Genomic DNA, 127,861 nt, shown 5'->3' on the forward strand with positions numbered 1-127,861 from the left:
AAAATTTAACCGGGACTAAAAACAATATTTAGCCCCGGTTCTTTTTAGAACCGGAAATATTGTGGAAATCAGCCGACCCAGCAAAGATCATTTCTCCAGTAGTGAGTGTATATTAATTTGGGGGGTGCCCAGGAACCCGGTCAAGAAATTTTTTAGCTATACCCTTAACTATTTTCATCATGTATGCACCCCTCAATACAAATTTAGGCACCCGCATCATCTTAAACTCGATCTAAAGTAGAGTAAATTAAGCAAGTGGCACCACCCTCTATTTCGCTCTATCTCCACCTCACAGCAGCCCCAAATGCTGTATATACAAAGGCGGAAGGGGTTACTATACTGTTGTATTGGCTACAATTAATTATCTTAATTCACTACACCGAATCGTTAAGTTATCTCTATTCTATTAATTTCAAATCAAGTACGTATTCATCCCGTCCCGTGCATGTATTGACAAATGATAAATCGTGTGCTGAAAAGCGGCGGAGGCGCGGGAGGTAGGCACCGGCGCCGCCTCCTCTCGCCAATCGATCGACGTACGGCGGTCATTCACCATAAAATGATTACACATGCCGTACTCTAGCTACTTGACACTTCACCTACCCAGGGCAACGATGCCGAATGGGTTGTCCACTTAATGCGCCTAGGCTCATTTTCGTGATGGGCCTAGGTTCGTGGAAATTAGGGCTGCCAGATGAATGTATTTCAATTTATGCATCCATATTTCGTACTCCCTGGGCTCCGTTAAAAAAAACAACTTTTGTATATATCTGGATTCATATATATAGAAGTTGGCATTTTTTTTGACGAAATAAAAGTACTAGTAACATATACTAACTAATAGATATAAAAAGATATCGTAAATATATGCATTTTATGCCACCTATATATTAGTTTTCAAATTCAATTTCATTGTGTTTCAGCAGAAATCAACAGGGAAAAAATAATATGATAGTTTTAAAAGTACAATTTTGCTAGATTTTTCTCTTTTTAGGCCAGCCATATCTAATACTCCCTCCGGTTCTATATTAATTGACGTTTTAGACAAGGTTAAAATCAAAGTTTTATAACTTTGACCATCAATAACTTTAAAAATATTTAGTTTAAAGAAACTAAAACAATATATATAGATTTGTCTTTTAAAGCACTATAATAAAAGTAAATATGCATTTATTTATTATATATATTATAGTAGAAAAATAAGGTCAAAGAGATATCTTGTAGACCATGTCATTGTTCAAAACGTCAATTAAAATAGAACCGGAGGGAGTAATGTGTCAGTATAACTTATTAGGTATACCTATTGTACTTGGATTCGTATCTACCATAATATACTGCAAATCCAATATTATATGGAAAATCATATTAAAATAGCCTATCAACATAATGAATCTAAGAGGAATTTTTATAGAAGCTTACACTTACAAGTAAAATTATTTTTATTTTATTACTATTATTGTGACATTTATTAGTTAGCACGTGTGATAAATGTATCTTAAACTTGTGTACAAATAATATTTTTGCCGGTAATTATCGATAAGTTCTATCTCACCATGATATAGATACAGCCATACATATAAGTCGTGCTTTCCTATGCGGGCATGGAAAACAAAGAAATTATATCAACGTGTGAGCCATGATAATATGAATAGACTAAATTTCACGGAACTACATATATTTTAATCAAATTATCGTAAAACTAGATATTTAAGACGTGGTATGATAAACTACAGGTTTAGTGATTAATTTAGTTTTTTTTTTAAAAATAAATATTCAAGACTAAATATTATGAAATTACATACTTAATATTGAAGTGATCACAAACTATATATTCTAAATTTTAAATTCGTACCACTATCTTCACGCGTTAAAGCTATCAACATTCTAGTTTTGTGATAAATTGGTACAAAAATTATAATTTTGTGATAAATTTTCTATTTAATCTTTATTTATGTGACACTTCATTCTAAATCTGTAGTTTTGTGAGAAATTTCAAGCTAATTAAGTCTGTAGTAGTTTTGCGATCCTTTAATTAAATATATGTAATTTTGTGAGATTTACTGATAAAAACGATCTAATATATATAAGATGGGTATTACAAGTTAGAATAACCAGGTGGTCAAGGACGGTAGAACTGGACATACATCGATCGAGTACTGCCTGCAAACAGACGCGAGACGCTTATTCAACTCAACAGCGTCAACAGACAGACATTGCACGAAACTAAACTCGTCTTATTGAGACACATAAACTCTAGTGAATATTGTTGCAGCTCAAATAATTAGCAGGTGAAACCGGACGGGTAGTTCTTGCCGCACTTGTTGAGGATGATGCTGAGGTCGACGGGCAGGTTGAGGTTGATGAGGCCGAGCACGTTAGCCTTCAGAGCGGTGCAGAGGCAGACGGCGGCGTCGAGGTCGGCGATACCGGCCAGCAGCGGGCAGCAATCGTCTGGGCCGCGCCCAATCTTCACACCGATCAGCCCGTTGAGCAGGTTGGCGCACACCCTCAGCTTCAGGGCGTCGATCGGGCAGCGGCCGTGATCGTCGTGCGACGGCGGCGTCGGGGCAACTGGCTTGCCGGTGCAGTTAGTTACTGCACACCCGAAGAACAGGATCAGGAGGGTCAGGGCAAGAAGGGGAGCGATCTTGTTGGAAGCCATTGCTCAAGTGGTGAAGTGATCTAGCTAAGCTAGTAATGGTGCTAGCTAGTGGAGTAGACAGTGCTTCAGCTTGTGTTGGCGTGTGATGGTTATTTATAGATGATTGCTACTCCCTCTGTGTTCCATTTTTATACACTACTTAAAAAAACCCTGATAGGTACCTGCTCATATATGCCGATTTATTTAAAACTGACACCTATTGACCATTTCTCACCTTCACATGAGGAAAAAATATGTAACCGGCACTTTTGACAATTATAGGTGTCAATTCTAAATAAAAACTGGCACCCGGATTTTTTCAAATACCTATAATATATTATAGATACCAGTTCTTCGAAAACCGGCAGTTGAAAAAAATTGAGCCGAACCGAGCCACCAATTAACTCCCACCAAAGTCATCATGCATCCACTCCATTCATATCCGATCCGCTTGTGCTCTCTCTCTCTCTCTCTCTCTTTCTGTCTCGCACTTGTCCTCTCCTCCCTCTGCAACGTCCTCTCTTCCCTCCGCGCCACTGCTCTGTCGCCTCTAGCACCACATCCATTGCCACTGCCAATCGCTACATCCGGCGCCGCCGCCCATTGTGCCACCAGGTCTGGCGGCGATGGCATTGGCATGCAGAGGGCAATCGCCGGCGACCTCGGCAAGGAGAGAGACCTTGGCAGCCGGCAACAGCTACCTCCACACCGCTCCTCCGATGGCGACACATATTGCCAACGATGGCGGGACCGGGGAGAGTAAGTTCATCTTGCTTGTGTAGTTCTTGATCTTGTGTTGTTGTTGATCTGTAATCTGTGATAATTGTTGTTGTTGATATGTGATATGTGAAGGATGGGATGAGGATTTTTGTAGTTGATATGTAATGGATGGGATTAGGGGCAGCTTGAAAGAATCGACTCATCGAGCCGAGCCGATGCTTGGAGCTAGCTTCTCTTTTCATTTTTTTTTCTTTTTTGAATCGGAAAGAGCACAAAAGAACCGGTACCAATGACCTAGTGTCATTGGTGCCGGATAATTGGTCTTGGCTATGAAACCAACACGTATGCCAGGTTTGCAACCAGCACCTTTAAGGTGTTATGCTGTAGTAATATGATGAACTCACCAACGTCATAAATTTAGGGATAGAGGTAATATAAATTATATGTCGTTTTGACTTTTTTAAAGTTATTAATTTTTTGTTGAAAGCTTGATCAACTTTATATAAAAATAAAGCAACACTTATAGCACCAAATTAGTCTCATTATATTTAACATTGAATATATTTTGGTTTCTTTTTTATTTTGGGTTGAACTTGATATTCTTTATGAACTTGATCAAACCTAACAAAATTTAACTCAGGAAAAAAAATCAAAACTACTTATACTATAATATACTAGTAATATGGTTGTGCTAAACCCTATGGTACAATTCTATTTGTCTTTAATAATTTTTAAAACTTCATGCTAGCAAAAAAAATTTTACATGACAGGGTGTCATAGACATAATGACGGAATCCTTATATGACAAGTGTGTTGATGAGCACGGTTTTGTGGACTTTGCTCGAAGTGGCGGGATGAGCAATCAAAAGCAATCAAAGAAATTTCTCCGCGCCTTAAACGAGCAGTGTGACTTGTAGAAAAAGGATTGCTTTTCAATGAATGTATGTGTCATGGCAATTATGCTTCAAATGTCTTTTTTGTTGAAGAGTTCTTGTCTCAGTTGTCACATTATGCAAAATCACACCAGGCAAATAAATTACAATGGAAAAATGGACACAATTCTTATTCTGCTCTATTGAAGAAAATGTTCCTTTGCTACTTCTTGAGCATTTTTGTTCTTTTGGTATGTGGTTGTCAAGTGATAGAAGATATGCAGTTTTCCTGATTTGTTTACGGTATATTTAGTCACAAACAAAGCATTGTAATTAGTAGGTTCTTTTTTCCTTTTACTTTTTTCTTTTTGTGTTCTTTGATCGTTCCATCATGTTCTATCCCTTACCTACTGGATTAAGATGGATGAAACATTTGATTTTTTTTCTCGAATGTATGTGTTGACAAAAATCCAGGAAGAACTCCACAATCTAACATGTCTCTAAGTGTAAACTGGCATCAAAGATAGTTAACTAATGTAAATTGGACATGAGCAAAAATAACTTTATCACAATGATAATCGAGCATAAAAAAGGGATAATTGCTCATTTGACGCTCTTTTTAAGCATAATAACTACCAAACTAACCATATATTTTCAAGTTTGCTTAGTTGACCCTGTTTTCTCAAATCGTATTTTCCGTTTGACCCTGTTTTAACTCTACCGTTAGGGTTTCATATAGAAAACAGAGAAAAAAATATTTTTACCACCCCAAATAACCAAAATACCCTTATTACACTCAACCATATCCCCAAGCCCCCATCCTTATCCAGTCCCAACCCAAATCTTGGCAACTATGGCGTGCAGCACCGGAGCTCGCCGGCATGCAGAGGCTGGAGGTCGGGTGGCGGCGGCGTACGCATGAAGGGAGATGGAGCCCAGCATGTGGAGGGCAGGCGGTGATAGCGCGCGCGCGGAGGGAGGGAGCGGCACAAGCACGGAGGGAGGCGGACGCCGGCACGTGGACGGCTAGTGGTGACGGCGTGCGTGCGGAGGAAGGGAGAGACGCCCTGTGTGGCGAGAACGACTGGCGGCAGAGGGGCGCGGGCGGAGGGAGGCGGAGGCCAGCGCGTGGATGGCGGGCAGTGACAGCATGCGCGCGGAGGAAGGGAGCGGTGCCCTGTGCGGCATGGGAGCTCGCCGGCGTGTGAAGTCTGGGTAGATAGAAACTAGGTCAAATGAGAAGGGTATAAACGTCTCTTTTTCCTTTTATTAACACCGTTTGCTTGGCTTCACGAAATAGGGTCACATCTGATGTTCCCTTTTAGAAAATAGGGTCAAATGAGTAAACTTAAAAAGTAGGGTTAAATTGGTAGTTACGCTTTAAAATAGAGTCAAATGTGCAATTGCCTAAAAAACCACAATCAATGATATAATCAACATATAAAGACGGAGAAAACTAGCAAACACAAGGGAGGAGCGAGCGCAATATTAATATATATCCAGATTAAGGGAACAAAACTCTTAATAGTACTGTTAACCAAAGCAACAGCTGAGAAGGAACAATTCTCGATTATAAAGCTTGAGTTACCACGGGGATTCCCAACATAGCTAGGATCTTTCCTACTCAAAACATTCAGAGCCTTGACAGTCTAGTCCAACCTTTTGCCTATCAAAAGTAATCTAAGACCTCTGCTTCTTCTTCTCCTTGAAGAGTGCGAGCAGTGACACTGCAGACACCTTCACAACCTTCAACCTGACACCTGGAATATCTCCCAAGGCATGCCCTTTCCAACCGAATCCAACAATCAGCACCTCATCCTAGAGTATCCAAGATATTAGAAAATCCTTGAAATACCATCAGCGAGTACACTAATCCCAGAAATACCATCGACAAGAGCAACTTTCTGAAAATACCATCGTACAAGCCTTTTTCTCCCAAAAATGCCATCACCGTCAACTTACCGTTGATTCCACACCGCTACAACCATTTTTTTTCAAAAAATGACCAGATTGCCCTCAGTCCAAAATATACCCCTCCCATTCTCCCAATTCACGGTAAAAGAAAGAAAAAGAAATGAAAAAAATGTCACCACCCTTCTTGTCGAAACAAGATTTTGGCAATACTAAAAAGGGGTGGCTATCAAGCTGGAAAAGTGGATGGGTTTAGAGACAAGAAATTTTATACAGGTTCAGGCCTTCTTAATAAGAAGTAATACCCTACTTCTGTTCGAGGATTGATCCGCCGAGTGTTTTATTGATTGTATGATCTGAGAGAAAAATCGTGCCCCAAAAGACACCCGGACACCTCCTTATATAGGGAAAGGGGTCCGTATTACAAAGTACAACCCATATCCCTAACGGAATAGGTAGTTACAGATAAGATACAATCGTAACCGACTAGGATCCCGGGTATTTCCTTGACATAGAAGTTTGGAATTTAACCCGATTCCCTTTGAAGATATTCTATCTATACATGGCACCCCATACCTAATCGGATATACATGTCGTATGGGTATGGGGTATCCATAATCTCCACAGTAGCCCCTGACACCTTTACAGTCGACGAAATAGTCTTCTCTCGTAATTCAAATGATAATCCGAGTGCTTCAACTTCCTCTGTCTTAGTCTTCTGAGTAGATGCATCTAATTAGGTGTAGCCCCCGACTATGTGATTAGTTAAATAAAAACTAAACATATAGTCAAAGTGCATCAAAACATCCATCCGAGTGGTTTTACAACCGAATCACCCAAGGGATTATATGGCTAAGCATGTGTGGCATCTGATAAAACATCCAGCCGACTGCTTTAGCTTTAATGCGCCAAAAATGAGGTATAGAAAAGGCCCGAGTGAGAAACACTCTAAAGGTCTATAAACCAACATACATGATAAAAATCCGAGTAAAAACTCTCAAAAAGACTCATCAAATGTGGTATAAAGCATGATAAATGATGAGTCTAAATAGCCTAAGCTATGACCCACGCCATTATTAAGGTAAGCATATAACATGCTGACAGAATGACCATTTAAAATTAGTCATCTCAATAAGGCCCGAACAGCTTTGTAGCCTAAAAAGGCCAACAAAATTAGTATAACACTTTTCTGTTGGGCACCCTTTTATTTGCATTGTAGTAATTCCAAAGAATTATCTAACTACGTCAAAAAGGATTTTAGCAGCATTGGGCTATTCTGTCGTGAGCAACTTTTGCCAAAGCAAAAATATATACCTAAGTCCCTAAGGATCACAACCAGCCACGCTGATAATAAAATTGGGCTGAAAGTATTGTTTAGGCCCAGGCCCATTAGCATCTCCCGATACCTTAGTGAAATAAACGCTAAAATAGAGCGCCGTTTCGTCTTCCCCGCCGCGATCCTCTCCATTTTCCCCACTTCCCGCTACAATGCAAATACTGCGCCGGCGGAAACTAGGGTTCGCAAATCCGCACCATTCCACCCCTCTCGAAGCTCCGTTCTCTTGCATAGATCTTCCGTACATCCATCGCACCAATATCCTCTTCATTCGCTGCCGCCCTCGCTCCAAATCTAATCATCCATCTCGCTCCCATGGCCGAGGAGAGAGAAAGCTTCGAAAGTCAATGGGCTCCCTCCGATGTAACGGATGAGAACTTGAAGGAGATGGTAGCACATGGCGTTCTTCCGGCAAAGGAGATCATCGGGTGGCGTCCGGCATGCGGCGAAGCATTTCTGACCCCTGACACACACGAGGTCGTGGTATTTTCTCACTTCTTATATGGTGGTTTTCCTCTCCCAACCTCAAAGTTCTTTAGGGGGATTGTGGAGTTTTACGGAATTAGCTTGCATCACCTAAACCCCAATTCCATAGTTCACATTGCCAATTTCATCCATGTCTGCGAAGCTTTTCTAGGGATTAGGCCACATTTTGCCTTATTCCGCCGCATCTTCTTCCTGAAGCCCCAGCCAAACAAGAACAAGCCGTGCGTCGTTGGTGGGGGGACCGGTTTTCAGTTAAGGGGAACCTTAAGCCAGAAATACTTCTCCATGCCCTTCAAAACCTCAAACAAGGGCTGGCATGCAAACTGGTTTTATGTGCAAAATCCTGAGCTAGCACTCCCCGAGTACTCCTGCCTTCCTCCAACATATCAAGACACCCGGAACTCGCTTCCAATGGGAGATGAGGCTGCCCAAGCACTTTCTTTGATGGAATGCATGTTGAAACTTAAAGAGCAGGGTCTGCAAGGGGAACAAATCACCCGGCATTTCATCAAGAGCCGGCTGGCACCTATCAAAGAGAGATCTCGCACTGCCTTTGAGTTTGATGGCAAGAATGACCCCAACCGTGAAGATCCAGAATCTCTTGAGTTTAAAATCATGAAGGAGAGAATGTACAAAATCTTCTCAAACGCTATCGCGGTTAGCTGTTCACACCTGCTGCCAGTGGTGCCATATAATGCTTTCAACCCTCCTCCACCGGTATGTATCAGACATCTCGGCCTTTCTTATGACATCCTTTTGTCTTTTGTAAGGTTGGCTGAAAACTTGAAATATCATGCATAGGAATTTTCTTTAATGAAATCTGATCCTCCAATCGCTCAACGCCGCTCACCCCGCCGGCAGGCTGGTCAGGCCAGTGGAGGGCCGAAAATCCGGTCTGATGCTCAGCCAAGCATCTCAAAGCCAACTAACCAGTCGGACTCTCGCAAAAGGAAATTAATTCTGAGTGACGACGAGGGTGACAATGTTGAAAAAGCTGGCAACAAAGAGGTGACTGGAAAACAGCCAAGGCAAGCTAACCCGAAGAAGAAAACATCCAGTCGTCCAATACCAAAAATCAGGAAGTCATCCAGGTACAAGTCATTAAGCAATTTCCCCTGTATCGCCAAACATACACCATCGAAGTAGTGTTAATAGCATATCTCAAATCTGCAGGAAGCCATCTGACATCGATCCTTCTAGGAAAGACTAAACCGACTAGCATGGAGACTGGTCCTACGACCTCCACAGAAACCGGGCCGACCGCCGAAAATCGCCTGACTAGTAGTCAACCAGCGACCGATAATATAGAGGCCAGCAATGAGCCCCCGACTGGAAACCAGTCGGCCGAAGCTGAAGCCAGTGCTGATCAAGTGCCCCCGACTGGAAACCAGTCGGGTACAGAACAAAATGAGGACATCCCGGAAACAGAGGCTCGAGCAAGCAGCCTTCCCTAAAAAGATACCAACACCGACCCGAAGTCCAGTTCATCCGATAAGGTGCAAGGGCCTTCTCGTCCTCAACCAAAGATCATAACAGGTAATCAGCTCTTCCAAATTCATTTTGATTTGACAAATTCTCTTCGATTGTTTTATCATCATCATCTGTGAATACGTAAAGGCCCAATGATCGGTGACGAAGAAGTTCTTCGGATTTAGTCAGCTGAAGATTCTCGCCAACCCATCTTAGTTAAATGGTGGGATGATGAAATGCAGCCACAAGGGATTATAATAAATAAGTAGAAAGAAGACGAGGAAGTGTCTTTGCTTGCAAAGACGCTCAATTAGGCCACTCGTCTCGTAAATGTATGTTTTTTGCACATAGCTTTACTCATCCTGTTGGCCACTTCACTGAATAGAGATGAATTTGCAATGCACAGAATTCATCTTAGGAATGAAGCAAAAACTGCAACCCTCGAGAAACTGGTTCCTCACCATGGAACCCTGGAAGAGACAAGAGCCCAACTCCATGAAACCAGGGAGCTTGCCAGGAAAACTGAACATGATCTTAGGGACCGAATCGCCAAGCTCCAAGATTCCAATTTCGAGCTGAGTGGTTCATCCAAAGGTAACATTTTTTCCTGTTTGACTTATTCCAAGCTGCTATCCGTATGTAATTAACCAATGGAAAATATTATAGTGCAAGTTGCCAAGATCACCGAGCTAGAAAAGCGAATCAAAGCTCTGGAAAAAGACAAGGGTGAATTGACCAAACAGAGGGACTCGGCTCTGAAAGACATCGAAGGTATTTGTAGTTAAAACTCCAGAACCATTCTTGTCTTCGTGCCCAGTCATTGATGTGAACCATTTATGCATATTGCAAAATTAAATCTCAGGCTCAATTCGACATCTTGGTCAACAAAATTAAGAAGCTTGAAGGAGCCAGGGATGAAGTTGCCAACGCCGCTACACCACTCATCCAAGCCATGTTTTTTTAATAATAATGGTCTGAGTTCGTTCGACGCTATTGAAACTTCGACAAGCTGAGAGCTGCTTCGGATACATACTTTAAGAACATCAAAGAAGCTGGATGCATGGGGGCGAGCATGGCATTGGCAATGACCAAGTCCTTGTACCCGAAGATCGATATTGACGCTGTCGACGGCTTTGCAGACGGGAAGCAAATTGAATTGATAAGAATCACACTCCATTATTATTATAGTAGCCCCTGACTGATAACTCAAGGAGCAACTTGATGTTAGCAATCAAAGAGGGAAAGAAGATACAAAAGTAATGCCTAAGCATAAAAACGATGAAGATGCTCAATATTCCAAGAGTTGTCGACATGAGTACCGTCTTCACGCTTGAGTCGATAAGAACCTGGCCGAGTAACTTTAGAAATTATGAACGGTCCCTCCCATAATGGAGATAACTTGTGCCGATCTCGTGTAGTTTGAATTTTCCTCAAAACCTGGTCTCCGACTAAGAAAACCCGCGATCAAACATTGCGGTTGTGACAACGTCGCAACCCTTGTAAATACCGAGCCGACTGAATTAAGGCTGCCTCACGGGCTTCTTCCAGTCGGTTGAGATCGTCAACTCGGTCTTCTCCGTAGCGCTCCTCCTTGAAGTTGCAAAATCGCAAAGATTCGAACTCTACCTCGCTTGGCAACATTGCTTCCGCACCATAGACCAGAAAAAACGGTGACTGACCCGTGGCCCGACTGGGCGTAGTATGCAGAGACCAAAGTACGGATGGCAGCTGATCTACCCATTTGCCAGCATAGGGATGCAGTCGGTCGAAAACTCACGCTTTGATTCCTTGAAGTACCATACCATTGGCACGTTCGACTTATCCATTGCTTATAGGATGCGCTACGGAGGCATAGCAAATTTTGATGCCGAAGTCTTCACAAAAATCTTTAAACACATCGCCAGTGAATTGAGTACCATTATCGGTAATGATTCGATTGGGTACCCCGAACCGGTGCACGATGTTGATGAAAAAATCTCTAGCCTTGTCCGCTGTAATCGTGACGACTAGTTTGGCTTCAATCCACTTTGAGAACTTGTCAATAGCTACAAAAAGATAAGTGAAACCACCAGTAGCCCTTTTGAATGGGCCGACCATGTCGAGCCCCCAAACCGCGAACGGCCAGGATAACGGGATGGTTTGCAACTCCTGAGATGGTAAATGAGTCTGTCGGGCAAAAAATTGACAACCTTCACATGTTCGCACAATTTAATCGGCGTCGGATACAGTAGTAGGCCAGAAAAAACCCTGCCGATAAGCCTTGCCAACAATGGTTCGTGCGACAGCGTGATTGCCACAGATGCCCGAGTGTATATCTTTTAGCAATTGCCTTCCCTCCTCCAAAGACATAGCATTGCAGAATCCCTGATGGACTTTTCTTGTACAGCTCGGTCTCATGTATGACATAAAGCATGCTGCGCCTGGAGATCCGCTCCGCCTCGTCTTTATCCTGAGGGAGTTCTTGGTCAAAAACTTGATGAGGGGCTCTCTCCAGTCGGCTTCGATCATGCTTACTTCTTGAGTGTCCACAGCCTCGGTTATTTCCTTTCTTGGTATGGTCGGTTCATAAAGATGTTCAACAAACACATCAGAAGAAGCTGTTTCTCGTTTCGAACCGAAATTGGCCAGTCTGTCGGCTGCCTCATTGTTATTTCGAAGAACATGGGTTAGATCGAGGCCATCAAACTTATCTTCTAACTTGCGTACCTCCTGCCGATAAGCAGCCATATTATCATCGAGGCAGGACCACTCTTTCATGACTTGATTAACAACCAACTGAGAATCTCCACAAACTATCAGACGCCGGATCTCCAAAGATATTGCGATCCTTAATACATGAAGAAGCGCCTCATATTCTGCCACATTATGGGACGTAGAAAAATGTATCCACAATACGTAGCTCAGCCTTTCTCAAGTCGGGGAAATCAGGACAACTCCTGCTCCGGTGCCTGAAAGCCTCTTTGACCCGTCAAAATGCATAGTCCAATACTCCATCTTTTCTATAGGCATGTCTTCTTGGCACTCAGTCCACTCAGCGATAAAATCTGCTAAGGCTTGGGACTTGATCGAAATTCGCGGCTTGAAGGATAGATCCAAAGACATCAACTCTAAAGCCCACTTTGCAATCCGTCCATTTGCCTCGCGATTATGAAGTATGTCCCCGAGTAGAAACGATGTGACCACCGTGACCGAGTGACCTTGAAAATAGTGAGATAATTTCCTAACGGTAATTAAAACACCATATACCAACTTTTGCACCTGAGGATATCTTGTCTTGGAGTCGGCTAAAACCTTGCTGACGAAATAAATTGGTCGTTGGACTTTTTCAACATGGCCATCTTCTTCACGCTCGACAACCAGGACCGTGCTTACAACCTGAGATGTTGCCGACACATATAACAACAATGGCTCTTGCGGATGTGGTGAAGTTAAGACCGGTGGAGTGGTGAGAAGTTTCTTGAGGTCTTCAAAGGCTTTTTGCACTTCGGGTCCCCACTGGAAATTGTCGGTTTTCTTTAGCAACTTGAAAAATGGCATCCTCCGCTCGCCGAGTCGTGAGACAAACCGGCTGAGCACCGCCATGCATCCAGTTAGCTTTTGAACGTCTTTCTGGGAACTCGGCGGTTTCATGTTGAGAATGGCGTTGATCTTCTACGGGTTGGCCTGTATGCCCCTATGGGATATCATAAAGCCAAGCAACTTCCCTGACGGTACTCCGAAGATGCACTTTTCAGGATTAAACTTCATCCTGAAGGCGCGGATGCTTGCAAAGGTCTCTTCTAGATCCGCGATCAAATCAGCCTTCTACTTGGTCTTGACAACTACGTCATCAACATAAGCTTCAACGTTGCGACCAATCTGAGTTGAAAAATATCTCTGGATCATGCGTTGGTAAGTTGCTCCCGCGTTCTTCAATCCAAAAGGCATGGTGATGTAGCACTAAGCCCCGAACGGTGTGATGAATGAAGTCTTCAAGCAGTCGGACTCTTTTAATCGGATCTGATGATACCCTGAGTAGCAATCCAGGAAACTGAGTAGCTCGCAGCCGGCCGTTGAGTCAACTACCTGGTCAATGCGAGGTAACCCGAAGGGATCTTTGGGACAAGATTTGTTGAGGTCGGTGTAATCAACACACATACGCCATTGCACTGTCCTCTTCCGAACCAGGACCGGGTTTGCCAGCCAGTCGGGATGTAGGACTTCCTTGATGAAGCCTGCTGCTAACAGCTTGGTCAATTCCTCCGTGATCGCATCCTTCCTATCCTGTGCAAAACGGCGGAGTCGTTGCTTAATGGGTTTAGCGTCTTCCTTAATATGTAAAGAGTGCTCAATAACCTCTTTAGGAATACCAGGCATATCAGATGGTTTCCACGCAAAGATATCTTTATTATTTTGAAGAAAGGTGATGAGCGCGCTTTCCTATTTACAATCTAACTCAGCGCTTATTACAGCAGTCTTAGTGGGATCAGAGGGATCTAGAGGAATTTTCTTAGTCTTGGCATCGCCTTCTCCGCTCTTTGATATCTTGGTTGCATGTCACACCCTAAAAATCTTAAATATATAAATTGTTGTTTAATTGGAATTATTAGAATTGATTTTAAAAGCCTAGAAGAGAAGATCTAATTTTAAATAATAAATTCCAATATAAAATTGGGCCAGATAAAATTTTATTAAAAATTTTGCTTGATTCTATATTCCTTGATTTTCTGGGATTTATTTGAGCCAAGGAAGTATTTTTAATAAATGGAATTGAATTTCATGAATAATTTAAATTGGAAAAGTTTTAAAAAGTCTTCTTTTGGCTTTGGGCCGAAAGTCGGCCCAAATCTCAATCTCCCTCCCTCGGCCCAAGCCGGGCCCGCAAGCGAGCCGCCGCTCACGCGTGCGCGCGCATCCGCCCGCTGACAGGTGGGGCCCACCAGTCAGGGCCGTCGTCAACCTCCAGCCGTCGCCCGGCTGAACCCTAGCCGAGCCGCGCCACCGTCTCCTTCCAAATTCGTTCATCCCTTTCCCGATCCGGTGAAATTGATAGAGGGAAAATGATCCCCGAGATCCACTCTACCTTTTCTCTTTTGGAATCGTCGGCTAACATCGTTTGGAAATTGGTAGATTCGATCTCGAATCGGATTCGTCTCTCTCCCCGAACCCTAGACTTTCCTTCGGGCCGCCGGCCGCCGTGGGCCTTCGCCGCCGCCCCCTAGCCGCTATAAAAGGACCCTCGGTGTCTCCTCTCTCCGCCGCCACCCTCGCTTTCGTCTCTCACCGCCGGTAGAGCTCTAGCGCCATGTAGCCTAGCGCCGCCGTCACCGCCGTTCGTCCAGCCGTGCGCCACCGTCGCTCCGGTCGTCGTCGTCGCTCGGGAAAGCCGCCGTCGTGATCATCAAGTCGTCGCTGACCTCGTCCGCCCCTCCGTTGTCGCTGTAGATCGCCGGAGCCCCGCCGTCGTCGTCAAGCCGAAGGTCGCCGCCGCTTCTTCCTCATCGCTGTCGCCGTCCGTTGACCATCTGCTGCCGTTTTGGTCACCGGTGAGTTCGCCGCGTCGCCCGCAACCCGTAGGTGCCGTCCGTTCGCGCCGCCGTGCCGTCATTTGCCGGTGAGCACGCGAGGCCGAGCCACCACCGGTGATGGCGTCACCGTTGACGTCATCGATGCCGTCCGCCATAGACCCGCGGTAGATCAAGATGATCTCGGTCGTTCATTTTGGATAGGATCAATCCCGGCCGTTCGTTTCCGTGAGTCACCGCCGTGCACCCGGTCCACCGTGAACCCTAGCCGCTGACGCAATAATCCCCTTTTCCTGTTCAAAAATAATTCAATATTGCGTCATAATTCAATTAAAATCTATATAAATGATTTAATCCGATTAAATCTTTGAAAATTCATAACTAATTCATCTTAGCTCGGATTTAGTTGGTTCAAGTCTCTAAATTTTTCTAAAATTGAGATCTACATGTTAAAAATATCCACATGTACTGCTCATGCTTGTTTATGTGCTATTTGGGTGATTTTGTTCTTTTCTCTTTAGATTCCGACGTTCCCGGAGAGTCCGAATTTGCAGGAGAAGACTTTGAAGAGTTCCAAGGCCAGCAAGGCAAGTCACACAGATCCCAAACGATCCTTTGAGCATGTTGATCCCGTTTAAAGCTATTGTTTCTATTCAACTATTGCATTTATTTTTGAATGTCATTGGGTGGAAATAACCTATTGTTTTGTTATGGCCCTTTTGTCCTTGATTACTCTATTCCTTGATACCTTGGGTTATTATAATTTTACTAGTTGAGCTTTATATGTTGGTTCAGCTAGATATTAGACAGAATTGCTTAGCCATGCTTAGAGACACTAGCTCATATAAATGGGATAACTTATGATTCACTATTATTTAATGATGGCTTAATGATAGCTCACGATGGTTGATCGTGATTGGTTAATTAATCAATTTGCCAACCAAAACCTGATAATGGTGGGTTGTGAGCATATGGTTTTGATGGTTGTGCTCATGACAATTAAGGACCGGTTCACGATTTTCGGTTGTGAAACATTTACCGTGCCAACCACAAGCCAGCGTTGGCAACGGCTTTACTTTCTGTATAGTATGGTTCATAGTAGAGCACCAGACTGTGAAGTGGCGGAGATAAGCCCACGGGGGTCGCTGGGGAGTCCATGCCTTGTTTAAGGGGGTGATTATGATCCGGGAACGGTGCACTGCTTTGAATTGTATTATATAGAGGGTATTGTCACAATCTCTATTCGGGTACTTGTCAAGTATCGCGACGCATGGTTGACATGATGTTGAGGTTGTGTCTTGTGGGTACAGTGGTACACCTTTGGCCAGAGTTTAAACTATTCGAATAGTCGTGCCCGCGGTTATGGGCGGGTCTAACAATGTCTTTCGTGATTAGTCTCACATTTCTCACCATATTAATGTTAATAACTTGGTTAACTCCTGGTTTGGAATGGTTAATTCCTGGTTTGGAGTTAGAACTGTGCAGCCGGGGTTGGTTGTTCAGAATGGTTGGGCCTACGCAACAGGGTATGTTGCATAGCGTTGGATTAATATTGTTTAATTATTATTTAACTGTTTTATTAAATTCTGAAATATTTGTTAAATGCTATTTATGCAAATGAGACTATATTATGCCATCCTTTGCTATCCCGTGCACTTGCATATTTGCTACGTGGCTTGCTGAATATGTCATATACTCACCTTGCAATCATTCATCAGAGGAGGAGTTCTACAGTGATGCTGTTGGTGTGGATGATTAGGAGTAGCCCTGGTCAAGCTGCCTGTGGAGAGGAGTCGCCTGCGCTGTTTCTTTTATTTTCCGCTTCTTAGAACTTTATTGATTGAGAGGAACTATCTACCTCTGTAATGACATTTTGTTCGCTTATTAATTAGAGTAATAATTGTACTGTATTATCAATTTGTTATTGTGTGCCTCGGCTGATTCCTGGACGAGGGTTTACATACATGTAAGCGTTTGGAATTTTGGATAGAAATTCCGGGCGTGACATTGCAGGCACTTCTCCTTCGGTTGCTGTTGATGCAGCCAGTCGGATCTCCTCTCGAGCGAGCGTGATCTCGCGAGTCTGGGCCATCTCGCAGCTTTCCTTGTCGCAGGTGACGGTTTGCTTGATGTCACTCCGCAGGGATATGACTCCTCGAGGACCTGGCATCTTCATCATCCTGTAGGTATAGTGTGGGACAACCATGAACTTGGCTAACGCCGGGCGTCCGAGTATAGCGTGGTACGCTGTCTCAAAGTCAGCAACTTCAAAGCAAATGTTCTCTGTGCGAAAGTTCTCCCGAGTGCCGAAGGTAACCAGCAAAGTGATCTGGCCGAGTAGAGTAGAAGATAGCCCGGGGATGAATCTGTGAAAGGGCGCACTACTCGGCTTCAGTTCTGTCCGAGGGATCTGCATGTCGTCTAGAGTCTTGGCAAAAAGGATATTGAGTGCGCTGCCACCATCGATGAGAGATCGTCGGAGCTTGACGTTGCGAACCACTGGGTCTAGCACTAGGGGGTACCACCCCGGGTGGACCACTCGGTCAGGATGATCCGGGTGGACCACTCGGTCAGGATGATCCGAGCGGTTAAACTTGATAACTGTCTCTGACCACCGAAGATATTGGGGTGTATCGGGCTGAACAACATTGTTCTCCCGTTTGGTCAGCTTTTGCTTTCGCTTGGATTCATAAGCCAGGGGTCCGCCAAAGATGTCGTTGAGTTCCTTGCGGGAGTCTTGAAAACCAGTCGGGGCATCATCTTCATCATCCTTCTTCTTTGACATGCTTTGATCTCCGTCAGTCAGCTTGCGTGCATTCTTGGCGTATTGCTCTGCGAACTGTTTCTAGACGAAGAAATATTTGGCCGCATGATTTGAATTCGGACGATGCGGGCATTGGGAGTTCATGATCTTGTCGAAAGTGTTGACGTGTGAGCGCTGTCGGGAGGATGGTGTAGTAGTTGCCACAAGTTCCTCGGGCTTACGCTTGCGATCCTTGTGATTGGCACTTCCACTCCCCCCTGTAGTCGGCGCATCTTTCTTTGGCTTCCAGGTGCTGCCCGACTGCTTGGATGCAATGACAACGTCTTCTACTTTGGCATACTCATTGGCTTTTTCAAACATCTGCTTGACAGTCTTGGGAGGCTTGCGGCCAAACTTGCCGACTAGTTCATGGCGAATGCCCTTAGTGAAGGCGGCGATGATAACGTCGTCAGTGATATCAGAGATCTTGTTACGTTGCTCAGAGAAACATCGGATGTAATCTCGAAGGGATTCTCCGGACTTCTGGATAATGTTGTAAAGATCAAACTGGGTACCAGGACGTTCAAAAGTGCCCTGGAAGTTGGCGATGAAGTGGTCACGAAGCTCCGCCCAGGAGCCGATCGTGTCACGGGGCAGCCCGTGAAGCCAGGACCGGACAGAGTCCGCTAGGGCCACGGACAGATAATTAGCCATGGCTTTGCTATCTCCTCCTGCTGCACGAATTGCGAGACCGTAGACTGTGAGCCAAGACTCAGGATTTGTCGTGTCGTCATACTTCTCAATTGCAGTCGGTTTGAAGCCGGCCAGCAAATCCACTCGGCGTAGGTCACTTGTGAAGGCAGCAACTCCATCCACATCGTCGTCATAACGATCTGGTGAATGGTGGGGGATGTGGCCTCTCGCCGCACATCACTGGTTGATAGTATCGCGATGATCGACGGGACGCCTTCGACGTGGGGAGCGAGGTTGTTCGACCCGACGCTCCCTGTGTCAGTCGGTGTGTCAGTCGGGAGGCGAGTGAATAGATCGTTCACCGTGATCCCTGCTCCTAAAAGGAGGTGGCTATCAAGCTGGAGAAGTGGATGGGTTTAGAGACAAGGAAATTTATACAGGTTCAGGCCTTCTTAATAAGAAGTAATACCCTACTCCTATCCGGGGATTGATCTGCCGAGGGTTTTATTGATCGTATGATCTGAGAGAAAAATCATGCCCCAAGAGGCACCCGGACCCCTCCTTATATAGGGAAAGGGGTCCGTATTACAAAGTACAGCCCATATCCCTAACGGAATAGGTAGTTACAGATAAGATACAATCGTAACCGACTAGGATCCCGGGTATTTCGTTGACATACAAGTTTGGAATTTAACCCGAGTCCCTTTGAAGATATTCTATCTATACATGGCACCCCATACCTAGTCGGATATACATGCCGTATGGGTATGGGGTATCCATAATCTCCACACTTCTACAACCCTAAACCAGATTCAGGCGTCTCTTCCGCCCAGCGACGACGGCGAGGCAGCACTCCACGGTGGTGGTGCCGCTATGCCTGACGCAGTAGTTCCAGGAGGAGGCGCGGGCGGTACATGGCGGTATCGGCGCGGCAGTCGCAAGGAGCAGTCAGGAGTCCGAGGCAATGGCGCAGGGTCCTTAGGCGGCGGCGATGGCGCTGGCTCCACAGGCGGCGGCGCGGTGGTCACATGCATCGGCGCGGGCTCCACAGGCAGCAGCGCTGGCTTCGTAGGCAGCGGTGCGGCGGTCACAGGTGACGACGAGGAGGCCGCAGGCGCCGGCGCGGAGGTCGCGGGCTATATATGGGTGATTTTCTTCTTCCTCGCCTTCTTCTTTAGCTAACTCGTAGCATTGCTGCTGTTTGTTTGTGGCTTGCTCTTGCCACGCAGAGATTCTGAGATTCCAGCAACAGCGGCGGCGTGGTGGGATGTGTTGTTCATATGCTTTGCTTGACTTTATATCATAGACCCGCAATATTGTTGCCTGTATTTTTCCTCTTGTTTTCAAGATCGACTTTTTTAGAGTTCTGCTAGCCTGTACTGTTCTGAGCATATAGTGGTGTTCATATGAGTTCTTGCCTAGCTATTTTGTCATTCAGTTTAATTTTGGTGGTTCCTGACATTCAATAAATTTGGACAAATTTTGGTCTACAACTCGAAAATGAGTTCGTATATCATAGTGCAGATTTCAGTTTTAGGAATAGTAATCCTAAAATTTGGACAGTTTCAGTTGTGTGAAAATTGAAAATTTCAGTTTAAGTTTTAGGAAGAATATTACCTGGTGCAAATATTCCAAGAAAAAATCCACTCTTTACCAAAGTACTACCTCCGTTCCAGTAAAAAAGAAAAGTACTACCTCCATTTCAGGTTATAAGACTTTCTAGCATTGTCCACATTCATATAGATATTAATGAATCTAGGCACACATATATGTCTAGATTCATTAACATATATATGAATGTGGGCAATGCTAGAAAGTCTTATAATATGAAACGAAGGAAGTATCAGGCAGTAGTTTTGCCGATACATTATCCAGCCTTCGCAAGGGCAGAATGGTCTTTACACCATGTCCAATGGAGTAGAGCTGACAGAGCAGTGATGGTGATGGCATTTCTGAGAGAAGTTGATTCGCACGATGGCATTTTGGAAGTTAGATTCGTCAATGGCTTTTCTTGGATTAGAACACTCGTCGATGGCATTTCATAGATTTTCACTTTGACGTAATAATTCAATACTCATGTGGTATTCCTCCGTTAGAGAACATGTAAGCTTTGAAATCAGTCGAGCTTTACTGTGGTCTAAATCAACTATGCAATTCTCTGTAGACTCAAGGGTTAATTAGCTCCTTGCCACTACAAATATACCAAATTAGAAAAATATTACTACTATTCACGATATCAGCAACGTGTCACTGGAATTTGGGGAAATTGGAACTATACCACTCCGTTGCATTTTCCATCCACTTTTCTATCATCCCCGTTAATTCTATCTGCCAACTACGGTGGCTAGCCAACAACGACTATGCAGGGTGCTCAACTGCCGAAAGCTGTCGGACAAGGCGTGCGCGCACGAGGCACAGAATGAGCTCATCCCGCTCCGTGTGGTGGTGCAGGTTCTCTTCTTTGAGCATGCGCGCGCGGTGTTCAAGATTGCCATGCATCCGATGAAGCTGGAGGAGGATTGATGAGGACATCCCTTCCAACGATACAACCATGCCTATTGCACAACAAGGACCAATGACTAGAGCTCGAGCTCGTGAACTTAATTATCAGGTAAAACCATTCCTAGCTAATCATACAAGTTCTTCTCAGAATTGGGTGCTACTAAATAGTTGTTGTGATCTACTTGTTGTTAGGAATATGGGAGAGGAACCAGATCGCAAGCAACACTAGCAATGCTGATTTGATGAAGTCAATGCTCTTCACTCCGGAGGGCAAACGGGGCAAATGAGTACTTGTTGGAAATATCTCATCGTCTACTTTCAGCTATGTATGGCCTCAAATTTGACCCAGGCTGCTCAGAATGACGAAAATAATTCTTCACATCAGAAACTTGGGCTTGGGCCTTGTATCTTTACAGCCCATTAGGGGTCCACAAAACCTAGGGTTTGCTCCCACCTCCTCTCCTGGTCATTCCTCCACTTATATAAACTCCTAGCAGCCACCATTTTGCACTTTGGGTTTTGTTTGGATGTAAGTTTAGCTGCAGCTACTTCCTTGTACTCGCGTGTGTCGGCTAGACCACCCGGATACTTGTATTCAGAACCCCATTCTGGTTTGTTTCAGTTTCATCACTTGACAAGTGACGTGAGTTGTTTCCTTGTCAACTTGTTCTTGCTAGTTCTTCGATTGCTTGCAGGTTCAAGGTTGTTCTTGGCACGGTAAGAACAGCAACAACGTGGAGTCAGTGTACCGGTTGCTAAGGCGCAGCACCTCTGTGGTAGTTGTAGTCGGATCGCCAACGTCGTGTCCTCCCCCAAATCGAAGTTTATCCTCCTCTTATCGAAAGATCGGGAACCCCTGCTGCTGCATCAAGTGGTATCAGAGCTCAAGTTGCTAGGTGAGAGATTTTATCACTTCTTTGTTTTTACCTACAGCCCAAAAAAAACCACAAAAATAGGTCAGATCCGAAATCACCAAAACTAGTTGAGCCTTTGTAGTTCTACTTAGTCTTTGCTTGCTGAGTTTTCGATTGCATCGATTGGTTGAGTTGTTGGTTCTAGTAGTTTAGTCTTTTAGAGTTTCGGGTTCTACTCACGATTTTGTCACCACATACACTTCCACCATCACTTCATTTATCTTCATCCCGCTGCCACCATCACCACCATATTCACCACGAAATCCACCTCCAACCCCACCAAATTTCGTCCACCACAACCAGCAGCACCCTCATCACCACATCAACCACCCCCAAATGCATTTATTGCTGCCTCCACCAACAGCCAACCCTTTTGCAACTTTTTGAAGTGAATCAGCCCTTCCCAAGAAAGCATTTAAGTACTCTCACTTTTGACTTGTTGGCTGAATCATGTAACTAGCCAACCAACCCATCATTACTTCTTGTTTTGATTTGTTGGCTGAAGCTTGTGAAATTTCGAAAATGTTTGGGAAAAGGTTATTTTGCTAAGGCTTGTTTTGACTTGTTGGCTGAAGCTTTGAGCTTGCTGTAAAAAAAAAGAAAGAAAAGAAAAAAAAGAAAGAAAAAAATCAGAAGTGAAGAGAAGGAAAAAAAAGGAAGGAAAGAGAGGAAGTTGTTGTTGCTGCTGTTTTGTTTGTGTTATTTTCGTGCTATTTTGCGTGGCTACGCTTGTGACTAGGCTCGCGTCTCTAAAGGGTTTTGCCTAGGACCAGCACAATACCATCGTTGAGCGATTATTCAACTTGCATTGATTAATGTGGTTCTAGCTGTACCTTGATATTACTTGCAGCCACCTATAGCTCCACAATTTTTATCTACTATATCACAGGATCGTGCTTGTTGTCGGCTCCGGTACTACTAACCATTGTTGTTGTTCTTGCTGGTTGCCAATGCCTTTTACATAACAAAGTAAGAACATGTAAGAACTCGTTTGCACAAGTTTGGTAGAAATGGAGATGGACAACACCTAGCTCCAATAGTTGATAGGACATATTTCTTGTGAATTGTTTCTTCCCATTAACCATGACAGGAGGATCGAGGGAGCACACTCAACTTTCACCACGTACGAGGGACATCATACAACATTTTGAGCGCCAAGTGAGGGAGCATGCTGAAGGCCTTGATGAGGATGTTAGGGTCGCCAATGATCGCCTTGGTCAATTGGAGGCTGCTCAAATTGACACCAACTCCAAGCTTTCCTCATTGGAGAGGTCCCTTGTGGCTTTGAACACTTCTCTTGCAGGTATCTTGAATACGTTGGAGAGAATGGGCCAAGATGGTCATGATGGATCGGCTAGGCGCAACCACAATGGCCATGATGCTAATAGCAACATCGCGGCAAGGGAAGAACTGGAGTACGCTACTGACACCGAGCATGATGAGGAGATACTTGGTCGTCCACAAAGACAACAGTGCCGGCAGCGCCATGGCATGGGCGCTCCACCACGACGGGAGGTACGTGATAATGATGATTCTTTAGGCACGATCAAGTTTACCATTCCTTACTTTGATGGAAAATATGACCCTGATGCATATCTTACTTGGGAGTTAGCTATTGATCAGAAATTTGCTTGCCATGATTTTCCTGAGAATAAACGTGTTAGGGCTGCCAATAGTGAGTTCACTGATTTTGCATCCATTTGGTGGAGTGAATTTGTTCGTTCCAATCCAAATAATAACACTCCCCAAACCTGGGATGCAATTAAAAGAGTCATGCGAGCTAGATTTGTTCCTTCATATCATGCACGTGATTTGCTGCACAAATTGCAACAACTTAGACAGGGAAACAAATATGTAGAAGAGTATTATCAAGCTTTGCAAACAGGAATGCTTCGTTGTGGATTGGTAGAAAATGATGATGCTGGTATGGCTAGATTCATGGGTGGGCTGAACCGAGAAATTCAGGACATTCTAGCCTACAAAGAATATAATTCAATTAATCGTTTGTTTCATCTTGCTTGTAAAGTGAAAGGGAAGTGAACGGACGAAGAGCTAGCTTCAGGACTAACATTTCTGCAGGTCGTGCTAGCTCCTGGACACCTTCCAACGCTGCTGCACCGTCAAATCGAGCAGCAGCACCATCGTCCTCAAGCAACAAGCTGCGTCCCTCTACAACAAACTCTATACCATGCCCGAGTGAACCAACAAGAGGGGTTGTTGCTACACCTTCCAAGAGCTCATCATCAGTGGCATCATCAGAAAGGACAAGAGATATTCAGTGCCTACGCTGCATGGGCTATGGTCACGTGTGCAAGGACTGCCCAAGCACTCGTGTAATGATCGTGAGAGCTGATGGTAGGTACTCCTCCGCTAGTGATTTAGATGAAGAAACCTATGCTTTGCTTGCAACTAACAATGCAGGGGAAGGTGACGCGCCCCACAAAGATGAGAAACACATTGGGGCTGAAGCTGCAGAGCACTATGAGAGCCTCGTGGTGCAGCGAGTGCTCAGCGCACAAATAGAAAGGGCTGAACAGAATTAGCACCACACCTTGTTTCAAACCAAGTGTGTGATCAAGGAACGCTCTTGCCACGTGATCATAGATGGAACGTGATCATAGATGGAGGAAGCTGCAATAATTTGGCTAGTGCTGAAATAGTGGAGAAACTTGCATTGAGCACACAGCCACATCCGCAGCCCTACTATATTCAATGGCTTAATAGCAGCGGCAAGATAAAGGTAACACGATTGGTAAGAGTACATTTTGCCATTGGTTCTTATCATGATTCAATCAACTATGATGTTGTGCCTATGCAAGCATGTTCTATGTTATTAGGTAGGCCATTTCAGTTTGATAAAGATTCTTTACACTTTGGCAAATCCAATCAATACTCCTTTATGTATAATGGAAAAAAACTTGTGTTACATCCTATGTCTCCTGAAGTAATTTTAAAGGATGAACTTGCTGAGCTAGCAAACAAAAAAATCAGGAGCATACTAGGAGTGAGCATCTTATTGCAGCTAATGAACTTGAGAAGCATAAGAAGAAACCCACCAACTCTGTTCAAAATAATAAAAAAGAGATTAAGCTGAAGGGATCTTGTTTCATTGCAACAAAATCAGATTTGGATGAAGTTGACACTGACACTGTTGTTTGCTATGCTTTGGTTTGCAAAGAAACCTTATTTCCAATTGAGGATACTCCTATTTCTTTGCCTCCTCCGGTCACTAACCTTTTGCAGGAGTATGCTGATATTTTCCCAAAGGAGGTTCCACTGGGACTGCCACCAATTCGAGGGATTGAGCACCAAATTGACCTCATTCCTGGGGCCTCTCTGCCAAACCGTGCGCCATACAGGACCAACCCGGAGGAAACAAAGGAGATTCAGCGTCAAGTGCAAGAGTTACTCGACAAGGGGTATGTGCGTGAGTCTCTTAGTCCTTGCGCTGTCCCCGTGCTTTTAGTTCCTAAGAAAGATGGCTCATGGCGCATGTGTGTGGATTGTAGAGCAATTGACAACATCATAATCAGATATCGTCATCCTATCCCTAGGCTAGATGATATGCTTGATGAATTGAGTGGTTCACTTGTGTTCTCTAAAATTGATTTGCGTAGTGGTTACCACCAGATTCACATGAAGTTAGGAGATGAATGGAAAGCAGCTTTTAAAACTAAATTCGGCCTATATGAGTGGTTAGTCATGCCCTTTGGTCTCACTAATGCACCCAGTACTTTCATGAGATTAATGAATGAAGTTTTATGTGCTTTCATTGGCAGATTTGTGGTGGTATATTTTGATGACATTCTCACATATAGCAGATCAATAGAGGATCATCATGGTCATTTGCGTGCTGTTTTTGATGCTCTACGAGATGCACGTTTATTTGGTAACCTTGAGAAGTGCACATTTTGCACAGATCGAGTCTCTTTTCTTGGCTATGTTGTGACTCCGCAGGGAATTGAAGTAGATCAAGCCAAGGTTGAAGCCATACATAGCTGGCCGGTTCCAACAACGATCACACAAGTGAGAAGCTTTCTAGGAGTTGCTGGGTTCTACCGCCGCTTTGTGAAGGATTTTAGCACCATTGCAGCCCCACTACATGAGCTTACCAAGAGAAATGTGACATTCACTTGGGCTGTAGCACAAAGGAATACATTCGACACTTTGAAAGATAAGTTAACACACGCTCCTTTATTCCAACTTCCTGATTTCAACAAAACTTTTGAGCTTGAATGTGATGCTAGTGAGATTGGATTAGGTGGTGTATTGTTACAAGAAGGCAAACCTGTAGCATATTTCAGCGAGAAATTGAGTGGGCCTAGTTTGAATTATTCTACTTATGATAAGAAATTGTTTGCTCTAGTGCAAACATTGGAAACATGGCAGCATTATTTATGGCCCAAAGAATTTGTTATACGCTCTGATCATGAATCTTTAAAACACATTCGAAGTCAAGCAAAACTTAACCATAGGCATGCTAAATGGGTTGAATTTATTGAATCTTTTCCATATGTCATCAAACATAAGAAGGGAAAAGAAAATGTCATTGCTGATGCTTTGTCTAGACGTTACACAATGCTATCCCAACTTGACTTCAAAATTTTTGGCTTGGAAACAATAAAAGAGCAATATGCGCACGATGATGATTTTAAAGATGTGTTGTTGAATTGCAAGGAGGGAAGGACTTGGAACAAATTCGTTCTCACCAATGGGTTTGTGTTTAGAGCTAATAAGTTATGCATTCCAGCTAGCTCTGTGCGTATGCTATTATTGCAAGAAGCGCATGGTGGAGGGCTGATGGGACACTTTGGTGTGAAGAAGACGGAGGATATCCTTGCTGATAATTTCTTTTGGCCCAAGATGAGGAGAGACGTGGAGAGGTTCGTTGCTCGCTGCACAACATGCCAAAAAGCTAAGTCACGCCTTAACCCTCATGGTTTGTATATGCCTTTGCCTGTTCCTAGTGTGCCTTGGGAGGATATTTCTATGGACTTTGTTTTAGGGCTGCCTAGAACAAAGAAGGGGAGGGACAATATCTTTGTTGTTGTAGATAGATTTTCTAAGATGGCGCATTTCATACCTTGTCATAAGAGTCATGATGCTACACATGTTGCTGATTTGTTCTTTCGTGAGATTGTTCGCTTGCATGGAGTGCCAAACACCATAGTTTTTGATCGCGATACAAAATACCTTAGTCATTTTTGGAGAACCTTGTGGGCTAAGTTGGGGACTAAACTTTTATTTTCTACTACATGTCACCCCCAAACTGATGGACAAACTAAGGTGGTGAATAGAACATTATCTACAATTCTTAGGGCTGTTTTGAAAAAGAATACTAAAAATGTGGGAAGAATGTTTGCCTCATGTTGAGTTTGCTTATAATCGTTCGCAACATTCTACTACTAAGAAGTGCCCTTTTGAGATTGTTTATGGCCTTCTGCCCCGTGCTCCAATTGATCTTTTGCCCCACCCAACTTCAGAGAGAGTGAACTTTGATGCAAAACAGCGCGCTGATTTGATGTTAAAACGGCATGAGACCACTAAGGAGAACATAGAGCGCATGAATATTAAGTATAAACTTGCTGGGAGCAAAGGAAAGAAACATGTTACTTTTGAACCTGGTGATTTGGTTTGGTTGCATTTGAGAAAGAATAGGTTCCCTAATTTGAGAAAATCTAAGTTGCTACCTAGAGCTGATGGTCCTTTCAAAGTAATACAAAAGATTAATGATAACGCATACAAGCTTGAGCTACCTGCCGATTTTGGGGTTAGCCCCACGTTTAACATTGCAGATTTAAAGCCATATTTAGGAGAAGAAGATGAGTTAGAGTTGAGGACAACTCAAATGCAAGAAGGGGAGGATGATGAGGACATACGTTCCAATGATACAACCATGCCTATTGCACAGCAAGGACCAATGACTAGAGCTCGAGCTCGTGAACTTAATTATCAGGTAAAGTGATTCCTAGCTAATCATACAAGTTCTTCTTAGAATTGGGTGCTACTAAATGGTTGTTGTGATCTACTTGTTGTTAGGAATATGGGAGAGGAACCAGATCGCAAGCAGCACTAGCAGCGCTGATTTGATGAAGTCAATGCTCTTCACTCCGGAGGGCAAACGAGGCAAATGAGTACTTGTTGGAAAGATCTCGTCGTCTACTTTCAGCTATGTGTGGCCTCAAATTTGACCCAGGCTGCTCAGAATGACGAAAATAGTTCTTCACATCAGAAAGGGCTTGGGCCTTGTATCTTTATAGCCCATTAGGGGTCCACAAAACCTAGGGTTTGCTCCCACCTCCTCTCCTGGTCATTCCTCCACCTATATAAACTCCTAGCAGCCACCATTTTGCACTTTGGGTTTTGTTTAGATGTAAGTTTAGCTGCAGCTACTTCCTTGTACTCGCGTGTGTCGGCTAGACCACCCGGATACTTGTATTCAGAACCCCATTTTGGTTTGTTTCAGTTTCATCACTTGACAAGTGTCGTGAGCTGTTTCCTTGTCAACTTGTTCTTGCTTGTTCTTCGATTGCTTGCAGGTTCAAGGTTGTTCATGGCACGGCAAGAACAGCAACAACGTGGAGTCGGTGTACCGGTTGCTAAGGCACAGCACCCCTGTGGTAGTTGTAGTCGGACCGCCAACGTCGTGTCCTCCCCTAAATCGAAGTTTATCCTCCTCTCATCGAAAGATCGGGATCCCCCGTTGCTGCATCAAGGACGACCACAATGGCAGTGGTGACGAGGACGACGAGTTCGTGCGCTGGTAATAGGGTGCGCAAGGATAGAAATTGACAGGAATGATAGAAAAGTGTGGATGGAAAACACGACAAAGTGACACGGTTTTAATTTCCCCATTCTAGTGGCACGTTACCGATATCGTGAATAGTAGTTGTATTTTTTTAATTTGTCATATCTGTAGTAGCATAAATCCAAATAACCCTAAAATAAATTGCACAACCTGATTTCCCAATTAACTTATCCCTCTCGTTTTCCGCACGCGCGCTTTTCAAACTTTTAACGGTGTTTCTTTTGTAAGAATTTTCTATACGAAAGTTGTTTTCAAAATTATATTAATCCATTTTTTAAAAAAAATTAACTAATACTTAATTAATCATGCGTTAATACACACACCGTTTTGCGTATCGGAGAGGAGGGGTTCCCAACTCCTCCTCCCGAACACAGCCTTTAGTGATTAGGATCTCCGTAGGGGAGACGGAGGGATCTGGCAGCCTATAGGTTCTTTGGCAGGAAACAATCTGGAAATAGGTGGTAATCCTATCCCAGATTCAATCGGGTCTCCAGTCTTTGCACTCTAGGGTGTCGAGACGGACGGCAGTAGCGACCTCCGGGTGTCTGTGCAGCACCAGCAAGAGTTGAGGCAGACAGCAGCGCGCAGCAACCTCCCAGGGAAGTGGCTGACAAGCTTGCGTTGGTGCGAAAGCAACATGCTCCCTCCACTATCAGCGTTCACATCTGGACGCGACTCCTAGGAGCATCCATGTTTGGACGCTATTTGTAGTAGCGTCCTTATTACTTTGGTTCATCTTTCCTCTTAATTACTAATAATTTAATTTAAGGGATTTTAATTATTATAAATAAAAAAGCTGGTGCTCCACCACTGCTTCCTCCTGCTCCTGGGATGGAGCCCCATATCCGATGCGAAAACCCGCTCCCCTGCTTCCTCCTCCTCGTCCTTCCTGTCACGGGCTCGTGGCGTGGGATGCAACGTGGTGCTAGTGTGCTACTAATTGAGACGACTGAGTAAGTGTGTTCCTAGCAAGGGAGCGTGGTAAGTCTTCCATCCCGTGCCACCCTGTTAGATGAGGTAATTGGTGCTATCGTCGTTGCGCATTAGACTCCAGTCAAAATTTGGATCTATAGCAGAGGAGAAAAGGGAAATAGTTAGGCAAGCTCGTCATCCCTGCACGCGGAACGTATTTCACACTGGAGATGGGGCTCCACTGCGGCACTGCCCCAGCTGATGAGAAGTAGACAAGGGAGGGGGAGACGAGAGGGGGGGAATTAAGCACTTGAACTAGAGGTAGAAGATAGGTGCTGTAAGATTCATGCGCACACGTGGTGGTAGATAAACGGAGTCTTTCCAAACGTGAGAAGTACCGAGGTCCTGTACAGTTTTCTTCCATTGAGTAAGATGGCTTTTCTGACACAATTGATTGTGGGGTCCAGTTCGTCCAAGATGGACGAGAAGAAGCACAACACGGATCCAAACACTCGAGGATTAAATCGAAAGAAATTCATCCTAAATTTTTACGAATGACTGTTAGCAATTTTGTATATTGTAAATCATGCTTGCACATATAGCCATCAATTTGGGCAGAACCATACTTTCCTCTTACTGTTATATAGCATCTCGCATGAAACATGTTGCATTGCGTTCAAGGTATATATTAGGTTAAACAACAACAATGGTATTATTTCCATACCATTATATGAATATTGTAAAATCACATGATCGTCATGACCAGATGAACGAAATTAATATTGTTTGTACATGACCAACTAGAGAGCTGTTCAGCTAAATTTGCAAAATAATAACACACAGTACAAAATTGGCCGGTAGCTAGCTAGGTTTCGTCTAACTGCCATGCAGGCGAACCCTAGCGCGAGGTTGCCAGCCAGGGGATCCATCGCGTGGTCGTGAGCAAGGCTGCAATAACCGAAGCTCGAGGCAAAAGCGTCCGCAAGAGAGGGCTGCAACTCTGGTGCCGGCCACTACTAGAAAACTCATTTTCGGCGTCGTAGGGTATCAATTTTCGCAGGCGGGCATGTAATTCGGAGCCAAAACCCCACTGGCAAAAAATGTACCCGGGGTGGAGGGCGCGGTCCGCCTGCGAAGATCGATCTTTGTAGGCGGACCATATAAGCGTCGCCTGCGAAGATCGATGTTCGCAGGCGGCAAACGTCGTGCGCCTGCGAAGATCGATCTTCACAGGTGCCACTTATATGGCCTGCCTGCAAAGATGCCCCTATATAGTCTTCTTCCTACCCAAGCCCTATTCATTCTCCCCGAAGTTTCTCTCTCCTAAAGTGACTTAAATATAGGGGGGAGGTTTTGAACTTCAAATCTTCGGGGGATTTTTCTACGGTGCTTAGATCTACTCATTTTCACACTAGGTATGTAATTTTTTAAGCTTTTAGACCTCAATTTGTGATGGATTTATGCATGCAAAATTGTGAAGGAAGAGCTCTATGTTTTTTAATTTAATTTCTTTTGATATGTTGATGTTAGATGTATGTGTAATACTTGATGCCTCTTGTTGTAGTGATTTAATGTGGTAACATAAATTCTCAATTTTTTTTATTTTTGCTATCACATCCACCTCCTAATTCTAGATCTAGATCTAGATCTTGTCATATATAGAGAGAGAATAAAATTTTTAATATCTATTTATTCGGTGCAATCAAAAAATAGTTATAGTAGTTTGTAATATGCCGATGATATGATTTTGTTAGATTTTCCTAATGTACTAATTTGGCAAGTCTGTGTAAAAAAAATTGAAATAAACTTTGTTTTTTTATTAATTTACAATTAACCTTTAGTTAATTAGTTTTGAATAGCGATAAGTTTTTTCAGTAAACCCTACAAATTTGGTATTAATTGTGCAAAATTTTATGTGCATTTTTTTAGAGATATGGAAAGTCGGGAATGGATGTATCATTGGCCGAGGTTTTTGTCTCCATATAGAAACGAAGTGTCTAAATTTATTGATATTGCCAAGGCACACGCTGAAAAGAACAATATGAGGAAGATAATTTGTGAATGTGCTGACTGTAAGAATGAAATAGCCTGGGACTTCAACGATGCTTTTAAAGTAAAGGAGCACTTAGTAACTCGTGGATTTATGGACGAGTACAAAATATGGACACGTCATGGCGAAGAACAAGTGGACGGGCCTGAAAATGTAGTTCCGACACAAGTTGAAGACATGGTGCGTGACGATGGTTCTGTTGAGGACAAAATCGACCTACAGGAAATGTTACGTCATGCAGAACCCGAGGTGCTGATGGGGTCGGCTAGAGGGTTAAATAACTTTGAAGCTTTACGGAAGGCAACAAAGAAAGTTTTGTACAATGAGTCGAAGGGCTGTGACAGTGAGTTCACAACACTACGGTAAGTTCTCGAACTTATGAGGTTGAAGGCGATACATGGATGGTCTGATACTAGTTTCGACAGTCTGTTATAACTTCTGTAGAAAATGCTCCCGAGGCCTAACTCACTACCATCCAGCACATATCAAGCAAAGAAACTCATATGTCCCCTTTCACTTGGTGTGGAAAAGATTCATGTGTGCGTAAATCACTGCATACTGTACAGGAAAGAGTACGCTTCTTTAGATGAATGTCCAACATGTGGTGCTAGCCGGTACAAATCGAATAGCAATAATGGCCTAGAACCGTCTGATACAACTGAGGGACGACAGAGAAAAATCCCGCAGCTTGTGATGTGGTACCTTCCTGTCAAAGACCACATTAAACGGATATACTCAAACCCGCGAGATGCGGAACTAATGCGCTGGCATGAAGAAGGGCGCAAGAAGGATGGGATGATTCGACACCCGACAGATGCTCGTCAGTGGATAAACTTTGATGCTCAGTATAGAGAGTTTCCTAAAGACCCACGGAACATTAGATTTGCCCTGAGTACTGATGGAGTTAATCCTTTTGGAGACATGAGCAGCTCACATAGTACTTGGCCAGTGCTTCTCACCATGTATAATCTTCCTACCTGGCTTTGTCAAAAGCGAAAATACGTACTACTCTGTATCCTCATACAGGGACCCCGTCAGCCTGGTATTGATATTAACGTATTTCTTGAACCATTGTTGGAAGATATGGCTGATTTATGGAAAGAGGGATTGAAAGTGTGAGATGAGTACTTAAGGGAATACTTCACAGTGAAGGCCATCATCTTCGTGACCATTAACGATTATCCAGTAATGTTTTCAGTTTCAGGTCAAATTAAAGGTAAAACAGGATGTGTAATCTACTTGAATGGAACGTACTATAGGTATCTCCCGGGTTCCAACAAGCTTGTGTACATGCGGCACCGGCGGTTCCTACGCACAAATCACAAGTACCACAAGATGAAGGCGGAGTTCGATGGCACTGAAGAGACTAATCCTGCACCAAAACCTACATCGGGAGAAAAGGTGTGTGCAATGACAGAAAATTGTTTGCGAGTTTGGAAAAGTGACTAAGAAACCATCAAAGGGAACAAAGCGCAAGAAACCCGAAAAGAATATGAAACAAGGGGATAGTAAGAAGCAAGATGATAGTTCGAAGCCAGATGATAAACTCCCTCCCCCATTCAAGAAGCATTCCATATTTTTTAAGTACCTCCCATACTGGAAAGATCTGGAAGTTCGGCATGCCATAGACGTCATGCATCTAGAGAAGAATGTGTTTGACAACATAATTAGAACATTGTTGGACATGCCAAAGAAGACTAAAGATGGTCTGCAATCAAGGATGGACCTAGTCGAGATGGGAATCAGGGAAGAGTTACACCCTCAAGAAGGAGAGAAGAATGACAAAGTATATCTTCCACCAGCCTGTTTCACACTGACACCTGAGGAGAAGAAGTCATTTTGCAACTCACTCCGTGATGTCAGAGTCAGTCGACTAGTTTCCATGAAAGATTTGTCGGTATCTGGTTATAATTCACACGACTGTCATGTCTTGCTCACTGTGTTTCTTGAAATTGCAATAAGGGCCATAAAACCGGAGCATTTAAAGGTTACTATCACAAGGTTGTGCTACTTTTTCAACGCAGTGTTGCAGAAGGTCATTAGTCTCGAAGAGTTAGGAAATCTCCGTACATTCGCACATGAGACACAGTGCCAACTTGAGATGTGTTTCCCTCCGTCATTTTTTGATATGATGGAGCACCTCATTGTTCACATAGTGCCGCAGATGGTTGCGCTTGGCCCATTGTACCTCCATCAAATGTGGTCATACGAGCGTTACATGGCGGTTTTGAAGGGTTACGTCCGAAATCGTGCACATCCAGAGGGATCAATGGTTGAGGGTTATAGTACTGAAGAGGTTGTCGAGTGCTGTATTGATTACCTTAAAGATGGATATGCAATTGGAGTACCTGTGCCCCGACACGAGGGCAGATTGAGTGGCAGGGGAACGATAGGAAAGAAGAGATTCGTCACCCATGGTCACAAATCATTCCAAGAAGCTCACTTCAGCGTGCTTCATCAGTTTGCTATCGTTGAGCCGTACATCGATCAACATATCGAACAAATACGAGCTAACAATAAGGGTCGCACCACCGAGTGGATAATGAAAGAACACAAGCGTCTCTTCATAGATTGGTTGCGAGACCTAGATTTACCTGAGGGACAAACTACCGATGAAATAACTATGAAGCGGTTGGCTTGTGGTCCATCAACTACAGTAAATTCTTGGTAGGGATATGACATTAATGGATACTCGTTTAGTACAAGAGCCCAAGATAATAAGACCTATACACAAAACAGCGGTGTCCGTGTGGAGGCAATTGATGAAGCCGGGGAAAAACAATCATACTTCGGGTTTATTGAAGAAATATGGTAAATCGACTATGGGCATACAATGCAATTCCCCATATTTAAGTGCCAGTGGGTAAAATACCCGAACGGGGTCAATGTTGATAAGTTCGGTCTTACTGTTGTTGACCTGGCGAGTGTGGGTCACAAGGATGACCCTTGGGTACTCGCCAATCGCGTGGCACAAGTGTTTTATGTGAAAGACCCATCAAATTTGAAGAAAGATATAGTGCTACCCGGGAAACAAAAGATATTGGGAGTGGATGGGGTTGAAGATGTCGTAGATTACAATCAATAAGATAGTATGCCACTTTATAGTCAGTTTGTACAGAAGATTAAGAATGTCGAGACATCTACTCAGAAGACCGTGAAGCCTTACATGCGCATGGACGGTGTGGGGAAAAATGTTAAAGGGTAATGATTGTTGAGTCGCATGTAAGCATCTAAGAAGTTAGTAGTTATGTAATGGTGGTATGTTAGGTGATGTGTGATCATATCGCAAATTGACGAACAATTGTACTCAACATTTTGCATATTAGTTTGTACTAATTTTTATACAATTGCACTCAACATTTTGCATATTAGTTTGTACTAATTTTTATGTGCAATTACCATTTGTAGGGTAACATTTACAGTTTTTTATTTTTTAAAAGTTTTTTTAAAAGAGGTTTAAAATTTTAGTAGCATTTTGTTATGTTCACTTACCATTGTTTGAAAACTTATTTTAAAAAGATTTCAATCAATGGTAAGTGCACATATAAAATTGCTACTATATGTTTTTTAAAGTAGTAATATTAATGTTTGAAACATTTAAGTAATATTTACATTTGAAAAGTAGTAATACTAAGGTTTATCTACTTGTATGTACAATTACCTTTTTTATTACAACTACTGTAGACATGTTCAAATCACAAAAATAATTTTAAAATAATTCTGAAATAAATAGAGTCATCCTTGTAAAAATCTTCGCAGGCGGACCGTCCGCCTGCGAAGATCCTTTCCCTATATAAGGGCAAGCCCGCGGCGCCAAAATTTCTAAGTCCAGGCGGGAACCCTAGAAATTTTGGCGCCGTCAGGCTGCCAAATTTTTTCGCCTCCGCCGTCCTTCGCCGCCACCCGCCTGCGACCTTCACCATCCGACCGTCGTCCTCCGACGCCGCCGACCGTCGTCCTCTGCGCGCCGCCTGCCTTCGAGCTCGCGCCGGCTGCACGCTACACCGCGCCACCGGCCGTCGATCCAGCTCCACCGCCGCCCGCTCCCGTAGCCGGCCGCATCGCCACCGCCTACCGCTCCACCGCCGAGCTCCACCGACCGCCGCTCCACCGCTCCACCACCGCCACTGCCGTCCACCGCGCGCGCGCGAGCTAGCGCTCCACCGCCGGCACCGTCCATCGCCGCCGGCCACTTCCCCCCCCCCCCCCGGCCCCTCCACCGTGCTGCCGACCACTCCACCACCGCCGGCCGCTCCACAGCCGCCGCCGCCATCTCTCTCTTTCTCTCTCTCGCAGTCGTCCACGAGCGGCTTCATCGGCCTTTCGTCGTCCACGAGCGAAGACGTCCTCGGCCGAACGGCTTCATCGGCCGGTCATCGTCCACGGCCGAACATCGTCGTCGACCCTTCCTTCGTCGTCCACGACCGAAGCTCGTCGTCGGCCGTTCGTCGTCCACGGACGTGTGTGAATGTGGGTGTTTCTTTTTATATGTGTGTGCATGTGGGTGTGAGGGGGTATATATGTGTGTGCATGTGGGTGTGAATGGGAATGAGGGGTGGGTGATATGTGAATGATTGTGAATGTGAATTTGGGAATGTGGGTGATATGTGAATGAAATTGGGAGGGTATGTTAAATTTTGCAAGATATGTGTATTTGTCAAATTTTTTTAATAACATGTGGGAGGGTATATTAACATTTTTTTAAAAAAAATATGGAGGATATGTTTGCCTTTTTATTTTTTTTTAAACAACATGTCAAGGAAATGTAATTGTTAATTAGTGCACTACTTGATAATAACATATCAAATTTTGTACAAATTTGTTTGTACTAATTAATTTAGCATAATAGTAAGTACTAATTAATAATATTTCGCAATTTAAATTTGTTTGTACTAATTAATTTAGCATAATATTAAGTACTGATTAATAGCATAAGTACTAATTAATAACATATCTATTCTAGCATAATAGTAAGTAGTAATTAATTTCGCAATTTAAATTTTTTTGTCCTAATTAATTTAGCATAATAGTAAGTACTAATTAATAACATTTTGCAATTTAAATTTGTTTGTACTAATTAATTTAGCATAACAGTAAGTACTAATTAATAACATATCTATTTTCGCTACGTGTTAATATGGGAATCTCAGAGAATTTAAATTTGTTCATATGACATTTTGTTAATATACAGTTTATTTTTGTACAAATTTGTTTGTACTAATTTGAGTAATTTAAAATGTGGAGGATAACATTTTTTTTATGTTAGAGGTTTGAAACGATGGCCGATAGTACTAAAGGGACTAAAGAGAAAGGTTTAGGGGAGCAAGAGCAGTCCCTTGCTGCTGTGGTTGCTCCGGAACCAACGGTCCCACCGGAAGATAGTTCCGATAGCGACGTAGCTGACGAAGACGATGAGTACTCGTCGCCAAGCGATCCTTGTCCAAGCCCAAGCCCGAAGAGAAGGAAAAAGGGCGACGGTGAAGAAGGCGACAAGGATTACATTCCCCCTAAAGAAGGGGTAAGTAAACTTAATATGTAAACTGTTCACCGTGACTTTCATGTATACCTTCTCGTAGGAAACGGCGCCACGGCGATCAAAACGGCAGCCGAAGAAAAAAGTTCCGTCGAAAGACGACGAGGTACCAGCTAACACAACCGGCTCAAAGAAAGCGAACGGTCAGCAAAGGCGAAGAAAAGGAAGGGTGAGAGAAGCGTGAATAGAAAGGATGAAGGGTTCCATATTGTTACTCATGTTTCGCCAAAAGGAGAGCCGCTCGCCCCTAAGACGGCATGTGCGAAATTCAGTTCACAGTGTGGCATAATAGTAAGGGAAAAGATCCCCATCACGGTCAAGGACTGGGATCATGTATCGAATGGGGATAAGGAAGTCCTATGAAAAGAGTTGAAGAAAATCTTCCAGTTCCCGGATGGATTAGAGGCAGCAGTGAGGAATTGTGCACTGCAAACAATGGCCAAGTCTTGGCGTGGTTGGAAAACCACCTTGAACAAGAAATTTGTGAAGACGGGACGCACACTGTTTTTGACGTATGCCAACATAACCCCGAATCAATGGGACAACTTTCTGATGTTGAAGAACTCCCCAGAAGAAATTCAAAGGAGCCAAAAGTATGCAAAGTTGGCCAAGAAGAACAAATTTCCTCATCGCTTAGGCTCCGCGGGATACGCACCAAAGGTGGAGCAGTGGACAAAAGAGGAGGAAATGAGGAAGAAGGGGCAACCAGTACTAATGGAGGAATGGACACAGAGATCAAAGAACTGGGTAAGAGCTAGAACTCCGAAGATCACGGATGAAGGCAAAGTATCGTTTGAAGATCCGGAGCTGCAGAGCGTTGCCGATAAAATAGAGAATTTATCCAGTTCACAGAAGAAAGGATTTTTCAAGCCTAAGAGGGAGAAAGATGTGCTAAGTACGGCGCTGGGTACTCCTGAGCATGGGGGAAGGGTTCGAGGTGTGTCAAGCTAGATGAGTTGGAAGGAAGGGTTCAAACATGACCCCCACAAGAAGCGTGAAGCGTATAAGGATAAACTTAGAGAGAAGGGGCTGCGGAGTTTGAAAGGCAAATGATGGATTTCTGCGTCAAGCACATGCTTTTGCCTCGCCCCGAAACCAAAGAACCTGAGCCAGATTACCCCTTCGATGACCTCAAAGAGAATACACCCTGCAGATTGCACGTTCCCATTGGACGCTCCGGGAAAACTCTTGAGGCTGCTACGGCCATTGCTATCCCTAGGAGAACATATAATGAAGAGTTCATACCCAATGCGTATGCCAAGGTGCAGCCGCAAGTGGTCCACGAAGGGTTTGAGTCCTACGACATTGACTTCCCGACTGCAGATGGTGTATCCATACTTGGGGATGCGGTCGATCTTGTAATTCTCTAGCACAAGAATGACATATCCTTTTGGATTGGGCACCGACGCCACGCGAAAACCTGTGGTGCCAAAACCGGGGTTGGGAAAACCTCCGAGACCTCCTAAGAGGAAGGTGACTGATAAGGCGGAGGAACCCGAGATGTAAAAGGAAAATCCAGTGCCGGAAGTGCCACCAGAGATTGCAGTGCTGGAGGCAGCCATGGAGATTCCAGTGCCGAATGTGCCCATGGAGATTACAGTGGCAGAACCAGAGGTGCAATTTGTGGCATCAGTCGGGTCAGAAATAGAAGAAGTACCACGATTCGAATGGGACGGTACAGAGCCAGAAATATTTGAAGACCCTTCTCCTACGAAAGACCCCGAGGTGCAAGAGACCACGGTCCCTGAGAAGGCCACTACCAGTTCAGAGGTGCCTAGAGCGGTTAGGAGCCACAACTCCAAGTCCAAAGATAAGAACAAGGAGAAGTTCATGGTAACTGTCTTCAGAGGGGTAAGGAACGTGCCAAGCTCAGAGATGATGACCCCCAGAAGGCCGCTGAACTAGCCGGGCCAACATACTTCGCAACCAATGATTGCCCGGAAAAGTACGAACATGGGAAAGCACTCTTGCCGGAATGGGCACTGAACGAAGGACCATGGGAGATGAAAAGGTTACATACCTTCTACATGGAGGCCAGCAAGAAAGGCTTGGGCAATATAACAGCTCGATCGCTGGCAGATTGTTTCGGTGAAGAAGGTTACGTATGGCTAGATTTCTCATATCTCCACACCATATATCGTCGGGATAAGATGGACGTCAACTACGTCGGTGTTTGGTGCATGTGAGTATGAGTTTTAATTAATTATATGAAAAATATGTACAATACAAATCCATGTGATTGTTACTAACAAACTTCTTCTGCAGGATGCAATACATGGATGCTAAGAAGAAAAAAGAACCTATCGGCTTCTTGAATCCAACTCGGATCTGCCAAACACAACATACCGTGAGGCTAGCACCAGGGTATGACCAACTGAAGGGCATGAATCCAAAAGAGATAGCTGAATATAAGAAGGGCTTGCACAAGGAGAAATTGATTACTGTCACACAGTACATTGGACGAGCCTTCTTGCACTTTCAAAATAAGAGAGTCGTCATGGCCGCTTATAATTTTAAGTAAGTCCGGTACATTTATCTTCTGCACATATGTCTTATTTTAGCTGGTACTAACTAACTATGCTGTTGTTAATATGTAGCGATCATTATATCTGTTTACTCATCCACCCTAAAGACGGAACCGTGGTAGTCTTGGACCCTCTCAATTACAAACACCAATCATACAAAGAATTTCTAACAATCTTACAGTAGTAAGTGATTATGACTCTTGCATTTTTATATGAATGTATTATAAATAAATATCCTCCTTAATATGAAACGGTACAACATCCATATAGTGCGTACCAGTACTACAAGTTCAAGGGTGGAGAACAAACCCGAACAAGGGAGAAGCTGCTAGTACGTACCTATTGACCGGTAATATTCCACTCACTTAATGTAACTGCCATGGAAGCACCACTGAAGACTGGCTTCTCCGACCTTCCACCCGCTACCAATTGTTTCACTAATTGCAAATTTTAACTATTCTTTTATGATATGTCCTGAAGTGTCACAAGCAACCGCGAGGAACGGTCCTTTGCGGGTATTACGCTTGCGAATTCCTTAGAGTTAATGGAAGGTACAGGATTAACGCGGAGGATGTAAGTCTCTATACTATGTGCTAGACAGCTTCACATATTTATGATACTAATATATTGTTTATCTTCAATGCATGCAGTTGCCAAGATTAGAATGTCGAACAAGTTTTGACGATACAGGCATCAAAAATGTCTAACGTGATATGTGCCACTTCATCCACCATGAGTGCTGTCATGTGAAAGGAGATTTCTTCGACCAAGAGAGTGCCCTAGCCACAAGTGATGAATTCAAGGATCTTCGGGAGTGGAACAATGCTATGCCATAATGTATTAAATAGATGGCGTATTTGAAGTGACAATGTAAAAAAATATTGTAATATATATATTTTGGCAACACTTTTGAGTAATGTAATATATGTACATTTATCAGTACCAAATGCTTGATAATCTTCCAATATATGTACATAATAATCTACCTCCAAGAATTTTTATTCAATAATTTAAAAGTAATTTACGGGCAAATTATTATTAAATTTCAATATTTTCTACCTATCTTCGCAGGCGGAAGTTTTTTTTTTGTAGGCGGCCGATTCTTCTTTTCGCAAGCGGACCGGACTAGCCAACGTCCGCCTGCGAAAATTATCTTCGCAGGCGGACGGCCGCCCCGCCTGCGAAGATCGGCGATCTTCACAGTCGTTGGCTTACAGGCGGACGGCTGCCCCGCCTGCAAAGACCCTTTTCGGCCGGTTGCGATAATGCTTTTCCTAGTAGTGGGCAGCGACTGATCTGATTCCTCCACTTCGCTTTCCACCATATCGTCCGCCATGTCGAGCTTCTGCTCCGTCCTTGCAGCAGCAGCGAGGAAGCCGCTGCGCCGGAGCTCCCTCCAGCGGTGATTCATGACTCGCGAGGTCCGGCCGTAGACAGCGTGGCCAATCTTCTTCCAGCAGTCGCCCAGGCGGTAGTGGAGGCGTAGGAGCTCGTCGTCGTCACGGGCAGTGAAGGGGCGGTGGTAGACGTCGCGAGCGAGGTGGTGGCACCACCTGTCACGGCACAACCTTGCAGAGCGGCGTGGCATGATCCTGGCGACCCTACTCCAGCGGCGGAAGCCGTTCTCCTTGACGAGGCGAGGCAACCAAGGATGACGTACCAAAGTACCGGTAAAAACATCTTCAATTTTTATAATAGTAAAGAATTGGTATTTTCTTTTTTTTCAAACTTATTTTTTGAATTTATTTGAAATTCATCAAAGTGAGCAGTACGCATTCGAGAGGGGATGCGCTTTGGGTGCCATTATTGTCGAAAGGTTATACATGAAAATGGAATATAGGAAATGTTGACACTATGGTATACGCAAGATTGGAATAGGGAGATAGTTTAGGTCTTTAGTAGTATAGGTAAGATTGGAATAAGGAGATTTAGGAGTATAGGATATATTGGTACTAGGGTATACATGAGATGAGAATAGGGACATGGGATAGAGAGATTCTTATATAAGTTCTGACCCCTGAGATCAACGGAATAGTCCTATTCCTGTTTATATGTATAGCTCCAGGATGTATCAGAGATAGAATACAAAATGGGAGTAAGCTAGCTAATCTAGCCCATTTGTCATTTAATTCAGAAAAAATTGCTACACAACTCAATTTTGCATTAATCATACTTTCCTCTTGCTGTTATATCGCACCTCGCACGAGACATGCATATTACATTGCGTTTAAGGTAATAGGTTACACAAAAATAGTCATATACTCATATTAATGCCTTATTGCCATACCATTATATGAATATTATTGTAAAACAACATAATCGTCATGACCAGATGATTGGAATTAATATTGTTTGTACATCAGTACATGACCAACTAAAAGGTTGTACAGCTAAAACAAGGAAAATCATTACAGAGTACAAAATAGGCCAGTAGCTAGATTTCATCAAACTGCCATGCACGCGAACCCTAGCGCGAGGCTGCCGGCCAGGGGATCCATCACGTGGTCAGTGGCAAGGCTTCAAGAACCGAAGCTCGAGGCAAGAGTGTCCGCAAGGGTACTGCGCTGCAACTCTAGCGACGGCAGCGACTGATCAGCTGGCTCCTCCACTTCGCTAGTTTCCACCATGTCGTCCGCCATGTCGAGCGCCGCCAGCTCCTTCCTTGCGGCAGCAGCGAGGAAGCCGCCGCGCCGGAGCTCCCTCCAGCGGTGCTTCATGACGCGCGATGTGCGGCCGTAAACGGCCCGGCCAATCTCCTTCCAGCGGTCGCCGAGGCGGTAGTGGAGGCGCAGGAGCTCGTCGTCGTCGCGGGCGGTGAAGGGGCGGTGGTAGACGTCGCGCGGGCGAGGTGGTGGCGCCACCTGTCGCGGCACGACCTAGCGGAGCGGCGTGGCATGCTCCTGGCGACCCGGCTCCAGCGGCGGAAGCCGTTCTCCTTGGCGAGGCGCTGCAGCCGCGCGTCCTCCTCCGGCGTCCATGCCGGCGGCAGCTTGAGGCGGACGATGCACCTCGCGCGAGGCGGCGGCGGCAGCGGTGGCGTCGCCATGATCACCTCCTGATCCATCGCGACCTCTCAATCTGCTCGAGCTGAGAGCTACGGCGACAAGTGAGGATTCAGATGAAGAATCGCGATTCACCGGTCGATGATGAAAGACAGGGCAACGCCGTTGCACTGTATACATACCTATATAGCGCTAATTCCTTCATTCGTGTCGGATTACGAATCGGAGTCGGAGTGATTAATTAATTAGCTTAGCATGCACGCGTGGATTAATCGCTAGCTTCGGACTCCGTATATATTTACTAATAGTCTAATAGTGTTTCCAATCGAAGGAAAGTATTCAAGTGCAACGTAACGGTGTTTACTATCCCGTCTGACATTTGAAACAAAATCATGAGAAAATCTATGAAATACCATCGACAAGCACTCTAATCCCATAAATGCCATCGACATACGCAACTTTCTGAAAATACCGTCATACAAGCCTATTTCTTTTGAAAATGCCATCACACCGTTAGTCCACACTGTTAGAACAAAAAAAATTTACAAAAATAACCAAATTGCCCTCACTCCAAATTATACTAACCCAATCCAACTCCCGATAGGCGACAATTGCGAGGCGGCGCTCACAGGCGGCGGCAACGTGGGCCCCCCAGGCGGCGGCGCGGGGCTCCCAAGCGGCAGTGCGTCGGCAGCAAGCGTTCGTGCGGCGGTCCCAGGCGGTGAGACGGCCGCTCCCAGGCGGCGGCGAGATGGCCGCCAAGCGGACGCGTGGCGGTCCCAGGCGACGGCGTGGGGCTCCCAAACGACGGCGACGAGGCGGCGCTCCCAGATGGCGGCACGGGGCTCCCAGGTGGCGTCGCGGGGTCCCCAGGCAGCGACGCGTCGGCCGCAAGCGCGGCGGTCCTAAGCGGCGGCACAGCGGTCCCAGGCGACGGCAGTGAGGTGGCGCTCCCAGGCGACGGCGCAGGGCCCTCGGGCGGCAGCGCGTCGTTCGCAGGCGCGGCTGTCCCAGGCGGCGGCACGGGCCCCTAGGTGGTGGCGCAGCGGTCCTAGGCAGTGGCGTGGCGGCAGCAAGCGTTCGTGCGGCGGTCCCAGGCGGCTGCTCCCAAGCGGCGGTGCAGGGCTCCCAGGCCACGACGCGTTAGTAGCAGGCGTTTGTACGGCGGTCCCAGGCGTCAATGTGACGGGCGGCAAGGAGGTGGCAGGTGGCGGCACAAGGAGTGACTCAAGGGCCTCATGCATCGGCACAGTGGTCGCAGGGCCGACGAGTTTTGACTTGATTATTAGTCTGCATGTTCAATGCCTAAAATATGTAAGAGAAAATCCATGAAATGCCATTTTAGATAAACTATTTCAGTGAGTGGTGATCATGAAACACATACATTTTTGAAAGGGCATGTAGCCTAGTGGTTGCAGTGACCTGAGTAGCACCCCAAGGTCCTAAGTTTAAATCTCCATAGGATCGACTTTCAGATTGGATTATTTGAGGGCTAAATTCCCTATTTGATAAGCTATGTTTCTAAAATTAAAAAGGCTGCATATATCCAGTTGGATGTAGAGGCCGGTTAAAGAAATACCCTTCTAAAAAAAAGAAACACATACATTTTCCTTGATGAAGTTCAAGCAACCGTCATTCGGCACAAAGGCAGCAATCTTCTTCCCATTCTTCACCAGCTGAACACGAGCACACTTACAGATGGCAGAGTTTGGCTGCTTGGCCTCAATACCACTATAATGAAACAGATGGAAACTAGTTCAAGTTAAGAAAGCATGAGTAATAAAATTGAGCATGAGTGTTGTCCAGGCGTACATCTTCTCCAAAACAATGCCCTTGGCATGAGATGATCCAGCAAAGGGTTTCTTCCACTCATTGCCCAAGTGGCTCTTCTTGTATGCCTTGTCGGCCCATCTTTGGTTCCTGCGGTGGGTCTTGAGCTTGCGCCCAGCTCCCATACCACATGTTTTCTTGCAATGAAATTTCAGGACCAACTTAAGACAAATGCTACGTCTTACGATTTTGCCAAACATCTCCCGCGTGATTTTTTTCCTGGCATTTGACGTTTTTTTGGCCACATGATCTTTGCACAAGGCATAGAAGCCCACGAACAGCCCAGCAGCCCATCATCATGCCTAACCCTGATTGCTAACTCTAACCCCGGTCCACTCACTGCCCCACACGACCACGCCCGCACTCGTTCCCCGTTCACATCACATCGCACACACGCCACGCCGCTTGGATCTGGGTCCGTGGCCAGCACCCGCACCGCCGTAGCGCGCGCCAACGACGGTGCTGACGTGGCCGTCTTCCAGCAGTTGGTGCGCCCGCCCTCATCTATCCCCCTTCTCGTCGATAGATCCCGCCGCCTCTTTGCCTTCCCCACGCGCATGGATCCATCAGTGACGGCGACGGGAGGGGCTGATCCAGCGCCCGCTTGGTGATCAGGAGCTCTCCGTCACTCTCCCACTTCTCTCTTGTTTCCTCTACTCTCTCTCTCTCTCTCCCACTCCGATCTGGCACCCCCTCCTTCCCCGCAGGCCGCACATATCCCACCGCCTATCTACCTCACACGCGCGTGGCCTGATCCGCTCCCTCTCCCACTGACAATGCGGGCCTAGTCTGGCAGTCGCGGAAACGGACACTACGGTTGCTGTCTTTTTAAGATGCTATAGATAACAAGAATATAAGGTCATTCACAATGCATCTACATGGCATTTGGCCTCAACTCTCCAACTAGACTGATTGTATACGTGGAGAAGAAAAGGAGGTGGGGCCCATGTCTTCACTAGCTTCGCGTGTCCGAGAGCCTCGTCAGAAGAAAACAGCTTTTTCAATCGCATCTCAGCATCTGCACGTGAGAAAGCATGACACAAAGAGAGAAGGGGGAGAAGCTCACCGAAAAAAAGGTAATTACAAAGAGAGAAGGGGGAGAAGCTCGCCGAAAAAAGTAATTTTAGTGATGGGGCTCGCATAGGAAAATGTTTGGTGGGGTCCACCTGAATCCATGCCGCATTGTGGAGAGGAGGAGCTTCGCTGTTTTCTGTACGTGGCTGTTTAGGCTCCTCGGAAAAACAGGACGCATTGCTAATGCCCCAACACTCATTCTAAAGCTAAGAGCACATAACGTGGCAAATGGAACATTCCCTGCAAAATGCCCACAAATCAAGAGAAGTGAAATTTAATGGTACAGTGTACTACAAGCAACACAATCTAATCGGTCTCCTGGACCTGATGGCCTTAATGTTGGTTTTTATAGAGTTTCTTGGCCTTGGATTAAATCTGACATCACTCAAACGGTTCAAGACTTTTATGTTTCAGGCCAATTTCCAAAAGGTATGAATGATACTAATATTACTCTTATTCCTAAAAAAAATTATCCTACTTCTCCTGCTGATTTTAGGCCAATCAGTCTTTGCAATGTTTCTTATAAAATCATTTCTAAATCTTTGGCCGATCATATTAAAAGTGTTCTTCCTGATTTAATTTCAGATTCTCAACAAGCTTTTATAAAAGGTCGTCGCATTGCAAATAATCTTATTATTGCCCAAGAAATAGTTCACTCTTTCAATTTAAAATCTTTTAAGTAAAATGCTTTTCTGCTGAAACTTGATCTTGCAAAAGCCTTTGATCGTCTAGAATGGAACTTTATTGAGAAGGCTCTTCGTCGTAAAGGGTTTCATGGTCATTTTATAAATCTTGTCCTTGCTTGCATTAATTCGGCAAACTTCTCTGTCAATCTTAACGGCCAGTCATATGGTCACTTTTCAGCTGAAAGAGGAATACGACAAGGTTGTCCTTTATCTCCTTATTTATTTATTCTTGCATTAAATGAACTATTTGAAATGATATCTAATGCAATTCAAACAGGTCAAGTCAAAGGAGCTTCTTTAACTCCAAATGGTACCATTATTCACTCTTCAATGTATGCTGACGATCTTATGATTGTAGGTCAAGCCACTCCTGAAGAAGCTAGAAGCATCTTCCAAATTATTCAATTTTTTTGCCATCAATCAGGTCAAACTCCAGGTTGGAATAAATCTTCTATTCTGTTCAGCTCTCATACTCCTATCCTATCAGTGTCACTCAAGATATTTTATCCATTTTCCCTGTCTCCTTAATGAACAACAATTCCAAACATCTTGGTCATCCTCTCATTCTAAATACTAAAGCCAGAAACTCTGGCTACAACTTTATCATTGAAAAATTCAAAACCAGGCTGTCAATTATTAAAGCAAAAACTTTATCCCATGCTGGTAGACTTTCTTTAATAAAATCTGTGTTTGCTTCCATCCCTATTTTCTATATGTCTACCATTTTACACTCCAAAAAACTTCTATATAAATTAACTGCCATTATCAGGAAATTCTGGTGGACAGGTACCAATGATGAAGACAGTAAAAAAGGTATTTGTTGGAAATCTTGGTCTGACATTTGTAAACCTTTTGATCAAGGAGGTTTGGGAATCAGATATTTACTAACTGTTAAAAAAAGTCTTCTTATTCAATGTGCTTGGAGAATTATTGAAAATCCAAATAACTTGGTTTCTAAGATCCTAAAAGAAAAGTATTTCCCTCAGGGCTCCTTTTGGAAAGCTTTAACAAAAATTCCTAAATCTACTTTTTGGAGTTCTATTCTGAAAATTAGACATCTTTTGGATAATTCTATCATATGGCAACTTTCTCAAGGTGATATCTCAATCTGGAATCAACCTTGGTGTTCTGTTTGGAAATCCCTTCCTAATCATATTACTGATTCTGCAATGACTCTTTATTTACCTACAAAAGTTTCTCATCTCTGGAATGATAGGAAAGAATAGGATATTTCCAAAGTGTCTCAAATCTTTGATCCCCAAGTTTCAAATGAAATTTTAAAAACTCCAATTGTGCATTCTAATACTGATGACAAACTTTACTGGATTCATAACTCAAAAGGTATTTGTACTTCTCAAAGTGCTTATAAAGTCTTATCAACCAACTCTATGTTACCTGCTGCTAATATTTCAAATTTGCAATTAAACCTTTTAAAGAAAACTTGGAAATGCAAATTTATTCCTCCAAAAGTTAAAACCTTTATTTGGAGACTTCTCAGAAATGCTCTTGCAACTGCAAAAAATTTGAACTTCAGAATTCCTACTATTTCAAACTCCTGCTCTCGTTGTAGTTTGTCTGAATCTTGTGCTCATCTGTTTTTTCAATGTGCTTTTGCAAATCTGGTTTGGAAACTGTCTGAATTTCATTTAGATACAATCATCATTGCATCCATGCAAAACATCAGTGATATCTTAGCCTATGTTCTAGCTACAAACAACTCTGAATTAAGCCTTTAAAAAGCTTCTATTCTTCTTTGGATGATTTGGAAAGCTAGAAATGACTTCTACTTTAAAAAGAAAAACTGGGAACCCATTCAGGTTAATTTTGCAGCTCAAATCATGTCTTCAAACTTTATTTCCTGTCTTGATACTATTGATGAAGATCATGAATCTCAAAATCATGATGTTAACAGCTGGACTTCTCTCAATTCTGCTTCAGTAATTCGCTGTTATACTGATGCCTCCTGGCAGGATGGTAATACTGGTATTGGAATCTTCATCCATAACTCTGATACTCATAAAGCCCTATTTATTCAAGCTGCTTCTAATTTCTTCTCCTCTCCATTACAAGCTGAGCATGCAGCAATCATGACAGCCATTTTGATTTGTCAAAAGTTAAATATTATTGATGTTACTCTTCTTTTAGACAATCAGGAATTAGTTAGCCTTTTGCAGGTTCAAGACTATTATTCTTACGAACATCATTGGAGCTTAAACCCTTTACTTTAAGATCTTATTTCCCTTGCAGGAACACAGGCTCTTAACATCAAATGGATTTCAAGACAAGTTAATAAGATGGCTGACTTTCTAGCAAAAAAAGCAAGGAATAAATCTAGACAAAATCTGAATCAAATAGTTTGTCAAAATATTTCCCACTTATGTTCCCATTCTGACTGTCCGACTAAGACAGCTTTGGAATCTTCTCCTTTTATGGAGAATGTATCTTTGGTTGATGTATTATGCTTCTAAGTTCAATAAAGCTCTAAATTCTCAAAAAAAAAGCTACTGCAAAATGAAATATTTGTAGAAAAATTTTTTTTACCATCATCTGTAGCCATCTGCGGCAGAACAATCCCACATGACCATCATCAGTGTTAACCACACGACCATCTTCAGTGTTAATTAAGACACAATCCCATTTCAAATAATTTGGAACAAGAAAACTGGCAGAAACTAAGATCAAGTTCTTGACAGGCTCCTAACACCAAAAATATTGTATGCTACCATGCATAGGTTCTCAGATTCAAGCATTTAAACCAAGGGACGGGTGATTACACAGCAGCAAAGAATTAATATCGCTTATGAATATGTTTATCACTGACGGTGTCAAATCTGACCAGCACTGGACCATCAATATGCTCACATTACCTACATCTACCGCAATCTCACTCTCTACGAATCCAAGAACACGCAACAAACGAATCAACCAAACATGGCCCATAGCTACACTTCTTATTACAAACTAAGGCAAAGAGATAGAGAAAATGCTTCTAGTGAAGACACATGTTAACACGAGCGCAACGCAACGGATCGTTGCAGAAACCACTACAACGGACGAAAGAGAAGGGATCTTTTGCACACACCCCATGGCGGCGGAGGGAGAGGCCGAGAGATCTCCGAACGGCGACGCGAGAGGAGGGCTTCAATGACGGCGGCGGCTGAAAGTGGAGTGAGGAAGGAAGACGAGGGAGATTTTATAGTAGTAAATCTCAGCGATTTAGGGTTAGCGTGGTGCGCGCTGAGATTCGTGTTGGGGTGATGGGTGTAATCCCACAGTCCTCGTGAGGTTTGGTGAGAGACTACGAGGCGACTAGGCCAGTTCCCGGCCCACCATGTCATTGTGTGAACAGGTCCAAGGCCTCCTATTTTAAAAAAAAGATTTCGGGCCAATTTGCCAGTAGATTTTTAGTTTGTTTTCTCACCTTGGACGTATAAAATCATTCCGATGAGCATTAAATTTTTTTTAGGGGCCCTATGAAAGGATTTGATCCGTAGAAAATTTCAGAGGAAATATGACATGAAGTTCTAAACTATTGTAACTTTGGAAAAAATCCAAATACCCCTCTAAACTTTGATTGGAAGTTCATTAAGCACCGTGTACTTTGAAATCGGATATCTCTTACTATCGAATTTCATGCCCGTTCTCGAGCGATTGGCCCCGCCACGTGGCTTCACTCGATTCCAGGGTTCGAGTCGTGCGCGCATCCGTTGGATTAGAAATCAACGGGAGAGATCCACAAAAGGATCTATTTATAAATTTTAATCTTCCAAGGGTGTTTATCTCAAAATGTGGCATCCATCATCCAGATTCCAGAGAAATCCTTTCCTCCCCTCGTCTCGCCGCTTTCTCCTCCGCCGAATCGCCGATTCACAAGCCGTCACCGGCGTTGGTCACCGCCACTCCACATCAGTGCGCCTCCCTCGCCAATCCCCATCCCCTAAAATCCCTAGCCCACAGCTCCACCATCGTCACTTCACCTCTCCGCGCCTCCGCATCTCGCGAGCTGAGCGTTGTCGCCTCCTCCTCGTCTCCTCGCTCCCTTGCCGCCCGTCCGCTTCCCTGGCGCAGCTCTCAAGTGGGAGGGCTGCGCGCCGGCTGGAAGTCTCTTGACTCTTCCCCTTCTATCGATCCCTGCGGTGGGAGAGCACCGGCAAACAGTGGTCGTACACCTCGCCGATCGACTTGGCTCGCTGCGGCGGACGACCACTATGACGTCGTCCAGCAGCTACTGCATATCGACTAACCTCACTCCGTCGGATCCCCCGCCTGGAGGCTCTCTGGGACGACAATGCCGGATTCGCCGGCGTGACGCGGTACCGGGCGGACGGGGAAGGCTCGAACGGCCGGTTGCGGTGAACGCTCCTTGGTGTTTAGGCTGGAGATGATAATCAGGGCAGTCCACACCGCCGCAAGAGGCGGCAGCACGGAGATGCTGAGGGGGCTCACCCGACACCACTGCATGTTGAAGTTTACCACCTCCGTAGAAAGTTGTCAAGTGCATTCCTAGCTTACGTCAAGATAGAGCTGGTGTTCCCTGCAGGGAGATGCTGTTCAAGATTTATGAGCAATACAATTTCCGCGATGATCGTCCAGGAGTATTGTCCAGCAACGGATAGTAGAAACATGAAAGACCAACCTTTTCCCACTGCTTATGGGGAATCCTTAAATAGCTATAGTTGCAGCTCATTTTTTTGAGAGCCACACAATGGGATGCTCCGTTTGCTGTTGGATTGAAGGAATGATCTAACAAATTGTATTATTGATGGTTTGAAAAGTGAGGATATTATGTTTAGAGATGATCATTACAGAAACTGTACAATGCTCGTATATCTGTTCGCTTGTTTTATATTTTTAGATGATTAAAGTCTCTTTGCGGACTATTTTTCTAATAATAAGAACATTCATATATTCATACATTGGGTCTAATTGGACTGGCTCATCTACACTTTACATGGCGAAAATAATGGCCCATCACCAAATATGCGCGTCGAAGCCGCTCTTGCTTTCTAGTTCAACTCCCTGAATTTTCTAATACCATTTATATAAGCTCATAACATGGTTTTGCATAATTATTTTTATCTAATTTGTACTTTCTCTGTTTCATAATGTAAGTCATTCTAGTATTTTCTACATTCATATTGATGTTAATGAATCTAGACACATTAATATGAATGTAGAAAATGCTAAAATGACTTATATTGTGAAACAGAGGAAGTATATAATTTAGTTGAGTTTTATATCTGTTATATTAGCTATTCGAGGCAGCTCGTTTTAGCTTTTAAATACGCAAGACCAACAACATTCAAATCAAGCTTAGGGGATAAAATGAACGGTATTATAAAGTGTAGGTGGGGCATGATTTTTATTTTTGTTTTCTCACCTCGGACATATATAATCAATTAACCATTCCAAATTTCCAATTAAAATTGTTTTTTTGGCCTATGAAAGGATTTGCTCCGTAGAAAATTTCAGAAGAAATATGACATGATGTTCAAAATCATGCAATTTTTTCTTACGCGCTCTTTCTAAACTATTGTACCTTTTCGTGTCTTACTACCATGTGAAAGCGATCAAGTTACACAAATGCGTTTAGCAAAAAGCACCGAAATTCATATCAGTTAGCAGAGTCCAAGTAGTGCATTGTACATCGACATAATTGAATGAGTAAACATAAGAGCACTGGAATTACTAATAATTCATGTTTTCTGTTGGTACCAAATGTCCTTCCACAAGGGAAAACTCTTACATGGTGTCGTACAGCAATTCTACAGACACAAGACCATAGCCCATAGGCAGCTTTATTATGTTGTAGAACAAAAGAATAAGAAACATTTGAAGTACACAGCCTGCTCGGTTGAATTGATATCACAATTTAGAAACAGTGACATTTTGGGGCTAGGAGCTGATTTATATACCTCCAGCCCACGGCCAACCACTTTGGTGAACCATATAAATTTCTTCTTGCAATTTCACCTTGTGACATGTACTGTTGCGCATACATCGTAATGAAAATATCATGCCCAGGACTAGGCAGCAGGCACCAAGTCATACCTCCAATTCTGTGAATGCTAGATCTCACTGAAGTGTCAGTATACCGACAAAATTTGACTTTTGATTAGAGAAGAAATCAAATAGTCCGGAGCTATTATTTACACAAGGTTTGTTATGGGATGGTATTCTCATACTAGTCATGTCATTCTGAAATGTAAGGCTACACCTTTGGAAGATGAAGATCGGCTAGTGACGAAGTGAGATCTTCTCTCGATTGGGATCTCCGACTTTGGAGTGTTGTTTGACCTGGCTTCCACATTCCACTAGAAAACTGCATCTGACCTAAGCTTCCAACAGAATAGCTGTGATAGACGCCCAATGACTGCCTGGAGGACTCCATAAGCTGAACACTGCTGCCTCCTAATCCATGGCTCATGCTGAATGGATGGGGCTCTGACCCAGCAACAGTAGGACTCAGAGGTGTCTTTGTTCTTGCATCACCTGTGAAGAGAATGGCAATACGAAGCAAATTTAAAAGTTTTGTCTATAGGACGGAACCTCAAGCTACAGAAAACAAAAGGCGAGTGCAACAGCCACACAGAAATTGCAGGATAGTTTGACTTCACATAATGAAAGAAATCTCTTTCCATACTATTGTGCCTTCATTGTTAATAGAGTTAAGTAACAAAAACTACTTTTCTATAATAGTATATTAAATAATTAAAAAGTTCAGTCCAACATAATAATTAATATAAAAAGAAAAAAGAAGCAGCTTTTTTAGAATGGAAAGATGTTTGATTGTTTAAAATTAAAGAGATGATGCATAGTATATAGTAGACATATAGTATAACACTTTATTTGGTTTTCCAAAAAAGCAGAGCAACCAATGGCTATACGTCTACTAAAGAAAAAGAAATGGTACATATAGTATCAACAGAATTGTCAGGGTAAAAATTTTGTGCTTCTAGAATTTAAGTCCCAACCCCACAGACAATAGATGCTTTTTACATGAGGAAACACCTTAAAGTAACAGCAATGTCAAGGAAAAAAAAACTCAATACATACCTGAAGTAATATGACTCCATAGATGAAATCTGAAAGGTGATCCCATGCTAAGCACAGGACTGCCTGCACTGTTCTGCCTAAAAAGTGGCAGATAAGACTTGCGGAATGATCTTGGGATTGAATTGCTGACACACAATATGGCACATATGACTAACACAATTGAAATCAGAAACAACACAATAAGAATATTTGGATTTATCTCTCGGTGGAGTATTCTGTATCCTTGAATATCGATTCGTGTAGACAACACCTGTCCAGCCTCTAACAAAGCAACCCCAAGAGTCCAAGTTATACTACCAGAGTCAATTATCACCTGGTTATCTTTGATCTGCAGCCCCTCTCTCAGAAGTGATGTAATATAAGGAGCCCTGAAACAATACTGTTCTATAAAAGGTTGTGGTGGAACACTACTCTTTGCAACCTTCCATGTTTTTTCACAAAATTCCTGGCCTCTATTTAGAACATCAATGAGAGTGGCATCGGCAGTCAAATTGAAAAATTTAAAAACCACATAGAAACCAGACATAGCATAAAACTGCCCATGTGGTTGCGGAAAGGTACTAGGAAGAGCACAAGGTTTAGTGTTGCAGTCAACTGAGCTTGCATTGGACCACTCAGAAAGATTCACTGTTAATTTTGCAAGGGCACTACATTCGTTCCACTGAGGCATCCCGATCAGTTCAACTGCCATTCCCTGCTTCTCTTTGCCTGTTGTCTTCCCTCCAACACTGGGACTTCCATCTAGTTTGAGCGGGTGGCAGTAAGAACAAATATAATCTTCTTTGTATCCCGTTTGTAGACAAGGATGCTTAACCTGAACTTTTCCATTACCAGCTGCCCCTCCCAACTTCTTCACAAGATGTGCAACAGATTTGTCAAATGCATCATTTAGCCCATAACCAGACAGAGAATAAGCACTAAGTTGATGACTGATAGAACCAATCCTTAGACTCATACTTGTTTCATCCTGAATGGAATTATCAGTCTCAAATGTCACCTGTAATGATGATCCACCTAAATCAAGTGAACCATATGTCATTTTAGAAGATGAGGTGCCAAGCATATTCAAATGATGGTTAAGAGCTATCCATCCATAATAAGCTTCATCCATGCCACTGATAATCTTGACTCTGTCTCTAGAACACAGAAACGATGAATTCTTCAGAATATCCCAAGCCTTGTCCAGAAGCCACTCAGAATCTGCACTCGGTAGCTTGCGCACACCAGCTGTGGCATATAGAAAAGCAGGCGTGTGTTTGTGTGCACGTCTAGGAATCAACTTCTCAGCCATTCGAAGGAGGGGCTCTATTGTCATCTTTAATCCAGTTTCATTGTGAACAAGTTTGTTCAACCCAGGTTCAGTCTCCATTCGCTGATAGGCTCGCCCAGTTAATTTACCAGATTTTTTCTTAGGAGCATTTCCTAAGGGTTTCAAAGCAATAGGAAATGTGTTTCCATCGTCATGGTTAACAGACCATTCGTAAACATACACTCTTGTCCCAGTGCTTCCACAATCAAGAATAACATAGTATTCAGGGCTTCCTTCCGAGAGAAAGACATGGAAATATCTCAAAGAAGCATATATAAAGAACACCAAAAGGAACAGAGCAATAGCACAACCAGCAGCTCTCATGCATTTCTTTCGATTTGTTGGTGATGAGGGGGGTGTTTTCTCTTTTGAAAAGCTTGCAACAGCGCCATCTCTTTGAAGTGTGCGGATAGGTTTTGCACGCCCTGAGACCAAATCACTACCAGTGCTAGAGCCCCTTTCTAATGCATCAATTCTTGAGAACGTAGGCAAATCTTGAAGTGAAGAAGACAGCCGCATAGTTGCTTCTTTGTAGTCAGGGTGGCAATTATTATAAGATCTCACTGGTAAGGGCAAATAAGCAGTTGGAATCTTGGCAAACAGAAGTCATAAGGATGCAGCATAAATAACCAGAGTAAATTAATTCAATAGCGCCTTTGCACCGCCTCTGCCTGCAAGAAAATTCCATAGTTAGAATATACTAACGTGGTAAACCACATATGAATAAAGCTAAAATTTGAAAGATGCTCCGCACTAACTAACAACACTCTCGTTATCAGGCATAAGAAAAACTTTCCTACAACACCAATGCAACACTAGCATTGAAGAAAATAGATGCATCCTAAATTCCTAATCTTAGGAAATATATTAACACTATATAAATATCAGTAATATCTGCAAATCAACTCACATGCTAAACCAGGTTTTCCCTAAATCCTGATACTAACTCAGTGCCCCCACGTTAAACTGCTAGTATTCATATGCATCATCCCACCGACACTACAACAGAAACAGGTCACCACCGACGACGAACTCCCGGCTACACACTACCACCCATAGGCAAAAACTCAAGGATCGCAGCAACGCGCCCGCCCCCAAACACGCCAGCTTCCCCTCGATTCCAGCACCCAGGATCGCGTCCTCCACCACACCAAACCGCCCGATCCCAGCCACCGACCCCCGAACAACCTAAGATCTAATCGCAGATTGCCGACACGCGACCACAGAAACCCGGCATCGAAGCTGCCGGATTGGATCTGGCCGGGAAGGGGGGGGGGACACCGACGACTTACCCGTCGCGGCGGGCCGGTCTATGCCTCCATCGCCGCCCACCCCCCGGCGGCGCGGGGCCAGCGGCGGCGAGGATTGGGAGCACCCGCGCGGCGCGGTGGGGCGGAGCAGTTGGGGCGAGGCGGCGATGTGGGCGGGGGCGGTGCCCGCAACGGCGGCGCGTCGACGAAGGACCGGGCGGTGTGGGGCAGCGTGGGGTCGGCGCGGACGGAGGTTGTGGGGGCGTCGTGGCGGATGGAGGTGGTGGTGACGACGTCTTGGAGGCGGCGGCAGCTGAGTGGAGGCGGGCGACGGATCGGGGATCCGCAGTACCGGCGGCGGCGGCGCGGATGAGATTAGGGTTAGGGGAGGGAGGGAGCAAGGGTGAGAGGGCTGGGTGATGAAGGGGCGATCGACGGAGGGAGGAATCTGCGGCGGAGGGGAGGAGACCGGCGGCGAATCGGGGCAAGGAGGGCGGATTTGGGGGGCGACGGTGCGGGCGCGGGTTGGGGGATGAGGACGCGCGGGTGTTGGGGGAGAGGTGGAGATGATCTCGATCGTTCCATTTTTCACGGCCGTCGACTGCTGAATGTAAGAGCGTAGGAGTGAAGGATTAGCTGGGTCCAAGTTCACAGTTCCGACGAAAATAGGTTGAATTTCAGAAACCGTATGAGATTTCAATGAGTTTCATTAAAATTTAAATTTGAATTGATAAAAAAAATCAAATTAAATCTTATAAATAGTATGATATTCGTAGAACCTATTGGGATATAAATTTTAAAAAAAATTGATGTATTCCATATATTTACTGAAATTTACACTAGAAAAGAAAAGAAAAAATAACGAATTAGAAAAAGGGAAAAAATCAGTTTACCTCTTTTTCTAGTTATCGATTGAAATCTCGATGATTTCGCTCGGAATTTCGCCAAAGCCGACCGGTTTTCGCGAGCTTATCGGTAAACTCAAGGAATTTGTATTCAAATTTTGGTTTATGAAATTTGTTTGGTATCTACCAGATTTCGTGAAAATCGTTATTCCGCCAGAGCTCGAAACGAAAGGCCATCTTGGAATCGTAAACCCTGGCCGGTGAATTATAGGGTAGATAGATAAATGGAAGTAGTATTTTGCTATACTTGTGGCATGCACGACGAGGATAGTTGGTAGGCCTACCCTCGATGGATTTGCATGCGACCGCGCTTGTTGTTCGGTCGAGAGATACGGCAACTGGCATGAGGGAAATATATTGGTTGATGAGGAAACTGTTTTACGCGAGAGTTGTCTACGCCAACTCGCTTTGCTGGCGGAAAAGCTATCGCGTGAACGTTCGTGGAAATTGGTTCACGCGAACGCCCCTTTTCCGGATCGTTTCTGTATACTAACTGATTAGATCGCTGTAATTTCAGATCACCAACTAATTAGATTTGGAGATATACAACATGGACCTTGTGGGCTATAGTAGTTTAAATTGACATCTTTATCTTATTTTTACTTTTTTTTGTTTCTTTTGTGAAATTATTTTTTATTCTAGTTTGTTATTTATTTTGTGATCACAAAATATGTATTCATTTTTAAAACATAACACAACAGCAAAATTTATCTTTGAATATTTTTTTCACTATTATTTAGAGAAGGAATTTTAAATCATATATAAACTTTACATGTGTAAAGTTTACATATAAAATGTTACTGAAAATTACTATGTATAAAGTTAGTATATGTAAACTTTATACGAATAAAGTTACATGTATAAAATAGAATTGTTTATGTTAGATTTTAGTCAAAATGAGAAAAGAAAAGGCCCGGATATGATTTAGCTAACTAGTGGGCCCGTGAAGATTTTGCATATGCATAGGCTAAGTTGTGGGCTGGAGCAACTTGTGAGCAAGAGCAGACACAAGTTCGCTCGACGCGAACAGTCGCGTACTAGACTCACCTCTTTGCTGGCGCACATGCCACACGGCTGGCATGTCCGTGCCCTCACGAGTTTTCTTTTCTTTCATCAATTTTTTTGCCAATTTTTTTGTTATTTTTTTATTTTAGAAATTGAATCTTTCATCTCTAATTCTAGTTGAAAGTTTTTGAATTTGAGTTGAACGTTTCGAATTTTGAGATCAAAGTTTTTAAATTTGAGTTGAACGTTTTGAATTTTGTGACGAAAGTTTCCAAATCTTAGTTTATTGTTTTCAAATATTGACTTGATTTTTTTTCCAAATCTGAGTTTAAAGCTTTCAAATCTTGGTTAACAGTTTTGAAATTTGAGTTGAAAATTTCAAATATATAGTAGAAAAGGTTTGAATTATTTACTTAAAAGTTTTTAAATCTAAGTTGAAAGTATCAAATATTAATTGAAAAGTATTCAAATCTTGACTTGGCAGTTTTTAAATTTGAGTTGAAAGTTTTCAATGAAAGAAAAGAAATGAGTTTGGATTAAGTGTGCGCTACTTAATTTGTTAGCGCATATGCGTAAAGTAGGAAACCACTCAAAGGAATGTTGTTCTCGTTCATCTAAAACCATCCAAATAGTTATATTTTTTATAAAAAAATGACAACATTTATACCATGAAATTTTGTGTCCAAACTTAACTCACTCTAAATAAATTCAGCAAATGAATAGTATAGTGGTACTATATTTATACCCAAATTTATTTCCTGATTTGTAGGTTGAATTTAAACTTGATTTTTGTTGGAGTGCTAGATGTCACTATACTTTACATTGTTAATTTTTTTAAAATCTTTTATAACTATTTATATTGAATTTTCAAGAAAAATGTACGCGAGGGAACATCGTATCGAGGGATTAGAACCCACTTTCCTGGCTGATGAATTCGGCCATGCATTAATACAGAGCAGCAATCATGTCTATTACTCATTTTTATAATATCAATTCTACCGAATGCATATTTCTATCAGTAAAATAATATGGAACACCTCAAATTAATACATACGTACATAGATGAGACTCCCCAAACCAGGGAAATCTCTTGGAACAACTTCGGTAAGATTGTGAGGACCTACTCAGACCTACCATTATTTTCAGAAGAATACTCTCTTTGAGTTGTAAGAAACTATTAGATATTAGGATTAATTGAATTGATGTCATTGTAAATTCATGTTATTGAAAAAAAAAACTATTACTATTCAGGATACCTGTTACGTGCTACTAGAATTTTATAAAATTAAAACCATGCCATCTTCGTCATTTTATATATATATATATATATATATATATATATATATATATATATATATATATATACCAAAATACCCATGCATGTGGGACCCACACGTCAGTTCCATTTTAATTTCTTCCTCCACCCTCCCCTCTTCTTGCTTTCCATCTCTGTCCACCTCTCCCTCGGTAATAAGAGAGGCAGTGGCGGGCAAGCCATGGGTGTGCGGCGGCACAAGCAACGAGAGAGCGAGGCAGCGGTGACCTTGTCGGTGAGGGAGGTGGAGGCTGCAGAAGCAGCATCTTTAAGGCAGGAGCCCTCGAGTGAATGATTGATGTGAGAATTTGTAGCTGCTAATTAATATGGAAATTTTTAACCTTTATACCTTTTAAATTAATGTGGGGACTTCTATAGTGGACTCTAATTTAATATATTTTACGCAAGGACTACAATTAATAATATATATATATATATATATATATATATATATATATAAAGATATAAACATTTACACGTAGCTCCTTGTTTCTCAAATATTTTATCTTGATCACAATGGGATGTCTGATCTTCTGCCAGGTAAAGATTAGGCGGAGAAGGCTAATCTCCTTGTTTCTCAAACACCTCATCGAGATGGCTAATCCCTACATGCGAATCACAAAACACAAACAAGAACAAAGGTAGATTACAATTCAATTTGCATATGAATGGTTAAGATCTCAAAGTTGGGGTTTCACAAACCGAACTAGCAGCGAAAATGCAATGACAGAAATAATCTAAGTAAAACCCTACTCTAAACTATAACTGCTACTAAATTAATATGATTAGGAACATTCTATAGTTAGTCTTAGGGCGTCCACACCTTGGGCTTAGCCCATGACACAATTATAAGGCCCAAAGCACAAATTAGACTCGGGCTGCATATGGTATGTGGCTTTTTTCTGCAGATTCCAGACAACTTAAGAGAATTTTTGATGTGTGACCAAAACCATCTGAAAGTAGACTCCATACGCTTTCCAACAAGTACTGATGGGAGCTGAGATTCCTTCTGGATCAGCAGCTATGTCCATTTGATGTTGATGCTGTTAGGAGGGTCGATTCCGAATAAAAAGCGTGTAGAATTTCATCACTTACTTTCTATGGACCAAAAGTGACATGGTGACATAGGAGTAGATTTGGAGAAGGATATTGGTGTGATAATTCCAGAAGCATTGAACTCTTTATCTCTGGCTGTACCTTTGTTATATATTGGTAGAAACAGCCTCTACCGCATGCCCCGTTATACATCGAATAAGAAAAGGAAACAAACTAGAGAAATATCCAAGCTTATCATCTATTATCACATGTGAATAGTGCTACTTTAATTTCTACAATATAATTGGTTAGTCCACAGCACTACTACATAATACCCTTTTGGTGCTGGTTGGGAAACCCCCCTTAGGTGTCGGTTTTCCGAACCGGCACTAGGGAGGCAGCACTATTGATTCCAAGTGATTGGTAACGGTTTCAAAACCGGCACCTTTGAGGCGCTTGTGAGCCAAAAAAAAAAGGCTCGATGCATCGAGCGCATCCACCCCCCACGTTGCCCCCATAATCTCAAATCCACAACATCAATGAATCAACCAACATCATCACAACGAATAAACCAACATCATCATAGAAATTACAGACTATAAACTCCCGAATCAACCAATATCAATCACAGACATCACACAACAAACATTGAAAGAACAATCAACTCCACCACTGCTCACCGTCGCCGTCTACCAGATCCGCCACCGCTGCCACCGTCACCCCGAGGATCCGCCGCCGCCGGGCCGCCATCAGGCCACAATTGCCTCCCCTCCCACAGTTGGGCCGCCGGGAAGTAGGGGCCGTCGCATCCGGGAAGTAGGCGCTGTCGCCTGAACACCATTCGCCACCACCTCGCGCGCCTCCCCTCCCGCAGGATCTGGTGGAGGGGAGGGCACGCAGGCCCCTCCTAGCCCCTGCGAGGCCGGTGCTGCCTTCACCGCCCTTCCTTCTGCCGGATCTGTCGGAGGGAGGGCGCCTCCAGGCAGCCGCCGCTCCTCCCGCCGCGCGCCGCTGACACCGTCGATGCCGCCGCACGCCGCTCCTCTAGTCGCCGCCTCCGATGAAAGAGAAGAGAGGGTGCTCAAGAGAGAGGGGAAAGAGCGCAGAGAGAACGAGAGAGATCGAGAGGAGACGAGAGAGTTTGAGCGAGCGAGCGGACGCTGCGGACCTTATCTCCTCGACACGTTGTGGTGGGGCCTGTCGGCTCATCGCCGGTTTTTAATATTAAAGGTTCTGATTCTAAATAAAAACCGATACCTATAATTACTTAAGGTGCCTGGTTTTTGCGATTTCAACCCGCGGAGGTGGGAAAAGGCCTATAAGTGCTGGTTTTAGCACTTCCATCACCTATAGCGCTCACATCTGTTTGATGTTTTGTAGTAGTACATGTAACTTCATTGATCATGCAAGCACTTCGTATGCACGCTCCCCTTTCTTTCACCCATACAAATATTTCTGCAAACAATAAGATAAAAAAACTCATGAAATACTTACATAATAAGCATGCACCTTTGATTGATGAATATAAAAGATAGGCATGGTTATATCCGAGTTAGCGATGTTCTCATCACATCTTGTGATGTTAAAAACTGAAAATAATAGCGTAGCCATGACAGAGTTAGCCGCAACATTTTTTTTTGCCACTAAACTGTGAAATCGTATGTGATTTGAAATAAACAGAAAAAGAAAATATTTGTAGACTTATCCGTGAAATCATAAGTGACTGGAAAAACAAAACAACAAAAATTAGGAGATATTTTCAGAAAAAGTGTAAACAGGAGATATTTCCAGGGGAAAAAACTAAACTATAAAATTGATTTTCAGAAAGAATGTAAACAGGAGATATTTCCAGGGAAAAAGAAAAAAATGTAAACAGGAGATATTTCCATCACCTATAGCGCTCACATCTGTTTGATGTTTTGTAGTAGTACATGTAACTTCATTGATCATGCAAGCACTTCGTATGCACGCTCCCCTTTCTTTCACCCATACAAATATTTCTGCAAACAATAAGATAAAAAAACTCATGAAATACTTACATAATAAGCATGCACCTTTGATTGATGAATATAAAAGATAGGCATGGTTATATCCGAGTTAGCGATGTTTTCATCACATCTTGTGATGTTAAAAACTGAAAATAATAGCGTAGCCATGACAGAGTTAGCCGCAACATTTTTTTTTGCCACTAAACTGTGAAATCGTATGTGATTTGAAATAAACAGAAAAAGAAAATATTTGTAGACTTATCCGTGAAATCATAAGTGACTGGAAAAACAAAACAACAAAAATTAGGAGATATTTTCAGAAAAAGTGTAAACAGGAGATATTTCCAGGGAAAAAAACTAAACTATAAAATTGATTTTCAGAAAGAATGTAAACAGGAGATATTTCCAGGGAAAAAGAAAAAAATGTAAACAGGAGATATTTCCAGGGAAAAAAAACTAAACTATAAAAATTAAATTTTAAATGTATCAGAGCCAGGTTTCGATCCTGGGACCTGTGGGTTATGGGCCCACCACGCTTCCGCTGCGCCACTCTGATATTGTTGTCCAGAGTTAATCTCTCATTCTTATTATCGCGTTTTCTTGCACTATCCTTGATCTACCCTGCATGAAAACGGTTCGGAATGTTTCTCCATACCGGACGTTTTTGGAAACGGAAAGTATCAGTTGGAAATATTTCCGAAACTTTTGAAAACGGAAATGAATTCAATTTTTTTCTCAAAAAATGGAAACAAGGTAAGGCTACTATCTGTGAGAAACGAAATCGGAATTTTTTTGGAAAACAAATTCTCAGATTTTTTTTTTCTGGGAATCGGAAACAAAGTACGTATTTCTCATGTACAACTGATTAGCTTCAATCTTCTTTGCTCTACTAGTCGAGTGCCCGTGCGTTGCAACGGATCTTAAATAGAAAATATAATATGGTTTAACTTGAAAATATATAAATGTGTCTGCGTTGTTGTAAAATAGAAAGCTATATTATATTTAAATAAAAAATAGTTATTCGATCCGATGTCTCCCAGATGGTGTCATTCAATAATCGAAAGATACAAAGTCCAAAGGAACAAATATGCCATGGTTGTACAGACTCATAGGTCATCTTTGGGACCAATTATAGTATAGACAACTTATGATTACTCTAATGTGATTATCATTATATAAAAATTGGATGATAATAAACGGATAAAAGATGTTAACAGTTGATGAAAATTTGCAAGCCAAGATTAAACTTGAATATATAGAGCTCCATCCATTTTAAAATATATGTGTTTATTTTGTTTCCCTTTTTAATGTAAGCATTCTTGCCAAAATTGCAGGCTGTACTCAAAATAGTGAGATCTGGTGATCAGATAAAACTTTCTAAATCACCACTCAAAGTCTGAACCTATATTGGTAACAGTTCATATGCAGGATGGAAATACATAAACACATGAGGAGCTTTCTCTTTTGTTTTCCCGTTTGTCACTCCATTTCTTTTACATAACAAAGATGGAGGAAATTTCAAGCATAAGTACTAATCACTCTTTATTTCTGATAATGAATCACTGCATCAGTAAAACTTGATAACTCATGTACATTGAAAAAATGTGTCGATAAGGATATTCTCGCTGTTTTAGCATTGCAGATAAAGCAGAGGAAGATTCAACAGAGTTTCAGCCTACTTGTGCGGGTAATATGCATGTTTTGCAATATTTTTTTCTTTCAAAGGAATATTTCTTTTAGAACAACAATAGTAGTGCAGCATGTGCATATTTTTCTCAAGTTTCTAGTTTGCATAATAATATCAGTTATCAATGTTGATAATTCAAAACCACAAACAAAACTATATATTAATGCCGTACGGCCACGCTCGACACCTCAACCTCTAGGTCCTGAAAAGTACAAAATGTTCAGGTTTTTTTTTTCAAAGAACACAAAAATGTTCGGGTTCTAGATCAATCCCTCACCGGCGAGCTCGAGGTGCTGCGGTACTGGATCGACCGCCTCGCCGTCGTCAGCATGCATTGTACCATTGGAATAACTACCACCCATGCGGCAGAGCATTATATTAGATACTTCAGAGAAAAGTATTTTCTATAGAAGGGAAATCTATAGGTAAGAATGAAGGTTTTATTTACAATCCAATTCAGCCACTTGAATGTTACCAACACACAAGATGCCTAAAAAGCAAGGGCAATATTATGATCAGCAAACACGTCAAAGATTTAGGGGTGTTGGACGAGTTATTTCTTATTTTAGCAAAATATGTCTCTAAATGGAATTATCGTTATGTTGACCATTCCAAAAAAAATTACCTACATTTAACAATGACTAAAGCAAACTTAACATTTCCATTCTAACATTCTGCGTCAATTAAAAAATTATTGCTATCAACCTCAAGCCATGGACACAACACTTGTTTGTTATAGGATTTGTTGCTATTAACCTCAATTCAGTCTGCATAATGATTAGTGTTTTGGCTATCTAAGAGACAGCGTACACTTGTACGTTAGAAATATCATGTTAACCCAGAGATGATTTGGTCCAAGATACCATTAAACCAATTATAGCAGCAAGGACGACTGCTGTGGCCGTGCCCAAAGATGCACAATACTCCATCTCTGCATACCTTTAGCCTGCAAAGCTGAATTCGTTGATGTCATGGTTTCTATACAATTAAGCGCAATTGGGCAATTTGTGTTGTTATTGTTCCAGTATCACGAAATACAAATTAGATGTAATCTGAACTTACCTTTTCTTACATAGCCTTGTGAAGAAATCAATAGCACTGAGCAGAGAGGCAGAGCACGCAGAAAGCACAAAGAGGAGGAAAGAGGGATTAGATATGGGGAAGACTTGAGAATAGAGAAGAAATCGCCATCAGTAATGGCGACTCGTGGAGGTGGCGACGGAGGAGCCAGCGGGATCGCGTGACGACGACCTGTCGGCGGGATGGACTCGCGTGGCACCACCGAGGCGGTCGCGGCGGCGCAGGGAAGGAGCCGGTAGGGTTGCGACAGAGGAGCAGCCAGGATCGCGCGACGACGATGACCTGGCAGCGGGATCGGCAGCCACCGCGGGATGAGCGTCCGACCCTGACCATGCGGCGCCTCCTCTCTGTTCCACTGCGGCGCGGCAGCCTATGCACGGCGGCTATGCCCTACCCCGCCCTCGCCTCATCCACCGCCGCAACTCCGACACACTGTCGGGCTCATGCCTCACCGGCACACTGTCGGGCTCAGGCCTCGACCCCTCCTCGTGGCGGAACCAGACGGGGATGCGGCAGCGCGTCGGAGCGTCGCTGGAGAGAGAAGTGATGCGATGGCGTTGGAGGTGGTTGCGAGGGAGCGGAGATGCGGAGATAGTGACCGAGAGAAGGGGGAGGATGCGTGCGCCGCGTGGATCGGGCCTGCGGCGGCATGCGGAGAAAGAGAAACTCGATCTGAATCGTTGGATATCACAATCGTACGGGTAATATTCCGCATGTCTGTTAAGGGTGGAGTCACCACCATCACTACGAAATTTTTAAGTAGTTGAGAAATGTTCAGATTTAAACTATGTATTGAGGTTCTTAATTAAATGGAGATATTTTTTTTCTAGTCTAGTGATTCAGATTTTTATTTTGCCTAATGACTATTTTTATTTTTATTAGGCCATGCCATACATACTAATTACAATTACAGATGCATATAGTTGTTCTTTTTCTCCAAGTGAAGTGTACAATTAGTTGTAAAAATTAGAAAGGTGATTTATTGTTTTAGAAAAAGTATTGAGGTACAACTCTTCGTGGATTCGAGAATTTCAGTTTGAAAAGGTTTTATATTCTAATAAATATTTACCCTATACGCTTTGTTTTTTAATTCAATAATATTTGATACCTTTTTATATCCAGAATTTCCAATTCCGATTCAAAAAAATTAAATTTATGTGGTTTGCCTAGAAAAAAAAAACTACTTGAGACCCAAACCACCAAACGCGTGAGTGAAATCCTGAACAACTTCACCGAGAAAAAAAAGAGTGATTTGCTTCGAAGTGGACCATTTTATAAATTAGGAATGATTCCATCTACCTCTTCCTCCCAAAATAAATTAAATTTTCGTATATTAATTTAAACATAGATATATCTAAAATCTTATAAAAAGATAATTTATTTTAAAATGAAGAGAGTAGCTACGAGTAATTGCTTCCAAATCTTCTCTACCAAGCTCGAGCCTCCTTCCCCAAACCTTACCAAAAGGGAAACAACTCCATCGATCAATCCACCTCGAAAATGCACATCCATCCCTTCCATTCTATATTAACGTTTCAATGTACTTCCTTCGTTTAAATATATATTAACTTTTAGTGTTTAAAATTTATTGTAAAGTATACTTGATCAATCGTATATTTCCATCATTTAATTTCTTTATCACCTACTTCCTATTCCTTAACCAATCATAATATTTCTTTACCTATTTTTTTTAAATAATCATGTTCAACTCCAAATCTATTTTATGACGGAGGCAGTATAATTTAATGAACGGCTTCATGCCCCTCGCTGCTACTTCTCCCTACATGGTGGCTTATGCCTTCTCCTAACCAATCGTAGCCTCCATTGCCATATTATTCCTCCTACCTAAAGACTCTGTTTGAGAGAGTTTCTGGCTACTGCAGTTTTTCCCAGAATCAGAAGCTCCCTCAAACAACAGTACAGTTTTGGTAGTTATGCTAAGCCAGGGAAAAAGAACTTTTTGGGGGACATCATGTTAATCTCTTGCTGTTTTGGCCCTCCATGGAGTCTAACCATTGGGATTGTTTAGGCCCATTTTTTGACCATCTATTTGCTGATGAAGGAATCAGGCATCGAGCCATTGGTAGATATAGTTGTTTGTTACTACTTGTCATGTTATCTGCCGCTATGAGTAGGCACAAATATAGCATGTTTTGTAGAATCGTGGTGCATCAACGAATTTGTTTTGCACAATCATCTGTGATTTCTAAATTGTGTTTACGCATCATTTTGACTCTCGAAATCAGCATTATTTGTTTTTACCTTTTTCTTTATAATCAATACATGATTCGTTCTCCTTTTTTGTGCTAATTATCTGGTAGTTTGTTACTGCTCCCTGAAAGTTTCCACGTTTGTGCTACCTTAGTGAACAAGGATGGAATTCGCAATTGGTTTGGCTTCAAAGCGAGCTTAACACATTTGTAGGTGTTTATGGTACGCTGCAGCAGTTTGAAGGGACTCGAAACGTTTAATGCAGTGCAGCCATATTTTTTCCTTTCATGATTAGCCATTTTCTCATCAGAGGTAGATCAGTAAATGTATGCATACTGGTGACCATTCAGAAAACGACCACAGGCAGAGAACCCCATTCCAATAGCAATTGCCATTGGTGTGTGACATGTAAATGTGGGGAAACTGTTTTAAACACTCGGGTGGACGTCCACCCGTTTCTTGCATGTCATCTAAATGGTTATGAAAAAATTTCAAAAAAATTGACATGATAGGTTAATTTGTAATATATCACTTCACAAACATGCAAATCCAAATTCGACTTCTACAAGTTGTAACAAAAACAATAAATTTAACTGTGAATATACGTATAATAGTTAGTGTTTGATTTGTTATTTTCGTTACAACTTATAGAAGTCGAATTTGAACTTGCATGTTTGTAAAGTGATATATTACATATTAACCTATCTTGTGAATTTCTTTTGAAAATTTTTCATAATCATTTAGGTGGAATGCAAGAAACGGGTGGACGTCCACCCGAGAGATTAGAATCCATCCTCAATAAATGTACTGAAGTGCACATGCAAAAGCAAAACAGACACCAACTTTACACCCAAAGTATCGTCTGCAGTTTATGCGGTAAAAAAGGATATCACTCTGCCATTGAACGGCAAACTTACTAGGTTATTATCACCACAGTGGATCTTTCTGAAAGTACTAGGACAGGCAATTTCACCAGTTACCATCGTCGATCTGAATATTTGATGAAGCTATTTCAAGAGTGTAATTTGATGTTGCATAACCAAACTGGTTCAAAAAGATGAAACGGCATAGCAGCGCTGGAACTTTGTGATTCGAAATAATGATGCTGCTTTCTTTAAGCATACAAGGAACCTCAGGTATGAATTTCATTTAATCCACCTTTACCTTGATTTTTACAGAAAACGGGTTACTTCACTATGTTCTGTCTTCTGATACTCTTATATATTAAAGTGATTATCAGTTCAGAATTTTCTGGCAATCATCATGATATAAACAAGTATATACTCCTATCAGTAATCATGCCGTTGAGTTGAACACATAGTATAATATCAAAGGCCGCAACTCCTATCTGGAAAAACAAAAGATCACGTCAGTTCCATGTTCCAGTTGTGATATTACATGCTGAAGCCAGATCAATGGAATCCAAAAAGAAGAAAAAAAATATAGTCCGGTTAAAAGAAACATAAGAACTAGCAGGTCTGCAGAATCATTAAAACATAAAAGAACAGGATGACATTACTTTTGGTTCACAAAGCATGAATGATTGGACTATATCCATATTCAACAATGCATGAACTTATTTTAAACATAACTAATATAAACAACATAGATGCGACATGAGGGTAACGGTAGATTTAGGAGATGGATTTCCATACATCTAAACGTCTTATCAAAGGGGGGAATTGAGTAGTTCCTTTTGGGCAAACGTACTTCATGATTTGCTAAGATAAATTCATGAACTTATCATAGCATTGAAGATTCTATAAACCTTCATAAAATGCTTTTGGTAGTGCAAATGCATACGAAAACAAAACATTTTATAAACCAAGGTAAAATAAAGACCAAATAATTTTACCTCATAAGGTATCCTATCCAGATCAGCATGCTACAAGAAGTGCATTTCTCGTTCCAAAAAGAAACTTTCTTTCTAGTCTTGAGATCTGAACCTCTTGCTCCATTTGATAAGAAGCTGTTCAATGTCAGCATCCATTCTTGTGCCCCTACCTCCCCAGACTAACATGTGAGCAAGATCAATCATTGAAGATCCGTCTACCTCATGCACTGTTTTGAAACCCATTCTCGAATAGAACCTAACGAGCTGATTAGAAAGGAAACACTGGTAAGAACACCATCACGCGCTGCTTAAACAAAATGCAGGACAAAAAAAGTCCACCAATAAAATGAAACGAAAATATTGCAATATGTGGAGATCCAGCACTTCAAAACAAGGAACTGTGATTTTGTGAATCAATACTTGCAAATATCCAAATCTAAATGTTGTCTCAGCGGGAATAACGCCATTATCGACAAGGTGAACCCTAGGAAATGATAAACAAATCAAAACTATTTCTTCTCATCAATTGTGCTACCCATTGTTTCCAAGGTGCTTTCCTTTGTGAATTATATCAAAGCGAATCACAGCTTGAGCAATTCGTCGAACACCATGCGCGCAGCAACATATCACCACCACTACGCAGCAGCCCAGGCTGCAATAGTATGTTGTATGTACCTTGGAGTGGTAGAGATCCGTGTCGTTGATGGCAAGTAGCTCGGCGCGCTTGCAGCCGGCGTCGAAGCCGTGGCGCACGGCGACGGCGCCGAGGAAGACGCCGAGCCCGAACAGCGGCCGGTCGGGCACCTGCAGCGTGGCGCGGGACATCCTCATGGAGTCGAGGTGCAGCACGGCGCCGCCTGGCCACGGGCGGACGACGCCCTGGGCGCGGCCCAGCTCCACCTCCTCCGTCTCCCCCTCCCCGCCGCTGCCGCCGCCGCGGCGCGCCGCGGTGACGCGGAAGAAGGGGCCGAGCGTGGTGAGGCGCACGCGCAGGCCCTGCGCGCGCGACGCAGACATGATGTCCGCCATGGTAGGGAAGACGACGGAAGCGCGCGCGGCGGGGCTCGCCGCCGGCGTGGGCGGCGCGGGCGCGGCCATGGAGAGAGATGAGGGGTTGGGGTGGAGCGTGGACACGTGGCGAGCGATGAGCTGAAGATATTTGGGTGAGGGCTGCGGCTGGCTGGCTGCTGCGGTGGTGGGTTCAGCAGCGCCGCGCGAAAGAAATCGAGTATTTCTTTTTCGAAGAAAAAAATTGTTCTACTACCTTCTTAAGATATAAAAAATAAAAAAGAAAATCTTTCTTATGCATTTCCCTGGTATAAAATGTTTTTGGCTATGAATTGGTCGTATCAGCCCTAAAACAAACAAAGGCCTTCACTAAAGCCACGCAAAAAAGGGGAATTTAATTATTTATCACTTTTACATTTCACAATTATTCAAATATTCTTTTTAGATTTGCGCTTACTAATTTGTCATCAAAAAGAGAGAAATTCTTAAGTTTATGCCAATTTTACCTACGTGGCGGGATAAATGAGATTGCTAGTATGTATGTAGGGTGTGAAATGTCTATTTTATCCTCCTGTCCTGTCATCCTCTTCCCTCCTCATTTCTATTTCCTACATGCGGCAGCGACAGCACCCGGCTTTAGTATCCTCGATTGCGACGGCCGGAAGCAAAGCTGAGGAATGGAGTGGCGGCCAGCGGTGGGAGGTGTGGGATGCGATAGAAGCTGCGGACGTCGATAGCCTTGGGGAGCCACGATGCGATCCTTGGTTGCGGCAGCAGCAACGTGGTAGAAGTAGGAGCAAGCCACGACGACGCAGTGGTCCTGCAATATGGTACTCCCTTCGTCCCAAAATGTAATAACTTTTAACTCTCAAGATTTATTTCAAAATATAACAACTTCTCCACCAATATTCTCTTCTCAACCAATCACAACTCTCCACCATTCACTTTTCTTACCTACCTCTACTACTCAACCAATCACAACCCTCTACCGTTTGCTTTTATCTATTTTTTTAATAACCGTGTCTAATTTTAAAAATACTTATATTTTAGGACGGAGGAAGAGTAATTCTTTTTTGCCGGTCATCTTCTCAATGCTAATCGCGTCGTGGACAGGATTGGAGTATGGAATGTGCTGATGCTGGTCGATCCATGGTTTGCTGGCTCTTTGGTGATGTGGCAGTCGGATGGGCTGTTGGAGCATCACACGAAGCATCGGATCGCCGTGGCGATCGGGCAGATCGACGACGTAGATCATTTCTGATCTAACCTTGAGCGATTGCTGGCAGCTGGACTCCTCATCAATTTAAGGGCTCACCACACTACAGGAAAAATTAACTATTGCCACATATATATTGCAAGGACATATAAATTGTTACAATTAGTTACTCAGCTACCACAATTTTATTTTTTTATTTAATATTAATATATCGCCACAATATAAATTTGTTGTGATATTTTGGAATTTGTTGCAATGAAAAATGGGCTATTACAACGATAAAAATTACTGTTGCAATACAAAAGTACTACAGCCACGATTTTAATCTCCGTGGTAGCAATTACAATTTCTTGCCACAATATATTAGTGTCGTAATTATTTAAATTTTTTGTTGTACTATAAAAATACACGTACATTGCAACGGGTAAAAGAGCTGAGCAATAAATTAAATTATTGGGATCATTATACATTATAATTGAAAAGGTTAATGAAATCCTAACACTGGTATTGTTATAGATTTTAATTAGCGCAGGTACAATAGCAAGCTGTAAGCTAGCTGCAAACATATTTTAAGGAGATAAATAAGGAGAGAGAAGAGCAGCGGGCTACAGATTTGTAGCCAGCTGTAGTACGGACTCTAAGACACAGTGTATGTATGACATGTCAGACCAGTTATTGACAATGTAGTATGTAACTATTATATAAATGAGCTATTAAATTGGCTATAAATGAATTGAAGCTAATAGTTGGCTGTACTATTAAACTTGCTCTTAAAAAAGTTAATGAAAATCTTTCCTAGGTTTTGGGCCGAAAGCCTTTCTTTCTTTTCAGCCCATGGCCAATCCACTACCTCCCTCCGTTTAGCCTGCTTTCCTTTGACCCAGCCACAAGTGGACCCCATAAGACCAGCTCGAACAGTCCAATACCATCTTCAACCTCTCGAAGATAGTCCCGTGCCCGTACGGTTGCTGGAGCAATCACCCAAAATTGGTTGAGGGTTTTTATCCACTCGATCTACTCTTTTCGTTTTTTTCCAAAATCATAGCGTAAAACTCAAGATAAAAACGAAAAATGATTGAAAGTTTTTGATCACTCGATCTACTCTTTCCTTTTTTTTCTAGCGTAAAACTCAGGATAAAAACGACCGTGGAAGATCGTTGCATCATCAGCAACTGTTAAACGGAGATTAAAGCCGAATCGAAAGGGAGGAGTGGGGAATCGATTTTTGCGATTAAATTGGAGGAGAAAACGCAATTTTGATATGACGGCGGCGGGAGGTGTGCAGAGAACAGGTCGGATTAAAAAACAAAAGGCGCACGGGAGAAAAAACTGGTGACAAAAAAAATTACGGAAAAAAAGGTAACAGATCGGATTAAAGAAACCGGAAAAAAAACCAAAAGCGTCAGCGCGTGCGCAGAAAAAAATTCCTTCACGTGAAAAAAAATGGGTAAAAATAACGGTGTCAAGAAAACCAAACGGATCTTTTTTTACGGTAGTCGGACGTTTTTTCTTACTGGCCACATAAGCTTTTTTTTAATCACTTTTTGAGTCGGACATTTTTTTTATTTTTTTGTACTTTTTTTTTTTGAGTCGGACTTTTTTTTTCTACAGACGACGGTGATTTCTTGGTCTTTTTTATAGTAGAGATGATTAAAACCGAAACATAAAATTAAAACCGATTCAAATATGGATAACGTATCAAAATACCTGTAAAAATGTTTTCAACTTTCATAATAGTAGAGATTATACATAAGGTATGGCAACAAATAAATAGTTGTTGCAGTAAGCTTACACTATTACCAAAAAAAATACTCCTCGGGCTCACCTCACACGCAGCCACGAAGGCCCACAGACCAAGCCCACCACGCCATGAACCAAATATATTAGTTCATAATATCCAAGGAACCAGTCAACAGCCAATTCCCCATTCCTCACAACCCTAACTTACCACACCCTTCCCTTTGCTTCACTATTTTGCATGCATAGATCCATCACAAAAGGTGGTTTAAATTATAAAAAAAATGTGTAGCAAGAGTGGAAATGTATAGATTTAACCACTCTAGAAAGATCCCTCAAAGATTTGTAGTTCAAAATCTCCCCCCTATATTTTGGTTGGTCTCGGAGAGAGAAAAACCTCGTATGTAAACAGGGGCTCGAAGAGAAAGAAGGCTATATAGCTGGATTTTTGTAGGCGACAGAAATTAGGTGCCTGTGAAGATAGATCTTCGCAGACGGACGACATAAGTCTCCCGCCTAAAATAATCGCAGCGCCTGTGAAGATCTATATTCCCAGGCGATCCACATAATATAAGTGGTCCGTCTGGGAATATAGATCTTCGTAGTCAGACCACAACCTTAGCCTCGGGATACATTTTCTTAGGTGGTGTTGTGGTTCGGATGTGCATACCTGCCTGGAAAAGAAATGGCAAACGTCACTAAAATTCGTTTTTCTAGTAGTGAATCATCACCGTGCTTCACTATAATGGAATGTGAGTCGATAGTACACCCGTCCATAAAATCCTCTCATGCTTCTGTTTTTGCTTCCTCTCATGCTTCTGTTTGCCTTGCATGTTCCATAGCCACGCGCCGTGCGCCATCGAACCCTTTCGGTTGCATTTGCGAACTAACCAGATGCCATTTTCTTCCTCTGCAATAGCTAGATAACTGCAAATCTGCAATTGCCAATAATTAATTGCCGGCGGAGAACATGGCACGCCACTGCATGTCCACCATGGCCGCGAACACGGCGTGGGCCGCGTGCCCGACCTGCACCGGCGCGCCGCCAGACGCCGCCGACATCTCCGACCCGCAGCAGCGGCATGCAGGCCCCGTCGAGCTGCCTCGTCGAGAGCAGGTGCTCGGCGCCGATCCTCCGCAGCGCGCGCCACTTGCGGCGCGGCGGGAGGACGAACACGGAGTTGGCGGCGTGCCCGACCCCGACGCCGTGCCACGCGGCCGGTGAGGCTGCCGTTGTGCGTCTGGAGGATCTGGCGGGCCGTCGACGGAGACGAGGCGACGATCGAGACGACGGTGCCAAGCCGGACCGCCATGAGCAACGTGGCTATGGATTTAATATGGTGTCTCGCTGTGTATCCGCCGCCAACTTGGGACCGAACTCGATTGTAATTTGTAATCGGAGCTGTCTTGACTCTTGAGTAGTATATACTCAGGTAGGGGCGGTGCTCCTCTCCACCCGACCCCATAAGTCTACAACAATCAATCTAGGTTTAAGGTCTCAATCGAGACGAGAAGGGGGAATAAGCCACAATTCCGGCGGCTACGGCTCCGTCTCCTTCATCAGGTGCGCGCTTTGATCTGGATTAGGTGTCGCTCGATCCTTTTCATTGTCAAATCTCTCGATCTGGATTTGGATAATTTTGTGCGAACTTGGGATAGATCGATGATCTTCCGCTGCTGATAGTTGATAAAAGTGGCCTACTTTCTCGTTTCTGATCTGATGCTGTTCTCGGTTTCTCCACAGCAATTCCCGCGCTGCTGATGGATCCATCTGAGGGAAGGAAAATGAGTAGCTTTAAGGAGGAAAGAAGTGAAGGGAAAGTTCCGGCCACGGCGATTGATCCCACCAACGAGAAAAAAAAGAGGACTAAGATGGTGCGCTACACTCAAGACCAAATTCAGTACTGCTTTGCGAACTCGGTGGAGTTATCTGACGACGACGAGGACGATTTTAAGCTGACGGAGGTGCTGAGCAAGGAGTGTCTTGGCCGGATGTCGCAGGAGTATCTAGCCAAGTTGTATGCCATGGAAATCGCTGAAGAGAAGGAGAAGGCTAATCTGAAGAAGATACAGGACGTCCTCCGCAATGAACGAGAGAACATCTTCAACATCCGTGAAAAACCCGAGGACGTCCTTAAGCAGTACCACACCAAAGGCTATGCTGAGTACGAGGTTGTCGTTGACGATGACAAGGGCGATGAAGACAATAAAGTTCATGCGCGAGTTGCTCCCCCTGGCCGAAGAAGATTCCGGAATGGGGTTGCCATGAAGAAGAATCAGTCAGGAGGAGGAAGTATTATTAGGAAGATAAATTGAAATAATCGTCTTTAGTGTTTGACAGTATTTGACATGTATACATCTTAGTTGTAGGGGAAATTATATTTTCCCTTCTATTTATTAGCATATAGTAATAATAGTATTATGGTTTGATTATAGTCGTGCTAATTGTATTATGTTTCAATCTTGTTCAGCATTGATCCATCATCTAGTTCAGGGAATCTGAAACTACGTACCCTAGACTGAAAAGTCAGAGAACATAGTTTGTTTTGACTGGAGTAGTTTTGTTGACTGCATTTTTAGGAATAATTTTGAACCCCTTGCAAAAGCTCGCCTGAAAAATGTTATGTATAATTTGGAACCTCTACCTCTTGCAAAAGCTAAGCTGGTCTCTGTTGACATTTTTCAGAGTTGCATGATAAGGATTCCGATGGACAAAACTTTTTGACAGTCATATGAGAATGGCACTCTGCTACCATATATGTTTCTCCAAATGCCAATGCAAGTTGGATTAACACCTGAAATGAAGAATGAGTCAGTCAGGCAGTGTGCTTGAGACTGTCAGACATATTTTTTAGTTTAGTTTGCAAAGTTATTGTAGCTATCAGGTCTGTCTGATCACAGGGGCAAGTGAAAGTGTGAAACCGAGCAATTTCTTCAGTTCCCAACAGCAAATTTCTTCAGTTGCTTGACAAGCTATTACTTTCTCCTGAATCTTTTCTAGCTAACACATCGTTAGCAAGGGTGGGCGTGATGGAGTATGGATGGACCTGGATTTTGGTCTATGCTGCTTCCGGATTTACCTAGGCACGAGCGAGGACTGCCCATCGCCTGTATAGGGATGGGGGTGAAAGTGGAGGTGGGTGTGTTGGTTAGGGGTGGTTATATGGAGAGTTTTGTCACGATTTCCCCCATTGCAGTATCTTGGTGGTACTTCGGGGCATGGTAACATGTGTGGAATCTTGTCTTGCGGGTAAAGTTGTACACCTCTGATCAGAGTAAAACTATTCGAATAGCCGTGCCCGCGGTTATTGGACAGTCAACCATCTCACCGTGATTAGTCTCACCTTAATAATTTGACTTAATGAACTGGTGTAGTTTAGGTGGTTTAGGTGGGGCCTGTCGCAACGTGGTTTTAGCGTTGGACAGTCATGAGGTTAATACTACTAAATTATATTCTGCTTTACTGTTTTTAACTTATGATTTATAAATGCTACTTTTACTGCAAATATCCTATGAGCCATTCCTTCGATATCCTTGCATCATACCTTCTCATTGGTATGACTTGTTGAGTACAGTGGTTGTACTCAATCTTGCTTTATTTTCCCAATCCCCAGAGGCAGTGAATTTGTCGGATGGTGAGTTCTATGAAGATTAGACTTGTGCCAGACGTCGAGGTTTTGCCTGGGGATTATGGGGGAAGCTTCTCTTTGCCGAGCATATTAAGTTTAGATGATCTTTAGTTTTTTCCGCTGCTTTTCTGAGTTTATTTTATATTTTTGTAAGACATGAAACTGTATCAAATTATCATCTGTGTACTTTGGTTGATGTCTGGACAGAGATTAAATATACAGATAGCCGGTGATTCGGGTTCTCGAATCTCGGGGCGCGACACAATTGCTCACGAAACGGTTGTGCTTATAAATCTAGGCAGCACTGGGAAAGTGAAAAAAGCCTTGACTCCTCATTTGCACAGATAATTTTTTTTAGATAATGGAAGCTTTATTTAGACTCAGTTAATTACATCAAGATGATTTTACATTAATAGTCCACCAAGGTTTTTATTTTCTTTTTATTAGCAACGGAACGGGTATAATTTTAGACTGCCAGCTTTTTGGGGGTGGTGTGGCTGAAACTAAAGTCAGCTTTATAGCAATGAGTGATACAGTGTGTACCAATCATATAGAATGAATGGATTGGCTTTTACTTCAGAAAATCATCCAGTTTCTTAAGAAACATCACAATTTTGTGTCGCATTTGTGCTAAATATTTTAGTTAGTGAAACTTGACTGTATTAATTTGCAGATGGAAATACATGTCAGATGCTGCCCTTCATTCAATCTTCTACATATAGTCTACGAAAAGTACGTATATAATGGGTTACATAGTATCATCGTACATATGTGCAGGACCAGTTTGTAATGGGTTGTATCATCATTAAGCAGGTACCGTTCTTGCGTTTATACTGTGTTTTTTTTTAAAAAAAAAGTTTGTAATGCAATTATTTAATTGGTAGATAAACATGCACCCGCACGTGGCTCAGACGCAGACATCAGATGCTCTTGGCTATAGCTTGCAGCGGGGTGGCCATGGTCATCGTCAACCCAAGATTCTCCGACATGTCCACACCATTTTCCTCCACCTCCAACGGGAGCGTCCACTCGAAGCGATGCAGCAGCGACCCCAGCATTGCGTGCAGCATCCTTGTCGCGAGTGGCAGCCCGAGGCAGACGCGCCTCCCAGCGCTGAACGGGATCAGCCCGAACTCCGTCGTCGCCGTACCCAGGGCACGGCCGGCGGCCTCCTGGCCATGCTGCCGGAGCATGAACCTCTCCGGCAGGAACCTATTCGGCTCCGGCCACGCCTCGGCGTCGCGATGCACGGCCCACAGGTTCACCAGGATGGTGCTCCCCCTGGGCACGACGTGGCCATGTATCTCCACCATCTCCTCGGCCACGTTGGGCACTATCGGCACCACCGGGTGCAGCCGGAGCGTCTCCTTGATGACTGCCCGGAGGTAGGGAAGACGGTCCATATCGGCGTATTCAGCATGAGTTTTGGAGCCGAGAACCTTCTTGAGTTCTTCCTGTAGCTTTCTCATGGTCTCTCGGTCCTGTAGTAGCTCTGCCATTGCCCACTCGAGTGTACTCGCAATCGTGTCGACTGTCGCCAGAAATATGTCCTGAAATTGATGGATTTAATCGGATTAATTGTTAAAACAATTACTACGATGACATTAACGAACTTATTGGTAGTAAAGGGACATAGTTGGAAGTTGGATATATATGTCCCTGTATTTCTTTTATGTTACATAAATAATTGATGTTACATAAATAATTGTAAAAAAAGTTGGCAAGGACCCCCTTTTTCTTCCTCGCCTCTCTTGATTCGGATCTGTCGGATGTCACCACAATAGGGGTCCTCGCCAAGCATATCTACTGTCCATCTAATTCAGACCTGAAGCTCGTCGATATCGCATGACAAAGGCCTAAAGAGAGGAGCGGAGAGGGGAAGAGGGTATGTTTCAGTGACGGATCCAAACCACGGGCCACCTGGGTCATGGCCCGTGGCCCGGTGGATAAAACCCATGTTGACACGTGTAAATTTACCATGTATTTGATAGATAGGCCAAAAGTATAATGGGCTGGCTCGGGGCCTACCCAAATTCTGGGTTCACGCGAGGATGTTGATGCTGAGTGGAATAGGAGGAAAAGGAAAGGGACCCTGTTGGCGGCGACATTCTGTGCACTGTTCAGGCAATGGCAGAGCCATCAGCATCAGTCATTTTTGCAAACATTGATCACACTCGTAGGGAGGTGACAGTGATGAAGCCTAGGCAACCACTTGATCTAATGGAGAGCTGGCTTCCCATGCAAAGGAAGGCGTCGGGGTAGGACTGCATGACCACAAATGCCATCAAGAAGAGAAGATAAGATAGAAATTCAACTAGGCCCCAGTATGAATTTTGTTTCCGCGTCGGATGCCATGTAAAACCGCCTCTAATTTGATTATTGGTCTAGGCTAATTCACTATTTGTCATCCTCCCAAAATACACATACCCAAATGCCACTCTCCCAAATTTTTATTCTCAGGTAATCAGACCCACATGTCAGTCCCCCTTCCCATTTGCTGACCTTATGGACCCATGTGGATCCGGGGAGGAGGCGGACATGTGGGCCCAGGTGGCAAATATGAATGAAAATTTGTGAGAGTGGCATTTGGGTATGTGTATTTCGGAAAGATGGCATTCTCGTGGTTACAGAGGGTGTAAAATATTCGGTACAGTAGTTACGGTTGTAAACCAGACTTTAATCCACATACTAGTTTTTTTTTAGAAAAATTCATAGATATTTGCATGGTGACTTTTCTGGTAATAAAAGTCTATATATAATTTATACAACCACCTTGATTAATTATTTATATTATGCTAGTATGGTAGAACTCATGAATTACTAATTTTCCAGCTATACCTTTTGCAAAATAAAAAAAATCCAACTAAACTGCAATAGCAGCACACGGATTTATTGGTATCTATAGTACCCATCTATCTTAAAAAATAATTATTTCCATCTCCACGTTTAGATCACCTTACTAAATATAATACATGCACGGTAACAACCCATCCTTCAGAACTGTGCAACCTAGCCTATCCAACCGACGGGCCAACTTATACATAGCACCTCACTTACACTATCGTCACCGCTTTATGTACAAGAGTTAACCCGAAAATGATATATTATAGTTAGGGAGACAATGTCTTATAAGCTGGTTCTACTATTACTCAACTAGCAATGTGGTAGCAAAGAGCACACGACACTCATGGGTCACACATGTCGCATCCTTATTGGGCAAGATATTACATGCACCCAATAGGAGATATCTTGAGGATGTAGGACTAACAAAACAAATTTAAAAGAAAGGGATGTATGCATGTATGCACGATTTGTCTTATGAAATATAAAAAAACGTGTTTATTACTCTATATTTTAGGATGGAGTGAATAGTTCTTTTTTGAAAATATCACACGTACCGTACTACCCCTTTTGTATAATAAGTAAAGATTAAAGGCAAATTTTGTAATATAACATCATGACTTTGCAATAATAGAACTACTCAGTAGCTACAAACCCACTTTTTTTTCCTTCTCTTTCTTTTATCTCACTTATATATTTAATGTGTCAATTGTGCACTATATGTATAAAGTCAGCTCTTACACTAGAACGACCAATCTTTATATATTTTTTTTCTTCATTTGTGGTTATAGCTGACTTATAACTATATACCTGCAGATACCTGCAAATCTGCAATTGCCACTAATTAATTGTCGGCGTGTGTCATCATGTAGCATTGAAAAAAAAAAACGTACGCGAGAGAAAAATATGCACGAGAGAAAGAAATACAGTTTGGTGCTTTACTTACAGTGAGAAATGTTCTGATCAGGTCTCTGTCGATGGCCACCTTACCGTCGTCCTTCCCATGCTCCGACATGTCGAGCAACACGTCTAGCAGGTCGTCCTCGCTCCTGGCCTCGCCGTCGTCGCCAGCTGCTTCACGCCGGCGGCGCATCCGCCGCTCGATCTGCTCGTCGACGAGGTGGTAGACCGTCCCCACCCGCCCGGCGAAGCGCCGCCGCAGGCCCTGCAGGTCGACGGCGGCGAGCGCCGGGTAGAAGTCCGAGAGGTTGGGCTTCAGCGACAGCGCCACGGCCTCCCTCGCCGCGTCCTGCAGCACGCGCGCGTCGTCGTCCTCCAGGCCGGCGGAGAACATGGCGCGCCACTGCATGTCCATCATGGCCGCGAACGCGGCGTGGCCGACCTGCACCGGCGCTCCGGCGCCGCCACCCGACGCCGCCGACATCTCCGACACGCGGCGGAGCAGGTCGAGCACAGCGTCCCGAAGCAGCGGCAGGAGCCGCCGGCCGTCGAGCTGCCTCGCCGAGAGCAGGTGCTCCGCGCCGATCCTCCGCAGCGCGCGCCACTTGCGGCGCGGCGGGAGGACGAACACGGAGTTGGCGGCGTGCCCGACGCCGTGCCACGCGTCCGGCGGGACGCGGCCGGTGAGGCTGCCGTTGTGCGTCTGGAGGACCTCGCGCGCCGTCGACGAGGACGAGGCGACGACCGCGACGACGGTGCCAAGCCGGACCGCCATGAGCGGGCCGTGCCGCCCGGCGAGGCGCGCCAGGGAGCGGTGCGGGAGGTCGCTGGCGATGTCGAGGAGGTTGCCGATGAGCGGAAGCGGTGTTGGTCCAGGTGGAAGACGGCGGCGGGCGTCGCCAAACAGTTGTAACGCGTATGAAATCAAGAACATGAGAAGAAGCGAGCACATGCAGACGAGCAAGAAAACCATCTTTCTTTTTTTCTTTTCTTTTTTGATGACTAAAAACTCTGAATGTGTTTTTTTGACAGAAGCAGGTTACCCTGAAGCTCAATTTATAGACGAAAAAGGGACAATTCCATCTACATAAACCACAAATATTTCAACGGTAACAATTAATACCACGAAATTCTTCCACCTTTCAGAATTACCGTAATGGGGGATTGGGATCACCTGCAGTAGGAATAGCGACCGCAAGATAAACCACTGCATGCGATTTCAGCCGTCCATTTTGGTGATGAATGGACCAGATCATCAGCTACAGTACTAGCGCAAAAATACTAAATATTTCTTGCTACAGTGATCTACAGTATCCGGGTGCATGTGAACCGTTAGATTCGGATCTAACAGGTGACAATGGACTGCATAAGTTGCAGTCATAGTACAAACTGCACCTGATCCAAATCCCATAATGGGGAAGTGTTTTTTTCGAAAATATACCACAAACTTTACCAAGATTACAGAGATGCCCTGGGAGCAAGATTGGGACGGGTTTTCAATCTCGATCATTGCCGGCGGCAGCGGTAGTGTGTAGGACAGCAGGAGGCACACCTGGATAAATTTTGTGCAGCTCGCTGTCCAGGAACTGACGAATCAATTGGCTGCAATGCAGCATAGAAGAACCTACACGTGCCCTGATGCCCAGGACGCATGCGCCTAACCTGCCCGAATGGAGGCCGTAGCACTCTCGGCGCAACACGGACGCCAGCGGTTTGCGGAGGGTACGATTGTGGAGGAGAAAAGTGGCATCAGGCGAGATGTAACACTGGCTCGGTCCCCCTGCTCAGATTTCACACTGTGGCGGCCGGCGGCGGAGCAGAGAAATGAGTGAGGGCTGCATGAGCGAATCAGATGAGAGAAGTAGATTGTGGGGGTGATCCCATCGCAAAACTAACTCCGTCATTCTCCCGTCACTCCGTCAATTTTGTGCTAATTCTGGCAAGTGGAAGGATTTTGTGGTATTATCTGGTACCATTGAAACCTTTGTTGTATGGATGGAATTTTCCCGATGGAAAACTAACTTTGCAGAACTGCCACTGGCTACGCTCTAGAAGTCAGGATTTACAAACTTCCACTTTCCAACCTCATATGTCCATCTACATAGATAGCAGTTCGTTCGCCACCATTTAAGTTCTTCGGTATTTATGGGTGACTGGATTTGGGTACATTCTATCTATTTGTTTCCTATAGCAGCATTGTTCATGCAAGGTTTGTCGTTTGTGTTGAGCTCAAGCTCCTTAGATTCAGTGGCGAACTCCGTGGAGAATTCCTGCTGAGCCTGGTGAAGCCCACAAGAAAATTTGTAGTTCATCAACAAACCTTCAATTGTGCTTTTTATGGAGGCCAACAAAAGGGATTACAGGTTATTAAGCGGTGTGTATGTTAAAGGAGGCCTAAGGATGCAATAGTTGTGGCAACGTTGCAATTCCCTATCGATTTGCACCTCTATTGTTGCTTGATTTCAATAGGAAGTTTGCAACCTTAGTGTAGTTTCCTGTTCGTTGGAATCAGATGGCTGGTTACTTTCAGCTAATCAATTTGGCGATGTACTAGGATTTGTTCCCCTAAACTCTCTTATTATGTTATTAATGAATGTTTTATGTTTGAAAAAAAAATGAGGTATATGTATGCACGTGTTGCACAATCCATGGAAACCATCCATCGATCACTAGTACTCTTCTTGTCGGTGGCTCCCAGTAATTAAATTTGGGAAATCTTGCTAGTGACGATCAATAATAGTAGTAATTGAGTAGTACGGTGAAATAAAATCCGAGTGGGATTGTTGTGATCGTGATGTAGTACTGTGCTTATTGTTGATGGGATTTTTATTAGTTCATCAATACAGGGGCTGCAAGGAAGAAAAAACAAAGGCAACTGCCAATGACATAAGCAATCCCAATGGTAAATTGGCAATCCTATTGGTCGATTTCAGGGTTGGAAACCTCGATCTTGTGAACGAGGGTCGGCTCTATGCCGTAAGTCAGTGTATACTGTAGTCAGCCCTTTGCTGCCCTATTCCCATCTTCTTCAATTTCCCTCTTTCCTCTTCAATGCTAACCTAGTCCTCCTCATCCACATTCTATTCCACATTCCCTCGTTCAATCCCTCTTCCTTACCTTCTTCTTCCCCTTCCTGTTTTGTTCTGCTTTGGCGTTCGTAGGGGGTCATGGATCTGGATGGGGATCCACCCCTGGAGGATGAGCATGAAGTAGTCCACTCTCAACTTCCAGAGATTGCCACCTCTCTGGAAGCGATGACAATCACACCAACAAAGGAGATCAGAGTGAGGTTGCAACAGTCTCCTGAAACGGCAACAGTTCAAGCCACTCACAACCTCCTCATGAAGGTTGGACATTCTGGAGGCCAGCAGAGGCAGATCCCTTTGGAGGCTTTGAAGAAATCAATGGCAAAAGCTTGGCAAAGAGTTTATCTTGACATCTCTCAGGTAGAAAGCAATCTCTTTATGGCTCATTTTCGTAATTATGAAGATCTGTCCTGGGTTTGGCAAAAGCAACCGTGGTCTTTTGGCAGTGATGTTTTTCTGCTTGAATGGGTTTCTTTGGATGAGAAAATTAAACCTATGTCAGCTTACACTTTCAAGCATCTTATGGTTAATGTGCGTATCTATGGCATTCCCCCAAGTCTTAGAAATGTTAAGAATGTCAAGTTGGCTGCTGAAAACATAGGTCAAATCTCAAAAGCTGAACCAATAGATCCAGATAGTTTGCTGAGGAATCAGAAATTTGTTTCTATTAGAATCAGGATTGATGTGGAAAAACCAGTTCCTGATCATGTTATCTTGGAGCTTCCTGATAAATCTGAACTTAAAGCTTTTCTGCATTATGAAAGAACTCCCATAATATGTACTTTTTGTGGTCTCCTCTTCCATAATGTTCAGGTCTGTCCTCAAAGACAAAGAATTATCATTCAATTTCCAGATGCATCCGAGGAAGATCTTAAAGATAAACTAGGAAAGTGGATCACTCAGATCGATTATATGCCATCAGAGGCATTTTTGGATATGGAGGAATCCAACAAAAATTCAATTGTGGAAAAAATCAGGCAACATTTTTCTTCTCCTCAATTCAAGAACATTCAAGAACAGCAGAAGCAGCAAGAGAGAGGAAGTGGGACCAGCCAGTCATTAATGCCCAAGCTAGATTGGAAAAAAGCGAGTGAGAAAGCTTTGACTTTAGCTGGTTGCAGCACTGTTCAAGGGCCCCCAAGTCAAGCTGTTCACACTACCACAGCAGGCAAACAATGTGAGAAAAAAGACAAAGAACCTGATATACAAAGTACACCAGAAGTTGGTACCGAAGAGATGTTAGTACATGGAAGTACAGAGAAAAAGAAGCTGGTTTCAAGTACTATAGAGGATCATGTCAGCTGCAACTCAAAGAATGTCAATACTGCTGGTAAGGTGCATCAGATGGAACCAGTCCAGTCTGTTCCATTGGTTCACCGAGTTTCACCCAGTGCAAGTGCCCATCAGAACAGTTTAGTTAACCCTGCTATTGGCACCAACGAAGTGCAACACAGAAGAAGCACAAGAGCTACCAAGATTTATGAGACAGCCTCACAACATTTAAGTAAGAAGAGAGGGTTTCATGAAGCAGCCCATGAATCTACCAAACGCCATTGCTCCCCAACTACTTCAGCTACCTCTTCCTTCTCGATTGTGGGAGGTGAAGAACATGGAGGGATTGAATCAAGAAGAGCTTCTCCAACTAACCATCATTCAGCACCAATCAGGGTTCCAAGTAGAAGAGGTGGGCAGAGAGCTACAAGATGGGATCAGAGAGGAGGTTATGGTGGTGGAATGGTGACCTCCACTTCTTGGAGACCTCTTGCTGCTGCTCATTCTGATGTCATTCAAAGAGATGCTCCAAGATCCCCTCAAAGCATTAACAATTTTCATAGCAGGAAGCATACTTGGAGTGCTTTGGAGGTGCATCATGATATCTTTGTTGATCAAGCTGCTGGAGATACTCAAGGGGGTGGTGCAAGTGATGCTGGAGCTAGCTCCAGGCTGATACTGGCTACAGATCCTAGGGAATGCAATGTTTCAGAGATTCAGCTTGTTGATCCCAGTGCTGGAAACGGTGGAGATGGAAGTGGAAAGAATGATGGATGGGCAATGGCGCCAGCCCATAAGGCGTCAAGGGCGCCATGAGTCTTTTAAGCTGGAACTGCCGAGGTATGGGGGGTCACCTCGGCAGTAGGAAAATGCAACACCTCCAACGCCTAATATACTCTACTAATGCTAAGGTAATCTTTATTTCAGAAACAAAAAGCTCTAAAGTCACTGCTTCTGATCTGATCCATCATTTTCATGTAGCTAATAGTCATGTGGTTCCTGCTGATCAAGCTTCTGGTGGTCTGTGGCTGATGTGGGATGAAGACATGGATCTTACTATAGTTCAGTCTAGTATTAATTATATCTTAGCTTATGGAGTCTATAAGAACTCTGGTCCTATTTTCAATCTTCTTTGTATTTATGGTGATCCTAGTCACAAGGCCACTAGTGCCATGTGGAGTGAAATCTCCTCTTTTGTTGTACATAGTAGTCACAGACCTACCTTTTGTATGGGAGACCTTAATGAGATCATGCATGCTAATGAAAAGTATGGTTTGGCCCCTCCTAATCAGAATCGTATTAATATTTTTAAGCATCATGTCAATAATCTGGGGCTTATGGATATGGGTTATAATGGTCCAGCTTACACTTGGTCCAATAAGCAACAGGGTAAGGATCTGGTTTTGGAAAGGTTGGACAGATGTCTTGCAAATGTGGAATGGTGTTTTAATTATCCAAATACCACTGTTTATCACTTGCCCATGTTGTATAGTGATCATGCTCCCATCATTGCCATTCTCAATCCGAAGAACAGGAGGCCTAAAAGATCTTTCATGTTTGAAAATTGGTGGCTGCTTGAACCAGATTTTAATCAGCATGCTCATTCAGCCTGGCTGCAGTCTGTAAACTGTCATTTTCAGAGAAGAACAACCTTGTTAGCAAGATCCTTAACCTCTTGGAGCAAAAAGAAGAAACCTCTTCAGCAGCAATTGGATCAGTTGGAAGAAGATCTGTTGAAAATTCAGAGTTCCCCCGACAGAGAACATTTGTACTTTGAGGAGAAAAGGATTGTGCAACAACATGATATTACCATGCAGAAGCTGGCCGATTATCACAAACAGAGAAGTAAGAAGCATTGGGTCCAGAAAGGTGACAGAAACACTTCTTTCTTTCAAAAAGCAACCCAGAAGAGAAGGAGAAAGAACAGAATCTCTAGTGTTATCCATAATAATTGAATAATCAATGATCCTGATGAGATAGCAACTGTCTTCACTTCTTACTTTGAAAATCTCTTTCAAAGCTCCAATACAGATGATGCCACTCCTTCTATGGATCAAAATGACAATGATGTAATTTTTCCTCCCCCTGAAATCCCTTCTGAAAATGACATCCTGGAAATTCTAAAGCAAATGCGAAGAGATGCCTCCCCAGGGCCAGATGGTCTCAATGTTGCATTTTATAGAGCTGCCTGGAATTGGATAAAAGACGATGTTACTGCCATGGTAGGCTCCTTCTATGAAACAGGTAAGCTTCAATCAGGTATGAATGCTACTAATATTGTTCTTGTTCCTAAAAATTCTAATCCTAAGTCCCCTGCTGATTTTAGACCCATTAGCCTTTGTAATGTTTCTTATAAAATCATTGCTAAGTCCTTGGCTAATTACATTCAGAATAAACTTCCTAACCTTATTTGTGACACTCAGCAGGCTTTTGTCAAGGGGAGACGCATCTCTAATAATATTGTGCTTGCTCAGGAAATTGCTCACTCTATTAATCTCACCTCTTTTAATCAAAAAGCTTTTCTTTTAAAAATAGACTTGTCTAAAGCTTTTGACAGGATTGAATGGAGATTCATAGCGGACGCTATTTGTCGTAAAGGGTTTCATGCTAATTTCGTTCGTCTTGTTCTTTCCTGCATCAACTCCGCTAATTTTTCTGTTGTTATAAATGGTCAATCGTACGGGTACTTTTCAGCTCATCGAGGTATTCGTCAAGGTTGTCCTTTATCGCCTTATCTTTTTGTCCTTGCGATTAATGAACTTTCTGACCAGCTTGCAGATGCAATTCAAAGGAACCACATTTCAGTAATAAAGTTAGGACAAAATGGTCCTTCCATTCATTCTCTGATGTTTGCAGATGATCTAATCATTGTGGGGCAGGCCCAACAAGAGGAAGTCAGGAAAACCTCTGAAATAATCAATTCCTTTTGTCTCAGATCAGGCCAGACTCCAAATTGGGGCAAATCTTCCATCCTGTTCAGCAAAAGTACTCCTGAAGAGGTAAGACAAAATATTCTTACAATCTTTCCTGTTTCTCTTATGAACTCCAGCACAAAGCATCTAGGGCATCCTCTTCTGGTGAGTGCAAAAGACAGAAATGCTGCCTACAGTTTCATTGTCGACAAGTTTAAAAGCAAGCTTACTACTTACAAAGCTAATTCTCTTTCTCATGCAGGTAGGCTTGCCCTCATTAAATCTGTCTTTGCTTCCATTCCTATTTATTACATGTCCATCATGCTTTTCTCAAAAAAATTGATTGCTAAACTAACTGCTATTATAAGGAAATTTTGGTGGACAGGAATTCAAGCAGATGGTGGCAAAAAAGGAATGGCTCTTAGGTCTTGGAAAGACATTTGCAAACCTGTTTCTGAGGGAGGCTTGGGCATAAGAGATTTGATGGCTGTAAATAAAAGTATCCTTGTCCAATCTGCCTGGAGAATTCTTACTAATCCAAATGATCTTCTATCCTCTGTCCTAAAATCAAAATATTTTCCAAACACTTCCTTTTGGAAGGCTAGAACAGATATGCCAAAATCTGCTTTCTGGTCTTCTATTCTTCAGGTAAGGGATGTCTTGGAGGAAGCTTCAGTGTGGCAACTTTCTAAAGGTGATATTTCTATTTGGAGCCAACCCTGGTGCTCTATTTGGAAAAACATTCATGATCATCTTAATCTTGATAATCTTCCTTTTCACATGCCTGATAAGGTTTCTGATCTTTGGGATGAGAATAAGAATTGGGATGCTCAGAAAATAACTCAAATTTTTGATAGTGCAGCTCAACATTCAATTATGCAGGTTCAGATTATGCAGGGAGAGGAGGAAGATAGGCTTTGCTGGAAGTACACACCCTCAGGAGTTTGTTCAGCCAAGAGTGCTTACAAGACAATTTACAATGAAATGTACCCCAATCAAAATCAGGTCAGTAATTTAACAAAAAAATCTTTTGAAATTAATCTGGAAACACAGGTACATGCCTCCCAGAGTCAAAACTTTTGGATGGAGGCTGCTGAGTAATGCTCTCCCAACTGCTCAAAGAATGCACCACAGGATCAAAACCGTTAGTCCCAATTGTCAGACCTGTGGTCAAAGGGAGGATGACTTGCATCTCTTCTTTCTCTATAATTTCAGTCGTTTATGTTGGTTCATCTCTGACTTTAATCTCAAAGCTGATAATCTTTCTTCTCTAGGCTCTGTTCAAGATATTATTGCCTATCTTTCAGCTAATGGCATCAATATATACAATCTTTTAATTATGCTTTGGCAGATTTGGAAAGCAAGGAATGATATCAACTTCAAAACAAAGATTTGGGAGCCACAACAAGTGTGCAATGCTGCGCAGGCAATGGCAAAGACATATGAAAGTGTTCATCAAATGGAAGAAGACAGTTGCCAAGACTTCAATCGGGCTGAAGAGAATAATATAAGAAATTCTATTGTTAAAATTCCTACAGGAACAAGAGTTTATGTGGATGCCTCTTGGAAGGAAGAGAAAATAGGAGTAGGGATCTTCATCCACAACCCTAGCAATCACAATGCTATTGTCATCAAAGCTCAAAGTCTCAATGCAGGAACTCCTTTGCTAGCAGAAGCTGAAGGATTATTTTTAGCTATGCAAATTGCTCGTCATCTTCAGCTGCAAGACCCTATTTTTCTCTCAGATAACAGTGAGATAGTGAATGTTGTGCAGAACGAGGACTACATACAAAACCCCGGACATTGGTCTCTGAGACCAATTCTTTCAAGAATTAAAAATTTTCTGCAGGATCAACAAGTTCGAATCATTTGGATCTCTAGAGAGCTCAACAAAGTTGCAGATGGCCTTGCAAAGTCAGCAAGACAAGCTCAGACTAACAGCTGCTTAGCTTTTGATTGCTCTAATATTTCTCACATTTGTTCCAGAGATGTTTGTCCTACTAAAAGAGCTCTTTCCTTCACTCCTAATGGAGCAGTTAATGTAACTCGTGCTTTGTGTTTCTAAAACGCTTTCTTTTAATAAAGTGCATGAGCTCTCAAAAAAAAAAACCTCGATCTTGATTGGGTCACGTGGCACAACGCATACAGTCCCGAATTCTTGGCATGATAAGCGTTTCATGCATGTATTCACACCCCTTCCGCAGCTGTTCGATGCCGTATCAGGGGTCAAAATGGTACGAAAATTTTCCGGATTCCAGACCTATTTTCGAAAACAGAATCTGTCGGTCGGAAATTTTTCGGAATTTTTTAGAAACGGAAATGAATTCGGAAATATTTTCTCGGAAACGGAATCGAAAATGATAAGGGCAGTTTTCGACGGAACTCAGAATCAGTTGGAAATTTTCTCGGAATTTCTGAAAATTTTGTGACTGCGATACCCTGGATTCTTTTTTTAAGCACTGAACAGTGAATACCATGGTTTAAAATATGTGTTATGCAAATATAAAGTTACATAAGAATATTTTTTTCCTGCATTAGAATTTATCAATAGCATTACTCTCTTAAATATATATAATTTATTCCATACTGTGTTTTGTGATGAACTGTTAAGACTTAACAATTGGACTTATATCATTGTGTTTTATGATGAATTGTTGATCGTTGGGACTTGAGAATTGGATTTGTTAGTTTGAGGGGTTTTTGTATTCCGATAAATTTTCGTTACCGTATTCGCGCCGGTTCGTTTTCGCTCCGTTTTCGGTTTCCGACGGAACTCGGAATCGGTCGGAAATTTTCTCGGAATTTCTGAAAATTTTGTGACTGCGATACCCTGGATTCTTTTTTTAAGCACTGAACAGTGAATACCATGGTTTAAAATATGTGTTATGCAAATATAAAGTTACATAAGAATATTTTTTTCCTGCATTAGAATTTATCAATAGCATTACTCTCTTAAACATATATAATTTATTCCATAGACTGTGTTTTGTGATGAACTATTAGGACTTAACAATTGGACTTATATCAGTGTTTTATGATGAATTGTTGATCGTTGGGATTTGAGAATTGGATTTGTTAGTTTGAGGGGTTTTTGTATTCCGATAAATTTTCGTTACCGTATTCACGCCGGTTCGTTTTCGCTCCGTTTTCGGTTTCGATAATATTTGATTCCGTTTTTTTATCCGTGGTTTCCGATTTAAAAAAAAAGAAAATGGAAATGATAAAGGTGGTTTTCGTCCGCCTCCATACCGTTTTCACCCATATGCCGTATACATGGTGAAAAAAAATCCAGTGGACCTAAATGTAAATTACAAGTTCTAAGAGGTTTTTTTTTGTTATAAAATGCAACGTTCCATGACATGCAGACGCGGAAGAAAGCCATTTTTCTTTAGTGACTAACAACTCTGAATGTGTTTTTTGACAGGAGCAGCTACCGCTGAAGCTGAATTTATAGACGGAAAACTGACTTTGAAATGCTTGTTTGTACCACAGAGAAAACTCAATTCATTTCATTTCACAATATTAATGGCTGAGTTCTAGTTTTGAGAGGAGTTCGGGACCTTTCCTCTTATCACGTAAAAAAAGACTGATGGACTAAAGTATTGATTAATTAAGTATTAGCTAACTAAATTTAAGAAATAAATCAATTAATTTAAATATAAAACAAACATATTATCAAAATATATTAAATAATAATTTAAATGAAACTAATTTGGTGTTGAATATGTTGCTAAATTTTTCAATAAATTTGATAAACTAAAATAAGTTCTGATGAAGATAAATGGGGCACACAAAACGAGATATCTATTAGCGTATAATTAATTAAGTTTTAATTATTATAAACTTGAAAAATGGATTAATATGATAGTTTAGAATAACTTTCATATAAAGAAAATTCGCACAAAATACACCGTTTAGCAGTTTGAAAAGCGTGCCACAATATTCTAGAATTTCATCCTCTCCTTCCATGAGATTTGAACGGGACCATAATATGAAACGGATGGAGTATCCAATAATTTACTCCCATCCGTTTCACAACGTAAGTCATTCTAGCATTTCCCACATTTATACTGATGTTAATGAATCTAGACATATATATTTATCTAGATTCATTAACATCAATATGAATGTGGTAAATGCTATAATGACTTACATTGTAAAACGGAGGAAGTATCTATTTATCTATTATATACTAAAAGCCTATCAAACTTACTACAAACGCTCCTAAGCCTCCACATAGGATTTTAAAAACACTCCTACATCGCCATGCATGTGGTGCTCTAATAATTATAGAAATTCTAAGAAACAAAACACCATCGATTTTCATTTACATTATTTTCAACCATCAGATATATTATAAAAGTACTAATTAAATTTATCTCCAAAACCTGCATCTAGATTGCCGTACGTGCACATAAGTACATTAGTTGGTATTTAAAAAACGTACGTACGTACGTACGTATGCACGCCGGGCGAACTGACTGTTTTTTCTTCTTTTCTTTCTCACTTGGACAAAAAATCAAACTGCCCATATTAACTATGCTTTAATTACGTGTACAAATATACATAATTTTGAGTTTCTAATTAGGCGCATGTCGTCGAAACACCAATGAAAAACAAAAATAAATTAACAATATATATTATATAATAGTTAAATTAGACTTGCATTTTTAAAAATAAAAACAACTCCAATTGTAATTAGCAATTTTCAAAAGTTATTCACTCCCTACGTAAAAAGTAATGATATGTCAAAATGATTATCACTAAATTTATCATGAATCTATTTATCATGTATTATGTGTTTTCTCTATTCGTATAATTTTTAAAAATTAAGGATCGTATATATTCTTTTCACACCATACCGGTGTCCTGTATCTTCTACTTAGGCTTCGTTTGATATAGCTCGATGGCTGAGCTTATTCAGGACACATGAAACGGCGTAAGTCATTAGTTCAAGATTAACTAAATGATATAAAGCTGAAAATAGATTAATTTGATTTATTTTAAACTTTATATAAAATATATTTTTAATAATACGCATGTTGCATTTAAATATATACGATGTTGATTATGATTGTCAATTTAATTATGCTGAATAGAATGATTCAGATGGATTATATTTAGATATTATTATTAAAAGATATTTCTTTTGTAATAATTCCTAGATCAATGGGTAGATCACTGGGGTATGTGCTTACAACGAACAAGGAGCAGCCAATCGAATACTACTTTAGAACTAATTGCTTATTTACTTAATCGTTTAATTTGTAGTATATAATAGTCTTTGTCAAAAAAAGGCCTAATATATCAATCGTATATTACCACTAATCCAAAAGTATATAAGTTCTATCCACCATTTGTCAAGTCATACTGCTTACTCGGCATTCATGCACAGTGCACCTAATAATTAGCTGACATCCAATGAGCACTTATATCATCAAGCACCGAAGATAACATACTATACTAAGTAAGGAACTATTAACAAATGGTAGGTAAGTAGAGCATGTCACCTAACCACAACAAACAATAGTCGTCTACAAGCAGATTGCCGGTATCAATAATACATTTCTACACTTCTACCAGCACTCTTAAGATGCATGTCACATAATAGATCGAATGAATCAGAAAAAATCTGAGAAAAAAATACATGGCCATCTATTTACACTTAAACCGATAGATCCACTATCTTCAACCATTAGATTAGATATATTCTAGCTAAAAACCAAACAATAGTCATGCCATCCCACCAAACTTTTTGAAAATAATTTTTTTTACTAATGATGTAAAACAAAATCGTAGACACTCATATAAACGTGTGCACAACCACCTACGAATATACACACTACTATTAGCCAAAAAATACATGCGCATAAAAGTTATCACATGGAAACATATTATATCCATTTATAATTATGTCATTTTCATCTAAACTAGGAAGATAGCCCGCGCATATGCGCGGGCATGTGCGTAAAATTTTATTACGAATGTCCATGTGTAGATGGTTTTCTATCCAAAATATTATTTTACATTATCATAAACTAAAATTGAACTTATTTAACATGCTTTGAACGTTGGTTACTTGCAACATATAAATTGTGAACTAAAATTACATCAAACCGTGTTGTTTTTAATTCATGAGAAAATTTTGTAACGAAACAATTGATGTGTTTCCTATGAATGTCCAATTCTTTTGTTAGATTTTATTTGAAATTTTAAATATTTTCATTTTTTGGTCCTGCTAAAATGTTTGAATATTTCTATCTAGAATGGGTTATAAACCCAACAAAAAGAATTTTAAAATTAGATAAATTTTGTTTAATTTTCATTTCATTTTATCTTCATTTTTTTTGGACAAATCCACTATATGAAGCATCTTTGAAATGCTTTGATCTCAATATAAGTGGGTTGATCCTACAACTTGGCATGGTGTAAAGGCATCCATAATTCTAAATTATCTCGCTCCAATTATGTAAAAAAAATTAATATAGAGGCCATAGTATTTTCTTAGCAAATTACCGCTAAACTGGAGCGTCAGGTAAGAATCACACGTTTGTAGATTGTTCCATGCTATATGTCACAAATTCACGATGTACTGCAGCAAGTTTTACCAAAAAGTAAATGGATACGGTCTTTAAATTCCTATATGGAATTGGGTTATATATTGCTGAGGCGACATCAGGTTGTTTCACTCTTAAGATTCCTTGGTGCAACCAACATGCTTAGTACGATCAGTATGTTGTTCAACTGGCCACATGACTTCATAGATCATATATATAATTTAGACGCTACGATCATCTTAAGATTATTTATTTATCTCCTAAAATGATCATTTATTGATAAAAGCATCAATATCAAAACGTATGGGTAAATAGCTTTTGTATACACGCTGAGAAAAAAATAACTAAGTTGATAGAAAGTCGTTAGATGTCTAATGGGATATAAGTAATGGGTCTACCAGTTTTATAAAAAAATCGACTGGGATATTTTGATTTTTAGTGAGAAATTTTAGTATTTTATTTTATTTAGGGTAAAATTTGCTAGGGACATCTAAAAAATATGTACTTAACCGGGGACACCGTAAGAACGCGTATCAGTTATGGGACACCGAAAAAACTTTATAAAATCCAAAGGAAATGGACAGAGAAACAATAACGAAAGTATGATTTTGCCCCTTGCCTACCAAGTTCAGCTCGCAAACACCTCCGACACTGCAACCGCACCCGCCGCCAGTGAGATGGCTGTCTAGTGGGGGGAGGGGGTTTCGAGAAGGGCCCATGCGCCTGGGCCCGTGGCTCCATGTCGTTCTTGCACTCGTCGCCGCTGCAGTGCAAGGGCCATGTTGGTGTCAATGCTCCGCCACACACCGCGCTTGGGGTTAGCACAACGTGGACCACCTCCTGATTCATGTCGAGCAGGGCGCCGCAAAGCACAAGCTATTGCTGTCAGTCTCGCAGCCGCACCACGCCACGATGCCATACCCTCCACCTCCCATGTCGTGACTACCACGACGTCTGAGCTATATGCGAGCCACACTTGGCAGGAAGGGGGCAAAATCATACTTTCGCAATTGTTTCTCTCCCCCTTTCCATTGGATATAACAAAGTAATGCTGCGGGTATCTAACAGCTAATTACCAGTTTTTTGCAGTGTCCCATAGCAGATATACGTTACTGCAGTATCTCTTAGCTAATTACACTTTTTTTTTATATCTTGTAGTAAATTTTACCTTTAGTAAGTAGAGGCTACAATATGGATGTGGGTCCATAATGTAATTTTTTGTTAGCACTTAAATACAGTCAATATGGGCATTAAGTTATTGTTTTCACTTAAAATAATAATAACTGGCTAGACCTAATAGATGGAGATTCGCTTGTGGTCTTTTCTTTGCCCATAAAAATAATTTTAATTATCATAGAGATAGAAAAACAGAGAAAAGTAAGGCCGCACACCACACGGGAACGGGGATGGAGGGAGGGTTGGGATGTTTCTTTTTTTTAGAAAAAAATTGATTGATCTGATGACCTAAAATATAATGTGTTGAATTTTAAGTCAAAACTGATGGTTGGATGTTATTTTTTTCTCAGATTTATTAGTTCTTTTCTAATTTAACTTTGACAAGTGGCAGCTTAGCAAAACGCGTATAGGGATGTAGAGGAAGGGAATATGGTTTGGGATGTTTTTTATTAGAAAATATATCAATAATGATGTAAAATAATGTGTTCATATTTAAGTGGAAGCCAATGGATGGATGTTTCTATAATTTAAGAATGTCATACAACGATTTAGAAATATTTATAAGAGGTTTAATAGACTTTAACGCCTATTTATGAGATTATTTTCCATAAAGATAATTTTAATTTTAATTATGATAGGGATAAAAAACAGAAAGGAACAGGGAGCCTACAAATTGATACGTGCGTGGTACACGGATATGGGGACATGGGAGGTTTTGGTATTCTAAGATAGATCTAACGAAGTCCACCGATTTAAATGAATATCGATGGTTAGATTTCTCTATTTTATTAGGATGCCATGTGACGGTTTGGAAGTGTTTGTAGGAAATTTAATAGATTTTATTTAGAATTTAATAGATTTTATTTAGAATATAATAGATAGATAGATAGTACTACGTACATATGGATTTTTGCTTTATTTTATACGGTAGAAAATTATATTTTATATTTTTTCTTCCGATGATACGTTGTACTAATTTTTTTTTTGCCTTTATCTCATTTTGACACTGGCAATTTTTTTATTCCGGCGAATCGAACGGAAGCTTTTCTTTTTTTTCTGAATCATACGTACTGGTATTTTTTGTTTTGTCGACGGTACGTATTCTCACTTTTATACAGGGAAGGTATTATATACACACACCTAATGATTATTCTAAAGTAATGGGCCCACCAATTTAAATGGAAATCAACGATACATATAGATCTAATCTAATGGTATAAAATAGCGGGTCCACCAATTAAATGAAAATCGACGGTGAGATTAGATAGTGCCACGTGACGGCATAGGAGCGTTTATAGGAGTCCCACGTGGCTACTTGAGAGCGTTTGTAGGAAGTTTAATGGACTTTTAGTATATAATAGATAGAAGATAGATAGATAGATAATAGATAGATAGATAGATAGGAAAAAAATCAAATATTTATATATTGCTAAAAATGGAAATAATCGGGGATTAGGGGTGAGTAATAAAAAAAAATTTCTTGGCAAACGACATACCGGTCAACAGCAATACATCTATGCTAATTTCACCAATCTCAAGATATGCCATTTTTTAGAGATACTCATAGGAATTAATGCATTGTGCGTGAACGTGTTTACAGGGGTGAGTATATACGTAAATACGTTTTGTGAGCATCTGGCTTGTTTATAAAAGACAAAATTTTTAATGTACTACCTACCTTTTGGCCACACACCAACAGGCAACAGCTGACGGCTGAGGAGTGAGTCATAATAAACAATATAATAGGAATCTTGTTGTGTAGTCATCGTTGTGTACTTGTACCATTGGTTGATCCCTAAAATATTCCATCCAATGTACCTTTACTATCACAATTGCGAGCAGAATTTAATTACGATCAGGTTACTTTCCTGCTCGACATTCGTTTCCGAGTCTCTCCTAATAATTATTTGCCATCAGTGGACGTCTACAGGATTTTTCCCAGTATGGAGAAATTACTCGTCATTGCCCTCAAAATTAGAGAATTTTTACAGTACAATGTACTACTAGTATATAATTATTCTTTTGGGTTTTTTTTTACCATATGGTTTTCCAGTTACAAATATTTGCATCATATTCATCTTAATTTGTAGAGAGATTCATATATATCTCAAACAAGCACTCCCTCTATCTACAAATATAAGGATAATTCGTCGAGAATATTTCACCATCCATTTTCTTATCTCAATCAATCACAATTGTCACTTCTTTGAATTCCCTAAGCATGTTTCCAAAATCCGATGGGTACTGCACTAATTACTGCATATCAATCTCCACTGCATGGGTGACAACTGTACTATAATTCTTTAATATAACTAACCATGTAATCCCTCTAACCTCTTAAAAAACAATATGCCTCCATACTATAATTTGTTACATCTGGTATTAGATTAGTTTTTTATGAGACGGGGGAGTATACGTGAAGTTTAAGGTAAGGTTGAACCTTTTTTAAAAAACTTAAACACATAGACATACACATAGAGGAATCGAGGTCATCGATGCATCCCCAAGATAGGTGTAGCAGTTAGAAGCTACAACTCCATCTGTATCAGAATATATTTGTTTTAGGATTTTTTTTAGCAAAAACTGAGGTAGAGAAAATATATTCTCTTTTAGTTATTTTAGTGATCAAATTTTGAATTTCTTAGATTTATATCGAAATATATATCCCCACTGTTGGCTGAATAATATATTGATTTCCACGCATTAGAACTAGTAAAAAAAACTTGGTACAAAATTTCGAATCCTCTAAATACTTATATTTGGAATGAGATAAATATAATGTGTACTCCCTCCATCCATAAAATAACTATATTTTAGTCTTGGGTATTTAAAATGAGATAGAAGAAAAAAAAGACTAAAATGCCTCCTGATCAATAAAATAAATATTATATATTGATGGGTGGATAGGTAAGGAAACGGCAAAGGTAGTGAACAAATGAAACTTATTAACTTATTATTTTGTAAACCGAGCACAGGTAAGGGATATAAAAGTAAACTCGTTTTGAAAATGGGCAGTATCTAAAGTTATTTTGGGATCGACGGAGTTACCTACTAATAAAATGCTTAATCCTTCTCTCTCTCTCATGATTGGTGCACATGCACGCTACAACATTTTTTCACAATCTGTGTGGATAGCTGTTGTTGAAACAATGGAACAGATCCAAACTATTTGAATCTGTGTACTCTAGGAGATGGATGATCTGGTGAATGAATAATGTCATGAACAAAAATGGGTCCATTTTTCCGTCATATATATTCGGTGCACCCTCTTCTTATCATATCTCACATTTTACTTTCTCCGGTACACATCGGTCGGGACATTCTATAGATCTGACAAATATAATGCAAACACGAGGCAAAGTATAGATTCTGGAGGACCATAGTGGTAAGAGCATCGGTTCTAAGATGATCATGAGTTTCTGAAATAAAACAAGCAAGTCTGTCGAAAAGTAAATGTAAAAGGCATATATATATGCTTAATTAAAAAGCAAGTCTTCTATTTTGTCTCCAAGCAAAAGTCCTAACCCTAGCAGGAACGGCTGTGGCTTTGTTTTTCCAGATGTTATTCAACAAAGAGTGTTACTTTTTTTTTTAAGAATAACACAGTACAACACAGACACTCACAACGCACGCACACTCACCCACCAAATCCCACCCCCAAAAATTGACGCCGGCATGCCGCATCCTGCATGTTACTGAATTTACATCTGACCAAGATTGGTGTTCTCTCTTCATGATTTCTTTATAAGATTGTTGAATTGCTTGTACCTGTAGGAGTATAAATCCGGCATATATAGTCTGTCTTCCCTGTCATCATGCATTATTTCTACCTCCAACATTTGTTAATTTGTGATGCTTATGGTTGACGAAGTTGAATAAGATAGCTAGCTAGTATGCTACACACACTCACGGCGTTTTTGAGAATTTAAATTCCTAACACGAGAATTTTAGCATCGGTCACACAATCTCCAACTAAAGGAAAAGAAGATTCAGAGAACATATCTTATGTCAGTGGAATGGAGAATCTGAATTTGCCTATAATTTTTTAGATAATGAAAATTGATTGCATTCCCAGCCTCTGCCTTATAGCACAGAGCCAATATAATTTTATACTAAATAAAAATGACATAATATGATGGGACAAATTGCTAACTACCCAAAGAAAGACTAGCTAAAAGGTTTCAAATGACCACGCAGATTATAACAAGTAAGCTTCTATACAGTACACCAACCATAATAAAGTAAGAGATGCTTAGCTACCAACTCTAAGATGGGAATATATCCTATGCACAAAAGCCTTACCGTGTATACACCATGCATACTAACGAAAATATTTCTCCAAAAATTTTGGAAAAAAAATTATACATGTATTTTTAATAGTATTACATCTAATCTCATCTTCATATTCTTTATATGTAGAGAGCAACAAAAAAGATAAAATTCTGATAGATTTGTACTCTCAAAACTGTCAGAATTTTTATCTTTTTTGTTACGGCTAAAATATAATAAATTTGAGGTTAAGACTTTACACATACTGTAATAGTATAAGAAGTACTTGTACATTTTTTTTCCAGATTTTTTGATAAAATTTGTTAGTTGATGTGCATGGTGTGTATACAAGACTTGTATGCACAGATATGTTCCTCTTCAAGACATAGCATATAGTAGTATTTTGGTCCACTATTATGACATAGTGGACCAGCAGTGTGAAGCCACTTTGAAGAGATAACTAGCATGGGTTAGACAACTTTCTATTATTGAAAAAATTATATCATTTTAGCAATGCCAAATTGTCCGATGTGGTTATCGGCACTCCATGATTTGTACAGTGCATTTTCGCTAGCACATTTGGCACTAGTAGTTGTAGGAAAAAAAAACCCTTAGGGTACCAAACTCTAAACAACAGGTGCCAGTAGAGCCAATCACATTGTTTTCCTACCAGGACATATTCTTAGACACCCACTCAATGGAGAATGACAAAAAATATATCCGTGAAAACTCATATACCATGCTCATCTCTACACGTCATGTAAGGTATCTTAACTAATTAAAAAATTAGTAGTTTTCCGTTCGTCACAAATCTTTTTCATCTGTCTCCTCGTGATCGTGCACGCAATATGAGTCTTTCGCCCGTCACTGCTAAGTTACAGCCAGCCCAATCCACACAATTCATCCCTGTTCATGCTAGGGTGTTTTTCAGCCCAGTCCACGCGAGCAAATATGCCCGAACAAAAAGAAAACAAAAATAAAAGAACAGCAAATGAAAATCGCAGGCCGCCAGCTCAGCGCGAGTCCTCCTCCTGCAATCCAGTGGCTTTTAATGTGCTATCCTGTAGATCCCACTTAAATTAATGATTTGATATTTGGCAATCTTGTTTGTGCAATAGATATATCTTGCCTGATCTTGATTTATGGCAAAGTATTTCTTTGATCTGTTTCTGGAGGCCTAGGGTTCGTTCGGGTGTTATAGATTTTGGGACTTTCTAGGTATTTTCTTGTGGTGTTTGCTATGTGCCTATATTCTTAGATCTTGGACTGATCGTGGATTGGGGCTATGCTCTAACCTTAGAACCTTACTTGTCCTCCCCTAACGCACTTCACCAGTCCCACTCCCCGGACAGTAAGATTCCTGCTGATTTGCAAGGGCCACTCGCCAATGAGGCATAAGCGCCACTGTTGCTCGTGCAGCAGTCATGTTGTTCCAACTTCCAAGTCACTGTGTCAGCAGTCCTACTGATTAACACTTCTTAAAATGGGTTTCGATTATTTGAGATCATGGCCCACTTTCATTCACTTAGGTGGTCCCACATGTCATCCTCATAAATGTCAATTAAAGCAATTAGGCAACAAAACAATGTTAAATTATCAAATTTTTAATAAGATGGACATCATCATCATCATGGATTCGTGAAGTCAGAATCCATGGGGGCAGCGGAAGTGATCTGAAACCGTTCTTGACATGCCGCGCAGCAAAGCGGATAAATGATGACGTGGGGATGGTCTAGTTTGATCGTCATGGAAGAGAAGGATGGTGTTGTCCTTGCTGCTGTCTTCTTTCAACCTAGCCGGTCAGTTTCTGACTGAAGTAATGCAAGAATATGTTACATATATACAAAGCTCACAACAGAGCTCTTGCATTAGAACAAAAGAATTGCTGGAAAAAGATGATGCAGTTATACACGTATGTGGTGATAATTTGGAGGAAAATCATTTGATAGCTGGATGATCACCTGGGATTCTAAACTGCATGTAAAAGCATGACAAAAAGATTGGATCTTTTGTGATTGGTTTTAGTTAAGAAGTCATAATCTTTGAGAAGTTGCAGAGGAGGTACCAATGCAAGGTTGTTGCGATTGGAGAGGTTGAAGTAGCATGTAATGCTGTAAAATAAGGATCAGCATCAGTTTACTCATATATCAACTTCGGCGTTGATGGCAGCATCGGCAGCAACATTTGAAGTAGCAGCATCTTTTATATCGGTTGTGGCACTGTTGATGTCAATCCCGATATCAGCATCGAGCTCTTCTAAGTCAACGGAGACAATGGAGTGCCTGGCAGCTTGCTTTTGCTTTTGCTTCTGCAACTCAGGTGCACTAATATCTTCTTTCTTTTGCGCTTTGGTTGGGGGCCTTGGAGCAAAGATGAAGGAGGAAGAGGGCCAACTCCCAAGTTTGGATTGGCCGATGCAGGAGCGTATTCGATGCGGCACCCACTTTAGCTGATGATGGGAGGATCGACGTAAACAACCTACAAGATGATGAGGCATGAAAGTGTTAGTGAATAAATATTTTGAAAATAGGGAAGAGTGCATATAATGGATACCTTTCTGTTGGTCTTGACAAAATCAGGATCAAGAATGCAGCAATAAGTGGTTCCAATCAGGTTAAACATATGTTGCTTCCATTCACACCACCATCGGGACCAGAGCTTTGAACTAGATGTGTGGGTATAGAAATCCTCACAATCGCCTAGTGAAGGTCTCTCGATCAATATGAAACGATCGAATTCTATGGCATTGGCTACTGGGCCCCTCGCCTGGATTTTGTCAATGAAGTAGAGGCCAATCGGGTGCTAAGCGAAGCGAAGTTGATAAGTAGAAACTAGTGGACGGTAAAACTCATACGAGACATGGGAGTTACAACCCGTGGAGACCCCGGTTGGAAGAAGGCAATGGGTGATGGTTGATATGAAGATATCCCTTCTTTATTAATCAAATTGGGTTTAAAACTGGCAGGGAATTCAAAATTATCGCCATCCTTATAGGCATACCAAATTTTAGCAGTCTTAGCGAAGCCATAGTAAAAGGGTTTGAACTAATAGCTATGATCGACAGGCAATAATTTGCCTCTTGGGTAGCACGATGCGACTTCGCCATAAGGCATGCATCAGCTGCGAGTAGGAGCTACACCTTCAGCATGATCCAATGGGATGGTTAGTGTATTAAGAGTAGGCCTTCCTACCACTTTTGTTAAATATGTGATCCGAATTTTGGGCCCACAATATATTCGGATTAGTTTGCTAGTAGGATTAGTTTCCTAGTAGGAGTTCCTATTAGGTTTCCTATTAGGTGTCTTTCTATTATCCCCTATATATACTCTTGTAAGCCGTACGGGAAGGGGTGACGTTCCCATTGTTATTCCTCTACGTTTGTAATTATCTCCTCTATAGTGATCATTGCCGGTCGGCGCCCGTGGTTTTTTCCCACAAGGGTTTCCACGTAAAAATTCGTGTCTCCGTTGTGCATCTATTTTCATAACAAGTGGTATCAGAGCATTGGGGATCAATCTACTAGTTCCCAGCCACCGGCGTGTTTATCGGATCGAAGAAATCGATCTCGGGCGGCACCGTCGTCTCGTGATTCCAATCCGAAGCAAAGTTGCCGTCGACTCGGAGTCGACGTCGTCCTTCCTGCCGCCGACGCGTCAGAGGAGCAGCGCAGGCGCAGCAGAAGCATCGGCAGCCAGCAGCCCTAATACAGAAGCGCACGGTTCAAGAAAAAAAAATCAGCCGAGAGAGATCGGTTGTTTCGTTCTGTGCATGCTAATTTTTCCAGTGGAAAATTGCTACAGCCACCAAAGCTTGTGTACCAGGAAGTTTCAGATCTACGCTACGTGCACACGAGAAGTGTACCAAGTTTCGCGATTTTGCTAGGTTTACATCAATTTCTTACTAGCAAATTCAGTATTAATTCCCATGGTAAGTTTGAAGTATGATCTACCGCTCCTGGACCGAGACACAAGATTCTCACTTTGGCAAGTGAAGATGCGAGCCGTTCTTGCACAGCAAGACCTCGATGATGCGCTTTCTGGATTTGACAAGAGGACACAGGATTGGTCCAACGATGAGAAGAAAAGGGATCGTAAGGCTATGTCATATATTCATCTTCATCTATCTAACAATATTTTGCAATCTGACCAGTAAGATGCACCTGAAGCAAAAGTTATTTTTGCACAAGTTGCAAGATGATGGGTCTGTGATGGATCATCTCTCCGCTTTCAAGGAAATTGTTGCTGACCTTGAGTCTATGGAGGTAAAGTATGATGAAGAGGATTTAGGCCTTATTTTATTGTGTTCATTGCCTAGCTCATATGCAAACTTCAGGGATACTATTCTTTATAGCCGTGATACTCTAACTTTGAAAGAAATTTATGATACTTTGCATGCCAAAGAAAAGATGAAGAAGATGGTACCCTCTGAAGGTTCAAATTCACAAGCAGAAGGCTTGGTTGTTCGGGGCAGGCAACAGGCAACAGGAGAAGAACACAAACAGCAAATCAAGAGATAAAAGTTCAAGTAGCTACCATGGGAGATCAAAGTCTAGAGGCAGGTATAAGTCATGCAAATACTGCAAGAGAGATGGATATGATATCTCTGAGTGTTGGAAGCTACAGGATAAAGACAAGAGAACCGGAAAATATGTACCAAAAGGTAAGAAAGAAGAGGAAGGTAAAGCCGCAGTTGTTACTGATGAGAAGTCTGATGCAAAATTGCTTGTTGCTTATGCTGGTTGTGCACAAACTAGTGACCAGTGGATTCTTGATACTGCATGCACCTATCACATGTGCTCGAATAGGGATTGGTTTGCCACCTATGAAGCTGTGCAAGGTGGTACTGTTTTGATGGGTGATGATACACCATGCGAGGTTGCAGGTATTGGAACAGTTCAGATCAAGATGTTTGATGGCTGTATCAGAACATTGTCAGATGTGCGGCATATTCCAAATTTGAAGAGAAGTCTCATCTTTATGTACTCTTGATCGCAAAGGGTACAAATATTCTGGTGGAGACGGAATTTTGAAGGTAACTAAAGGCTCTCTTGTTGTGATGAAAGCTGATATTAAATCTGCCAACCTGTACCATCTGCGAGGTACAACTATATTAGGTAATGTTGCAGCAGTTTCTGATTCATTATCTAATTCCGATGCTACTAATCTTTGGCATATGCGTCTTGGGCATATGAGTGAAATTGGTTTGGCAGAATTGAGCAAGCGAGGATTGCTAGATGGACAAAGCATCAAGAAGCTCAAATTTTGTGAGCATTGCATCTTTGGCAAGCATAAGAGGGTGAAGTTCAACACATCTACACATACTACTGAAGGTATTCTTGATTATGTGCATTCTGATTTATGGGGGCCTGCTCGTAAGACATCTTTTGGAGGTGCTCGTTACATGATGACTATCGTTGATGATTATTCGCGAAAAGTTTGGCCTTATTTCTTGAAGCACAAATATCAAGCTTTTGATGTGTTTAAAGAGTGGAAAACTATGGTTGAAAGACAAACTGAAAGGAAGGTGAAAATCCTTCGTACTGACAATGGGATGGATTTCTGTTCTAAGATATTTAAATCATATTGCAAGTCTGAAGGCATTGTGCGTCACTACACCGTTCCTCACACACCTCAACAAAACGGCGTAGCAGAGCGTATGAACAGGACAATTATATCAAAGGCCCGTTGTATGTTGTCTAATGCAGGTTTGCCTAAACAGTTTTGGGCGGAAGCCGTTTCCACTGCTTGTTATCTTATCAATCGATCACCCAGTTATGCCATTGATAAGAAGACTCCAATTAAGGTATGGTCTGGTTCCCCAGCAAATTATTCAGACTTAAGAGTATTTGGTTGTATTGCTTATGCTCATGTTGATAATAGTAAATTGGAGCCTAGAGCTATTAAGTGTATTTTTCTTGGTTATCCGTCTGGTGTGAAAGGCTATAAGTTATGGTGTCCTGAAACCAAAAAGGTTGTGATTAGTAGAAACGTTGTCTTTCATGAATCAGTTATGTTACATGACAAACCTTCTACTAATGTTCCTGTTGAGAGTCAGGAGAAAGCAAGTGTGCAGGTGGAGCACTTGATTAGTTCAGGGCATGCACCAGAAAAAGAAAATGTTGCTATTAACCTAGATGCACCTGTTATTGAAGATTCAGATTCTTCTATTGTTCAGCAGTCTCCAAAACATTCTATTGCAAAAGATAAGCCCAAAAGAAATATTAAACCTCCTCGAAGATATATTGAAGAAGCGAACATAGTTGCTTATGTTTTGAGTGTGGCAGAAGAAATTGAAGGTAATGTCGAACCTTCTACATATTCTGATGCTATTGTTTCTGATGATTGCAATAGATGGATAACTGCTATGCATGGTGAGATGGAGTCGCTTGAAAAGAATCATACTTGGGAATTGGTGAAATTGCCAAAGGAGAAGAAACCTATCCGTTGCAAGTGGATCTTCAAAAGAAAGGAAGGTATGTCTCCAAGTGATGAGGCAAGATACAAAGCAAGGTTAGTTGCTAAAGGTTATAGCTAGATACCAGGTATTGATTTTAATGATGTCTTTTCCCCTGTTGTGAAGCATAGTTCAATTCGCACTTTACTCAGTATTGTTGCAATGTATGATTATGAACTAGAGCAAATGGATGTTAAGACTGCATTTTTACATGGGGAGTTAGAAGAGGACATTTATATGGAGCAACCTGAAGGTTTTGTTGTTCCTGGAAAAGAGAACCTAGTCTGTAGGTTGAAGAAATCTCTTTATGGGTTGAAGCAGTCACCTAGACAGTGGTATAAGAGATTTGACTCTTTCATGCTTTCTCAGAAGTTTAGAAGATCAAACTATGATAGCTGTGTTTATCTCAAAGTTGTTGATGGTTCAGCTATATATTTGCTTCTTTATGTCAATGATATGTTGATTGCTGCAAAAGACAAATTAGAGATAGCAAAGTTGAAGGCACAATTGAGTAGTGAATTTGAGATGAAGGATTTGGGTGCAGCGAAGAAAATTCTCGGTATGGAAATTACTAGAGAAAGACGTTCTGGCAAGTTATATCTTAGTCAGAAAGGTTATATTGAAAAAGTTCTTCGTCGTTTCAATATGCATGATGCAAAACCAGTGAGTACTCCTTTAGCTGCACATTTCATATTATCTTCAGATTTATGTCCACAGTCAGATTATGATATTGAGTACATGTCTAGAGTTCCTTATTCAAGTGCAGTTGGTTCACTTATGTATGCCATGGTATGTTCTCGTCCTGACTTATCACATGCACTGAGTGTTGTCAGTAGATACATGGCTAATCCTGGCAAAGAGCATAGGAAAGCTGTTCAAAGGATTTTCAGATACCTACGTGGTACATCTAGTGCTTGTTTGCAGTTTGGGAGATCTAGAGATGGACTTGTTGGTTATGTGGATTCAGATTTTGCTGGAGATTTGGATAGGAGAAGATCACTCACAGGTTATGTTTTCACTATTGGAGGATGTGCTGTTAGTTGGAAGGCAAGTTTGCAAGCAACTGTTGCCTTATCTACTACTGAAGCAGAGTATATGGCTATTTCTGAAGCTTGTAAAGAAGCTATTTGGCTTAGAGGTTTGTACACTGAGCTTTGTGGAGTTACGTCTTGCATTAATATATTTTGTGATAGTCAAAGTGCAATATGCCTTACAAAGGATCAGATGTTCCATGAGAGAACAAAGTACATTGATGTGAGATATCACTTTATTCGAGGTGTGATTGCTGAAGGTGATGTCAAGGTATGCAAGATAAGTACTCATGAAAACCCAGCTGATATGATGACAAAGCCAGTTCCTGCTACTAAGTTTGAGCTTTGCTCAAGCTTGGTTGGTGTTACAGTATAGTCCTAGAGACTATTTGGCGCGCGGTGATTTTACCTACATGAGGTATTTTTTGGTGATTGATGTTTTTATGCTACAAGAGGAAATTCGTCTCAAGGTGGAGATTGTTAAATATGTAATCCGAATTTTAGGCCCACAATATATTCGGATTAGTTTCCTAGTAGGATTAGTTTCCTAGTAGGAGTTCCTATTAGGTTTCCTATTAGGTGTCTTTCTATTATCCCCTATATATACTCTTGTAAGCCGTACGGGAAGGGGTGACGTTCCCATTGTTATTCCCCTACGTTTGTAATCATCTCCTCTATAGTGATCATTGCCGGTCGGCGCCCGTGGTTTTTTCCCGCAAGGGTTTTCCACGTAAAAATTCGTGTCTCTGTTGTGCATCTATTTTCATAACAACTTCAACGGTGTAAAGCTTTAGCCATAACTAGATAAACTACCATGGACCGCATATATGGCAGATGGGCTGGCTAACCAATAGCTTTGTTTCGACTTGATGCAGCAGATGATAAGTGGCCCCTACGAAATATTTGCCCAAGGGCATAGTCCTTCCATTAGCGAGGCTTATGCTAGGTGTTGCATATTTGCTATCGAACCTAAGGTTGATCCGCAGAAGACAAATCTTTCAAGCCATAAGTTATGGAAGGCAACTTGCTCTCGGTTGGAAAATGTTCCAAAAGTTTTTGCATGCCTAGTAATGTAGTTGGCCCAACCGTCGGCATTTTTAGTACCAAGGCCGCTGATCATAGTGACCTCCATCAGGTTTGGCGCCCTTGCCCATGACTGAAGAGGAAGGCGTTCAATGTATCGGGCCGGAAGTAGCAAGCCGGTACAATGAAAGATTCATCTTTATCCATCTCAGCTCAGGAGAGGCCAATGCATTGAACGATGCCTAGATCGGTTGACAGATCATGTTTGGTGGCAAGATTCCGTCTATACCAAGTTCTCCATCCTATCAACTTTGATGGCCAGATCTAAAGCTATTATAACAATCTATAGTGGCCATGCTAGATTGTTTGAATGGGATCCTATTGGTTTCGGCATTAATCAAATCTATGGGATCTTTGTCACCCATTGGACCCATATAATAAAAGGTCGGACGGTTTAAGTCTGGAAACATGATATGGTTTGGCAGATTCTACAGTGAAAAAAAGGAATAGTAAAGGTGAACATGAAGAACACATAAGAAAAAAAAGGATGAAAGCTAGATTCAATCTACATAATGCAGCAGAAAACGGTGGGAAATAAAAGCGGCAGGGGTTGTTACCTTTGGGACCGCACTCGATGAGGCAATTTGAAGCTGCATATGCAAGTTCATCGGCGAAGATGGTGCTTGGAAGATATCGCCTAATAGGAGGTAGAGGGAGGTAGAGGGAGGGAGGGAGGGAGGGAGAGAGAGAGAGAGAGAGGAGTTTTGAGAGCTTGTCGGCGTGAGACAGGGATACTTGGATGATTACAAACCAAAACCTCCTAATACATCTCCTAATACATGATATGCATGAGACGGAGTAGTGTTGTTACTCCTTAATATTAACTTCTCTAAAAAGTGTGTAACGTCAGTATTTTATCCATTTTACTCTTTGTGCTTTGGTTAAATCATGCATAGTCGCTGTAACACCCATCGTATCTTACATATAGATTGCCTCTTCATGCACGCGTGCATAACAACTTTTACTGATCATGTCTCCTAATCAATCATGAAAATCAACATCGGCACCGTGTCCATGCCATCCGCAAATGCTAACAGCCAGTGGAATTAACGGCATGGTACCACTGCCAGCGTTGATGCCGCCCTTCTTGCTCCGCACATGTCTAGCACAAAGGAACCTACCTACGCACACGCACTCCAGGACAAACTGATTTTTGGAAACCTCTGCATCCACCTACATACAACAACAAGCACATATCCATGTATCTCAATGAGAAACAATTAACGGTTCTTGATTTCCATTAAAAAAAGTCATGGTTCTTGTCCACCAATGCTTCTCACAATAAAAAAAAGGAACAACAATAAAAAAAAATTCTATGTTCTATCTAGTGATTGCTTCTAGGGTTTGAGAAAGAGAATTATTTCACAATCGAAGCAATACCTTGTGAGCGGTGCTCCTCCATCACCCAAAAGATGCTCGCAAGTGGGGAGATGCACTATTGCGCTTGTTCTTCCACACCGAAACTACCACCGAATCCGTTGCCCTGGTCGAAGCAGAGATTCGGGATGGGTAACCACGGGAGAGACTGAGCAGTACCCTCCACATACCCATGTAGCCAACCATAACTAGTGAGAGAGATGATGTGAGAGGTAAAGATGCTGACGATGCTGCAACGGTCATGGCATCTTGTCATCGTCATCGATGAAGTAGGAGGCGAGCCCCGTCTCGCACCATCCTACCGTTGACCATTGGTCCCGCCACGCGATCTGCTCCCTCCTTTTGGCCCTTTGTTGACGGTCGTTATAGACCAATTTCGACCGTCAGTATAACCAAAATATAGGAGAATTAGCTATGCTTGCAATGCATATTTGTTTTAGAATAATCTATTTGCACTTGCACTTGGATTCTATCTGATTGTAGATATTGCTACATAAAGAGAAGGAGAATCGACGGAAAATAAACGAACAATTAATCGGAAGCCATCAAGAGGTAGACTTACGGATGAATGGGCCTATAAATCCAAATAAATAATCTCAAAGTACCCAAAACACCTTACCACTGGATTGAGGAACCATCAGAGAGGGGGCCTGCCAAAAATTGGGCCGTTTGGGCTAGGCCAGGGTTGGCCAAACCCTGGGTTCGGCCGAACCCCCATCACAGCCGTTCATCCTGTGGTTTGGCGTGGACATCCAGGATTCACTCCCAATGATGGTTAGAGGGTGTTTTCGACCCTTCCAACAGTCATTACAAGGCTATATAAAGGGGTTACCTTCTTCATTATTTCACACACTTAAGCAAGAAGATCAAGAGCTCTCTCTCAAGTTTAGTTAGTGTTCTAGTGCTAGTGGAATAGGAAATAGAATAGTTCTCTTAATCCTCGAGTCTTCAGGAAAATTTGGGTATGGCTCTAGTAGCTTCTCTCCCGTTTGTAAGACTTGTACAATTAATGAAATATTCTTCTTTATTCAGTTTCGGCAATTTACTTCACTCTTATAATCTGAGTACCGACTTTACTTTACATTTATCTCAATATAATTATGTAGCTAGCTTACCAGAGATATGCAATGGTGTGGGTATAATGTTCATGCAAATGATTGATTTATGTCATGCTAGCGGATATAGAGTAGTATTTGATAATGTAAGCATGGTGCTTAGATTATTAAATATCATTATTTGGGGGTATATGATGCGGGACAATAGAGGTGGGCCGCTGATGGTGATAGCTCAGTACGGGTATTTAGTATATAGTCATAAGTTAATTTCCTGGTATAGGTACTCCTCCGTATTCATTTCCGGTTAGATGACCATGACGGGTTGTCGTAAGGAACTCGGCAGTCAGGCGCGGTCTCTCGAAACACTAAGAGAGCATAGTTAGGGGGTATTGGCTACATGATTGTATACTAAAGAGTGTAAATTAAAGATACATGTATATTAGAAGTATTATGATGAATTCTTTTTTTATTCTTTCTCCACTTAGCCAAGGATTTATTTAATGAGAGTACTTAGTTCTTCTTGTTCGTGTCACTCTACCTTTGAATTATTAACCACTGCTTAGACTCTAACTTATACAAGTACCATGTAAATTATTAGCATAGTCTTCTCTTATTAATCTTCCCTTGGGATTAAATAAATATAATACCTTGGAATACTTCCGGGTGAAATGCTACAATGGTATATCCATGCGCTTGCGGATCACTTCCGTAACCATAAATATATCAAGACTATTTCTGCGCCATTGCTGGGAATTATATTTTTAGTAATATCATTAAGAAATACCAACACCCTCCTCTAGAACGCCATCACCTCTAGCCTCCAGTCTCACCACCTGATCTACTCTCTCCATTGGTTTGCTTCCCAACTCCAAACTCGAAGGGCGTCGTCCCCTAGGCCATGCTTGCCGGTTAAGGCTAGAGGTTGCCGCCGCCACCGCGGAGGCAGGTAGCTTGACTACCGGAGCATCGATGTTGTTGGTGGCCGAGCTATGCTGCAGACACCAACCCCGATTTCTTTGTTGCTATGCTCCTACCCGCGACGGCCTCGTTGTTCATGGCAAGGCCGCACCACGCCTGCGTGAGGCGCTGCTCTAGGTCTGCTACATATTTAGCTCCTCCTCTTTCCTTCCCTATCTTATTCAATTCTTCCTTGCAAATGATGCATTGGGAGCGACGGGGGTGGGGCGAGCTCGGCGGTGAGGAGAACACGATGGAGTAGCACCGCGGCGGTGTCAGCGGGAGGAGTACGTTGTGCATTCCACTCGTTGGGGCAATCGATAAATTCAATGTAGCATCCTAAGAAATTGATGCCTACATAGTTTGGTGCCATCTGATGAATACATCGGATGGCTAAGAAAAGGGATAATGGTGTTTTATATATTGTTTTGCTGGGTGCATCTAGTGAAAAAGTGAACCACTACTTTTTATATTATCATGTGCAACGCACGTTATAAAAAGAAAGAAAAAACATGTGTATAAATTTTCTTGGAGAAAATTGTCAATAGTTAAGTTATATTGTGTGTAGAAGAGGAGTTCAGGTATCTCGGTATCGATTTTTGTGAGAGTATAGTTGAGAGAAAAATTAGGGCTTAGTCTATATTTTTACTTTAGTCAAAAGCTGAAAGAAGAGTAAGAGTGCTGTTGTTGCACTTTGTAAATACAATTAGAAGCAATAAAGTTGATATATTTTCAAGAGTTCTTCGATTTGTGTTTTACCTCGGGTTTGGCAGTCACACTAGCGAGTGCATGGCGGTCAGACCAATAGTTTGACGACAGTCAAACTGATGGTTTGGTGATTAGACTGGCAACTACGACAGACGATTTCGGCTCGAAGGGTGGTTAGACAGAAGCATCCATACTAGCCAGACCGGCGGCATCGGCACACGGTCAAACCTGTGCTCACATGTCGGTTAGATCGAATCACCATCAAGTTTGAGGATAACTTTTAGTTCCGCTAAAAGCTTTCGGTTTTTAGGTATTTAATTTCTATAATTCACCCCTCTCTAGTAGGCTTACTTCTTGTGATTTTCAATCCTACGAGATGATCTCCATGTCGCTGGAGATGCTGCACCACCATCTTCCTTGAAGGGAGAGCTGCTGATGGAGCTACACCACCATCTTCCTTGAAAGGAGAGGATGACGCCCGTGTTAAGGTACGGAGCAAGTTTCAGTTTCCCAGTCAAGCCTCTACCCTGCGAAACATTCAAACTGTCAAAAGCCAGTCTACTGTACAATACTACTGTGTATGTTCTGGTGCCAATGTTTTGTTGGCTAGTATAACTGCCACATATTTGCTGCAATAAAGAGGCGTACAGTGTAATCTTTGAGTGCATGGAATTGCGACTTACTCTGTGGAGCGCAACAAGCGCTCCGATGTACTTATACCGTGGTAACTCTTCCATCTTTCTGCTTCCCAAGATCTTCCCTCTGAATTGGTGAATAGGCCATCGCAACTTATTTCTCGGAGAAGGCAGCTGCTGCAAACTTTACAAACAAGAAGTACAGACGCTTGCAGTATTCATCAGAAATGTTAAGGGCATTGGACAGCCATGCACAATTACCAGAACACGGGCTATTTTTCTAGACCAGCTTCAGGAAAGCTGTGCCATTGTTAACCCAAATTTCAAGCAAGGTCTGCAGGGAACTTGTGCTGCAAACCGAAGTGCCACGTGATAATCTGCACACAAATCCATTGGTGCATTTTTCCATCAAATATTGAAAAAGAAAGGATGGAAAGAGACCACTAACAATTGCATGAACTTAAGTACAAAAATATTGCACATGTAAGCAGGGTTTGTTTCCGAAATTGTGTTTTTGCCGCTAGGGACCGAAACAACTGAAATCACCGAAATTTCAGTAATTTTAGAATTTTTTGTCCAATTTTTTTTGAATTTATAACATATTTTGACTGAATTTGAACAAATTTTGACCAAATTTACAAATGTTTGGCAAAAACCGAAAATTTCAGGGAGATTTTGACCTTTCCGGTGGGTGCTGAAATTACCGAAATTTCAAATCCCGCATGTAAGGTTTACCACCTTTTGCCTTTCTAAATTAGTAGGAAGAAAATCACAGCACTTTCTCAGAAGATAAAATGGCAGAGAAAACAAAAGGATGGATGCCATATTCTGATATATAGGTTCAAGCTTTCATCATCTCCTCCCTCTGCGAACTGAACAAAGCACGGCTGATAATACCACAGTTGACTCACTTCCACTGAGGCTTGTTCCTGGTTTAGTGACACACTTTGCCGCCAGGAAGATCTTGGTGGTGACACTCAGCAAGCTGTAGCGGCATCCACTGTCAGAGCCATAAAATTTTCCAAGCCTGGGTAAGTCTATTGATGCATGGACTTCTTGAAATTTTAGCAAGAGCTAGCTAGATAGTGTTGTTCGGTTCTTCCAAAAATACAGCTGAAGTTAGAGCACAGAAAATTAAAAAGCCGTTAGCGCATTACTAATTAAGTTTTAATTATTACAAACTTGAAAGAAAAATAGATTTATCCATATCATAAATCAACTTTTGTGTAGAAGGTTGAAAAATGTGCTAACGAAAATCGAGATAAAATATGTATGTTAATCAGAAAAGAGCGGGGCAAATAAGCTGGGAAGATCCAACTCCAATACAAATCACTTCATTAAGATTCATCTCTTACGTCCTGCTTGTCTTAGTACTCGGCTCCTGCTAGTACACCATTTGCTTTTGCCTGCCTAATTAAGTAGCCAAGCACCCAATTAAGCTAGCTACCACGTACTGCACTATGAACCATGCGTGTGACGTGCTCATATCATGTGCTACTGCCTAGTTGCACGCGCGTCCTGCTAGCTAGGTGCCTGCTAATTAAGCTCGTTGCTCAACCATCAGAAGCACGCAGATGTGACTGACACTGAGACTCAATCCGTGACAGCGCGAGTCGCTCGCGGCATCCGCGTCGGCGTCGCCGGCTCGCCGCCACCCATGTCCCCCCCTATGCCGCTGCCACACCTCACTGTACTTCTCGTCCTCTTTGCGACGTCCGCCGCCCAGGCTGCCGCCGATCGGAGCAGCAGCAGCAGCAGCTGTGGCGGTGGCGAACGCTGCGGCGATCTCCTCCTCCCATTCCCGTTCCACCTCAACTCCTCCTGCGTCTCCAGCACCACCAACTCTTCCTCACGCTTTCGCCTCTCCTGCGACACCACCAACGCCACGCTCACCCTGCCGCTCGGCTCGGCGACGTTCCGCGTCCTCGGCTTCCTCCCGTCGGGATCGATCCTCCTCGACTACGCCCCCGCCGCGTCGCCGTCGCCGTCGTCCCCGTGCGACCCGGCGTACGCCGCGTTCTCCCGCCCGTCCTCCCCGGCGGCCGCTCTCGATGCCGCCGCGGCATTCCTCGCCGTCACGCCGGCCAACGTTCTCCGCCTCTACGCCTGCGAGGACTCCTCCCTCTGCCGCGCTGGCTGCGAAGACGTTGCCACCTGCGGCCGCGGTGGCGCCGCCGCGGGCGCTAAGTCGGGGTGCTGCTATCCGCTGTCCGACGGCAGCGTGTGGAAGCCCGGCGATGGGCTTGGCGCCTTCGCGGAGTTCGGATGCCGGGGGTTCTCGAGCTGGGTCAAGAACCGGTCGGCCGCCGCACCGGGTGTCGTGAGGGGGATCGAGGTGGAGTGGGCGGTGCCCAAGGGCAGCGAGATGGCGGCGTGCGCCGACGGTGCGGTCGCCGTCAACGCCACGGCGGTGCGAGGCGGCGTGCGGTGCGCGTGCGCCGCGGGGCTCGTCGGCGACGGCTTCGCACATGGCACCGGCTGCTCAAAAGGCACATGTAAGTACTCCATGACTGCGAGCTCGACAAATTTCCAGCCCAAATACATGATGCTCTTGCTTGTATGTATGCATGTTTTAGCGTGCAGCAATTCTGGGCAGGCAAGTGACGGCAGGGAGTGTTGCCAGGGAAGGTTTTGCTCCAAGAAGTCAGTTGCTCTTGCCGGTAAATCATACACTCCCGTGTGTTCATCGATTGGTTGCATCACATTTGCACATCAATCTCCACTAGCTGATGATCCACATTGCACGAAAAACAGGTTTCTTCGTTTCGCTCTTCTTCCTCGCGGCGGCCGTCTCGTTTTGGTTGTTCCTAAGGCAGCCTTCCAAGGACACCCTGTGGGACATCGACCCGGCGTGCATCCCCAAGATCCTCGGTGGCGTGTGCAACGCGAGGCAGTTCACGTACGAGCAGCTGGACGAGGCGACCAAGAGGTTCGACGACAGCGAGAAGGCCGCCGTCAACGTGCAGGTGGACGGCGGCGGCACGGTCCACGCCGGCGTCCTCGACGACGGCACCGTGGTCGCGGTGCAGAGGATCGGGTACGACACGGCAGAGAAGCTCAGGCTGGTCCTGGACAGGGTGGAGCTCCTCTCCGAGGTCTCGCACCGGAACATCGCCCGCGTCGTCGGCTTCTGCTGCACCGCCGCCGCCGACTCCGGCACCGGCAACGCGCTGCTCCTGGTGCACGAGCACTTCGCCGGCGGCACGCTGGAGGACCACCTGCGGCAGGTGAAGGGCCGGCTCCTCAGCTGGTACCACCGCGTCAACATCGCCATCGAGCTCGCCAGCGCGCTCACGTACCTGCAGGCGCACGACACGGCCCCGACCTTCCTCCACGACCTCAAGTCCAGCGACGTCTTCCTCGACGACAACCTCACCGCCAAGATCGCCGGCTACAAGCTCGCGAGGCCGGTCGCCTACTACTACTACGCGCCGTCGTACGACCACGACGTCGTGCGCAACTTCGGCCACCTCCTGATCGAGCTACTGACGGGGATGAGGCACCAGCACCCGTTCGACTCGGTGGCGCCCAAGGTGAGGGAAGGGAGGCTGCACGAGGTCATCGACGTGACGCTCCTGGCGGGGAAGCAGCTGCCGGCGCCGAACGAGGACGTGAGGAAGGTGTTCGAGCTCGCCGTCGCGTGCCTGCTGAGCGCCGAGAACGGGCTCTGCATGCTCGGCGTCGCCAAGGAGCTGATGCAGATCGTGACGAACAACATCGGGAGCAGCAGCAAGATCGAGATATCCCTCGAGGAGACGTTCTCGAGCTCCAGCCTGCTGCAGATGATCTCCATGTCGCCGGAGACGCTGCATCACCATCTTCCTTGAACGGAGATCAAGCTAGCTGCTGCCTGAACTGCACACCGCCATCTCCATCTTCATTCACCTTGAATGGAAGAGGATGATGCCCGTGTTTAAGGTTCGGACCGAGCAAGTTTCACCGTCCCAGTGAAAGCCTGTAAAACATTCAAAATTGTCAAAATTAGCCTGTCTACTGTACAAATACTGCTGTGTAATGTTCTTGTGCCAACGTTTTGTTGGCTTGTATGAGTTCCATGTATTTGCTGCAAGCTTCCTCAATACAGAAGCGTACAGTATAATCTTGAGTGCAGGGAATTGCGACTTGCTCTGTGGAGCGCAACAAGCTCCGATGTACTTACCGTGATACTCTTCCATCTTTATGGTTTCCAATATCTTCCCTCTGAATTGGTGAATTGGGTCTGTGTTGCAAATATTTCTTGGAGAAGGCAGCTGCTGCAAACTTTACAAACAAGAAGGACAGTCACTTCAAGTATTCATCAGAAAGGTTAAGGGCATAGGACAGCCATGCACAATTATCAGTACACAGGTTATTTCTCTAGACCAGCTTCAGGGAAGCTGTGCCATTGTTAACCCAAATTTCAAGCAAGGTCTGCAGGGAAATTGTGCTGCAGACCACAGTGACAGTGGCACATGATAGTCTGCACACAAATCCATTGGTGCATTTCTCTATCAAAGGATGAAAAGAAACCATGAACAATTGCATGAACTTAAATAAAAAAATATTGCACATTTAAGGTTTATCACCATGCGCCTTTTCCATATTAGTATGCAGAAAACCACAGCACTTTCTTAGAAGACAAATGGCAAGAAAATAAAATATGGATGCCATATTCTGATAGGCTTGTGTTCATCATCTCCTGAGAAACCATTGAGAGCCATCAAAATTCCTGAGAGCAAGGATAATAATAGAGCTCACTTTCTACTATTAGCATGTAAGGTTGGCTATAATTTTCTTCTCATTTCTCTATCTCTCACTTATACATTTAATGTATTTGTCTTAGAACTTGTGATAAACTAGCTCTTGCATGAGAGCCAACACTCTTAATTTTTTGCTACCTTTATACTCCACGTAAGCTTATAGCTCACTATTAGAGCAAGTTTAATAGTGTAGCCAACTGTTGGCTCTAAATCATCTATAGTCAACTTCATAGCCAATTCTTACAATAGTTACCTATAAACATATATTATATAATTAATATCTGGTCCCACCTATCATACACACATGCACCTTGATATCCGTGCTACAGTTGCTGCCATTCTCTCTCCTCTTTTTTTTCTTTAAAATATGTTTATAGCTGGCTTATGGCTTGCTATTGTACCTGCTCTTATACTTGCTCTGAATCCTTCCTAGCGCTCCGAACTGAACAAAGCGCGACTGGTTTCTAACATGCAAGTATAATGCTTTCTAGTTTCAACAATAACATGACAAACTTTATATGGAGGTGACTAGGGATCGGTCGCCCGATCCAAATCTCCAAAAATCGAACGCTGACGTCAGCATGAACAAATTTTTCTTAAAAATTATTTATCCAAATCATGATCCGATTGAACCATTAAATTCGTTGCAATTAAATCTTTTAAAAAAAACCACACATGGATATATTCTGACGAAATTTTTGTAGCTTATTATTGAATTTTTTTTAAATGTTGCACGATGTTCCACCAGGTTTTTCGGAATTGTTTCACTAAGTAGATCAAAAATGTTTCAATCGTTTAAATCGAACGTTGTTTCACTTTATATAAAAACAATGTTTCAGCAAATAGCGAAAGAATGTTTCAGTTCACTGTAGCATTATCCATACATAGTGAAACATTGTGAGTACGCTAGATGAAACATTTTTTGTGGAACAAAAAAATAAACCAAATTACCTTAATAGAGTGTTTTCAAAATATGTGGGTGATTTGTTGTAATTGATTATATGGTGAAGACACGTGGAGAAGCAGCACAGACGCACATGGGCAGCACAGGCGTGGGGCCCCCCGCGCGGTAGGCGCGCCCGATGCACCGGCGCCTGGCATTTCCCAACTTATATCTACTTGAGGTCCTTTTCCTCCACGGCTCTTTTACCACTCGGGTTTCTAACATGGCAGCCTGTTCACATGGACACACAGCCAAATCCCGTCCGTTGGTTTGAAGGCCTCCTAGCATTCTAGTTGGGCTTTCCTAACTGTGCCGGCCCGGCCCTTCCTTTCACCTGCTCTGTTCTCCTTCACGTTGCTCGGTCTGCTCAGCCCGTTGACTCGGTGCGACGGTCCTGTCTCCTGTGCGGTCTCGGCTCAGATGCAACGGCGCCTCGTCGATAGGAGCATCTCTCGCCTGGTATGGCGCTCGCCGGATTGGCCGGCTCCATTGCCGGCTTGCCGCCGTACGTGGTAGTGGAGCTTCCTCGCTCAAATCGCCTCTCCGTAGCTCCGTGTACCCCCTCCACTTCCCATGTCACACTTGCTTTCTTCCTCTTTCTTCCGGTCATAGCTCTGCATTAACCAATGTACCTTGCCTAATTCAGATGCTAACCACGTTCAACCAGATTTTTTTTATTTTCTTGAACGTTTTTAATTTTAAATTTTCAAAATAAACCCTTACAAAAATATATTTCTAAAATCTAAACCTTTTGAACATGCCAGCCCTTCCTGACACGACGAAATAACACTGACACATCACCTGTAGCGGGCGTGACAGTTTTGCCTTGATACGTCAGTCAAAGTGGCGTAGCCAAATAACTCTGCCACGCCAGCGAGACCGACGTGGCCGAATAACACTATTATACCAGCAAGACATGTGTGACAGTATTGTTTTGCTACGCTAGTGGCCAAAAGGTTCGTATCTTCTTCTGTACAGTTTCTTTTTTCCTCTATATAAATGAAAATTAACCGTGGGGGCTTCCCCCACTGTTTCCCGGTCAAAAAAAAAGTTTTAAAAGAGTTTATTTTTAAAATAAAAAAATAAAAAAAGTAAAATTGTATAATTAGCTGAGGGACACCGCGAAAACGTGACACTGCTCTAGGACACTTAAAAACTGTGAAATTTTCCTTAGTACACCGGATGCATTATCATTTCCTGGCTGAAAGTGGTGAATTTTTTTTCGAAATGCCTAGAATGCCCCCGCGCATCACCACACACACAAAAAAAATTTCTCCATTAGAATGGTGACGACGAAACAGTGGTCGGCCGGAGGGGTGTCGCGAGCGGCAGCGGCGCACCCGTGTAGCGGGGCGTGGCCTGGCGGCGGCAGTGCCGGTGTAACGGGGGCGCGGCCGAGCGGAGGAAGAGCACTAGGTGGGCCTTCGGAGCTGAAAATACATTCCACCTACATAGTGAAAGAGGCTTAGCCGTCAAAAATCATTTTTCAGGAATGTATATTTTTCACTAGCTAGCACTAGACGGTGAAAATTTACTCGCTTACAGTTGAACCCACCAACAAAATGCGTGATGGGTACAAGTTTTACTTAGTTATGAGATATACAGCACATTTCATACTTGGTTATATTGTAACTGACATTACCCGAAAATTCATAAATGCTGGCCTGCGTTTAATGCTTCACATAATATATTCTTTTAAACACATCACACGAAACAATATAAAGTTTAATATTGATATAGCATGAAAAATATCATAAGGTTATAGTCCTCGCCATGTGCCAAAAAAAAACCCGCACACCAACGAGGAAAAAGCCTAGCATCAAGCCGTACGCTGCTATGCTTAACAGATTGCCCATATGCCCATGATCTGAAAAGCTACAAAAACAAACATCACATCTAAAACGATGCCTCCAATAAGGTTACGACATTGAAAATATCGTAGCTTGCCAAGGAGACCTAGACAGGGTTTTTGATCGGAGGATCATGTTGATAATGTAGAGGGAGGCGCATCAGCAACAATCCCACGAGGGTTGCGACATCCGAACGTAACTTTGTCTCTAACAGCCATTAATCCATTAGGATGGATTTTCACAGCTAGCTCGGTACGTAATGCTCGTCTTTTATATAACTAGGAAGAAAGCCCGCGCAGATGCGCGGGAAATTTATTTATTGCCTATAAAAAGAATACTAAAAGAAACCATATCTCGCCATATTCAATATAAGAAATAGACCATTGATTTTGTTATGTAGTAAATGATCAAAATGGCTATCAGGTCCAACCAAAAATCACTTTATCCCAATTATATGTAAATTCACAATTCATCATAACTTATTATCATTGTTTTGAAGTATGTGTGTCTTTTTAATCGATGGAATTGCAGCTGTATAAAAAGAAACCCCAATACATCATTAATACCATAAAAAGTTAATCTCGACATTATATACAAGTGCCCATATATAAGTATTTAAGAATACCGCTTCTACCAACTAATAGGATAAAACAATTAAACTTATATATGAATGCTCCTCTGACGATCGGGTGAAGCCGACTATAGCCGCTAAGGATTTTTCTCTAATGCCTTGATTCATGGGTTCTGCATTGATATAGTCGTGCTCCTCAACGGTAACATAATTTTATCGGTAAGTAGCAGGCCAGTTAAGCATTATTGTCAACGGTAACATCTTACTCGGACCACTTTAACCGAATAATGCATACTCCTATATAATTACTGCAATGTAGCCAGTTGAGATCCATACTTGGCATCCTTTATGGAATGAGTGAAAGAAGATGGAGGTGATAAAAAAAGTTTTTTTTGTGTCTTGAGTTGATTTATTGTATAGAGTAGACAAAATTTGTTTAAGGGGTTAATCAATAGTACTAAATTTTAGCAGTATAGATATTTTTTTAAAAAAATAGCAGGGTTGATCATTCGACTATCTAATAGCTTTAGTGATGAGGACCACGTAAAAAATATGTGCTCACACAGTTATCCTTTGCTAACTTACAAGTTAGTATAAGTATTGATTTTTTTTCCATGTATTATACATCTAATTCACCTATGCATGTACACGGGAGTTAATATGCGTTGGAATTTGAGCTAATTTGTTAAAACTATTTGGATGAGGGTGACATAAAAATAGATATAATGTAGTTATATGTATGTTTTTTTATAGTGAATAGTAGTCTCTCGTACATACGTTTGTTTTTTTTCATTTTTTTGAATGAATATTTTTCTAACATAGGATATGGTGCACGCATGTGTATTCATAATGTGCATCTGCACATATATATATATATGAGCTCATATGATTGACTTTTACATTGTTAGTAAAAAAATACTTTCGAAAAAATTGACGGGATGAGAGTGAAGCAATAGGTGGCGTGAGGCAGCGCCGCGACATGGTTTGTTTTACCACCTCGCTAGAAGTGGTTGCTATGTATATATATCCTCAATTTGGGAAAATCTTAGAGCTGAGAAGAAATGAGAAGAAAGAGAAAACTACCAGCTACGACGAATCACATAAACACACTATTCCTTTTTTTTTTCTTTTTATATCTATTGTGTACGTAATTATATAGGAGTTGTGTACGTATATAGAGACAGATTATATGGTTTTTAGGACAGAGGGATTACTTTCATATATCTAATTTAATTTAATGGTTGAAAATAATGGATCATCGATTTAAGTGTAAATTGATGGATAGATATTTACTTTTTTAGATAACTTTTCGTAGATTCTTTCTAATTTATTAGAGTATCACGTGATATCTTAGGAGCGTTTGTAGAAGTGTAGGAATGGTATTACTCGTAGTTGTAATCTACTTGTAGTCAACTATTGTTTGCATCGTCTACTTACTCTATAGTTTCTTGATGGTTGTGCACTTAGTATCGCCATTTATCTTCGGTGTTGGATGACACACATGCTCATTGGATATCAGCTAATTTTTAGGTGCATTGTGCATGGATACCTCGTAAATAATATTATTTAGCAATCAGTGGACAGTGGCTTATATATAGAACTTATATACATGGGGATCATTGAGGACATAAGTTTGATATTTTAGACTATAATTGACCAAGTATACAAATATATTGTATATTACTCCATCCGTCCCAAAATATAGGATGCCCTCATTTTAAGAAAAATCAAACTCGGTAACTTTTGACTATTAATCATACTAATCATATACTGCCCCGTCCCAAAATATAGCAATTTTTGGCTATGAATTTGGACACACAGTTGTCCACATTCATAGCTAAAAATGCTTACATTTTGGGACGGAGGGAGTATATGCTAATTATTATGCATGTTATATCACTGTATTTATATTTTAAAGTGCTTTCATGTGATGTTAATTTCATATTTATTGGGAATATAACATTGAATAAATTAATGGTCAAAGTATGTAGTTGAAGACCATGTAAAAAAATATAGGCCTTATAATTTGGGACGGAGGAAGTATATATTAATGTTTTCCTACCTAAATAATACATTTAAGGCTATGTTCTAAAGTGCTTATCGAATTGGCTACTCCCTTATTTATATCGAGCATGTTTCCCGAACTACTAAATGGTATATTAAGCGATGCATGTATTGCAAATATGTTTTATATAAAAGTTTTTTAAAAATAAAATTAATTTATTTCTATTTTTTATATTTAATACTCAATTAATCCTGTGCTAATGACTTGCACCATTCTGCGTGCATTGGATAAGCTCACCCAATGAAATTGATCGAAGTCTAAAGTGGGAGATAAATGACAATGACAAGGTGTCAAAATAATATATTTGATATTAAATCTCTAATAATATATGAATAAATAAAACACATAATACATTATAGAATAATTAATTCGGTTTTTATCTCAGGTGCGTGAAAAAGAGAAAAAAAAGAGGAACGTGGGGCTTGGTGCATGGAGTAGGTACATTCATGCACGTATGTGGGGCATGTACGTGGGCCTTTTTAGGATAAATGTAATTGGTTATTTTTATTATAAATCCAATGGTTAAAAATAATGGGTCCACCAGATTAAATGAAAACTGACTGTTAGTTTTCTTTTAATTTCTCTAAATTTATTAGAGAGCCACGTGGCGGCATAGAAGCGTTTGTAGAGTGCCACATGGCGGCATGAGAGCGTTTGTAGGAAGTTTAATGGACTTTTAGTATATAATAACTAGGAAGATAGCCTGCGCATTCGCGCGGGCATGCGTATTGGTTTATTTTGAAAATAGTTCAAACAAAATAAATTTAAATTAAAGTAACATTTTTTTTCTATTTTTAATTGAGTGTTCATTGTATCTTTTTTCTCAAGAAATGTCGATAAACTGTAATAAATGTATTTTTCCCACCCTGCTATCGCTCTCTTTAATTGCTTCATATATATGCAATTCGTTATACATGTGAATCAATAAAGATAGAAAGATTCTTTAAAAAATATTTAATGTATCTTGAATTTAGTTATTCGATTCTAATTTCAAATTTGTATTCAAATCAAATTATTGTTTTACTCTAAATTGTCTTTTTAGGGATTTTAAATTGTACTTGATCTCATAGCGTGTTGATCTCATTGCGTGTTGTGTTTGGACTTCTCTTGTAATACTTGTTTTATTATTCCAAATTTTAGCTATTTATAACTCATACTTTTATATGGACTCTTAATATTTTATATTCTACATGGAATATTGTTGTATTTTTTATAGTTTTAATGATTCTTTTTATTTTTTAATGTATATTTTAATCAAATTGCTTGTTTTATTTTTTTCTGAATTTTCTTACGAACTCCTTGTAGTTGATCCACCTGCCACCATCGGTCTCGTGAATCATCTCGTCGACCTCCTCATTAGTGAGCCTCTCCTGATGCATTGCACGTGACGTGGCGGGGCTCGGCGTTAGAGATGAAGCCATTTTCTAGTCCTTGTCGAAGACGCGGAACATCTCCCTCTTCCCCTCCTCTCATTACTTTTCCTTCACCTAATTATCTAGCACGCTATTAGGCCTAGGAACTCGTGGAAGTCAATGCTACCGTTGCCATCGGTGTCCACATGGCTAATAATGTCTTGTAGCTCCTCTTCCTTTGAGTTCAGAGTATGTATCACAGTTCCAAGCTCCTTGGTAGTGATTGAACCTGGACTTTAGATTCACATATTTAAATTCATTCATCATTTTCAAAGTTATATTTTGCTCAAATATTTGTAGTCAGAACAACCAAGTTATCTAATTTTTATATAGTAAATATGGGCACTATGGATCGTGGAGTATGTATTTAATTATCAATAACATAGCAAATCAAATAAAATGAGAAAAGTACACATGACTTGAGAGTCATGATCATTTAGCTATTGTTATTTTTTATATATTTTGTATTAGCTAGAAAATAGGAAAAGTTAGCTAGAAATTAAATAGGTGAGGAGATTGGGATCCTAGAGGAGAGTAGAAGGGTGAAGGAATACGCACGTGTGTGGTCACATACGGTGGGGGAACCTGATTTTTTTAAGATCTAATGGTTAAAATTATTGGGTCCACCTATTTAAAGAATAATTAATGGTTATATTTTTTTCTTTTTTATCAGAATTTTTATAATTTTTTTTCAAACTTATTAGAGCGCCACATGACGTCTTAAAAGCATTTGTAGAACGTCATGTGGCAGTTTGAGAACGTTTGTAGGGAGTTTAATATACTTTTAGTATGCAAAATTATATCTTTATGATTTAAAATATATTCAAAACTGAGTTTTTAATTGTTGATTTAATCGTAAAGAATGTGATGTTTTAAACGGATCAGAAATCAAATGTATAAGTTAAGACTTATAAGTGTGTAAAGGCAAGGGAGGCACATACGTAGGAAGAGGTAGGGCACCCTTGCTTGAAAACCACCTGATAACCCAAATGCCTAAAAATTAATTTATTTATTTTCCATAAGCTTCAAGAAATTTATGTGAAATCAAAGATAGCCTTTCTGTACTATTACTATTACATGGAATCAAAGTGACAAGCACGGTAAGGCGTGAGAGATCAAACAAAGAGATGGAAGTTGCTTGCATCGCTTATATTGACACAGCAGTGGGTAGGTGCATGAGAGGATTTTCTTGATCTGATTGTTTGCTTTCAAAATATATTAAAAACTATAGTAATTATTTTGAACTCATCAAACTGTTGATTTCTTGATAAAAAATATTTCTTACAAATAGAAAAGAGAATTATGGAGAGGGGAGGGGAGGGGCAGCAAAAGAGAGGAGAGGAGGTGTGTGTACGGTGCGTCTCACGCACGGAAAGGGGCGAGGTGCGCTTGACCATGAGTCCTGTTAGATCAATCTAATCTAACGATGGAAAGTGTTTCTTCCTAAGATAAATCTAATGGTGCAAAATAATAGGTCCACCAATTTAAATGAAAATCAACGGTCGAATGTTTTTCTTTTTTCTAGAATTTCTAGGATTTTCTCTATTTTATTAGAGCACCACGTGGCAGCTTGGAAGCGTTTATAGGATGTTTAATGGACTTTTAGTATATAAATAGAAGATAGATTGATTGATTGATATATACTATCTCTATCAACAATATTTGTTTCTAGCTACAAATCTGGACAGAAATAAATTTGGATAGAAATGAAGTCTTTTTGGACAGATGGAGTAAGTATATACAACTAGCTGGATGCCAGCTATTTCCTAACTTATATGCTAGGATGTCAGAAAAATGCCCATAAATAGCAAGACTTAACTTAATCCAGACAATCGGTGTACTGCTAAATTACCGTTTCAAATCAAACGGATAAGTATATTATTCTACGGCTGTATCTTCGACGAGTATTAATTACAACTACTATCTCGTTGCCTATAAATTCATTTTTCTCCTCTGGCAAAACGGACCTCAATCAATCGATAGTGGTAACAGGACACACGATGAAGGTTTTCATGGAGAAACTCGGAATCATTTTGCTACTCTCCTTCAGAGGTCAGTTTTTTTCGCAACATGATGTAGAGAGAGTACGGACCAACCGCCCCTCCTGGTTTAGTTTTTTTATCCTCGGATTTTTTTTTGGGAGATGTCAGTATGTGGAAGGAGGAAACTTTCACATATGAAAAGGGGCAGACGAAATTCGTTTTTTTATATGGAGAGGTGCACTGCTTGTAGTGTTATCTTCAGACTTACCTTTTGCTCTGTTCATTTTTTCAGTTACACCATTTGGCATATTTCATTTTGTTTTTTTTTGTAATGGTACGAAAAGATTATGGATATTTATGCACATACATATCATTTTCCTCCATGATTTTTGTAGGTCAGATGGTCCAATCGGTTCCTTATGACCATACGGCAAGCATCGAGGCAAGCTTTTTTTTTCTCTCTTTTGTGAATTTTTTTTTCATGGTTTCTTTCTACAAATAGTAATAAGCATTGGATGGCAGATCACCCTAGCATAACATTTTTTTTTCCATTCTATAAATTCTTCGGTGAAAGATTGAACTTAGTAGCTTCTGGATCTAAAAAACACAAGAAATTTTATTTCAATATTTAGTACGAACCATGTGACGCAAATAATTCTAATTTGAGCTCTGTTGCAAGACATGCATATACTACACGACTAAGTTAGTTATTTATTCATGTATTTTTTCCTTTTCGTGTATTTTGAACAAATCAAATGGATAAAAATGATCAATTTTATCTTTCATTTCAGTCTCTCCAAAACCACGAAATAATGGTACGATGGTGAATTGGTCAAAACTGATCCAGGAGTAGTATACTATGGCCCTCTTTGTTTAGGCTTATAAGACAACTTATAAGTCAAAAAGTCTAAGCCTAAACAAACAAGTAGTTTTTCCGTTTGGCTTTTTTGAAGCCATAAGCCACTCTAACACTATTAAGCCAAAAGCTAGGTTGGAGAAGCTTTTTTTGGCTTATGTGAGGTAGATGTATGACTCAACTACTACACTTAGGACATTAAATCCACCGGCTTATAAATCATATAAGCCAATAAGCTGACTTAAAAGTCTAGGCCAATAAGTCTAAGCCTAAACAAAGAGGGCCTAGGCACTAGGAAGAGATATCACTATCGATAAGTCTAGAGGCACACTGCTCAATCAGATATGGATTTACGTTTCCGAACTTTGTGGAGCAGTTTGCGAAATACAAAAATGCATTCTCGTTTAATATCTTTGGCTCCGAGATCCTTCATCTGTTTCTTTTGCCTCCATTACTGCATTGAATGCCATTTCAGAAAAAAAATCACTTTAATTGTTCAATATTTAATTTGGGGCTATTATTCCAGGTGCAATTTTAAATGTCAGATTTGCCTATAGTTGATCTGCACGATCAGATCTATCTAATTAATTAACTTTGATAGTATAAACTTTACCGATTTTACACCAGAGCTATTCAAACTGTTCGGCTCTAAGG

General features: G+C 42.0%; 8 protein-coding genes, 1 long non-coding RNA gene and 1 other non-coding gene across 12 annotated transcripts; 3 read left to right on the forward strand and 7 right to left on the reverse strand.

Annotated features, from left to right (window-relative positions):
- Window positions 1-2,056: 2,056 nt before the first annotated feature.
- LOC4348382 (cortical cell-delineating protein) lies at window positions 2,057-2,724 on the reverse strand. The gene has a single exon (XM_015757835.3). The coding sequence runs from the start codon at window positions 2,660-2,662 to the stop codon at window positions 2,282-2,284; it is 381 nt and encodes a 126-aa protein (XP_015613321.1). The 5' UTR covers window positions 2,663-2,724; the 3' UTR covers window positions 2,057-2,281.
- Window positions 2,725-5,913: 3,189 nt separating this feature from the next.
- Window positions 5,914-44,583, reverse strand: LOC4348383 (small ribosomal subunit protein uS12). Its single transcript, XM_015757836.3, has 3 exons — window positions 44,435-44,583; window positions 44,227-44,353; window positions 5,914-6,051 (listed from the first exon to the last, which is right to left on the reverse strand). The coding sequence occupies exons 1-3, from the start codon at window positions 44,575-44,577 to the stop codon at window positions 5,914-5,916; spliced, it is 408 nt and encodes a 135-aa protein (XP_015613322.3). The 5' UTR covers window positions 44,578-44,583.
- Window positions 44,584-51,868: 7,285 nt separating this feature from the next.
- LOC4348384 (probable apyrase 7) lies at window positions 51,869-56,349 on the reverse strand. Its single transcript, XM_015759056.3, has 3 exons — window positions 55,870-56,349; window positions 53,269-55,248; window positions 51,869-52,704 (listed from the first exon to the last, which is right to left on the reverse strand). The coding sequence occupies exons 2-3, from the start codon at window positions 55,094-55,096 to the stop codon at window positions 52,424-52,426; spliced, it is 2,109 nt and encodes a 702-aa protein (XP_015614542.1). The 5' UTR covers window positions 55,097-55,248; window positions 55,870-56,349; the 3' UTR covers window positions 51,869-52,423.
- Window positions 56,350-62,559: 6,210 nt separating this feature from the next.
- TRNAM-CAU (transfer RNA methionine (anticodon CAU)) lies at window positions 62,560-62,631 on the reverse strand. Its single transcript has one exon. It is a non-coding gene; the product is annotated as a tRNA-Met (tRNA).
- A 1,153-nt stretch (window positions 62,632-63,784) lies between these two features.
- Window positions 63,785-65,294, reverse strand: LOC107279160 (uncharacterized). The gene is made up of 4 exons (XR_010736916.1): window positions 64,825-65,294; window positions 64,626-64,716; window positions 64,040-64,113; window positions 63,785-63,964 (listed from the first exon to the last, which is right to left on the reverse strand). It is a non-coding gene; the product is annotated as an uncharacterized lncRNA (long non-coding RNA).
- A 2,511-nt stretch (window positions 65,295-67,805) lies between these two features.
- On the reverse strand, window positions 67,806-70,013 carry LOC9271435 (uncharacterized). Its single transcript, XM_015757859.3, has 3 exons — window positions 69,563-70,013; window positions 68,909-69,151; window positions 67,806-68,401 (listed from the first exon to the last, which is right to left on the reverse strand). The coding sequence occupies exons 1-2, from the start codon at window positions 69,983-69,985 to the stop codon at window positions 68,981-68,983; spliced, it is 594 nt and encodes a 197-aa protein (XP_015613345.1). The 5' UTR covers window positions 69,986-70,013; the 3' UTR covers window positions 67,806-68,401; window positions 68,909-68,980.
- Window positions 70,014-73,735: 3,722 nt separating this feature from the next.
- Window positions 73,736-75,283, forward strand: LOC136353751 (uncharacterized). Its single transcript, XM_066304965.1, has 2 exons — window positions 73,736-74,412; window positions 74,593-75,283. The coding sequence occupies exon 2, from the start codon at window positions 74,610-74,612 to the stop codon at window positions 75,162-75,164; it is 555 nt and encodes a 184-aa protein (XP_066161062.1). The 5' UTR covers window positions 73,736-74,412; window positions 74,593-74,609; the 3' UTR covers window positions 75,165-75,283.
- A 1,916-nt stretch (window positions 75,284-77,199) lies between these two features.
- On the reverse strand, window positions 77,200-81,195 carry LOC9267293 (geraniol 8-hydroxylase). The gene is made up of 2 exons (XM_015758439.3): window positions 80,265-81,195; window positions 77,200-78,027 (listed from the first exon to the last, which is right to left on the reverse strand). The coding sequence occupies exons 1-2, from the start codon at window positions 81,189-81,191 to the stop codon at window positions 77,398-77,400; spliced, it is 1,557 nt and encodes a 518-aa protein (XP_015613925.1). The 5' UTR covers window positions 81,192-81,195; the 3' UTR covers window positions 77,200-77,397.
- A 6,786-nt stretch (window positions 81,196-87,981) lies between these two features.
- On the forward strand, window positions 87,982-89,597 carry LOC136353725 (uncharacterized). Of its 3 annotated transcripts, none has more exons than XM_066304926.1 (3): window positions 87,982-88,182; window positions 88,371-88,493; window positions 88,840-89,597. In XM_066304926.1, exons 1-3 carry the CDS (start codon window positions 88,144-88,146, stop codon window positions 89,551-89,553), a joined length of 876 nt encoding a protein of 291 aa, XP_066161023.1. In that variant the 5' UTR covers window positions 87,982-88,143; the 3' UTR covers window positions 89,554-89,597. The 3 variants fall into 3 exon arrangements, with proteins under 3 accessions (XP_066161023.1, XP_066161022.1, XP_066161021.1); XM_066304925.1 differs by having other exon boundaries at window positions 88,008-88,182; window positions 88,351-88,493; XM_066304924.1 differs by having other exon boundaries at window positions 88,015-88,493.
- Window positions 89,598-114,242: 24,645 nt separating this feature from the next.
- Window positions 114,243-116,943, forward strand: LOC4348390 (probably inactive receptor-like protein kinase At2g46850). The gene is made up of 3 exons (XM_015758317.3): window positions 114,243-115,284; window positions 115,366-115,449; window positions 115,544-116,943. The coding sequence occupies exons 1-3, from the start codon at window positions 114,447-114,449 to the stop codon at window positions 116,614-116,616; spliced, it is 1,995 nt and encodes a 664-aa protein (XP_015613803.2). The 5' UTR covers window positions 114,243-114,446; the 3' UTR covers window positions 116,617-116,943.
- The last annotated feature ends 10,918 nt before the right edge of the window (window positions 116,944-127,861 follow it).

The sequence above is a fragment of the Oryza sativa genome, chromosome 10, assembly GCF_034140825.1.
Source record: "Oryza sativa Japonica Group chromosome 10, ASM3414082v1".
NCBI lineage: Eukaryota > Viridiplantae > Streptophyta > Magnoliopsida > Poales > Poaceae > Oryza > Oryza sativa.

Bases quoted from the DNA above. Each gene is read 5' to 3' on its own strand.
- LOC4348382 (XM_015757835.3), bottom strand. From the start codon at position 2,662: ATGGCTTCCAACAAGATCGCTCCCCTTCTTGCCCTGACCCTCCTGATC.
- LOC4348383 (XM_015757836.3), bottom strand. From the start codon at position 44,577: ATGGGAGCTGGGCGCAAGCTCAAGACCCACCGCAGGAACCAAAGATGG. The intron at 44,354-44,434 runs GTACGCCTGGAC...GTTTCATTATAG, and splicing joins GGCATTGTTTTGGAGAAGAT to TGGTATTGAGGCCAAGCAGC. The intron at 6,052-44,226 runs GTATGTGTTTCT...TGGATACTCTAG, and splicing joins TGAACTTCATCAAGGAAAAT to GATGAGGTGCTGATTGTTGG.
- LOC4348384 (XM_015759056.3), bottom strand. From the start codon at position 55,096: ATGCGGCTGTCTTCTTCACTTCAAGATTTGCCTACGTTCTCAAGAATT. The intron at 52,705-53,268 runs GTATGTATTGAG...TTCTCTTCACAG, and splicing joins ATGGAGTCATATTACTTCAG to GTGATGCAAGAACAAAGACA.
- LOC9271435 (XM_015757859.3), bottom strand. From the start codon at position 69,985: ATGGCCGCGCCCGCGCCGCCCACGCCGGCGGCGAGCCCCGCCGCGCGC. The intron at 69,152-69,562 runs GTACATACAACA...CTTTCTAATCAG, and splicing joins CGGATCTCTACCACTCCAAG to CTCGTTAGGTTCTATTCGAG.
- LOC136353751 (XM_066304965.1), top strand. From the start codon at position 74,610: ATGGATCCATCTGAGGGAAGGAAAATGAGTAGCTTTAAGGAGGAAAGA.
- LOC9267293 (XM_015758439.3), bottom strand. From the start codon at position 81,191: ATGGTTTTCTTGCTCGTCTGCATGTGCTCGCTTCTTCTCATGTTCTTG. The intron at 78,028-80,264 runs GTAAGTAAAGCA...CATCAATTTCAG, and splicing joins TGATCAGAACATTTCTCACT to GACATATTTCTGGCGACAGT.
- LOC136353725 (XM_066304924.1), top strand. From the start codon at position 88,101: ATGCCAAAATCTGCTTTCTGGTCTTCTATTCTTCAGGTAAGGGATGTC. The intron at 88,494-88,839 runs GTCAGTAATTTA...ATGCTTTGGCAG, and splicing joins TGTACCCCAATCAAAATCAG to ATTTGGAAAGCAAGGAATGA.
- LOC4348390 (XM_015758317.3), top strand. From the start codon at position 114,447: ATGTCCCCCCCTATGCCGCTGCCACACCTCACTGTACTTCTCGTCCTC. The intron at 115,285-115,365 runs GTAAGTACTCCA...TGCATGTTTTAG, and splicing joins CGGCTGCTCAAAAGGCACAT to CGTGCAGCAATTCTGGGCAG. The intron at 115,450-115,543 runs GTAAATCATACA...CACGAAAAACAG, and splicing joins GAAGTCAGTTGCTCTTGCCG to GTTTCTTCGTTTCGCTCTTC.